Source organism: Ruditapes philippinarum, unplaced genomic scaffold, assembly GCF_026571515.1.
Source record: "Ruditapes philippinarum isolate M1 unplaced genomic scaffold, ASM2657151v2 ctg1634_1_1_1_1, whole genome shotgun sequence".
NCBI classification, from domain to species: Eukaryota; Metazoa; Mollusca; class Bivalvia; order Venerida; family Veneridae; genus Ruditapes; species Ruditapes philippinarum.
Window position 1 is genome coordinate 1 of NW_026866726.1, and position 144,179 is coordinate 144,179.

Here is a 144,179-nt window from a genome sequence, read left to right on the forward strand (position 1 = left end):
TTTTGGATTAAAATTGCACCAGTAGTTTATGAGGAGTAGTCCGGACAAGCTTTTGCGCATCTGGCAACACACAGAAAAAAACACCTTTTTATCAAAGGGCCATAACTCGGCCAAAAAATCATTCAACCGGAAAACCCGTGCAATATGCGCAAGGACTTGTGCTACAGATCAATCCTGTTAAGTTCATTGAAATTGCATTAGTGGTATTAAGAGAACTAGTCCGGACAAACTTTAAAAATAAAAATTATTAAAGGGCCATAACTCTAAACAAAAATCATTGAAACCGGAAAATGCTGACAATATGCACAACAAAGACTTGGTACTGAATATTCCTGTAAAGTTTGGATGAAATTGCACCAGTTGTTTATGGAGGAGTAGTCCGGACAAGCTTTTGTGTATCTGGCAACACACAGAAAAAAAACACCTTTTTATCAAAGGGCCATAACTCGGCCAAAAATCATTCACCGGGAAAAACCCGTGCAATATGCGCAAGAACTTGAGCTAAAGATCAATCCTGTAAAGTTTCATTGAAATTGCATTAGTGGTATAAGAGAACTAGTCCGGACAAATTTTAAAAATAAAAATTATTAAAGGGCCATAACTCTGACAAAAATCATTGAACCCGAAAATGCTGACAATATGCACAACTAGACTTGGTACTGAATATTCCTGTAAAGTTTGGATGAAATTGCACCAGTAGTTTATGAGGAGTAGTCCGGACAAGCTTTTGTGTATCTGGCAACACACAGAAAAAAAACACCTTTTTATCAAAGGGCCATAACTCGGCCAAAAATCATTCAACCGGAAAACCCGTGCAATATGCGCAAGGACTTGAGCTACAGATCAATCCTGTAAAGTTTCATTGAAATTGCATTAGTGGTATAAGAGAACTAGTCCGGACAAACTTTAAAATTAAAAATTATTAAAGGGCAATAACTCTGACAAAAATCATTGAACCGGAAAATGCTGACAATATGCACAACTAGACTTGGTACTGATCATTCCTGTAAAGTTTGGATGAAATTGCACCAGTAGTTTATGAGGAGTAGTCCGGACAAGTTTTGTGACGGACGGACAGACAGACAGACGGACAGACAGACGACGGAGAAGTGATCCCTATATGTCGCCACTACTCCGTAGAGGCGACACAAAAAGGGCTGTTAGATGTGAAGCATGTCAAAAATACCATGAAAATCTGCCCCAGCGCCATCTAGTGGCTTAAATAGTCAAGTTGCAGGTTTAAGGCTTCACACAAGGAACATCCCTGTGAAGTTTCATTATGATCTGCCTTATGGTTTCAGAGGAGATGTCGTTTTAAAAGTGTGAACGGACAACGGACGACGTACGACAGACGAAGAGTGATCCTAATAGCTCACCCTGAACATATGCTCAGGTGAGCTAAAAACATAGCGGTGAGCAATACATATAATCAATGTGTCTTTCAAGCCTTCATTTCGTAGCGATTACATACATGTACTTCACGTTTGATTGTAAGTAAATGTTCCACATTTTTGGAATTGGCAGACATATTTCAGTTTTACATTTAACTGAACAATTACAAAAAAGACACGTGAAAAGCGTGTGGCCAGTATATGCATAAATCAATGAAAGATCTTCAGCTCGGGTACAGACGCCACACTAGTGTGTAGTAACATGGCTGACAAAACGTGCGTGAACACAGAGATGTCTGTTTGGTTTGTCCACGTATGAATGAAATGCGTACATAAATAACAAAATTATGACAAATTTACCAAAATTCAATACTTTGACATTGACGGTCAATGTCATTTAAAGCTTAATGTAAAGGTCAGGTCAATCTTTTAGAAGGTATTGTCCAAAAGATCGATTTGTCCCTGTATGAAAATAATCAATTGATTAATTAACCAAGTTATAGCCATTTATATCAATTATCAGTAAAAATTAAATCATTTGATCTTCAAGGTCAATGTCATACATGACTCAAGGTCAATTTGAGTTTGATATACATAAAGGTTATCTTAAAGATGCTGTGTCTAAATATGAAGTTAATCCTTGTGTATCTATATAACAAAGTTATTTAAGGTCAATGTCACATCTACGTAAATCATTCAATGTGTTTGTTTAGTAGCAAGTTTTGTTTTGTCCAAGTATAATTCAAATCCGTACATAAATAACAAAAATTATTTATTTATCAGTCAATGTCTTTTAAAGGTCAAGGTCAGTTCAACCTGTTTTGTCAAAGTCTGAGAAAATCCACTAATTAACAAGATATGTTTGTAAAACATGTATGCCTTCTATCAGCAGCCAATTAGTCATGTGATAAGGTTATTATGCATGACTTCTGACCCAGTGATCAAACAATTAATAAGGGTTATAAAGTATCTACTGGTCATGACCTTGACCTTTGACCCCTTGACCCAAAACTCAATAGGGGTCATCTGCTGGTCACGACCAATCATCATACAAAGTTTGAAGTTCCTAGGCCTAGGCGTTTTTAGTAAATTGATCAGAAACCGTTTTTACCTACAAGGTCAATGTGACCTTGACCTTTGACCCCTTGACCCCAAAATCAATAGGGGTCATCTGCTGGTCATGACCAATCACCATGCCAAGTTTGAAGTTCCTAGGCCTAAGGGTTCTCTTATTATTGATCGGAAACCGTTTTAACATACAAGGTCAATGTGACCTTGACCTTTGACCCCAAAATCAATAGGGGTCATCTGCTGGTCATGACCAATCACCATGCCAAGTTTGAAGTTCCTAGGCCGAAGCGTTCTTTAGTTATTGATCAGAAACTGTTTTTACTTACAAGGTCATTGTGACCTTGACCTTTGACCCCTTGATCCCAAAATCAATAGGAGTAATCTGCTGGTCATGACAAATCACCATACCAAGTTTGAAGTTCCTAGGCCTAAGCGTTCTTGAGTTATTGATCAGAAACCGTTTTTACTTACAAGGTCAATGTGACCTTGACCTTTGACCCCTTCACCTAAAACTCAATAGGGGTCATCTGCTGGTCATGACCAATCACCATACCAAGTTTGAAGTTCCTAGGCCTAAGGGTTCTTTAGTTATTGATCGGAAACCGTTTTTACCTAAGAGGTCAATGTGACCTTGACCTTTGACCCCTTGACCCCAAAATCAATAGAGGTCATCTACTGATCATGACCAATCACCATCTGAAGTTTGAAGTCCCTAGGCCTAAGGGTTCTTTCATTATTGATCGTAAACCGTTTTTACCTACAAGGTATATGTGACCTTGACCTTTGACCCCTTAACGCCAAAATCAATAGGGGTCATCTGATTGGGCATAACCAATCACCATACCAAGTTTGAAGTTCCTAGGCCTAAGGGTTCTTTTGTTATTGATCAGAAACCCTTTTTACTTACAAGGTCAATGTGACCTTGACCTTTGACCCCTTGACCCCAAAATCAATAGGGGTCATCTACTGATCATGACCAATCACCATACCAAGTTTGAAGTTCCTAGGCCTAAGGGTTCTTTTGTTATTGATCAGAAACCGTTTTTACCTACAAGGTCAATGTGACCTTGACCTTTGACCCCTTGACCCCAAAATCAATAGGTGTCATTAACTGATTATGACTAATCACCATACCAAGTTTGAAGTTCCTAGGCCTTAACGTTCTTTAGTTATTGATCAGAAACCGTTTTTACCTACAAGGTCAATGTGACCTTGACCTTTGACCCCTTGACCCCAAAATCAATAGGGGTCATCTACTGATCATGACCAATCACCATACCAAGTTTGAAGTTCCTAGGCCTTAAGGTTCTTTAGTTATTGATCAGAAACCGTTTTTACCTACAAGGTCAATGTGACCTTGACCTTTGACCCCTTGACCCCAAAATCAATAGGGGTCATCTACTGGTCATGACCAATCACCATACCAAGTTTGAAGTTCCTAGGCCTTAAGGTTCTTTAGTTATTGATCGGAAACCGTTTTTGCTTTCAAGGTCAATGTGACCTTGACCTTTGACCCCTTGACACCAAAATCAATAGGGGTCATCTATTGGTCATGACCAATTACCATACCAAGTTTGAAGTTCCTAGGCCTAAGGGTTCTTTAGTTATCACTTGGAAACCATTTGGTCTACGGACCGACGGACCAACAAGTGCAAAACAATATACCCCCTTTTCTTCGAAATGGGGGCATAATTACTAAGTTACAGTCAATTATGAGTGAAAATTCAATAATTTAACCTTCATAGTCATGGTCTTAAAAGAGCTAACATTAATTTGAGTTTGATTTACATGAAGATCTTATCCTAAAGAATGTTATGTTATAATATATGAAGTCAATCCATTCATTAATAACAAAGGTATAGCAAGATCGCAATTTGTCTGGCATCCATCCGTGAACTTATATGCTTCATGCCAAATATCTAAGCTCTAGCTTTTTGCAATTGGCATTCTTAGAATAATTTTGTTTGTCCTACACACATATAAGGAACATCAATGACCCCCTGGGTGGGACCAAATTTGACCTCTGGGCTTTTATTTGATAGACACTCACTAGAAGATGTTTCTTGATAAATATCTAAGCTCTAGCTCTTCGGGGTTCTTTAAAAGTTATTTCTTTCGGTTGCCTTGGCAACTAGAGTTCTACATGGAATTCAATTCATCGGTGACCTCCGAAGGAACAATTCTGTGAAGTTTGGATGAAATTTGCTCAGCGGTTTATGACATTTAAATAAAAGGTAATGGACGGATGCCAGGCAAATTGCGATCACGAAAACCATAGACTATTCTTAAACATACACCATATTCTTCAAGACTTGGCACCCTGCCACTTTTTCTTCTTTCCTGGACTGAAAAAAACGCTACAAATTGCTACAAGAGAAGATATGGACTTGGGTCGGACATTTTTCACTTATTGTAAAGTATAATTATCTAAGGAGAACTATGTTGAAGCATTTAAAAATTGGATTAAACGTCTGAAACTTTGTACTTCTGAAGGAGTTTATTCTGAACGGCTGAAAGAACAAGAGCTGTCAGAAGGACAGCGCGCTCGACTTTTTTAGTGCTTGCCTATAAAACAAAACTTTGACAGTTAAGGGCACACAAGACTTTAACTAGGAATTTCTAAGTACAAATCAAGAAACATTTTCACAGAGTTATCTTCTCTTGCTTACAAATAGGTCTCATGATGGCACATAAGAACTCCAACTTCCAAAGTAATATCTCAAATGGTTAAGTCAACAAGTGGACAAGAATGAAAATTTTAAACTGAGTTTCTAAGTCAAAAAGGGCCATAATTCAAATAAAATCCTTGACAGAATTACCTTCTCCTGGACATGTTTGGGAATCATGATTGTAAACAAGTATTCCAACTTTCAAATTAATATCTCAAACAGTTCAGTCAAAAAGTGGACTGGTACTAAAAACTTAACCAAGATTCTAAGTCGATAAAAGGCCTTAATTTTTAAAACAAATCCTTGACAGAGTTACCTTCTCTTGCGTACAGATGGGGGTAATGATGTGAAATAGCATTAAAAGTTTCAAAGCAATATCTCAAAGGGTTAAGGCAATAAGTGGATTTTACCCATATTCAATGTATTTTTCTAAGTCAAAAAGGGGCATAATTCTGTCAAAAACCTTGACAGAGTTATGTCCTCTTGTCTGTTGATGAAGGTCGTGATGGTAAACAAGTATGGTCAGTTTCAAAGCAATACCTCCAATGGTTTTGAAATAAAGTGAGGTGGTACAAAAAACTTAACCAAGCTCAATACACTTTCTAAGTCAAAAAAGGGCCATAATTCTGTCAAAAACATTGACAGAGTTATGTACTCTTGTCTGTTGATGGAGGTTATGATGGTGAACAAGTATGGTAAGTTTCAAAGCCATACTTGTAATACTTCTGAAATAAAGTGGGGTGGTACGAAAAACTTAACCAAGGTGTGACGCCAACGCCGACGCCGGGGCGAGTAGGATAGCTCCCCTTTTCATAGAAAAGTCGAGCTAAAAACTGCTCTTTTATTAAATCTATTGACCATATTGCATTACAAATTGACCCACCCTCGTTGATGTTAGTAATTTTCTGTAAAAACCAGTGTAAATATGGTATCATACATAAACTTCACTAAATTCATTAACATAATAACATCAATATGTGTTAAATAAAAAAGACACTGTTAAAACTTTGAAGAAACAATACTTTGGGTTTAAAACCAACATGATAGTACAGTTTTTGAAATTTATATAGTAAAGATTCACATATACAGCTTTACATCCTTCGTAAGAAGAATATACATTTTCTTTAAATACCTAAATTTCCAACATGAGATGTTATTGTACACTTAATATACATTCCTCTATATAAGTATACAAAATTGTTTGTAAAAGTTCTTTTAACAATTCATTTCTATACAATTTTAACATAACTGTTATATAATTATCATCTGCCTTTCATTTCTATGAGATATTTTTTAGCTTGATCATTTGACCATCCACCAAGTTCTGGCATTTGTTCGGTCGCTTGTATATATGTCTCTAACACTTCCATTCCAAGGTTACATGTGACACGTTCAGCATCTGTTGATTCATTCGAGGATGTAAGGAACCAGTAACACATCTCTCCAGTATACATCAAGGCTAGAAGATGAGTACTACTGTAAATACCTGCAAATTTTAAACATTAAAGCTTAGAAATTATGGCTCAAAATTATTCATAAGGATAAAGGCATCAAAATACTTTCTAATATTTTTTCTATCGCAAAAAATATTTTTCAGTTAAAGTGTATAAAGCTTTAAATCTGCTATCTGTTGTTTACATAATTTTGTTTAATTTTGAAAAAGAATAATTCCAAAATACCTTATGAAAAAAATATGTTTACATGAACTTTATTAAGAACGAATAGCTCAAGCATGACATCATTGCTAAACAGTTAAAACCCTATTAAAAATAGCAGATCAGTACATTTTATTCTGTTATACAGTTTACATATTTATATTCATGTGTTTTAAAACTCTTAACATTGTGGAACCAATATAATTTATCTGTGTAGTAATTTTATAAATATATTTGTTAGATTTATACCCTTTTCAATCATAACATAGTGATAAGAAGAACAGAAGCTTTGACTGGTGGATGTATACACCTAAGATTCCCCCCCCCCCCCATGCAGTATACCTCAGTTAAAGCATCAACATTTATCATGTTAGATGAATAGTATCTCAATAACAAAGAATTCAAACCTACAGCTGTGATGGGCAAAGGATTCAAAGTTAAGAACCTTATCCAGTCAGCTTCTAACACATTTAAACAATTATACTAGTAGTCTGTTACTGTTAACAAGAATGTTACAGTTAGAATATTTTCTAACAAACAAAATATCCTTGCTTTCCTCAATAGAAAAAATATTTTTTGTTAGTGAAGAAACTGGAAATAAATTCTTATTATACGAGTCAGGTGAGTCTGTAGCTTTTATGGTAACAATTTTTTGGCTGGGTTTTATGCTGTATCAATACAGTATAGGTCATATCAACTTTCCATCTTTACTGGTGGAGGAAGACCTCGGATGCCCTTCTTTGAATTACTTAGGCATGAACGGCACCTGAGTAGAACCACTAACGTTCTGTAAGCTAGCTGGATAGCTTCTTCACATGAAAGAATCTAAGTCACTGTCAGGATATGAGCTCATAGCACTGAAGTGCAAGTGGTTTGAAGTCAATGACCTGAACCACTGACCACTTGGCCATGGTTACCCTGTGGTAAAGATTGACCCTTTTCACACCTACTTTTTTAAATAAGTTTCATTTGTTCTTTGTACTACTTGTGACACTTTATCATCAAAATAATAAAGCTAACAAGACAACAGTATAGATTTTGGCTCTAAATCAGTAGCATAAATGTGTAATAGACCAGTCTGTGTTACTTGTAATACTGAATGTGATTATAATTACCCATTTTGAGTAGTTCAAGTGTGTCATTTTCTCCAGGAATATGAGCTGTGTCTAGTACAGCATCTCTTATCTTAAATAAACTCTGTAGATAGTGGATACCTTTCTGTAAATTCTGAAACCATATTTGATTATATATAGAGGATATTGAATGAGTGTGGGTTCAATACTGAATTTATTGAACAAGTTGAATAAAATTATATTATGCGAGCCTCTGGCGAGACAAAATATTATTCTTATGTGACAAGTTCAGTAATGAACCTACACGAATATAATACTTTATTACCATATAATAAAATAAAGATTGTTTAACGTGCACAATAATCTTTTTTATTGATGGGCTTATAGATCTTTGTATTTTGTCCACAAATGTGTTATTCATGAATGGATTTTGAAATTATTATATAAATATGCAGCTTTTTAAGATGACAAGTAGTGAACAAGATCCAGTTCAGCAGCCCAAATTATCCGCAAGACATGACCATGTATGCACTCTTATGAAAAACTAATATCATGATTTTGAACTTACAAGTGTGACCTTGACCTTTGAGCTAGAGACATTGTCACAATGTCTAACATATTAATGCTAAGTTAAAAATCCATTCATGGATGCTGAAAAACTATAAGCCTCCTCATTTTTGGATATCTTACATATACCTTCATGTTTTCTAATGAAAATATGTTCAAGTCTGAAAAAAAATTTGTACACTAAAAGAATGGCTATTCCAATTATCACACTATGTTTTGCTTGTGTTGTTACATGAAGGGTGCGTATCTACATGATGTTCATTAACTTTTATATACCTTGAGTACTGTATGGACTATACATAAGAAAAATAATTCATTTGTTTCTTTTTTCTAGATTTCTGTTATACATGTAACAAAAAGTATATACCACAAGAGGAAAATTATGCAAGTAAGTTAACAGGGTGTCCTTTTGACCCTTGAAATGACACTTTGACCCTTCAAAATTCCAAAAGGCCTGATTTGACCCCCAGAATTTTTACTGGAGGGTCGAATTTTGTTAAAATCATGGGGATTTGACCTTGTAGTCGGTAAAAACTTAGTCAAAATGACCATCAGGATTTCATGGTTAGTAATCACCCTTAGTAAGTAGTTAGATACAAATTTTATAGTTAGGTTTCTTCACGGGACAAACATGTATAATGTAGTACATGTATATCACTCGTCACTTGTGTAAAGTATTATACCCACTAGCCTGCCAGCTTGTGTGAAGATGTAACTTCATACAAACAAATGGAGTAACATAACATATCAAAATAATATACTCATGTAATATTCCCTATATATATCACCTGTCTATATTCTATCATTCCTCTCTGTAATCTTTCCTCGTCTTTACGTACAGTTTCACAATACCCATACAGCAGAGCCCCTTTCCGCCATAAAATACACTCGGCTATCTCATTACCCAGCAATTCCTCCAGTCTACTTCCTGGTGAAATCTTTCCACACATGCTCTTTATCTTGTCCAGATAAACTGTTAAAATAAATATGTTAATGTATATCTTATGTAACAAAGCATAATCAAGGAACAATATCAACTAACTTCATCTAATCAACTAACTAATATCAACATAATTTACCTGTAGATTTATTTTCAGAAAAATTTGTTTTTACAAACTGAAACCTAAGTAAGTATTAAACAAAAGGTTTGAATTGTTTTAGGCATCAATAAAACAAGAAATCATAAAGTTATGTAGTTTACATGAAATTACGTAATTTCATGAACGATTTATTCCACTACACTAATGGGTTCTGTGTCCCTTTTTTCATTTGCACAATCTATTATTGATGAGGAACAACTGGATTTGACATTTGAAATTGATGAAAAGTGAAATATCAATTTTCAAGCTTAAAATCAATACATGTATTGCATTGTGAAATGATAAATATCTGATTAACAGTAGATAACCTCTCTCAATACAATGATTATAAAATTACTTAATTAGAGTTTTTGAATGTCTTCATATTTATATGATATCAAATCCATAAATTCACTAATCAACTTTTGTATACAAATTGATTACCAATGTGACAGTGGTTATTGTGAATCTAAAAAGCAGTGGACTGGTAATTTTAAGTCATCCCGGTATTAAAGATATTCATTCTGTCAACATTTTTATTTCCAGGACAACTTCCCTGAATTAGATATTCACTTATTTAATATATACTTACCAAAAATTACAGCTATTCTTTCCTTTGAATTTTGTTCAGGAAATTCATCAATATTTGTGAGTATTTGTTCATCATGGTATGTAAAGTCTAAAACAGCCTGTAAAAGGTAAAAAAAATAATTGCTGTCTATTCATACAAATTAAGATTTTAAAATGATAAATATGATTTTTAGGATGACATGTACTTGTCAATTATCAAAAAAATCATATACATGTTTATCAAAAATATATTAATGGTACAAAATCTACTGGTTTGTTATTGCAGTGGTATGTAACCTCCAAATACTGTATCGTTATGTTTATCACAACAAGAGTTGTCCGAAAGTCTGGCACGCTAGCTTATTCTCAGTGCTTCATAAAGGTAATTTTATTGTTTGTTTGTTTTGGGTTTTACGTCACAACGACACAGTATAGATCATATCGCGACATTCCAGCTTTACTGGTGGAGGAAGACCGCAGGTGCCCTTCCACGCATTATTTCAGGCACGAACGGATACCTGAGTAGAACACCGACGTTCCGTAAGCTAGCTGGATAGCTTCTTCACTTGAAAGAATCCAAAGTCCCTGTTGGGATTCGAACCCACAGTAGTGAGGGGCAAGTGATTTGAAGTCAACGACCTTAACCACTCGGCCACGTACGCATTGTCAGGGTATCAGGAATGTCCTTCAAAATCTTTCTGAGATGGTTTGTTTTAAATCTAATTAAGGCAGTCATTTTTCTGTTAATCTCATAAACCAAGGAGATTTTCCTAAGTTTTAAGGCAGCCCAAAATGCATTTCAAAACCAACTCCTAATGACAATCTCTGGATTATTTTGGTAATTTCTTTTGATATAATTACCTTATCTTGAGACATTATATAGTCCTTAAATCATTCAATAAATAATATACCGGGTATGTGGTTATAAATAGTGAGTTTACTTCATTGACATGATTAAATAACTCAAGTGACCTAGCTTCTTCAACTCAGAAACAAACAGACCTCTGCAAATTGTTGTAGATAGTAACTGACTTGTCCACCAGATATTGTTGCTGGAAAATTGCTTGTTACCCCTTGGCACTTCATCATACATTTTTGTAAACATGCTGAATCCTCTTAAATGGAAACAATTATGAACAGTAAAAAAATACTATATCAAAGATGTAATATTTAATTTTACTAAAAACGATGTTTTATATAATAGCAATAAAGCCCGATTAAAAAAAAATCCATACCTATCATATACATTTTATATAGGTATGGATTTCTTTAATTGGTCTTTACTGTTATTATAGCTTAGATGTCTTCTTCTTCTACTGTACATAACCCGCTCTGGGGCATTAACGCACAGGGTGTATATACAAAGCTCAGTGATCAACCCATACGCCAGGCTCCCTAAAGAATGTTTTTGAATATGAACTGTACTGTATAATGATATAAGATTCTGATTTCCTTAATTTAAGATGGCTTCACTTACTGCAGTATAATTTTCATTATAATTTCTAGTATAATTTGTTAGACAGGTCTGCGGTGTGTCTTTAAATTATCTTTAAAAGAATCTAGCAACACTTAATGTATTTTAATTTAATTTTATCAATAATTTTATTTTACATTTTGAAAGAAAAATGTTTATTAAAAACCCACTGTACACAATAGGCATATACAGCTAGAGTCTTTCAAAATATATTTTGAAAAGCCCTATAGTTTGGGCAAAAAAAAAACAACTAAAGACTTAATCAAGATTGCAGGAGTCAAGTCATAATAAAAAAAATCTTTAAAAATTTGAAGTATAATCTAAGTAGAATGAGACAAAGCATTTTATTATTTATTGTATGCAATCCTTGAAAGATATATTGTCTATTGTCTCTCCAAACTGATATTACACAAAGATAATCTCTAGGTAAACAAAATGGGTAAATCAAAGTCCAGTCTTATCAGTGAATGGTACCAATATGGTTATTTTGAATACAGTAAATACACTCACCAGCGCAAGACTTCAGTGAATCATGACAACTATGCTGAAGTTCCATAAATTCAGACAAAATCAGCTCTTTTATCATGTCAGATGCCATCCTGTCAAAATGAAAGTAGGGTGTGTGGTAATGTCCGAAGCAGCACAAATGATGTTTTCATAGGTGGCGCTGTATTCCATGCTTAGCTGAGTCACATTTACGAGTATTTTATGCGAGTATTACTTAAATAAGAAAGGACACAGGTTTGATTCCTTCACAAAATATTTTAAATTGTGTAATAAATGGGATACAAACGTATTTTACTTTTCAAAATATTGATAAATATATGAAGATATGATTTGTCTTCAGTTTTCGCGATACAATTCCTAATTCACAAATTACTCAGTAGATCTATATAAATCAGTATTTAAAATTATATGAACAGTGATGAAGTTTTTTACAATGTTTATAAATAATGAATCAATATCAATATCTTAGTCTGACATCACAATAAAACCACAGGCACGAGTATCGGACCTGGGAAGAAAAAATATGACCAGATTGATAAAAAAAACCTGTGTTCATCTTAAAAGTGTCCAAAAAAAAAAATGTAAATAATGTCCCCCTTTAAAAATATACTATAAGTTAGGAAATGCATCCCTTGCTCGTAGGCTCGAATCTGGAGTTTCCGGCCTTCTCTTAACTTAAAGTATATTTTTAAAGGGGTCATTATTTACATTTTGTTTTTGTTTTATTGACACTTTTAAGATGAACACAGGTTTTTTTTATCAATCTGGTCATATTTTTTCTTCCCAGGTCCGATACTCGTGCCTGTGAATAAAACATTAAATCTTTTTTTTCTAGGATGGGTGTTCATCCATACAAATATTGAACCAATGTGAAACGGAGACTGATGCAGATATAAAATACTCTGATTACAAAAACACTTATAAGCAGATTGATTTTACTTGTCAAAAACAGCATAACTTTTCTTTATTATTTTCTGATATGTTTTATATGTTTTGAGGGGAATTTTTACCTCGGTTAGAGAAAAAACTGTACTTTGATGGAGGACTGGTAGACCATGAAACAGAATTACCCTTAGTATAATGACAGTATATTAATCAGTCTACTTCCTGTTCTTGCAAAAAAGATACAAGTTAAAATATAAAGGCTACCAAGTTAAAATATAAAGGCTACCAAGAAGAGTACAGTGATCAGAAGTAACATGTGTGTGTACTCGCAAGACAGGTTAGACCTACATATTGAATTGTATAGGCTCGCAAGACAGGGTAGAATGGTTTATATACTTTGATAACATTCAGCGATTTTTTTTCATTAAAATCACAAACAGTCAATCACAGTTTTCAGAAAAGGTTTGAATGGAGAGGAAACGTTTATGTAATATTATAAAACAGGCTGTCCAGCGTCCCTAAAATTCCTAAAAAATCCTAATTTTTTTCAGTTTGGCTAAAATTCCTAAAAAAATGAAAAATTCAAAGGGAATTCCTAAAAATGCCCTATTTTTTCACTGAAATTCCTATTTTTTTATCTTTTGTTATAACATATCCCGAAACAACCATTTTTCAAATACAATCTAAATTTGAAGACAGTCAGTGGTGCTGATTTCATGTCTCACTCTGTAATATAGGCCCACATTTGCCAGAAATTCCCTAGTAGAAGGTAACTGTTTATCTAAATTACTGCTCTGCAGGATATCTTATTATAACCCTGGCGTGAACTATAAACTGTCCATGGTGCATTATCGATACAACTCTTATCAGAAACAATATGGCCATTTACCAGTGGTCAGTGTGGATTGATTTCACCTCAACATTAGATAAGGTCTAAGGAATGAAAATAATGTTGATTCTGTGAAATATGTTTTATATAGATTTAACAACTGATTACAAATATAATAACAAAGCCATTAATTGTCATAGTGTTACATTAAGTTTTACAGTTTTAAAATACATGCATGATTTAATACAGAAAGTTGTAGGTATTTTACAGTTTAGAATAAGTAAACAAAGATGCAGTTAAGGAAACTGATATAACAAACTGTTAATTGCATTAAGTGACATGTTGTATTAACTTCAACTGCCATACTTGATTAATTGCCAGATGTTATCAGAAAAACAATTAGAAACTGTTAGTTTTAAATGGAACAATGAAAATTATCCAACTTTGACTGTATCAAAATAGTCACTTGTTTAAAACAGAGATAAAACAATTTCAAGCAAGTTAAATTTTTCATTGGCTACAGAGTTTTACCATTTACCTCAGTCTTAGGTGTATTTAAAGCAACTATTTAAATGATGCACCACTAAATTTCATTAAACTTTATGTAAGGGTCCTTTTTAATAAAATCTTAACTTGTAATAAAGTTATTTTCAAGTGATGACTGTAGAACAGATCTTTTGTAAGTGATACCAGCTGGCAGATCTAGACAAGTTTTCATATTTGGAAATATTATAAAGTGGGTAAGGTAAGCTGGCTGTAATGATTGGATGCTTTTACCATTTTGTACCCCAATGAGCATACTATGAAAGCCATCAGCTGGCCTTTTTGTACACATTAACATTAATTAGTCATACCAATGCAATGTACTACTGTACAATTATGTGTAAATTTGTTAAAATCTGGAAAATTTTTGTTTAAAAAATCGTTAAATAGACTGACACTGTTGTGAAATTTTCTACAATTTAAGGAGCCCGGATTTATCTTGAACAAATTCTTAAGTGGTGAATACCCTGCTGTTTGAATTTAGGTTTTAATTTATTCCTGGGAATGACCTGAGAAGGTCATACCATTTTAATTGTTTTTTAAGAAAGATCAAGACTTGTTGAAAATGTACCAACCTTAAAATGAATAAATGTTGATAAATGCATTTATAGCTAAAATAAATTTAAAGCATAATTTCCCCTTCCATTTACAATTGGCTAATAACAGCTTAACTTATTGAATATTGGTTGTTCCAGGATACTTGTAACTTTGAAAATGTTTTCATTCTACTTATGTTTTAATGTAGTTTTTCAACTCGTATTCAGAGAAGGCAGTAAAATGCAGTTGACCAGTGAATCCATTTATTCACGGGTGACTATAAAACACTGGTACACACCTTTGCTATAACTGAACTAAAGCATTATTTGTGAGTTACCTTTGTGTCAAAAATGCAAAGTTGAGCCCATATCATGGTCTTTTAGGGCCATAATTTAGTTATAAAATTCCAAATTTTAGCCCTAAAATTTCTTTAACTTCCCCTAAAATTCCTTATTTTAGCCCTAAAATTTCTGAAAAATTGCCCTAAAATTTGCCCTAATTTTTTGTCAGAAGGTGCTGGACAGCCTGAATATACAGTAAAATTCCTATTAAACACCCCCGGGGGCAAAAATTTTCCAAAAGGGGAGCTATTATCACAACACAGTTTTTCCTAAATCCAAAAATTACTGTAAATACATTTAGTGTTAGCAAGTGTTGGTAATAACATTAAAAAGGATTTTAAAGTTCATATTATACATATTTGTGTTTATATAAAATACTATGGATTCTGAATGATTTGAATAAAATTACGGCTTTAATTATGAGTTCAGCATTGATGAGTAGATTGTTTTCCTTATCAAAAGACCTGGGGGCCTTTATTAGGGGAGGGGCATTTATTAGGAATTTTATGGTACTTCAAATCTCTATTGGGGTTTTATTATCACACAAATTTACATCTTTGCAAGATTTCCCAAGACGATGTTTGATATGAGAAAATTTACCAATATGAACATTGTACACGGCCATGTTATCTAAAATGTGGTGCGGTAATCAAAAGAAGTAACAAAAAATGTAAAAAGCAATAAAGATTAAGAATATGTAAATTATTCTCAGTTTGTAAATTATTCTCATTAGGTTTCGTAAAACAAGATTGCTGAAATTGATCAACATCATGTGCCAATGAATCTCATGCAATGGATTGTGGGTCAGGATTGGAAAATTTTCTATTTTTAGAGCTTCTTATCCCTGTGTAATACAAGTCTCATGTTTTTATGCTAGTAAATGTTGAAATTGCAAAAAATGTATGCTAACCCAGGGCCTTTCAATTTTATAGAACCCATCTAAATGATGATTATATACTTTTTTGGACTGAACATATTAAAATGTATCTTTGAGTCGTATGGTAACCAAATAATGATTCTTTAATGAAATACATTTGTCATCAAACTAGTCAAATTTTTAGAACCTATTCTGATCAAGTTGTACATTGCAAACAACTTGATATAAATACAAGGTATACATCAGGTAATATTGTAACAGACGAAAAATGCCCTTGAAGAATGGTAAATTGTTTGTGAAATATCTGAATGATAGATAAAGGGTGATTTGGGTAATCCAAAATAGTATTTTTATGTTACATAGATAATGAACAGAAAAGGTAATAACCAGTCTGAGTTAAGTTCAATTAAAGTAGATCTGTGTATATAAATTTTCATTTTTAAGAAAAAATTCACAATTTGGTGATTTTTTTCACAATTGCCATTGTACCGGAACCATTCACAATTTAAAGAAACATAAATGTTGACATTGCATTTTGAATCCGCTGAAAAAATACTGTATTGAAATAGAGGGGTTTACATTTGTTCATGTAATCTTTTTGAAAAAATTGTTCATCATTTCTTAGTATGAATTAAGTTTTTAGTTAGTAACCTGGGTTACTTATGATTTCAGAATGATGTCAGATAGTTCTGGCGGTGCCGGCCTAACAGATGATGGGCTAGATAGCCTTATTGATGCCATGTCAAAAATGAAGAAACCAGAAGAACTAGAAGGAAAATCATTCGAACAGCAACTAGAGGTCTGGTGAAATTTAAACATTAACCAGCTGACTTTGTGTTGAGGATTTGCTATGCTTTGGATTTGAAACTGTTCATTTAAATTTTAACAAAGTACAATTATTTAGCTACCAACATCATATTTTGACATGACAGTACTAGAAATATTTTCCTGAGATTTCCTGAAGATTGATGAAGATTAAACAAATAACTTGTGTGCAACTTTTTAAGGCATTCTCTCACCCCATTTTTCCAGAATAATCATTTTTATTGTGCAAAACTATCCCAAATGATGTTAGTTGCACACTCATATGAGGGTGAGAATTGCACCAAAACTGTTTTTAGATTATATATTCCGAGTATATTTCATTGTTAAAGGAACTTCACTGAGGTCTGAAAGCCAAAAATATAGAATTCAAATTTCTTACATAGATGAGCCTAGATACAGAAAGATATGTAACAGATGATTAAGAATATACTCAGAAACCATGGCAACAAATTGAATATCAAATTTGTGTGCTATTCTTAACCTGATGTGAGAGAAAAGCATTGCAAAACTTTCAATTTGGGGTCATTTTTTCACAATGACAATAATTGTTCTGGGGAAAAAAAAGTGAGTGAATGATTGGAAAGTTTCCACACAAGTTACAAATTTTAACCAATATCAAATGGAAACTTAATCTCAAAAAAAAAAATATTTTCAGTTCCATTATGTCAAAAAAATGCAGTGGAGTTCTAATCTTTGCAGTGTTTTTCCATTTAAAGTGCATCACTTGATATTTGTTAGATTTTCATACTTTATGTTTTTAGTAGTGTTCCCTTAATGGTCAGGATCATACTAAAATGTCAAAGCCAAGCTTTCAAGTTGTCATTTTTGATAGATTTTAATTTTGTTAACACACATTTTCACCAGAATGGTGTTTGACCCATAGCACAAAGGTAACAACATATAGGTCAAAGGTCAAGAATTTTTCATGTCATGTCTATATCTATTACACTGTCATTCTTTTATAGATTTTGAAATACATTTTAACTAACAAATGTGCACCATTTGGAATCTAAACATATACTTTATGGACATATGTCACATTAATTGACATATCTGATTTTTACTTCATGATAGGAGTTAGAAAATCACCCTGCTTTTATGAAGGAATGGGACCCTAGTAAACCTATGACTGAGGACATGGAGGGTCTGATGAGGCTTAAATATGAATGTGATGATCCTACAGGTATACAAGATATATTTTTAACCGCTGTTACATTTGTTATATAAGGTTAGTGTTCGTCTGCTGTTTATCATGCTTATATAGTATATGGTGCTTAAATCGATCCACTTCGATAAGTGACTCAGGCTGACACAGTTACAATGTTTATGTTTACTGTTGACAAAACAAATACAGTACTTTTTCTGAGATGGCTTCAGTTAGCTTGGAAGATGATAAATAATGATCTAATTTTAATATTCTCCTTGACTTTGCTCTTTTTAGCTATGTCACCTTAAAGGGACATGCCTGTAGATGAGTAAACAATTTAAAGACAAAATATAATTAAGAAAATATACAAAGAGTTAAAAAAGTATTCACTATGTATTGATGCTTTACTAGTTAAATAAATTCATAATATGAAAGAATTTACCATTTTTAACCCCATAATTTCTGCCTTATTGCCTTATTGCTATGTTCTATTTTTCCATATTTTTAGCTCGACTATTCGATAAGAATAAGTAGAGCTATTGCAGTCACCCGAGCGTCGGCGTCAGTGTCGGCGTCTGCGTCGGCGTAACCACTTATGTTAAAGTTTTTGTAATAGTTCAAATATTTTCAAAGTCCATTGACATATGGCTTTGAAACGTTGCACACTTGTTCACCATCATGTCCCCAACCTGTAGACAGGAGGAGGTAACTCTATCAAGCATTTTGACAGAATTATGCCCCTTTTTCGACTTAGAATTTATGTTAAAGTTTTTGTAATAGTTCAAATATTTTCAAAGTCCATTGACATATGGCTTTGAAACTTTGCACACTTGTTCACCATCATGTCCCCAACCTGTAGACAGGAGGAGGTAACTCTATCAAGCATTTTGACAGAATTATGCCCCTTTTTCGACTTAGAATTTATGTTAAAGTTTTTGTAATAGTTCAAATATTTTCAAAGTCCATTGACATATGGATTTGAAACTTTGCACACTTGTTCACCATCATGACCCCAACTTGTAGACAGGAGGAGGTAACTCTATCAAGCATTTTGACAGAATTATGCCCCTTTTTCGACTTAGAATTTATGTTAAAGTTTTTGTAATAGTTCAAATATTTTCAAAGTCCATTGACATATGGCTTTGAAACTTTGCACACTTGTTCACCATCATGACCCCAACTTGTAAACAGGAGGAGGTAACTGTATCAAGCATTTTTTTTTACTATCAAGCACTAAGAATAGTCGAGCGTTGCTGTCCTACCGACAGCTCTTGTTACATGTTATAGATATTGTATTTTCTGTTAAAATTTATAATATTTATACTAGGTAGAATAGACTTGATATAATTGTACACTTGACAACATTATTTAAAAAATGTTCATGAATGTTAACATCATTCTGGAGGCATACTCCTTAAACGAAAGCAACCAATGATATCAAACTTAAAGTGGAAATATTTTTTTGTTTTTTAATTAGGAAGAGCAGAAGCATATAAAGATGATGGTAACCATGAGTTTCAGAAGAAGAAATATCATATTGCTGTAGATAATTACACAGAGGGCATCAAGTGCAAATGTCCAGATAAGAAACTTAATGCTGTGTTATACACAAACAGGGCAGCGGCTAACTATCATCTAGGTAATTATTGTAATTGATGACGTAAAACTTGAATCACTTTAAAATTAACATGAAATTCTGTTAAAACTGCATTTTGTAATATTTCGTATGTATTAAAAATCTGTTTTTTTTTATACTGCCCTCTCTCTGTGGGGTATATAATATAATTGCACTTTTCTAATGACTTACTGCCACGCTGTCTGTAACATACAAAACAATGTAATATGTGAGCATGCATATCCTATGGATACATCTCTAGTTTATATTTCAATATTTTATTCAATTAAAAACACAATTTACTAAACAGGAAATGAAGTTGATAGTTGAAATACAAAAAAAACTCACACAACCCCACTTCAGTCTGAAGTGTTTGGCTCATATTAAACATTGTTTGTTTTTTCCAAAATGATGGATCATTTTAATATTTTTCTTGTGAAGAGATCATCAGATTACTGAAAATGCATTATTGACATTTATAGATGGCAATTCAAGTATTTGATATATCTAAAAACAACAACAGCAGAAAACAACAAAATCTATTTTGAAATTACAAGACAAATTTTCCTAGACGAATGTCATTAAGAAATACAAGTTTTTAAAACTTTTATATTTAACATTCTCCAGACATGCAGTCATATCCTCTCTTGATATAATAATTTCAATACCATGTATCTATTATTGGTACCATTTAATCACATTGTACACTTATATCATGTACGTATTGCCGTTTTTACAAATGTTAATTGTTTATATACCTTATGTTTGTATCATGTATGATGCACTGAGAGAAATAAAGAATTTGAATTTGAATATTAATAGTGAATTTCTGTCTAAAACTAAAGATATAATAATGTTTAATAATAAAATAATGTTTTAAACTATTGTTTAGTAATACAACTTGAGATTATATAAATTTCAGATGAAATAATGTTGGAAATACTATAACAGTTGTCTATAACTCAAACAGAGATATAGATAACACATAAATGATAAAACAATATTTTAACATGCAGCAATAGATAAAAGATTTAACTTTCAAATGGTATATAATATAAAAGGATAAAATCTACATCCATTAAGTTTAACTTGCTACAAAATTCCTAATTTTTCACTTTTTGATAGGCATGTCAGAGTGATATTTCAATGGTGTATATAGGAGCTGCTTACATCTCTGAACACAAGATTATTATGTTTTATCTAGTGTTTATATCATGATAGACAAATCACAGTGATGTGTGCATGTAACACTATGTACTGTATGTAAATAATTTGTTGATGTTTCTTTTTCCTCCAGAAAATTACAGAACAGCATTAAATGACTGTATTTTTGCTCGAAAATTTAAACCAGATCACTACAAGGCAATTCACAGAGGTGAGGCTCAATTTACAGTTAGAATGTTCATGTGTTCCTCTCCAGTAAACTGAAAAATTGTTTCATAAATTCAAGGTTCACCATTAAATCAATAGCTTTGAAAGGGCATAACTTATCTTTGAACTTCAAGCCAAAATATTTACCTTTTGTCACTGAAATTATTGCCATTACAGATGCTAGTTGCCTTCTTTAAAGTTAAAATAAACATGTACCAATTGTATTTAAAGTATGATGAATCCATGTCTTCAGTCTATGGATACTTAATGATTAGAGTAATAAAAAAATATACATTTTTGTACTTGATATATGTGCTTGATTTACTTGTTTTTCAATAAAAACTATTTCAAAGCTTTTTGGTTTTATTGTTACACCTACAGGTGCTATGTGCAATTTACAGATGAAGAAATATGAGGACTGTTTCAAATGGTGTGATGAGGCTCTTGCTGTATCCTTGAACTACATGTTAACATTATTTTTATGCAAGGCAAAATCTTGTTTTACCATTTATTCTAGGTATCATCAAGTTCTTCTTCAATGCTAAATGGCATAGGTTGCAGATTTGAAATTATTAAGTCATTCAGCCCTTGGTTAATGGATAACTAGAGGTAAAAATAGAAATATTTTAAAGCCATTTCTGATACAGTCAACTATCGTTATCTCGACATCGCTTTTCTCGATAATTCGTTATCTCGATGAAATTTTGAAAGTCCCGATTTTCTTCCTTCTTTATCTATTTTGGATATATTTGTTTATCTCGATATTTTTATTTCGATAATTTCAGTATCTCGATGTAAAATTCAGTCTAAACAGTTATTTTCGCACTATTATCCTTTGTTTATCTCAACTAATAGTTTTCTTTCGTCTGTTCCCTTCAGACTGTGAAAAACACAAATCGGACGATAATTGCTCAATAGCCCGTATCATAATGATAATTATGTTTCTAACAAGTTGGGCTGTTATTATTATAGAAATGAATCTTATTAGCGTGTTGATTGACTTAAGTCTAAAATGAGTGAATCTTACGTTCTTTATAAATATTCAAACACTGTATCAATTCATAATCACTTTAAATGTAAATGAAATAGTGAAAGTATAGAAACGTTATCGTTGAAATATTGTTTCTCAACATCAACAAACCAAAAAGCGGTCCAACAATTTTGTGAAAGATCCAATAACTAACCTGGGAGGATATCCGGATCAACCACCCTGAAAACAATGTTTTCACTATATTGGTGTATTACTGAGTAAACCTCACTATGTGTTTTTATCACAGACACCCGTATTTCCGCTGGTAAACATCGGCTAATGTTTCTTTGTTAAATTTTGACTAGGCTTATGAAAACAAGACATGGGCATATCATACCGGGTAGTTTATTTGACGTTAGGTATGCACATGTCTTTTGTAAAAATCAGTTTCTGCCTTGTAAAAACCTTAATATGTTTATCTCGACATTTCGTTATCTTGATATTTTTGGACGGTCCCGATGACTTCGAGATAAAGAGAGTCGACTGTAATTTATTGATGGATCATTAGAACTGTATTCTGCTTAGTTTTCTGAATTTAAACATAGAAATACTTCATACAAAAGTGACTTGAAAATAGGAAAGAAAGTTTTAGGAACCAAAGGTGAGCATAATTTGTTGGGCAGTTCTGAGTTAATTGTTACTTTGAATTGTTTGGAAAAACATAGCTATTTGCAAGAAGCAAATATTTTCTTTAACATCAGCAAAGTTTGACCCAAAGGATGCAAAAATACTAGAAATCAGACAAAAAGCAGCTAAGCTCCAGGTATAGATATTACTAAAACATTTATCTTTCTTTGATATAGATCTATGTTGATTTTGTATTTTATTGTCAAAGGAAAAAAATTAATTGTTTTGTATAATTTTATTTGAGTTATTCCATGTGTACATAGATGTATGTATTTGTCAATTATTTTAGATTACGTGGTCACAAAACAATCTGGCAACTTTAAGTAAGTGGGTGGTTCTGCTATAGTGCTGTCTCAATTTAAAAAATAACTGCATGCATTGTTGTCCTCAAGGAGTAACAGCTGGAATGATACCATATACATGCTATCTTGTAAACAGCTAAAAAAAACTGCAATATTCTTTCACTGTACATAAGATTTATCTCTTTCATTAAATGTATGATTACCAAGTTATAGAATCTGATTTAAATTTATTGTAAAAATATTAAAATTATGGTCAAATTTGATATTTTAAAATTCTGATAATTTGTACACACTCTCTTAATAATTTTAAGCATGTTTTAAGTACGTAGAGTGGATAAGTCACATTTGAAATATTACACACTATAGGTAACCACAGTTTTAATATATAGTGTCCTCTAGAAAAATTGGCAGTATTATTTTGTAAGCAAGGACCACATTAGCTTGATTTGTAATAAGGATTTTTATGCAGCTTCTTATGTATAGTTAGTGCAATCTCTTTTCTCTTTTTCAAATTAGACCTGCATTAACAATTTCTTAGACTTCAATAAATTTCTATAATAAAAATACTTTTTTTCAAAGATGAGTATTATTGAATATATCTTCAAAGTTTATAAAAGCATGCAGAATATTTGAAGTTTTTGGTGATAGATTTATGATTATATTTTGTAAGAGTGTAACAATTGTGTTCTATTTTTGTCAGAAAATTATTGAAAGAGATAAGAGAAAAGAAAAAGCAGTGGAGAAGAAAGAGTTATCTAAAGATTTGCAACTGATTCAAGCAATACAGGTACAAAAGTTATCAATTAGACACTGAATTATATGCTCAAATAAATCAAATAAAATGCATGTCAGCATTCAGCCCGGGAACCCTTTCTAAATCCTCTCATTCTTGTTACAATTTACTGAAATATATTTACATAGTCATTATTTTACATCATCTAGATTTCTAGTTTGCCCTGTGGTTATCTGCTTGAGGAATGATATTTATACATGTATAAAGTTTTATAAGTAAATCTTTTACCTTAGCATCTAAGAAAAGATGAGACCTGAAGACTGAACCTTTCAAATCAAGTACCAGTCGGCATGCACAGTTACAGTATTTCATGAAAGTGGAAAATTAAATATTGAAACAAATCTCAAAACAAAATGTAGGAATCTTTGAGAACATTTTAAAATCAGAAATCCTTTATATTAGTATATCATAATAGTGTCAAATGTGCAATATGTACATGTACTTGATATATATCTTTAACAGAAACGTGGCATCACATTGAATAAAATCACCAAGACAATTACTAATGAAGAAGATTTGAGCCCAGCATTGTTAGATAGTATAGAAACTCACAACCCTCATGGAGCCAAGGTTAACCTTGATGCTAAAGGTATCCTGTACTGGCCAGTAATGTTTTTATATCCAGAATACACAGAGACGGACTATATACAAATGTTCTTTGAAAATCAAAGGTAACATCTTTTATATTTTTGTTAGTTGATTTTTTTTCATTTTTTTCCCCGAAAACTTCCATTACTGTTAAATACATTGGGTGATACTAAAGTCAAAACCAGAATAATTGTTTCAAGGGAGTGAAAACTCATCCTAGTTCCTACAAACTTTAAATGAATCATTTAGTTAGTTTTACCTTCAGCAAACATTTCTCCCCCTCCCCCCCACAAAAGCCTTAACTAATTTAAATGTAACTTATATTTATCTCCTTCATTACATCAAGGTATTGATCAGTACTTGTATCAAACTCATCCTTATGAATTTCAATATTAACAAATGAAAGGGTTTCTTTAAAACTTGATTTTTTGTTTGTTTTATAGAATCATAGACCATCTTAGTCATATATTTGGTGCAGAAGCTGAGCCCGCCCCTTGGGACACAGAGAGACGCTACAAACCTCATACCATCAATGTAAGTTTAGAATAACAGATCGAATAGTGACTTCTTGTAATTTGTCAAATATAAAGGAGACTGAAACAAAATTATTTATTCATTCGTATTTTGTATAAACAAGATTTTACAGATTTATCATGCTTGTAAAGAAACACTAGTTGATTTAAAATTTGCATTATAAAAGTAATTTACCTAAACAGTATGTAGTCCAGAATAACCAGAATATATAAAAGATCAATTTTTCTCTTGTTGTTCCACCTAGGTATATTTTGAAGACCGGGAGAAGGAAAAATTACATAAAGTCAACAAGGAATCTAGTTTATTAAAGGTGCTTCAGCATAAAAGGTATTAGTGTATATATTGACTGTATTTCAACATAAACCTCAAAATAACCATAACTAATTATTTTCCAGAAAGGTTTTTTTCCTTTTCATATTCTTTTCCCTTGTAAGAGGGAAATATTTATATTATAATACCTCATATAATTACAGCCTTATACGATGTCAGAGGATAACAATTTGAAATGTCACATGGCAACTTTATGGAACGGCCCTCAGGGGAATAGTCTGTGCCCAGCATTAGATATTATATTTAATATATCTCTTTTTAAATTAATTTCTTAGGGGTATAATGAAATAAATATAACATTCCACTTAGGGTGATGGAGCAAAATGTTCACCCAAGACAAGTAATGTCAACCGAGTTGTTTGGTGAATGTTTAAAACCATTACCTACAGTCAGATGTAATATGTTTATACTTTCAATTTATGCACTTGCCAGGCTATTGAATGTTTCAGTTTGGTAGAAAAACTGAAGAGATTTGCCAAATAGATGGCTCGACTCAGATACTTGCTTGTGGTTTAATTGATGTGTTTGTTGTCTGTTTTAGAACTTATGCATGAAAACTTCAAGTTACTTAATTATATTAATTATATATTGTTTAATTTAAATTAAAAAAAAGATACTCGGATGTACAATGACTGAGTATAGTGTAGACTCTTTTATGACATGCTATGTTTAAGTAAAAAAAAAAAAATAGAATTATCATTCTATTCTGTTTTGATAAATATCTGTAATATGTTGGAGTTTTGATTGGAATATCTGTGGCGACGGTACCTGCCCATTAGGCGCTAACAAGGCTTGTCAACAGCTATTGTTGAAAGTTTAATAATAGAAAGTGTAGAAATATATTGACATTTACTGTTCTTGATGAATTTTCAACTTTTATGTTTTCTTTTCAGATATGTTGTGTATGGGGGAACTCCATCTTTCATATTAACTGTGGCAGGTTCTGATTTTGAAAAAGATTTTTTGGAAAAATACAAAGATTGAAACTGTATAGATTATTTGACAATAAAATGTATTGTAAATATTTGTTATATTGGGTTTGTTTTCCAGTCTAAGCCAAGAAACAGTTGACGTTTCATTTTATAATGCCCTCTTTCAAAAAAGTCCCATGTTTTGCTAATTTTGGTTGGTTAGTCTGTCCGTCTGTATACCACATGGTTTCCTCTGATAATGTTGAAAGCTATTTATCACAAAGTCTTTATATTTCACATAGTGATTGATCATAATTAGTAGATGACCCCTGTTGATTTTTAGGTTACTAGGTCAAAGGTCAAGGTCACATTGGCCTTAAATGTCCGAATGTATTCCACTGATTATTTTGAGAACTATTCATCACAAAGTCTTCATATTTCACATACTTATTTGAAATAACTAGTAATTGAGCCCTGACGATTTTGGGGTCACTAGGACCAATCTTGAGATTTGGATCACTGTCACTGTCTTATTTATCACAAAGTCTTAATATTTCACACATTGAATAGCCATATGTAGTAGATGACCCCAATTGATTTGGGGTCACTAGGTCAAGGTCACAGAAGCCTTATTAGTAAATATGGTTTCCTTGAAAACTTTTTATCACAATGTCATATTTCACATATTTATTAGTCATAATGGGGTCACTTGTTCAAAGGTCTTTGTATTTCACATATTGATTGGTTATAACTAGTAGGTCATTTTTTTCTTTTTTCTCTAACTGAACACTTCCATGTACCCATTTATGGCAAGTTTCAATAACAAAATTACCAATAATGTAAGACAAGGGCTAGAAAGGGGGCATATGTGTCGTTCGACATTTCTTGTTGTTGATTAATTGATTATTTTTTTGTTGAAACAGTTCCAAAGGTAGATAAGTTTTACTATTGATTTAATACAGTTTTACTTCTGTGAGGGTAACCATCTTTTGGAATGTTGATGGCTCTACAACAGAAATCAAAGGGCTGCAAGCTCTGTGGTATTTTCTGATCTTTGCAATCTACATCGTACTGTTTATCTGTATGTATTTTCCTGTATAAGTTTATTTTTATGTACTATAATTCATCTTGCAAGGCATCAGAGTTTGATACATACGGATTTTTGCATAACTAGAGTTGCATCAAAAAATCATTTTATGCTACTTCCTTAAAGATATACTATGCTCATCTTTGAGTAAAATATTTTAATCGGAGAAATTTATTAATACCTATAAAATTCTTACTGAATATTTATAATTTAACTAAAAAATGAATAATAAACTATATTGGAAGCCACGTTCTCTAATACACGATAAGTAAAATTGGTCTTTTCTTAAAAAAAAAACTGACAGTTTTTTTACGACACAATATATTCATATTGTGACGACCTATGTGAGTAGTATAGGGGCCGGTTTAACGTCACGATTGCGCATGCCCGGCGCCATATTGGATTCTTTTTTTAGAATGACATCATCGTTCTATATTTAGAAATTCATTTTTAATCTCCCGGAAGTATACGGAGCTGACTCGTATACACGATTTAGGGCTTGAATCGCGGACATTGAAGGTCAGGTCCTCGGCCCTAGACGGGGAGATAACATTTCAAATGAAAATTATACACATGTATCCATAAAAAATATGAATAAAATGACTTACCTTTTAATTAGGACATTTTGTATTTAAATAATAGTCTGTATTATTTATATAACATTATTAATAAAAATAGTATTAAAAACTTAATTCAATATTAATATATTATTTCAAATGTGTTTTTCTATAAACATTCCAAATAAAAGAAAATGCGTTAGTAATAAGATATAATTGAAAACTGACTGACTAATTGACTCTTTATAATACAATGAATAAGACAATTAATTAATTTAAATGTGTTTCTTCATAAACTTTTTTAACATATAACAAAATATATGAAATTAATTTTCAATTTAATTCGATATTATGAGTCAGTCAAATAATGTTTCTATATAAGATAATAATAAGGACTTTTACTGTAAAATAATTTAATAAATATTTGCGTAAAATACATACATACGATGTTGACTTTTCGGCGTTCCGCAACGAAATGACTCTTTCAAGTTTTTTGCATTCCTTAATATGCATGACCGGTTTTAGTGACCTCATTAGCTAATTTAAAAACGGACAAAAGGCTATTCAGGTGTCAAAATTAATCCATTCAGAATGTCAACAATGTCTGGCGTATGTTGATTTAAGAGCAGATGTGCGGACAATGGTCCATTCAACTGTTAAAATTAATCCCTTTAAAGTTGCCACGCTGTTTGGCTTGTGTTTATTTAGGGACGAATATTTTAACAATGGTCTATTCAAGTGCCAAGCCTAACTTGTTTACATTATTTGGCTTGTGTTTGTTTAAGGACGGAAACTTTAACAAAGGTTCATTTAACTGTCAAAATTAACCCCTTTAAAGTCGCCGCGATGTTTGGCGTCTTGTTTATTTAGGGACGAATACTTTAACAATGGTCTATTCATATGTCAAAATTAATCCCTTTACAGTCATCGCGCTGTTTTGGCGTTTGTTTATATAAACCCGAATGCGGTATAATGGACATTGATTTTATCAATAGTGTACTTTTTAAGGGTCCCGGTCAGCGAAATGTTTACTTAATGCAAACAGACTGCTGAAATAAGGATTAAAATTTGTAGAAAATGTTGCAACTTATAGAATTATGACTTATACCTAATACTGTTTTGTTTTTTAGTCTACAAAATGCTGTTTTTTACAATTAGAATGAAATTTCATTCCCTTGCGTACATTTTTGAGAAATTTCATTCAAAGAAATTAAGCTACAAACCGGTTTTTTCCTCTTTAGGGCAACCGTTTACGATATGATTTTTTAATTTTTCACTACCAATTGAAAGAACATTTTAATACCTTTCATTTACACCCTCCATTTTCGATTCGATTTTTAGCCGTTTTCGAGTTATGACCAATTAGCGATTTTTAAACCAATTTTTAAAAGTCCATAAAACCGTAAGATTTATATGCCGTTTGAAAGATCTCTGCGAGTAGATACAGAAAATGTATTATTATATGGATTTATCTCTTACCGTTTTTGAGATAGGAGAGTTTGAATATGGCAAACAAAATCACTCATGCGGAAAAACACGCATAACTTTTTCGTTTATGAACGAAACATAGTCGTGTTTGGTATCAAATTGAAGGTCTTGACGAGTACATTTTAGTCACGCGATCAAACCGAATGTCAAGTCACTCGTGCGTGAAATTCATTTTTTCTCCCCAAGCAACGGACCGATCTTATTAATACCTGTATCGAACGAAAGGTATTACTCACTAGATTCAGAAAATGTATAATTTTGTATCGCTGACTTGGATAGGACCCGATAAATGAAGTAAAATCACTCAAGCGTAAAATGTGGATTTACGCCTTTATTAGTCAATATAACCCGGTCATGTTTGGTATCGTACGAAATGTTTTAAGGCGCTCTTTATAAATATGGACTAAAATCGAAATAAAAATCACTATTAAATCTTTTAATCATTCTTCATTGAAAATACTGTACTCGAAATATAACCTCAACTTACTGCGTTAATGATGTTTACTCTATGACGTCCAATCACCAAATGACCGAAGTCACCAGTGCGATACATTATACGCATGCGCTGATCTAAATTTAGAAATGACATTGTCCAATTTAACAGCAGTTTCTCTTTTCTTACGGACTAAATGTAACCAATCAGATAGAAGGATTACTTGACCAATGATTTTGATCACGTGACTATAAATAACATAAATAGATGAATAACGTCATGCCAAAAATAGCAGCCAATCAGATTTTAATACGTGTGTATATAAATGAATACTTATTAGCGTATTGGCATAAGCAAGATGAACGCCACTAACTGTACATCCTTCAACCAAAACATGGAATATTACGAAAGTAGACTTAAGACGTTCGATACGTATCCAAAATAATTACTCCCGAATAAGTACGAACTGGCAAGCGCGGGATTATACTACAGTGGGAAATCAGACTTGTGCGAGTGTTTCAGATGTCACATAAAATTAAGCGCCTGGGATAGATCGGACATTGCATTGAGAGAACATCACAAGTGGTCACCCAATTGCGAATATATTAAAATAGTAGGCGCTCCTCAACAAAAACCGCCCCCAATAGGCGGATTTGGTGCGTTTGTATCAACAACTAGGTCAACACCTTGCGGTTTTGGAGGATTTGGTGGTTTAAGTTCAACGGTATCTACTGCATCAAATTAGACGAAAAAAAAAAATGTTGACATTCATTTGTATAACCATAACATTGATAGTGTACTACTGTATTGTAACATATCTTTTGTGTTTGTTTTGTAAGAATATGTTTATCTGCGTATATTTTATCAATAAACATGTATGACTAGAAACAGGATTTGTCATCTATTAATCTCCTGCTCCTTCACCACCACCATTAATCTCCTGCTCCTTCACCACCACCACCAACCACCACCGCCGCCGCCGCCGCCACCGCCGCCACCGCCGCCACCACCACCGCCACCACCACCACCACTAACAAACAACAACACTTCACTCCAACGTAAGAAGGGTGACTAACCAGTATAAGAACGAATACTTCAGTGTACTTTTGTGTCTTTTTTTTTTATAATGAATCAATGTCCAATTTGTCAACAACTTTTCTCAAGACGCGACGTCATGTTGAGACATCATCGTAACCTGCACGAGACTGACGAAATTGTAAGAGATAAGCATTCATCACCACAAATAACCCCTGGGTCAGAAAAGATGACGTTTCAGCATCCGTTTTCGATGGTCGTCTCCGGGCCAAGCGGTAGCGGGAAAACCGAATGGACAAAAACATTGCTTTTATCCGATATAGTTAGTCCACCACCAGAGCGTATCATTTGGTGTTACGGTCAATGGCAGATTCTATACGACGAACTTCAGCGTAGAATACCCGGGATAGAATTTGTACATGGCATTCCCGACTACTTGAATAGTCCAAAGTATATTGACGGGCGTAAAAGGAACTTGATCGTTTTTGACGATTTGATGACAGAGGCCAAATGTGACCAGAGAATCGCCGATCTTTTTACCAAAGGCAGTCACCACAGGAACATATCTATCGTGTATCTAACTCAAAATTTATTTCCTCAAGGAAAAGCCTGCAGAGATATATCGCGTTGAATACGCAGTACCTAGTATTGTTTAATAACCCCATTGACAGACAACAGGTGGCTACGTTAGCGAGAAGAATATATCCTTCCTCCTATAACATCTTTATGAAACGCTTCGAACGAGCAACATCAAGACCTCACGGTTATCTAGTGGTAGACTTGAAATCCTCTACTCAAGAACATGACCGTTTACGCGAAAACATTTTTGAAAGTCAAGTTAGGAAAAGACAGCATGCGTATGATTCCGAAAATGAGTTTAGTGGAGAATCAAACATGTCTGACAATACTTTAAATGATGATGTTGATAATGATTATGAGGAAGAAGAGGAGGAAAATGAGTCAGAAAACGAAAAATATTGGAATGAAAAGAAAGTCTTTCATTACGGGACCTCCTGGTAAGCGCATAAAAGAGGAAATAGAAGAAGAACTTGCACGTCATGACATATGGGATCGAAGATTTCAAAAGCCCCTCAGACAGGCTCATTCAGAACAATTTAAGGAACGACTAAACAGTTACATAGATCAAGAGTACTCTTTCGATGATGCTCTTTCTCGAGCTGCAAATGATGTGTTGCCGCATTTAAGGAAAATGTTGAGACAAATTATGCACAATTTCTTATTGACTTTTATGTATTGCAAAAGGACCCTACTCAACAGCAAATTTTCCAGTCCGCGAGGAAACTTAGACATCAACACGGCATGAATTTTAAGGAATCTATTCGACAAGCCATTAAACTAAGAAAAGATCTGTTTGAGGTGATATGGCCCAGTCACGACATTAACATTCTAATCATGAGAACGATAAAAACGATGAGGTTGAAAATGCGTAAGAAGGATCGTCAGTCTTAAGTTTTACAACGTTACAATGGGTTCCATAGAAGTATACGATTATGAACAAATGAAATGGGTCCCTTATAAAGATGATCCAGATAAATGGTATCAACATTTCAAGACTTGGGGGATGGGTACGTTAAAGCCGATCATAAAGGCCGTTTACATTGTAGATAGCGGCCATTTGGCGTAAAAGAGTCGAAACACTAGAAGCGAAACTCAAAGCCACCGAGGAAAAGCTAAAATTAGCGGAAGAGGAGCTGAAAATACACAGCGTCCCTCAGTTAATTTGGTTAGCCCAGTGGCCCAAGCGATTGAAATTGCAAAATCGGAAGTTAAATGGAACAGAGATTCTAGTATACCGGAACGTAAGAAGCGCCGAACGGACAATGACTGGAGTCACTTGACTTACTAAAATGAACAATTATCAGTTAGAAAATATATTGCGAGGATATCCAGTGACAGTGTGTGCGGCTGATAAAATTCGCAAACAAAAGGAAGATTCGTAATTTCCAATACGGATACGAGCAATGGCCCTGGAAAACATTGGGTGGCTTTTTATTTTCCCACGAAAGGCCCTTACGAATTTTTCGACTCGATGGGAAATTGCCCGCAAGGCTATCAGGTTGGATTTGAGAAGATACTAAACAAGAAATACCTTATGTATAATGGGCAGCTACAACAGTCTTCGTCTAACGTGTGTGGACTTTATTGCGCGTACTACGTCATCAAACGATATAGAGGAAAATCAATGAGAAAAATTGCCAAAAAATTTAATCCACAACGAAAAAAGCTCAATGATTACCTTATAGTGTCTAAAATGATGAAACTGGAAGAAATCCAATAACTAAAGCTACTAGACAAAATGTATCATTACTCTTAACACCATAATTATTGTTTCAGAATGTTGTATGTTAATAAAATAAAAATTGACATGTTTTGTTTTTTATTTTTCGCATGAGAAAACATGTATATCAAAATAAAAGATATGAATACATATATTGCCTTGTTATTTATGATGTATTGTCAGTGTAATTGACCACCTTCAATGCCTATCTTTGTGGTGTCCATGTTCATATCCCGTTCTGATAAGTACTTCCAATCTTTATCTATAGAGTGTGTTGGTTCATTGAGAAAAGCCCAGTTTCTGTTCCATTGAAAGGTTTACATACATCGACGTATTATTTTATATATTCTCCTGAGTGAGGATTGTTCTCCATTTAGATAGGTTGAACTGCTTGATACCCATAGGTCACTTACTCATAATATACACTTTCTCATTGGTCAAATAATCCTTCTATCTGATTGGTTACATTTAGTCCGTAAGAAAAGAGAAACTGCTGTTAAATTGGACAATGTCATTTCTAAATTTAGATCAGCGCATGCGTATGATGTATCGCACTGGTGACTTCGGTCATTTGGTGATTGGACGTCATAGAGTAAACATCATTAACGCAGTAAGTTGAGTTTATATTTCGAGTACAGTATTTTCAATGAAGAATGATTAAAAGATTTAATAGTGATTTTTATTTCGATTTTAGTCCGTATTTATAAAGAGCGCCTTAAAACATTTCGTACGATACCAAACATGACCGGGTTATATTGACTAATAAAGGCGTAAATCCACATTTTACGCTTGAGTGATTTTACTTCATTTATCGGGCCCTATCCGAGTCAGCGATACAAAATTATACATTTTCTGAATCTAGTGAGTAATACCTTTCGTTCGATACAGGTATTGATAAGATCGGTCCGTTGCTTGGGGGAGAAAAAATGAATTTCACGCACGAGTGACTTGACATTCGGTTTGATCGCGTGACTAAAATGTACTCGTCAAAACCTTCAATTTGATACCATACACGGCTATGTTTCGTTCATAAACGAAAAAGTAATGCGTGTTTTTCCGCATGAGTGATTTTGTTTGCCATATTCAAACTCTCCTATCTCAAAAACGGTAAGAGATAGATCCATATAATAATACATTTTTCTGTATCTACTCGCAGAGATCTTTCAAACGGCATATAAATCTTACGGTTTTATGGACTTTTAAAAAATTGGTTTAAAAATCGCTAATTGGTCATAACTCGAAAACGGCTAAAAATCGAATCGAAAATGGAGGGTGTAAATGAAAGGTATTAAAATGTTCTTTCAATTGGTAGTGAAAAATTAAAAAATCATATCGTAAACGGTTGCCCTAAAGAGGAAAAAACCGGTTTGTAGCTTAATTTCTTTGAATGAAATTTCTCAAAAAATATACGCAAGGGAATGAAATTTCATTCTAATTGTAAAAAACAGCATTTTGTAGACTAAAAAACAAAACAGTATTAGGTATAAGTCATAATTCTATAAGTTGCAACATTTTCTACAAATTTTAATCCTTATTTCAGCAGTCTGTTTTGCATTAAGTAAACATTTCGCTGACCGGGGACCCTTAGAAAGTACACTATTGATAAAATCAATGTCCATTATACCGCATTTCGGGTTTATATAAACAAACGCCAAACAGCGCGATGACTGTAAAGGGATTAATTTTGACATATGAATAGACCATTGTTAAAGTATTCGTCCCTAAATAAACAAGACGCCAAACATCGCGGCGACTTTAAAGGGATTAATTTTGACAGTTAAATGAACCTTTGTTAAAGTTTCCGTCCTTAAACAAACACAAGCCAAATAATGTAAACAAGTTAGGCTTGGCACTTGAATAGACCATTGTTAAAATATTCGTCCCTAAATAAACACAAGCCAAACAGCGTGGCAACTTTAAAGGGATTAATTTTAACAGTTTGAATGGACCATTGTCCGCACATCTGCTCTTAAATCAACATACGCCAGACATTGTTGACATTCTGAATGGATTAATTTTGACACCTGAATAGCCTTTTGTCCGTTTTTAAATTAGCTAATGAGGTCACTAAAACCGGTCATGCATATTAAGGAATGCAAAAAACTTGAAAGAGTCATTTCGTTGCGGAACGCCGAAAAGTCAACATCGTATGTATGTATTTTACGCAAATATTTATTAAATTATTTTACAGTAAAAGTCCTTATTATTATCTTATATAGAAACATTATTTGACTGACTCATAATATCGAATTAAATTGAAAATTAATTTCATATATTTTGTTATATGTTAAAAAAAGTTTTTATGAAGAAACACATTTAAATTAATTAATTGTCTTATTCATTGTATTATAAAGAGTCAATTAGTCAGTCAGTTTTCAATTATATCTTATTACTAACGCATTTTCTTTTATTTGGAATGTTTATAGAAAACACATTTGAAATAATATATTAATATTGAATTAAGTTTTTAATACTATTTTTATTAATAATGTTATATAAATAATACAGACTATTATTTAAATACAAAATGTCCTAATTAAAAGGTAAGTCATTTTTATTCATATTTTTTATGGATACATGTGTATAATTTTCATTTGAAATGTTATCTCCCCGTCTAGGGCCGAGGACCTGACCTTCAATGTCCGCGATTCAAGCCCAAAATTTTGTATACGAGTCAGCTCCGTATACTTCCGGGAGATTACAAATGAATTTCTAAATATAGAACGATGATGTCATTCTAAAAAAAGAATCCAATATGGCGCCGCGCATGCGCAATCGTGACGTTAAACCGGCCCCTATACTACTTATGTGTGTAGAGTTTTAAACATGACATTAACTTTGTGTGAAGTCAAAACATGTTTATTTCATATTTACAAAGAGACTGTGTAGCAATTATCAATATTTTCTGATATCAAATTTGAGCATAGTATATCTTTAACAAAGACTATAAAAAAGAATTTAACAAAAAGTTGCCTCGACTGGGATTTGAACTCCAAACCTCAAACACACTAAACGAGCGCGTAACCATAAGTTATACAATCAATGTCTGAATAAAATCAAGTCATTCTAAATTCCATTGCATTTCGGGTTTGTAATCCTTATTAATTTCGAGGTATTTTGTTCAGGATAAACCTGTTGTTTAAAATTGAAGTAAATAATTTAGTGAAAATCTTCTCGCCCAAACAGTCTGACATGTAGAATCTATATATTCCACTACTCGGTTTGTGTAGTATTCGGTAATCGACATCGCTAAAAATAGCATTTTCATTGATTAAATTGTTCATTTATTGACAATTCTATAAGCCAACCCTGCTTTTAAACTTTGAATGCGTTGTAATTTGTTGGATACTTCTAACAAAATAAATGAGTAAGATACAATCTGGGACGCACCTAATGTAGATCTTCAGTAGATCTCCTGTCTGTGGTGCTTCTAGATTGCTGATCGACCTCCATCATCAGCATGGTGCTCGCCGTCATTGATATTTCGGCCCTTATCCATGTATATCTGCTGGCGAGTGGGCCCACCGTCTTACGGTGTGGAGGTCGATTGCTTCCAGCTCTTCTCCTTTCGTCTCAGCCACAGCCAGCTAGACGCACGCTCGGGAGCTTGGCTCAGTCTCTGGATTGTCCTACGTCTATCCCTTCCAGTAGTTCCTATCGCTGTCATCAGTCGGCACACAGATTTCGAACAGACCCCTTGCACATCTACTTCAATAGGAAACAGCCATGTTTGCCAGCCTCTCTGTCTACATTGGTTGAGTAGCTCTGTATACTTTGCTTTCTTCCTCTCGTAGGCCTCTTCACATCTTGTCTCCCAAGGTACTGTTACTATCGATCATGATGAGTTTCTTTCCTTTTTCTCTTTTTTAAATCGCTAGTTTTAAGCTGTTTTGAGAACTACTTGTTGTTAGGTGAAACTTCTGTGTAAGAGATTGAATGTCAGCTTTGTATTTGCCTATCTTCGATCAGAAAATACAAAAAACTGTTCCAACATAAGAGTTTTGTGACCTTGAACTTTGATCTATTTGCCTCAAAAACAAAAGGTTTTTTTACCGAATGAAGGCAATTCTATGAAGTTTAAAAACTGTGTTTATAAGTACTTGTATGACCTACCACAGATTCGAATGAAAGGTACAACAATTTCTGAAGGAAAAGAATTATGAAATATGTTTTAGAAAAATGCGTTTCGTGTATTTGCCTGAAAATATATGGCTTGGATATTATGTAGAAAGTATTGCTGTTGCTCTACAAATGTTTGTGATTTTTTATAAATAATTCTTCTATGATAGAATAAAATGGTATTGACATCGAGGTCACTAAATTTACATAGTGATATATGGAAAACAACATTTAAATCTTGTAAAAATTACTTGGCTAGGAACCTAGCTATTTTCTACTGGACCTCTGCATAGGCTGTACAAATCCTGCCCATATGGACAATTGTAGCCCCTCCTGGGGTTCACTTCAGATACACGCAGTGATGATTAAAGGACCAAAGTATTTTAACTGAGTCTTCAGATTTTAAGAACCTGTTCACTTACATGTATGAAATCAAAATTTGATCATGATCGTGACCTACTCAGGCTACCAGATTGAAGAAATGGTGACCTTTGCAATGCCTGTTTGGCGAGCACTCTCAATCCATCACATCCATCTTGTTTTGATTATTTTTCTTTGTATGCTTGTAATTTCCAATGAAATAAGTAAACATGTATCTTCTATGCCATCAACATTTAAATCAGTGGATTGGATTCTGGCTACCTAAGAGACAGTGTGACTGCAATGTTACCCAAATGCCCTTGAACAATTATATTTTTATAGTATTTGATAAGCAATATTTCCTTATTAATAATATTATACACGTACAGTGATACCGAATTATATTTCAAAGTCACAAGAGGCACATAAAACATTTATTTAAACAGTTTTCAATCAGTTTTAAAATGTTGGTCATGATGAAAAATAATGTTTTCTTTGGATATGCCTTAAAGGAACTCTACTGACGTCTAAAAGCCTAGAAACTCTATAATTTGAAAATCTTTCATAACGTTAAATCAACTGGGGGCAATTAAGGCAGAATAAAAGGATAATAATAAAGAAATTTATCAAAAATTAATCAGAAAAATCGATATCTAGTTGGAAGCTTAGCCAATTTTTGTTAAGTGTTTAAACACTTCGATTTAGGTCTTTTTGCATAACAAAAAATCATTATTCTAAATCATTGATAATCAGTATGGATTCCAAAAGGGAAAATAACAATCGACTGTCATTTCCTTTTTCATGCTATAATAAATAAAGCAATGTATTCCCGAAATAAATAATACATGTACTGAGCATTCATAGATTTTGAAAAAAGGTTTTGACGGATTAGAAAGGTCATTAATATTTTCAAAATCTTGTGAAAAGGGATCGGTTTTTAGCTCGACTATTCGAAGAATATGAGAGCTATTGTAGTCGCCCCGGCGTCGGCGTCAGCGTCCGCGTCGGCGTCTGCGTTGGTTAAAGTTTTTTGTAAAGTCAAATATCTCAATCATTACTTGAGATATTCAATTGAAACTTACAATACTTATTTATAGTAACAAGGTACATCAGATTGACAAGTTAGATAACTCTGCCAACAATATTGACAGAATTATGCCCCTTTTTAACTTAGAAATTTTGGTTAAAGTTTTTTGTAAAGTCAAATATCTCAATTATTGCTTGAGATATTCAATTGAAACTTACAATACTTATTTATAGTAACAAGGTACATCAGATTGACAAGTTGGATAACTCTGCCTACAATATTGACAGAATTATGCCCCTTTGGAACTTAGAAATTTTGGTTAAAGTTTTTTTGTAAAGTCAAATATCTCAATTATTGCTTGAGATATTCAAATGAAATTTAAAATACTTTTTTATAGTAACAATGTACATCAGTTTGCAAAATTGCATAACTCTGCCTGCAAAATTTGAAGAATTATTTGCCCCTTTGAAACTTAGAAATTTTGGTTAAAGGTTAAAGGTCTTCAAAGATATTTACTTGAAACTCTACACATGCACTTAGGGTCATAATTGGAGGGTCATAATTGTATGTCACTGACCAACTTCCATAACTCTATCTTGCATTAAGGCTGATTCATATCCCCTTTTCTACTTATAGTCTCTTGGTTAATGTTTACATGCAAGTTTTACATATCTCAATAACTATTAAAGATATTTATTTAAAACTTCACATATGCATTTAGGGTCATAATTGTAGGTCACTGACAAAGATCCATAATTCTATCTTGCATTTAGGCTGATTTTTCCCCTTTTTTCAACTTAGAAATTCATGGTAAAATTTTGCTTGTAAGCTGTTATCTCAATTACTACTGAAGGGTTTGTGCCCTTATTTGGGACAATTTTATGCATTCATAATAATAAAGCAGTGATTTACTTGATAAAACATCTTAGTTAGAAGCCTATGTACCTTTTCTGTTAAATTTATGTATTCATAGGTAATTAGTATTATTATACTCAATAAAACAACCTTGTGACATTACCTTCCGAATAGTCAAGCCAATACTGTATAATTAGACTCTCTCTAAGGCCTATAACATGAATTTATTTTATTAAAAAAAAATTAGACCTTTTGTGATCTTAAAAAATTTAACATTATCAAGGCTCTTTTACTATCAATCACATAGAATAGTCGAGCGTGCTGTCCTACCGACAGCTCTTGTTATACTTCTTAAAGCTATCCAGTACATAATTATGTAGCGGTAACATAGAATGCAAAACTGAAATATCCCTATTCCATATCAGGCTTAAAGTTTTTGTTCTTTTGTGAACGATATGTTAACCAGTTTTTCACGATAATATTGAGGACATCTTTATTTTTAATGAAATTAAGTTATCCATACGTCTTTTTGTCGATGGTGCTGTACTTACGGCATAGCGGAAGCGCTACAGACATTACTTAATGATGTTTAAATATGTTTTAATTAAATGTAAACGCTGATTAATCAAATACAAGTACATTGATTGTTTAGCAAGGGCGTCATACGACACACAATTTTCTTTTCAATGGTATTATAACTCTTTGTATTAGTAAAATCGTTCGTATATCTACGAAATACCTTATTTAAAAACGGCCTCAAAAGAAACATTCACAACATTCTTTATTTGCTTTACATAATTTATTTATTGTTTTTTTTTAAAATCAAATATACCTATCTAATCTATTCCGACAAGAAGAAGGTAAAATATTAGACATGGCGCCAAAATTGGCAATCACGACGGTAAAGATGTTGAGTGTATGCATATATATATGAGCCGTGGCACGACAAAACCAACATAGTGCTTTTGCGACCAGCATGGATCCAGACCAGCCTGCGCATCCGCGCAGTCTGATCAGGATCCATGCTGTTCGCTTACCAACTCTATTACAAGTGGAGAAACTGACAGCGAACAGCATGGACCCTGATCAGACTGCGCGGATGCGCAGCCTGGTCTGGATCCATGCTGATCGCAAACCCACTATGTTGGTTTTGTCGTGACGCGGCTCATATATTGTACATTCTTGAGAAAGACGATTATTACTAAAATCGGCATTAAAATCAACTAATCTAGGTGTCCTTACGGTATCCTATGAGAGCACAATGTAACATCCCAGTTACACAGAGCCATCTGTGATTGATTGGTAGTTTTTTTTAGCCTGAGCATATGCTCAGGGTGAGCTATTAGGATCACTCTTCGTCCGTCGTCTGTCGTCCGTTCTCCGTTGTCCGTTCACACTTTTCAAACGGCATCTTCCATGAAACCATAAGGCAGATCATAATGAAACTTCACAGGGATGTTCCTTGTGTGAAGCCTTAACAAAGTTGTTCAAAGAATTCCATTCCATGCAGAACTCTGGTTGCCATGGCAACCAAAAGAAAAAACTTTAAACATCTTCTTCTAAAAAACCCAAAGAGCTAGAGCTTAGATATTTGGCATGAAACATCTTCTAGTGAGTGTCTACCAAGATTGTTCAAATAAAATCCCTGGGTCAAAATTGGCCCCGCCCCAGGGGGTCATTGATTTTCCCTATGTGCATATAGTAAAAACTTTAAAAAATCTTCTTTTAAAGAACCCAAAGAGCTAGAGCTAAGATATTAAGCATGAAACATCTTCTAATGAGTGTCTACCAAGATTGTTCAAATAAAAGCCCTGGGTCAAAATTGGCCCCGCCCCAGAGGGTCATTGATTTTCCCTATATGCATATAGTAAAAACTTAAAAAAAATTCTTGTAAAAAACCCAAGGAGCTAGAGCTTAGATATTTGGCCTGAAACATTTTCTAATAGATGTCTACCAAGTTTGTTCAAATAAAAGCCCTGGGGTCAAAATTGGCCCCGCCCCAGGGGGTCATTGATTTTCCCTATATGCATATAGTAAAAACTTAAAAAATCTTCTTCTAAAAAACCCAAAGAGCTAGAGCTTAGATATTTGGCATGAAACATGTTCTAATGGATGTCTACCAAGTTTGTTCAAATAAAAGCCCTGGGGTCAAAATTGGCCCCGCCCGGGCTGAATATGTGTATAGCAAAAACTTAAAAGTCTTCTTTGAAAAAACCCGAATAGCTTGAGTTTAGATATTAAGCATGAAACATTTTTTTTAGTAAGTGTCTACAAAGATTGTTCAAATAAAAGCCCTTGGGTCAAAACTGGCCCTGCCCCAGGTGTGTCATTGTTTTTAACTATATGTGTAAAGAAAAAAACTTGACCAGCTAGACCTTAGATGTTAAGCATGAAATATCTTCTAATGGGTGTCTACCAAGTTTGTTCAAATAAAAGCCCTGGGGTTTAAACTGGCCCCGCTCCGGGGGCCTTTATACAGGTGAGCGACTTCAGGGCCATCATGGCCCTCTTGTTTTAGTGAACCGATGACAACGTATTTAACACCTATATCACCACCTATTGGTCACCTGTTTTCCACCTATCGATTGCTATTTGGGAAAGATAAGTTTTATCGGTGAAAAATTACTGATTGGGATTTTTAAACATGTTTAAAATTCTCGATCGGTGAAAATATTTTACAAATAACCGACAGCAACCTATATCACGGGATATGCAAGCTCTTAATCACTGATATCGACGATAGGACAAAGATAACCAAATATGAATCACCGGCCATATCTGACAGAAAGTGTTTAACTACTGATGACTAGCTATCTATTTCAGCATTTTTATCACCGATCCAGCCCCGTATGAGTTTGGTTTCCGTCACCGATGGCCGTTTACACAGAAAACCAGAAATAAAATCACGCATGACAACCGAGTAAATTTAAAATTAAATGACCGATTGGGGACCGACCGTCTGTGTAACTGGCCCTTTAAATGATTATGATTGAATACTAGTAAAAGATTTTGAGCTCAGAAAATGACTCTATTTTTAATGTACTGAAAGTTGATATCAATGTCTCAAATAATGGAACTAATTAGGCATACTAATTAATTCAATGAATTACATTGACGAGATAGGGTTTTCTTTTTATGGTAACAGCATAACGAAATTAATATATAAAAATTACAAATTTAGAAAAAATGATAGAATATATCATATACATAAACAAACTTGGAAATCATAATTAAATATGTCAAGAAGACAGTTAAAGTATGTATACATTTATGTAAATTCTCACTCGCCTTTACAACATTATTACATTTAAAGCAAATTATTATAAGAAAAAAAGAACTAAATAATAAATAAGAAAGTCTGATTAACATGTATATTATTACAAAGACTTATTTTTATTTACATGACTGTATTATAAACATTTTGATTTGTTTGTTTGTAAAAATGGCTTACGCTTTACCAATATTATACCTGTGTTTTTTTTATATATAGGTACGGATTTTTTTTTTAAATCGGACTTTTGAGCGATTATTGATAAAATTTCAAGCTGATGGGCGATATCATAAACTTTTGTATTTAGTGGTGTTCAACCTTTAGGTCTTGCGTAACAAGAGGGAAATATCGGTATTAAAATCATTCGATTTATCGCGTGTAAAGGATGGAAAAAGTGAGTAATTGTCTTGTAAGAAATTTAATACATTCTGTTTATTATATTATTCCATTGTTACGGAATGTCAAGGGATAAGAAGTAACTTGTATACAATTTTAGTCAAATGTGTTGCAATATAGGTTAAGCACAGGTAAATAGTTGAAAACCACTAAATATTTTTTTCTTTCTTTTTCTGTAGTAAAATTTATATTTTAAAGTGCACATATTAAAAAGTTAATATAATTAATAAAGACAATCGGAATCTTTTCTGCTCTTTATTGATAGTATTGTTTGATAAAAAATCTTACAACAAGTGAATTAATCTCTCCAACCACGTAAGGCTCTGAATGCAGCAGAATTGATAATGAATTATCATATGTATGCAGAATGACAAGTCTTTTGATATTTTCGATAATATATATCCTTAAGCATCAATTTACCATAAATTAGCAACAATATGTTTAACAGAACTGACCTATAATAGACTTGGTGATACCAAGTTTTCAGTTCTCATTCCTATACTGTAAGGTTACCTCCCCTTTTCAGAATTGTTTAATTCAATTTTATATTAAATTATTATTTGTGTCTTTTATTTTAGATTGATGAACTGAACCGAAGCAATGTCCACATGCGAGACAAGGAATATGTGATGAAAGTTATCATGAAAATGGTGAATGATGGACCTGACAAGTTACAAGCAAGTATTTTGACGACAGTTTATATTACCAAGTTTATATTACCATTGCAATTTGCAACGGAAGTAAAACTTCCAACATCTCTGTGTCAAAAATTGACATTCGATTCGAATTCCATACATAAATCATTTTTTGTTGTTACTTAATTTTATCATGTGAGCTTACATTTTTACTTTAGTACTACATCAAGTGGAGTATTAATAATCACAAACAATTATTTCCAGTCCCATCACGTCAAAAAATCTCAGTGGAGTCCCTTTAACCCTTAACCTTACTTTACGCTGAAAGTTGTATCAGTTGAGCAATTCAGGTTTCCTATTCGAATTAGACATATAAATATAGTTAGTTTGCACTAATAACTGGCGTTGCTTATTGAATCCATGTTTCCTATCGCCATTCCTATCTTTTAATTTATATTCATAGGTCTAAAGTACATGTTTATATAAAGATGGTCTTTTTAATGAATATTGTGTTTAATCTTCTTAAAGATATTATTAATTCCCAGATTGAATTTAAAAGAAATTAATTGTTAGTCTGTATGTTATTTGTATTAATGCCAAATGATTGTGTTTTGTTAGCTTGATTATTTCCTTTTTACTGTACCCTGCAGGTATGTTCAGACTTTGATGAAACTATTACAAACTATAAAGGACCTGGCACCTTTAGTAAGTATGCAGTTCCTGAAATGAGCTTCATCTTCAACACTGGCAGCACAAGACTGACAGAAATATAATTCTTTTTAATTTTTGATTAACTGTATGATTATAGTAATAATGATTTGGCATTAACGTTTCAGAACTCAAACAATTATGTATCATTATTTATATGTAGCTCATTTCTGGATTTTCAGTTTAATTTTTAATGAATGTTTGTTTTGTTTTGTTTGATTGGGTTTTACGTCATGTGCACCGACACAGTATAGGTCATATGGCGACGTTCCAGCTTAAAACTGGTGGAAGAAGACCTCAGGTGCCCTTGTGTGCATTATTTCAGGCACCAACGGGCACCTGAGTAGAACCACCGACGTTCCGTAAGCTAGCTGGATAGTATTATGAATGTAAAAGTGCAATATTACTTTGAAATCTCCTTATCAACTCGCGCTTCAAGAAAGGTTTTCTTGTATTTGTAAACTAAAATAATTATTAAAATAAAATAATTTTTATCTTATGTCTTGCATAAAATTTACTATATTATATATTCTGCTTCTTTTACTTGCCTTAAAATTTGTGCAATTTCTGTTTAGACAATGGAATCAAAAAGGTTTAAGAGAATTTTTGTTTCACTTTATAGAGTGAGTTACAATTTGTTTGTGAACACAGGCGTATTGGTTTGGTTGTCATTCACATTTTGAATATTTTCAGATGTCTTAGAGGAAGGTGGCTTACCAGAGGATTACAAGGAAAAAGTATATATGTACAGAAACTGTCAATAGTTATATAGAAATGGCTGATAGTGGACTATCTACCTCATTGTTTTTTTAAATAATATAAATAATAATAGATTGAGTGTAAAATATATTGTTTGAAAAGTATGCGATTCCTATTTTTAAGATGTGATATTTTGATAATGATGTTGAAATGGATAGATACTGCTAGACAGAGTGTTGAACATGCGATTGAATAGCATGTTTTGGAAATGTCATTTTGCACAAAAAGCCACCTTTTAAGAAAAGAGGGCCTCCTAGTAGTATAGTGAACGATCAGTCAGGCTACACATAGTTAAGGTTCATTCAAAGTTTTGGCACTGTAATGCTATGAGGTGCGATTTCTTAAATTATGCCGCACTTTTCTAGAACATAACGTTAAAAGTTCAACGATGAAGAAAATCAAATCATATTGTTTAAATTGTTACAACATTTCTATTAATTTAACCTCGGCAGTCATTATACATTTTTTGCCGGACTAGTGTACGAATATTTTAGTTTTCAAAAGTTCGCTAACAACTTATATAGATAAAGAAGGAATACATTTATGTTAGATATATTTTCATTTGGAGAATACTCGTTTGATCTTTTTATGTGAAAAACTATGATAAATCATAAAGTATAAGAAATCAAAAAAGCAATTTTGTATTTGCAGGCAACAAAGATAAAAGACAAATACTTGCCAATTGAGATGGATCCGAATTTGTCAATTGAAGAAAAAATACCTCATATGATAGAATGGTTTGTACTATTATGAAGTTTATTTGTTGTGTTTTTCACACTTCCCCTGCTGATCAGCCTTTTCCATCAATATAGAGCCAAACGCGGTATGACCAGGTTAATGGTATCTCAATATTTGTATCACTGAAGCTTTAAAATGGATTGTTCCAAATTGGAAAAAATGTGCTTGTTCAAACTGTTTTAACAATATGTGTGTTTTCATTCGTTTATACTTCTTGTTTCAATGAATCCGTTATTAGGTCAAACTGAGTTAACTTAATTTGATTATAGGTTTGTCACAAGTGGGTCAACCAAATATGTTCTTATCTTATTTAACTTTGTTGTTTGCTGGCTGATGATGAATATAGCAAACATTTAGTTAAGGACAAATTTGTAATTAAATGTGATTTTAGAAACATTTTTCTAAACTTAACCCTTAAGCAGATGTTAGGTTATTTTATTTTTAGTCATCAGTGACTGATTAACGTTATACCAAAAAAACTCAACCCTCAAAAAAAATTTGTAGGATAATTATATGAAATTTTCTGGTATTTTGTTTTCATTTACAGGTGGACCCAGGGACATGACCTTCTTGTAAAATATGCATTATCTAAAGAAATGCTACACAACATGGTTGCCAACTCTACAGCAAGATTAAGGTTAATATAATAAGTTTGTTTTCCAAAATGCAATGTTGACATTATATCAATTGTCAAGGTCACAGTAGTAGATTGGTCACAATAGTAGATTGGACTTTGTATACAAATGTAATTTTTGGAAACGTACCAATAATAGATATTTTCAATTAAACCTCTGTTGCTTCTTATTGAGGTTTTAACTTGACTATTCAAAGTATAGTGTACAATGTAGCTATCTATTTAACCCTTATGTCAGCATTGGCTTAATCAACAACATTTCTTATTAAATTTTGAAACATAATACATCCCTGGCAGGCCTCGACACTAACTTTTTTATCAGGTGGTAAGCCGGGCCACTAGATTTGAAATTAAGGTGGTCCTTTCAGAAGTCAAGTGGTCAACTGTTATTATTATATCATTTTACTGCAAGTTTAGAAAAAAAAGTATGCTTAAAATTGATGACAAAGATGTATTATTAACCTTTAAAGAAAACAGACATTTTAGATATATATTTTTTTATCTTATCATAAATAAATTAAGGAGAGCGAGTTCTAAGTAGGTATTCTGTGGTGAAGTTATTTGGGTTTTTTTCTGGCTCATTCAAAAATACACATCAGGGCTAACTTATATATTGAAGTGATTTCTCCCTCAACTCAAGTTAGGGAATAGTGAAACCATTTGTGTCTGGGTTTGTTTCTTACTGTTATTCAAATATTCATTGCTGGTACGTGGTACGTCTTATAATCATGATAATCACATGTATCTTTTATAGATTAACATTTTAAATAAAAACTAATAAATTATCTTAAAACAAGGAAATATCTAAAGGATAAAAAATAAAAACAACTTTATATATAACTGTAGTTTAGCTTATTTTTCTCGCAGATTATAACTGTAGTTTAGCTTATTTTTCTCGCAGATTTATTATGAATATAGAATTTTTACCGCCCTGTTGCTTGTTGGTTGATAATTATTGTTTACATTGAGTATTTTTAACCTTTTATTTAAAAAAAAGTAATTTTAACTCTGGAAGAAATGGATCTCTTATCGTTAAACAGTAAAAATAAAGATAACTAGCAAAGAATTACTAGATGTATTTTTTCCAGTTCCTTTAGTTTGCAATTATTCATGTATATGAAATTAAAAGTTCATACAGTATCCCATACAATATCATAATTACCATTGTCGGATACCCACGTGTGATTAACATGTAACATAACATAAATGTTAAAGGTTCCGCCGTGGTAATCCGACGATGCATCATTACTAGCATCATTTGAATGCAATTTGTACCTAGCTTAATATCACAAATTCTTAACTCAACTTATATAATATACAAAATTTTAGCGACTTAAAATGAAAGTTATTGATGATTTAAGACCTTCTTTAACTAATCAGATTAATCTATTAATGAACCATATACATGTTCATAGAACAAATGGTTTTTAACAAAATGTATATAACATGTTTTTAACCAAATCACCAATCTCCCAAATGAGCCTTGCACAAACCAGAAAATTCAAGTGGTCCGACGGACCAGTGAATTTTAAAATTAGGTGGTCCTTGCCAAAATTAGGTGGTCTCGGACCAACGGACCACCGCTAATGTCGAGGCCTGGCCTGGGATCATAATATATGCCGCTTACTAAGTCCCATAACACTAGCATGGATTTTGACTGGGGTTTTATACCCCTTTGAAAATTTACAAGACTACTGTGGATACGTTTTTCAAACCAATGAAGGTATTCATTTATAATCTTCACACATGTCACCAGTGTCATAATGTAGGTGACTGTTCAAGACCAAAAGTTTAGCATGAACTCTCACTGACTTACTCCTATTTAGATATGACATTTGTTGTTTTTTATCAAGCACTGATAAATAGTCAAAATGGTATGGAGCATTAATCTTTTCTGTACTGAATATTGTGTCAAGGACATGGCCACATGTATTAGCAGTTAAATGCCAATTTTGTTTATTCCACCAGACACTTGTACAGTATGCAAAAAAATTGTATGTAGTAGATTTGGTAGACTAGTTATGAATATTTTCTCATGATTTACAATGTAAGTGCACTATTATCCAAAGAATTAATTACATTTTGTTCTTGTAAAGTTAAATGATAACTTTGTTTTGTATTTCCTTGCTTGTGTTTCAGAGATGGATGTGGAGAGTTTTTTGAGAAGCTGCACAAATTTCATATTCCACTACTAATTTTCTCGGCAGGAGTTGGTGACATCATACGTGAAATTATCTCCCAACATTCAACTTTCTATGACAACATGCATTTGGTATCCAATGAGCTGGACTTTGATGAAAACGTAAGCACACGTTTGTAATAGAAGAAATAAGATGAAAGTTGTAAGCTTGAAATACATGTTAATCTTTTTTTCCAAATAATTTAGATGTCCTCAACCCTTGATGCAAAGCAGTTGTCTACAAGGGTTGAGGCGTAAGAATTTGCATCCATCGTTCATCTCTGCGTGATCGTATCAGGCGACTAAATGGGATCTATTTACTGAAGTCACTGCATCTCTTAGCCCCAGCAGGTGGTTGTAAGTGTGTAACACCGCCTCCGTGGTCGAGGGGTTAGAGTCGATGACTTCTAATCCAGTTACCTCTTTGGCGTGGGTTCGATCCCCGGGAGATGCTTTGGTAGTTTAGCACGGAGGAAGGTAGTCTAGTACTGATGTAACTCTCCAGGAACGATGGTTAGGAAACTACCCGCCTACATGACTGAAATACTGTTGGAAAAGGCGTAAAATGAAATTGTAACACACGAGGTTATCCAAACTTTATTTTCCTGTTTTGGGGCCATATGATTGTGTTGGTGCGCCGCAAAACCAAATAAAAAAAACAAAGAACGCTACTATAAATTTTCACAAAGCAAAATTTTCATGAAGATTAATATCTCCATGTGACCTGTGAAAAGTAATAATTATGTACTTACTGCACCCTCTTTTAGTATATGTATTCTGTTTTTCAAATTATTCAGCTTCCACTATTAATTTTATTATTTTATTCAATACAGGGTAGAATGATCGGCTTCAAAGGCGAGATGATCCATGTTTTCAATAAAAATGAAAACGCTGTACATGAATCTGATTACTTCTCCAATCTAAGTCACTGTACCAATATCATACTAATGGGAGATTCTATTGGAGATCTGCAAATGGCAAATGGTGCTGAAAATGTAGAAGCTAAACTGACTGTAGGATTTCTAAATACAAGGGTAAGACTACTAAAGTTAAAAAGTTGTCATTAATAGTTTTAATATACATGTAACATACAGTAAGGATGACTGTTTATAATACTTCTATTCACAACTGCTGGTGATTAATGTTATATGTATCGACTGAAAAAAGATGCACTATACTTCATCATGGCGTTACTATTTTATGCCCCGGGTGTATAGTAATTTAACCGTCCGTCTTTCCATCTGTCCTTACAAGGTTAATTATAGCCGGAATTATCTTAAGTTCTACCTGTAGCAATGGCTTTATAACCTACACTCTTAATTGTCAGTACAAAGTACATGATCTTGGCAAGTTTCAAAATTATGCCTTTCATTTTTTTCCAAGTTACTGCCCTTTTCAGCACTTTGAAAATGGTTATAACATAAACCGTCATGTTGGATATATCTTAAGTTTTTAGTTTTCAGCATAATTTGGTTTTCCATTTTGTTCTTTTCCATTATTTATCTGCAATGTGGTATTTTTATTTTCTTGTTGAAGGTTGCCGACAGTTTGGAGTTGTTCAAAAGCAAGTATGACGTTGTGATATGTGAGGATGAATCGTTAGATATACCTAATGCAATTGTTAATAAAATTATAGGAACTCTCTGAATGAAACTGTTAGGTACTGTTTTAAATCCCCAAGGGTTAAATTAGGTCGTATTATAGGATGCTTGTTCGTCCGTCTGTTATCATGTTGTACGTGTAAACCTCCAGTAGTTAATGAGCTTTATTCAGTCCATAATCTTTATTGTAAAAAGAAAGAAACTTCATAAACAGTCAGTTTCAGTGGTAATTTCAACTGTTTTAAGTGGAAAAATGCTACAAAAAAATCTAAGATTTTGGCCCTTAAGTTCAAAATATTCGTGAAATCGTTAGTCCTTCCGTAAGTTAGCCGCACCGATGTCCGCTCAATAACTAAGACTGGCGTTTTGTGTTTATGCAAGGTAAGGACATGGCCAGCAGATAACCCCTATAGATTTTTGAGTCCAAGGTCACACTTGGTGTAAAATCTATCAATAATTTTAGAAGAAATAACCGTTGCTTTGCGACACTTACTCGGCGACATTTATTATACTAACACATAATGGTATATTGCTTTATTGCATTTGAGATAACTTTGCCAAAACTATTAGTGTCATATAATACTGAAATTAGTTAATAAAGGTGTTTTATTGAGTCACTTTGTAATGATGCACGGAGGCAAAGCTGGTAAACTTAAAGAAAATATCTGAACCACAATTTATCTTAATCCTTTCAGTGTCATATGATACCTGTATTTCGGCAATTGATTCGGGTCTACCGAAAATCATAAACAAGAAAATTTATATGCGTTATTTTAAGGAAACACAAAGGTCGCCAGGTCGTCATATTGAAAAGTAAACATTTTCTTAGAAATATTTGTAAGTATAGTGTTGGAATATAATGTATTTATAGCCGTATGCGGTTATCCGTTTTATTTAATTAAACTTCCATTATGTACACATAACTTCCAGTACAACGCTACCATTGGCGTCTGTTTTGTTGTTGTTGTTTCAAACATTTGACGGACATGAGCTTGATTTAATTTGATTAAAACCAGATAATAAATATCGCTTCGCTTAAAGAACCTGGCTTTCATTAAAAGGTCATACTCAACAAAATTATACTTAAATCGAGGTAATTTTCATGTACTTGGCATCAAAATACTAGTAGATAATATTTAATATCAAAGTTAATATGAAAAGTCTTCTTTTTATTAAGTTTTATTTAATCGAGATTGGCCTCCGTTGCTTGTGTGTACGGAAATCGTATCAGCACTTATAACTATACAAGTATAACTTTGTAACACGAAATCAGGCAACAATCTTGAATGAGATAATAATCTTTCAATGCGATAACATTTTAATTGAAAAAGTGTACACATTGACTAATGTATTTTGCTGGCAGCTATATTGACTTGATTATTTACAATTCTATCTGTTTTCTGGTTGCAATATTTTAACGTCTGTATGCAATGATTAGCACCAGACGGTATCTAATTTATCTCTGCTTAATGATCATCATTATGGTTATGTTATATGATGGCTTTAATGAAGAAATGGATGCTTTAAATGAACTTACAAATAGGCAAAACTCTATACTAAAAATGAAAACAATAAACCAGAAAGAGCGTTCAGCGTGGGACAATAAAAAGACAATTCAGTGGTTTGACATATATCATAACAATAGTGGACTTAGAAATCGGGCTTTGAACGTCGATTTTAATAAATGTAGTAATAAGAACTGCGAGTTACTAAAATATTTCGAATTTAAGTCACATGACGATGTGCTGCAGCACGGACCATTGGATGCAGATGCCGTTATTTTTCAAGGAAGCCATCTTGGTGAGATGTCACCACCACGCCGACGTGACAACGACCAGGTACTTCCATCATAAAAGTATATTTTATTAATAATCTTTACAAAAACAAGATATATATTATTGATACATTGTAGAATTAAAACGGGTTACTTTAATTGAAACATCTAGAATGTTCTACAAGAACATGTATGTGGCTTCATGTAAGTGCGGCTAAAACTATTTTGTATGTATTTTGGTTAAGTCGTATATTCTCTTGATTTTGTCGAATAGATAACTTTATTTAATCCAGAAAAAAGAATATCACACTATACAGTTTCGAAAAGAAAATTCAATTCTAGCATATCCAAATTAGGGGAGCGGCCAACCCTTTTGTTTATTGTGTAAAATTTTGCGTTGATGTAGAATTGATGTAAACATGTATTTATATATGTAGTAAATATTATTATACTAAACCAAATTGAAAGATTTAGGCCAATGTTTAATGTCAAGGTGAAACGTGTACTTTCACTGAATATTACAATTACTCGTATTATCAAATACACTTAACAAAGGCAAGTCTGCAGCTTATTGTATTGGTTTCGTTCAAGAACACTTCATTGAGTTTTGAGATTATGACCGTGAATACTTTTGTTACGTGTATAGTAAAGTAACTCCATAAAAAAGAACGACTTGACAAAGCTTTGTCTATAAATATTATGAATATTATCTTTTAATTTTTCTCTCTCTTTTCAATTCTTATACCTTTTCAATATATAATTTTGTAAGATTTTCTTCTTTCTTTTTTTAGGTATTTGTTTTCGCTGAAAGAGAGCCATGGTGGAATCTTGGTATTTACAACAGCATGGTGTCTCCAGCAAAACCTTATAAAACAGTAAAAGATGATCAGCTAGACTGGTTTTCTAAAAACATACCGAACGCCATTATAAATCCACATCATTACATTAATACAATAAAATTTCGAGACATGTTTAATTGGACAATGACGTACAGACGAGATTCTGATATTTCAATGCCTTATGGGAACATTCTTCATAAGAAAGAAGCTACCGACAACGATAAATTCATGTTGGAACAGAACAATAAAGAAAAAAATTATGATGACATTTTTGATAAAAAGGTTTACGATGCAGTTTGGCTGGTGAGTCACTGCACAACGAAATCAAAACGGGAAAGATATATAGCGAGTTTGAGGAAACACATAAACGTTGATGTTATAGGAAAATGTGGTGAGGACATGTGCCCTAAACAGAGAAAAAGGTCAGGTTGTTTGAAAGATATTGAACAAAAATATAAATTTGTTCTTTCTTTTGAGAATACTTTTCATAAAGACTATGTAACAGAGAAGTTATTTGACTGGTACTCTAAGGACATCATACCTGTTGTTTACGGTATGGCAGACTATAAGAAAATAGCACCAGCAGGGACAATTATTATTGCCGAAGACTATAGTTCACCCAAACTTTTAGCCCAATACTTGAAATACGTCGGTTCGAATCGTGACACGTATGTGAATTTTCTAAGACGAAAAAGACGATATGTAACAGTATCACATGACGTCATGCAGCAGACGTCGTATTGTAAGCTTTGTGATTGGCTACATCATCTGGACGACAACAGAAAGTCGTATCCTAAAATAGACCAATGGTGGCAACTGAACGATACATCTGGATTCAATAAACTGTATTCCCAAGCAATGCCCACGGATGGCATTAACAAAATAAGTTTGGGTTTTCTGTTTCTAGTTTTCGTTGCTTTAATAGTGATCGTCTGCACACTTGTACACAAAAGAATAGTGATACTACAGAAAGAGAAATTTGTTCTATAAATAATTTCAAAATGTCTAGAGAAAACAGCAAGAGATTTTCAAATGTTTTACGTCACGTGTAGAACAATTTTGGTTTTGCATAAAACATTTACACACAAGTCAACACTGTTTGTTCTCATACAATTATTTAGATTTCTTTATTCAACAAGAATATAAAATTGGTATAAAACATTGGGATATAAAACAAACAAAAACCACCCTGAAGTAGAATACAATTATCTATTTCTAATCTAAGGCAATATTATCTTAAACCATAATGCAGTATCACTAGCAGTTAAGCTCGCACTCATTAAAAAGTAGAATTTGGTACGCAATTCTAAGACTTTACTTGAAAATTTTAAAATTTGAATTTGAAAGACTTGAAATAAAAATATCCATATCTAAATCAATAATAAATTTGACAAGATGTGACATACCTGCTTATAGATTACTAAAACATATTAAAATTCAATTTTGTAAAACCATTATGAACAATTATTATGAATTGCACTAGCAGAGCTATCAGAAAGTTACATTTAAAATAGCATATTCACCTTTCAGATATTTAAAAGGACGAAACAAGCCTCCGACAGCTATAGATCCGTGTTTGGCCGGTCATAGTATAAATTAAAACGACACTACGTATTAACATTGATTTGAACGGTTCTATAAAAAGGTATACCGTTAAAACTAAAGGAAAAAAGATAGTACAATTATGGAACAGCCCCTGAATTAATGGAGCATCCTATAAATGTCCAATTACATCTTCTAATGTATTGAATCCGTACGCCTGTGGTGCTCTAGTACTTGAAACATCTTTCCCGGTCAGACTTGACCCGATTATATATTCTTTTCCAAGCTTTTTTTGTCCCCATGCAATTACTGTATCCATTGTAGGTGTCTTCACTCCAACGCATTCCGCAATTCCTTTGATAACAACTAACCCAAAAGGAATATCTTCCGATAAATATCTGTAGTTAAAATCAGGCACGAGACCCCCTTCTACCCTTTTCATTGGATGGATAAGGCCGTCATAGGCACTATTTGTTTTCATGCATGCTTGGAGAGAACTGTTATCCGAAATCTGATCCTTATAATAAACTTTGTACCAGTCGTAGATATGAATAACTTTTGTCATGTCTAGGTCTTTTCTCTGTCTATTGATTTCTGCTGCAGTTTCAAGGACTTCATCACTAACTTTGGTTAGTAAGGACTCCTGAATGTCATCTATACCTTGGTAGAAGAGAGGAGCTTCTTCAAGTGGTTTACCATCCCAATCCTTCCATTTTCCATATAAAATAGGAGGGTGCACAATCGACTTAGCCATGAGGTTAACTGCGAGGTAGTTCTGAATTAATTCTAAGTGCGGTTTAGGGCCTAAAATTGCTTGAGCATATTCTAGAGGTGGCATCTTGTAGTTGCCTTTTCCTGCGGATACTACAGACACCCCAAGAACATCTTTGTAACCTAAGAGTTGAACTCTTTTGCCGAATTCTACTACTCTACATGCCCATGGTAACGACTCCATACTTATAATTGCATAAGTTGAAACAGATTTAAGGCTTTTAAAAGCTTGAAATTCAAATCCTGCTTGGCTTGGCATCCCCACTATGATAGTGTTTGGTTTGATATATTTCAAAATGGCATCAAAATACTGCTGATGAGCAAACGCAGGAACAACAAAGAAAACTGCATCAACTCCTTCCATAGCCGCTTCCGGATTATTAGTTATCAATCGTGGTTTCCCAGTGACTTCTGATTTCTTTCCATCACTTGTGGTCACCTCAGCGGATATCCCACCATCTCCAACTATATCGGACCATCGTTTTGCTTCGTCTTTAAACAACGTCATTATATGTACTTCTACATTTTTGAGAGCTGCAGCAGTGACTGCAAGACAGTGAGCGCCATTACCACCGCCGCAGACGAGAATTCTTGTTTGTTTTTCCATTGATCTGAAAAGAGAAAATTATTACAGCTCAAAATTAATCTGTTTTAAGTCACACAGGTAAAACGTTTCTGCATCGAAAGTTTCACGAGTGGTGTACATTCACATTTTAGCGATCGACTAAAATATTGATAATGGTGCAGTTGATGAAGTATAAAGTATATTACAACTCTCTAGGTGCGCTGCCATAATGCTAGGTAATGTTAACAAAATAAAGTTAAATCATAAGTTGTTTATATTTCATTTCCTGAAAAATTACCATCTTAAAATGAAAAATGGATTTTCACTGTTTATACCGAGGACTCCTGTTCAGTTCTTAACATAGCTACTCTTTAAAACACGCCATAATGGTAAAATTGTATAAGATTTTTTTTTGTTAAATATGACTAATTATTTTGCTATGATTGTACAAAGATAAAATATATTAAATAGAGCGGCACTACATATGTAATGTAAAGTAGACTGGGAATGGAATTAGAGCGACAATAAGAATGTTCAATGCTAATTTTAAACTGTCAAAATTTTACATTATTTTAATAAGAAACATTTGATGACATATAACTGATTACATTATATTATTGATTACATATATATAACTGATTGCATATAACTGATGACATATATATTACTGATTACATATAAGCAGACTGTTCATATCGATATGCAAAGTACATTAAACAACCACCTTTAATATTTTTAATAAAAAATATCGGGTAAACGTTTTAACCACCATTATAAATAGGCTTATGCATGCACAACAACGTTAAACTTTTTAAAATCTAGTGTGTGTTATAGTGTGTATCTTAGTGATAAATTGGATTATTTATTTCATGAAGGAGGATATAACATTATGCTATTTTAACGTGTTTAAATAAATCCGGGTTTAATGTCCGCGTTTAGTCACTCTACATGTGAACGAAGGGTGAAATAACAATGTTATCATGAAAAATACATAGCAGGGCTATCGATTTAATACTAAGGTCAAGGTCGTTAGCGAGCAGATACAGAAAGTTCAATTAAGGTTATTCATATTACAAAATTCTAAATTGTATTATATTTGTGGTCAGATAGAAAATATTAGCGTTTTTAATACGACTTGTTTTACATTTATATAACATTAAACAATATAATATAATACAACGACCACTTTAATCATTCTTATAGCGTGTAAAATTACAAAGATAATGGTTCAATTGGTATGTAAAACATTACTACATCAGAAATAACATGATTGGCAAGGAGTAAAAGCAAACATAGTGAGAGTTATCACTTCATTAATCAACATTATAAAAATGAGATAAAATAGTAATTACATACCACGTGTTCACATTAAAGTAAAATATATTTCCGTATTCACATGTATCATAAATTATATGATACGACTTTATCACAACCCTGAGCTAACATAAATATCGATTGATAATATTAAAGTCTTTATACGAAAAGAATAAATCACATACAACCCCTGATATGTCAATGTCATATTGTTTAACAAGTGTTTTCAAAGTACATTAATTTTGCACATTTTGTTAAAAGAACAAAAAAAAAAGTTTAAGATGATAAATATAATATACGTATACAAAGTACCTCTTTAATATAACATCCGATACTTTAACTGGTCGATAAGGATAAACGTAGGCTATTAACTTAATTGTCCATTAAGCTTGTCAAGCTTTCATGTAACAATGTGTGAAATGTTTAATTTAAAAAATACCACAAGTCTTAAGCATCACAAGCTCCCCGGAAACCTTGAAAGGTGAAGGTTGTTGAAAATATTATTTTGCCGACCATACAACAGTTGTAAAATAATTGGGCCAAAAAATGAATACGAATTACTTAAACACGATAGACAAAGTAAAAACATCTTGAATGGTTAAACGTATTTTTATTCTTTCTCCTTAATTTAGCAACTTTATTTACGCTAAGGTTATAGCCGAAGACATTGTTAAAGCAGCACGCCTCCAGATTCATGCTCATTTTCATGAAAATTTTTAAAATGTATTTGAATGTGTAATATTGTGAAGTAACCAAAAGGAAGCAATTTACACATTATCAATAGCACTTACAAACCACGTTAAGTTACCAAAAGTGGTCAAATAAAGCATAAATAGCCTGTTACTGCGTTAGAAACGCAAAAATTAAGTTGTAAAACGAAAAATCATAATTTATGGCAACATACAATATGTAAAAAATTCCTTGACCTTGAACTTTATTTTTTCCTACATCTTTAGTAACATTTTCTTCCCAATTTGAATTTTATTAAATATTCCGACTTATCTGTAGGCATTAGCAATTTAAATGTTTAACAATTAAATTGTGTGTTAGATGCCCAAAAATAAAGCGTTTCATTTAAAGGTTATTCACTGGCATTGGAGATGGGAGCACCGACCCAACTGGCTCAAAAGTGTGGCATGCTTTTAAAAATTCTAGCTAAAATTCATGCATTTAAGTAACAAAATACTTGAATGCACGTTAACTAAAAAATTTACAGGTAGTTCCAAGCAAAGACACCAATATTAATGAAATCCAGAATTTTAATCTCAGATAAAAGGTGTAGGAATATTAAAAGCCTGGCAACAGCAAAGTTTTTCATATTAACAGCCACTGTTTTATTATACATCCAGGCACTTCACTGAAATATTGCATGCAGAAAATCAACCAGTGCTATAATAGAGCGAAGCTTCGATGGCGTTATGACTCATCATGTGGTTAGAATGCTGTGAAAGATCTTATTGTAAAATCATAACTGTTCTTCATACTCATTAGTTCTAAAATACGTCAAAATGTTTTGTTTACATTACTTAAGAAAATGAAATATATGCTATGTTCACACGAGAACTCATTTCAATTTTCTGCAATAACATCTTGTTATTAAAATTCAAGATCCTCGTGCAGAAATTGTTTAAAATACATGTCTTATAAATATATAAGTCTTAGACGCAACTACTTTTACACATTGAACATACATAAAACACGGACATTATTTTTTTCAAATCTTAAAAATGCAATGTCTGAATGACTCATATATTGAATAAGACCGGATCAACATTTAAATACGCCTAATTTTATCGTTTGGCGTGTATTTAGAATATTGCATTATTGATGCCATATAACACAAACGTTTCAGATCGACACATAACTTTATTCACTCAAGCACGTGTACAATATGAGGATGTTTCTAATACAATGAATGAATATAGAACTAGTTTTCCGGACAGTAAACATACACAATTTAACGCTTTTTTATGTAACATAAAACAATGACTATTAAATGTTGTTTTCTGGTGAATATAGACTGTACGTCATGAAGTAAACAGTGTCATAGCCATAGCTCTAAAAAACTGAAAATTATTTTACGACACCAAAAGAAATTGAAATCATGATAGCTCCACTGCAGAGCAGAATTAAATGATGCCATATTCTCACCTATATTGTATAAATTCCTGATTCAACACTTACAGCCAGTCTTATAAATACATACGTTACTTTGTGTTCATCCTATGAGTAAAACACCACAAATATATCCGTAATATTAACAGTGCTACCAGAATCAATTGATGATGAACCAGGAAATTTCTTTACCTCTTAAAACAAGTATGTTACAATCGATTGTCGGCAACAGCCTAAAGCTATATAACATACAATCAGCTTGCGCGTGCTGCACTCTCATACATTCATTTACAACGTGTTGAAATTCAGCATTATAAAAAAAACCCCAACAAATATGTGAATCAATAATACGTATTTTTAATTTAGTCACACCATATATTGATCTATTCTTGTCAATAGAAGTTAATCAATAGCCAGTTGGTAATAATTGATTAACCATACATTGTGGATGCTATTTAACGGTGATGTAGCACGAAATTTTGAATCACTATATATACAGTAAATTCCAATAATGTACTTATTTTGATATAAACAATGTAATATGCATTATGGTCGTGTGAAGTATATGAGATTGGGTTAATAAACTCTTGTTCTTCAAATGAAAACAAACCAGACTGTAGATTGTTGACTGTAGCTATTTATTAAAACCAGTGAAATTCAATTAAATTAGCATACAAGTGTAGACAAACTTTTTGCATAATTTCGCGTAAATAAATATTTGATAAAACTTTGATCGGCAATTAACTGGGTTTTACCTAATAGCTTTAAATATTGATTCGTTGAACTGCATTATTATTGGCTACAGACATTTATCATTTACCTCTGTCTTATAGGTGTATTTGAAATAACTATTTATTAAAAAATACACCCATAAGATGTACCACTAAATATTCACCAGACTTTACATACAGTAGAGGTAGTTACCTTAGTCCATTTAAGTGGCACGTCCGTCCGTACGTCCCGAATTCGTGTCGGGTCCATAACTTTGTTATTTGAAGTCGAATGTTACAACTATTTCACAGAAATGATTAGCATATTGAGACGACGTGTCGCGCGGAAAATTTGGGTCGCTACCGGTTTTGCTGTCGCTTTGGGCGCAAAATGTTATATAATGGGATAATTTTCCTATATAAAATATAAAATTTTAATTCTCTTTCCCAACTTTTATTCAATTCTTATAAGATTTATTTCTTCATAGGCAAAAGGGTCTTAAACGTAAAAATTAAAAACATTTAGATTAATTTTGTATCTTAAAAAACAACAACATTTAACCAATAAGCATTAAATGATAATAAATTTCTAACCCAAGAGGCGTACGTGGTATTGTCACATTTTGGTTCGTTTTTCTTTTCTGTATGTTATGATTAAAAAAAACACCTCCATTTTCTGTAACCAACCGTTAAAACACCATTAATTTTGTGTAAATCCCTAACTGATTAGCCCTTACAAAAGTTGGAAGTTCTTGTTTACAATAATATGTGGCACCAAGCTATAATACATGGGAAATGGCATAGAAACGGCTGCATGGCATGGTCTTTTTATTTATTTATTTATTTATTTGATCGGCGATTTGTTCTTTCTGTGTAAAAAGTGTATGCAATTTCGTAAAAAAAACATGATATTTTGGAGCCAGCCATTAAAACATCATTTGTACTCTTTTCCGTTGCCGATTGGCCATTGCATTAGTGTTACAGCAATATAAGGCACAAAACCAATAAGCAAAGCAAAAAGGCCGCGAGAGGCCTGCATGACATGATTGTATGATTTTTATTAAAACACATTTTTCTAGAGCCAAACGTTATAACACAATATGTTTGATTCCGTTTGCATTGGCAATCGCATTTTGTAGTTTGAAGGTTATTCTTTACGGCAATATTTCTTTTAAAAATACCACCATTTTCTAGAACCAACCGTTAAAACACCATTTGTCTCATTTCGTTGCTGTTGTTGATTTGCCATTGCTCAAGTATGGACGTTTTTCTATACAGTAGTATATATGGCACAAATCTCTAGCCCAAACAAAATGTCAGTGAGAGGTCCGCTCGGCACGATTTTTTTTATTTGACCGGCGATGTGTTCTTTTTGTATATGAAGTTTATGAATTTTCGTACCCCACCCCCTTTCTGGAGCTTACCGTCTACACCATTTGAAAGAGGATCAATGCGATTTGATCTTTTTGTATATTCTTATATCGACTGAAATTTTTACAAACATAAATAGACCCAACCCTTCTGATACTTTTGTCTTTATTATTTTGTATGGATACAAAACAGCGTCATACATCTTAATGAAAACGTGATTTAGTGATGACATTTAAACGCGTTATTACAGTTATTTACATAGTGAGTCATTGTTAAATGAACGACATGTACTTTAAAAAATATAAAGTAGTAATCCAGCAGATTGTATAAGTTCGGAGGTTCTTCTTTTAAGCAATACAAGGCTGAAAGCTCTAATGCAAGGAAAACGACTGAAAGAGACCCGCGTGGTACGGTCGCTTTTTGGACCGGCGATCCATTCTTCAAGTCCAAGAATTTTCGTATAACCACCATTTTTTGGAGCCAACCGTTTAAACACCATGTGCATGGTATTGTATAGGGATATCAATAGTGATGTCACTTGGCTGAAATGTAACGTTCACTTAGTCTAGGGACGATTTAAGAATGTGTGAGAAAATAATTTAAATTCAATTGCATAAAAAAAAGAAAAAACTTCTTTTCCCAAAATGTATAAACATCTTTTAATACATCAATAATATATATGTGCATGTAAATGGTAGGTATGGCGAATCTCACAATACACGAAAATGTTAAAATTTATGGAGAAAGTAGCAACCTTCAACTTAAAATTATATTAATAAAGTCAGAAAGTTAAAGCTTTAGAATACGTAGATCTAGTATTAGATATATGCTTTTGAATGATATCATGTAACACACTAGATATCAATTTTTTTTTACTTGATTAATGAAATCGTCCTTTCGTAACAAGTTAGTATCAAACTTTACATCTCTGAACTATTCAAGGACATGAGCAGTGGTCTGAAAATTTCGCTTTAAGGAAAATAGGTCTACTATACTCAGTATTGTCAAGAAATATCTCACATTTTTAAATCTCGGAGTGCAGAATGTTCCATATCATTGGCAGATAGTGAGCTTTGAAATACACACATACTGCAGTAGATCTATATGCATTGCTTTTAAATATCCTCATCATTGGTGACAAATTCCAATAATACATGCATTTTGTTTTCCAAATAGATCTATACTTTCATAAACAAACTTGAGATCTAGATCTACTTTAGTAGCTACTGGTCGGAGACCATCAACCGGACACTTTGGAACATTTTTCCATACAGATTTCATAATTTTTAACCTAGAGACCAAAACATTTGACACAGTTCAGCTAGGTTCTTCTCCAACTAACCAACTAGTTTGTTTATTTCTGATTGTATATCTATATCTGAGGCTCAACAATAGACATTAAAATATTACCATTTACGAAGGTTGAAATAAATTTATTTACTTAATTTTAAAAGAAATATGCACTTTTTGACTAACAACCACTGAACAGAGAAACTACTAAAGTAAGCATTTTCGGGCCGTCCGGGTTTGGTGGTTGTCCGTTTTTGGTGGTCCCCAACCAGTACTGGCATGCGAGCAGTTCCCGTACAGAAGCAGTACCCGTATTTTTCATTTAAACGCTTGATTTTTACCTGCATTCTTCAGAAACATAAACGAGACAAAATCTAAGTGTCAGTTTGGCAATACGTATAAAAAGTTTCATTTGAAATCACTTTCACCTGTGCGTCGTCAAAACGTGACCTTGTTTTCTCTGGGGGATTCCGTCATTGCGCGCATGCGCAAAAATACTTACACGTGAGGCTTGTAAAATGGTTTTCCACTAATACCACCTGTTTACAAATAAGTAGGCAATGTGATGAAAACTTGTTTAATTATCAGAATTTTGACCAATATTACTATATAAAATAGTTTAATGACTTTGATGCGTAAAATATCATGCAGTAGTCCAGTGGTAGGACGCGCGCTTAGGGATCGAGAGGTCCCGGGTTCGAATCCCACTAGGGGCACTGCTAATTTCCTTGAGCAAGAAATTTACCTGCGATTGCTTCACTTCACCCAGGTGTAAATGGGTACCTGCGAGGGTGGTATAAATCCGTTGCGCCAAAGTGTCGGCTGCACTAAGCGGAGTTAAAAGACTCCCCAGGGAGATTGATAGATAGATACCAGTAGCCCGATGACCAGGGGTAATAGCTGTAAAGTCGGTGAACGTGCGTAAGCATGAAACTTAGACTATAAAATGCAATTACTTTACTTTACATACAGGCATGCTATTGCATGTGAATGCGTTGGGGTAACGGTACCGGGTAATAGATACCCGCGTTTAGTCTACGCTCTATTTCCTGAATAGCATCTATTTATCTCTTAGATAATGGTCTGTTCAACAATTGTAAATTAAAAATAGGTCCGATATAATAAAATTGTAAAATTATAATGGGTTAGATTTTATGTACGGGAACTACTTCTCTTCATACAAAATAATGGATAATTTCGGTACCCCATATGAGGCCTCATAAGTAAGGGTTATTCTATGTTTAGAACATGATGGAATTTCCATGATTTGTGTGACGAGCCGAATATTGATGTGTAAAATTAAAACTTTGGTGAGTGAGCGTAATAAAAAATAATGTTTAAGTAACTATGATTTTTGTACGGGAACTGCTCGCGCGTTGGGGGTAACGAGTACCGGTTATAGTATTAGCGTTTAGTCTACGCTCTATTTCTGCATAGCATCTATTTATTCTCTTAGATAATGGTCTGTTCAACAATTGTAAATTAAAAATAGGTCCGATATAATAAAATTGTAAAATTATAAATGGGTTAGATTTTATGTACGGGAACTACTTCTCTTCATACAAAATAATGGATAATTTCGGTACCCCATATGAGGCCTCATAAGTAAGGGTTATTCTATGTTTAGAACATGATGGAATTTCCATGATTTGTGTGACGAGCCGAATATTGATGTGTAAAATTAAAACTTTGGTGAGTGAGCGTAAATGTTTAAGTAACTATGATTTTTGTACGGGAACTGCTCGCATGCCAGTAGTCTATTCTATGCCAATACAATTATAATTTTAAACGAAACTAAAAATATATTACAATGAATGCCATCTACTTATTAAATCATGTTTATAGTTACAGTCCGGTTGATGGTCCCCGACCAGTATAGATCTATCAGTATAATTCACTTTCACAGAAAATATATAATGTAAAACTTACTGCAAATTAGCATTTCTTGTAGATCATCTGGCATTGGGACGCCAAATGAGTCGCGTGATACGCATTGACGTCATTTTATGAATGACTTGCGTTGAAATGACGTCATTTTGGTGCATTTAATCTAGTATAGCGTCAGTTCACCGTTATGGAGTACCAGCCTTATGGCCGGATATTTTTTCGGGACGCATATTCCAATCAGAACCGCAACATAATATTCCAATCAGAACCGCAACATATGGCAGATATTATTAATCCTTCCTGGCGGCTTCGACGATTTCTCGAACGCCGGGCGATTTTAAATCTGATACCTTGCGTGGTCATGAATAAGGGTTTTTTTTTGCCGAATTGATGATACATAAAACATTCAACGACCGACGATGTCCGTACGGGTACCTTTAAAATCGGACGTTGCTTTTGTATTAAAAACAAACGTCCGATCTAAAAAAAAAAAACTTTACCCGGGCGCTGCGCGGCGACCAGGCGATCCCCACTAGATGACTTTTTCAACTCACTGACCACAAAAATTATCGTCCGGACGCCGTTAGTTTTAAAGAAGTACTTAAAACTCGACGAGCAAATTGTTCAGCTGCTGCCGTCCGATTGTCACGGTGGCCGGATGGACACCGACCGATATTACGATTTTTTTGGAGAAAAAGACGCCAACCGACGTCCGTTAATCATTTGTGACTGAGGCATAACTAAACAATACCATTTCCGTATTATAATGATGACAAATAGATTATTTAAGAAAATATTCTCACATCATAATTCAATCCATACATATTTCTTTTACATTCAGCATAACAATTTGTAGAAACATTAAGTAAATGGATACGAAGTGTTCAATATAAGTTGCTGGCTTTGCCGTACAGTATCCGTCATCTGAAATAAATATATTTATACAGTTTATGAATGGTTAAATTATCTTTGGTTTAAATATTTTAATTTTTTCTTTAACATAAATTTTAGTATATGTTTTCCACCTTCAATTCCACATCTTCTACTAACCAGTCATGGTGTATAAAAATGATGCAGTGACTTGAGTGGCCAAAGATAGACTGAACACAGAAATATTTGGTTTGAGAAACAAATAAGTTTTGCACTAAACCATAAATCTTTTTTCACCAAACCTCCATAATTACAGGAAAAACTGACTAAAAGAAATTCCATATATTAATCCAATAAACTATGATAAACAAGATCAACAAAGAAAGGCGGCGTTCAATGAACGCAACCCCCACATTGAAAATGCGCGAAAATGATAACGTTCATACATAATTTTAAATGATATTTTCTCCTATTTAATAAGTTATACATGATGATTTTCTGAATAATCCTTATGCAAGACTGGACAGAAGGGAAATGGGGAAGGGTTTTAATACAAACAAGTGCAATCATCGTAAATTGCCGTGATTCTTTTGAACTGAACTTGGCTTTGCCGGGGCTCTACCGGAATCAATCGTAGCTTAATTGTCATCCTCCGGGGTTCTGCCGGCATTCACGGGGGCACTGCCGGCATTTACCGGGGCTCTGCCGGCATTCACCTGTGCTCTACCGGCTATATCATACCCAGGATCATCCCCAGTTTGTGCCGGCAGAGCTACGGTGCTTCTCCGGTGTACCCCGGTCGTTCCCGGCAGAGCTAAGGATGAAGCCGGCAAGCTATACCTTCCCGGGTCACCAAGGACGACCCTGGTGATATTAAATATTTTATTCCATCCGGGGTCGAATGCCGGATGTTTCCGGATCATCCCGGACGTCGCCGGCAGAGTTATGGATGTACCCCCGGGTGTTCCCTGTCGTTCCTGGATCACCCCAGTCGTCTGGGGCTCTGCCGGGATGTAGGTGAGACCGAGGGATGATCCGGGACGATCCGGGATGAAATTATTGTTGCAGTCACACTTACTCAGGCAGCACTACGGTAATTTCCAACTAACCACCAAGGATTATTGTTATTTATATCTATTGTTCCAGAACAGTGATTCATGATGATTTTCTGAAAATCCTTATGCAATACTGGATAAAAGGGATATGGAAAGGGTTTTAATACAAACAAGTGAAATCATCGCAAATTGTCGTGATTCTTTTGAAATGAACCAGGCTTTGCCGGGGCTCTACCGGGATCAACCGTAGCTCCATCGTCATCTTCCGAGGCTCTGCATGCATCCTCCGGGGCACTGCCGGCATTCACCAGGGCTCTGCCGGCCTTCACCGGTGCTCTGCCGGCCTTCACTGGAGCTCTGCCAGCATTCACCGGGACTCTACCGTAGCTCTTCAAGCTATATCATGCCCCGAAACATCCCCGGTTTGTGCCGGCAGAGCACAGGCGTTCCAGGCAGAGCTAAGGATGAAGCCGGCAAAGCTATACTTCCCGGATCATCCCGGACCACCCCGGTGATATTAAATATTTTATTCCATGCCGAATGTTCCCGGATCATCCCGGACGTTGCACGCAGAGTTACGGATGTACTCCGGTTGTTCCCGGTCGTACCCCGGTCGTTCCCGGATCACCCCGGACGTCTACCGGGGCTCTACCGGGATGTTAGTGAGACTGTAGCTTTAGATGTGTAAGAAAATTCAACGACTTCACGCGGGACAGGAGAAGGGAAAAACTGGAGTCACTTCCTTCAACTTCAACACACACTCCCATAGTGTTTGGTGTAAATGACTAATGAAAAAGTCCAGAACAAGTTGTTTTTATTTGCTACATTTGAATTTATAGCTTTAAAGCTTATGATATTTTATTAATTTAGAATTTAAGACAATTTCAAAGGATATTTTCAATTCTATACTTCTCTACTTGTTCGTGTCGCTTTACTGCTACCATACTTTTTCACACAACTCAAGCATGAACATACTCTTGTACATATATTTAAAGTGAATTAGCTATGGGTGTGTAGAAAATAACTTTAAAGACATAAACGATGAAATCAATTAAAGTGATCAGAAAAATACTTATACTAATTGTAAAAATGATGTTTTCCTTTCTAATATAACATATAAACTGTTATTGAATATTTCTTGTACTTTTCTTTGGCAGCTCATTCATTACCCGGAAACAGTCACACTAACAAACTTACGCTGGCAATTGTTTATAATCTTCTTTTTTTTCATTTTAACAATACATATCACATGCAAACCATAATTACATATATAATATTCATTGGTAACTGTAACTGCATAAAAATCTTTTCATAATTTATTTCAAAACAGGACGTCATTCAAAGGATACGTGTTGTAAGTCTATCAAAATTCGCGAAATTAGGCATCATTTACAATATATAAAGTGAGTTTTATTCCATAATGTATCACAGATGGTATACTTTTATATTTTCAATGTCTCGCTTCCGTATTTTACACCTTTTTACTTTCGTTTTCGATGTTTTGAGGGGCTATTTCCGGTGAACGCTGTACAACTGTGATTTCTTAAAAAGTGTATGAAATATTTTACTTAGACTTGAATTTGGTGTATATCATCACATTTATGTTAACAAAGATATTCACCTATATATGATATTGTGCACAGGCTGCTTACCGCCACTTTCTCTCGATGATCATTATTCTCACTATATCTGTATCAACTATATGGGAATGATCCCTTTGTGTTCTAAAATACATTACAAATCCCGTCATACGTTTAAACGTTTCTACTTTACATTACCTTTGACTTTCTTTGGAAAGAAAATAAACGTTAATTGTGTAATTGTGAATAATTACTATTCATTTGAATATTTCTAAGGAAACTTGATTCAAAAATGTTACTGGAACCAATTTTGAGTTATTAATCGATCGCAAAAAGGCATCGTTAAAAGACTCTACAGTACTCTGTATCGATTCCTGGATGGCGTTGAGATTGCGAGAGAAGGCGTACAGAAACTGTTGAAATCATTTTTGCTTTGGATTGAGTGCTTGGTTATTTCTTTTTTTTCGGTAAGAATATGTTCTACATTTTTAACAGGTTGCTATAATTATTATGTAATGTTCATCTTCTAAAAACATTTTGTTTTGTTTGTTAAATTGACTTAAGCATTTTTGATAAAGCATATAAATGACATATAAATTTTAATAATGGAAATACATTTTTCATAATAATTTTCCCTTACATTTTTCATGATTATTTTTCCCTATTTAAAGATTTTCGTAATAAACAAGGAGAACTTTTTTATAAAGGAAATGATTACCATACTTCCTTTCACCATTGTAACATTTTCTTAATTTATAAGGAGAACTATTTTATTAAGACAACTTTTACCTATGAATATTTCAGGTGAAGATGAACAAAAAGGATAAGAAGGAAAGTGTGAATATAGAAATGTTTCCAGCAATTTTATCTCTCCCTGTATCACATAAAGAACCGAAAGAGAAACATACTGGACTAATACAAGAAAGTGGAAATCATCGCCTTATTTCCGGTAGTCCTCTAATTAAAAGAAAATTTGTGGGTAACTCTATGACATCTTTTGGAAAGAAAAACTCTTCGAAACTGTCCGCAGCTGACTTGTTATATGTGAAAACATTTCGTAGATTACCACGCTTGTGGCCGTCTCATTCAAATAAACAAACAGTTAAAACTACACGGCAATATAAATCCAGTAAAGATACAGAATATTATAATAAATCAACGGAAGTATGTAGAGTAAGTTATCCCTGCTATAATGGCTGTTCAACGTGTGCTTTTACATCTTGTTTCGGACCAGTAAAAGTGTTTTATTCGCAATTTAAGGAGCCAAAGGAATGTTTTGTACGAGAAATTCGTGACGGACAAGGAAGGAACGTTATTCCAAAATCTCGGCGGAAGGAATTTCGCGGACTAGTATATGATAAACAAACACATTCCTTATATCCGCCTCTTCCTAGAGGTCATAACAGCTCACACTTGCAAACTAATAGCTATAGAAAAATATTTTACTGAAGTTAGTATACTAATTTCTAAATATTTTTCTTGTTTTCGCAATCTACGCTTAGCTAACAGAATGACAAAGAACATTAAAAATTTATATGATTACAATTCTATTTCGTTTCTTAGAGGGGATCGGAAAAGTTAAACATAGAAAGATAGTTCAGTTTTTTGAGATTCTTCTGACTGATTTCTTAAAAATGAAGAACTTGAATTTATGGCACTTTTAGCTTTTCGCCACATAAGGATATAAGTTGTTATAGAAAATGGTGCCATCAAATTTGTGTTATTTTATGATAATATGTTTACATTTACTCCCAGTAAGTCAAGCAGATTCTCCAATGGATATTTATTACAACGAATGTATGTATTATATAAAATAGATAATTTACCTTTCATTAACAATGACTTACTTAAAAGAAAACGCATTTTTACAATGATACAAATTTGATTCGTATCTAGAAAATTGAAATAATAATTATCATAGGTTTTATTAGTAATAAGATTAACGAATCATATTAACTTATGTAGTAAAAGTAATCTAAGATATTTTAGTATGTTTTATAAAAAGGAAAGATTATGTATAATTCAGATACGGGTAATTGGAAAAATAAAATAAATTGCTGCGAAGATAGTCGGGTTTATTGTTTGTCTACGACAAAATTGCCTTTTCATTTCTAGCATACGTATTGTGATGTGCTCAAGATTAGTCTATGACCATTGACCGTTGTCTTTGACGTTAAATCTCCTTCTAAACCACAACCTGTTGTGTTTATATGCTACCAAAATGGTCCTTAATTCAATATTTTTTATCCGATCTGCGATCTGATCCGCCGAGTTAGACGGTTGTCAGAACTAAACATAGCAATAAGGTTTAAATGGCATCATTCCACAAACCGCTGTGCAGATTTTGATGACTCTATGATTGGCCGATGTGTGGCAATGTTTATTATATCTTAATAAGTTAAAGATGTAAACTAATCAGATTTTAATGAAAATCTTCAACAAGGGTGTTCCTTCATTATAGGTATTGCGCAACATTAAAATCTAAAATCGTCAAGGTCCGCGATCAGTGCTAAAATCAAAAATCAACATTTTCTTCTTTACATCTGCACAATGTCTTCAATGCACCTATATAGAGTTGATCATTTGGTTCTTATAATATAAAGACCTATGTGACTCTCTTGGTTTCTTTTTCTTTTTATTACTGTAGATCTATGAGCATCTTTATTGTGAACCTGATACTTTGATCTTGTTTATTTTTAAAATATTAGTCATTCTTGGACTTATGATACAAACCTATTTTTGTATGGTTAAGATGGTAAAGATGCGATTCTATTAACAAGCACAAAAATGAATATAGGCAAATCACGTTTGTATCGACGCTTTTCATTGGATAACTGTGACGTTTACATAAACTATACTGTATACGGAGCTGCTGTGAAATTATTTTCTATTTAAAAAAAAAAGAAAAATAGGAAGTTTGCTGTATTATAAATTCGTTATAAACATTCTTGACAGGTTATATAGCCGTATATGAATGGTTGTTTGTATATATAACCCTCGCCTAACGGCTAGGATTATATATACAAACAACCGTACATATAGGGTCATATTTCACCTGTCAAAAATCTTAATATGTTGGATCTAGCATGACATTGATTTTTACATTATCTTCGTTAAACAAGTTCAATAAAACCGTACATGGACCATTTAATTTTTTACTGCATGCTGTTCAATGTGTTATCAGAAATGTCTTCTAATTTGCTCGAATATGAGCGACGTCTAGCGAGTTGTTAAATTAAACGTGACGCATGTGAAATGACGTCATATAACGGCGACATAATAAGAGTACTTCACCGTAAACTTTGTCTCTTCAAATGACTATTGTTCTAAACTTGAATAGCTTTTTTAATGATAGTACTCACTACTTATATGATTAAAAATAATCAGAAAAAATAAAATGATAAATTATGAAAATAAATAAAATGTAAAATAGCTCTAAGGCCGAGTTACTGGGAACGAAGTCCTGCATTATAATATGTTTCTCTCACCGAATGCATTCAGCCTTAAATGAATATAAACAAACCTTTTAAAATTGATATGTTTTCTTAATCTTGAATGTAATCATGTGTATGTATGTTTATTCAATTGGATTAGCGAACTAATTTTATATTCTACCTTTATTGATTAACTAGAGCTATACAGTAACATGAATAAAAATAACCAGTTGATACTTTTGATGCTGATGAAACAAGTTATAATCCTTTTATTTCTGTTTCAATGAATTAGAGAGTCCGAAAAAAGATAGAGTCTACATATGGTTATTAAAAAAGATCTTATTTAAAGTAATTTGTAAAAGAACGCTGTGAATTATTCAATAGGACATGAATGCTAATGCAGACGACACGGTGGTATCAAACGCCGTAATCATAATATGAAATGGAAAAGATGATTAGATTACAAAACGGAAATTTGAAGCATGTCAGTCTGCTAGATGAAAAGATAGAATGTAAAATTGTAATCATACCGTTTCCTGTAGTCTGTAAAATGTAATGAGTATTTTCGGTACGAAAACTGTTTTAGTTAGGCAATCAATGGCTTGAAAGTCATCCCAGCCTCGGTCATTTGATTATTTTTATAAGGGAACGGCAGCGGTTGGTCGTTTTAATGAAAACATTTCTCATTTGCAATTAAAATAACGAATTCATCTCCATAGATGATGCTGGCACAAAGTGAAGTTATGTACATAATAAATCCACGAGCATTTGATATATTTGTCTTGATATACGAGCGTATATACATGTATATTTAATACATGTATATGCACATGCAATACATTTCAAAAGTATTGTACTAAATGTATAATATAAACACGTATAAACATTACAAAACTAATAACTTTCAGAAAAGTTTTTGCTTTTAAAGTTACGTTTGAAATAAATGTATTATGTTACGTTAAATTTATATATTGACCAGGCAGCCGAGAGCACTACATGCTGCGACATGTCCCCTCTAATAAACATGTTTTTTGTACACGTGCTCTGAGAAAACAACGGACAATTCACCATAAAGGTAGGAATGTCCAAGCATGTTCTGAAGTGGTATTTACTCATTGTAGACAACTTCACTTGAACGATCAATTTCTAGTTTAAGAATGTTACCCATTCATGTAGCGATTATTTCCTGACAAATAAGTCATAATTGCTAAGGTCGACATATAACAGGAAACATAATTTGGATAATAGAATGCTGTGTTTAGATTTCAATTATCAACGCATGGATTTTTCAATTTTCTAGACTTTATTTAGAAATTGACGTATGAATGAATCGGCTATACTGCTTTCAATTACCAATATTTTGTACAAAATAGTAAAATTTGATATTTGAGCCGTGTCACGACAAAACCAACATAATGTGTTTGCGACCAGCATGGATCCAGACCAGCCTGCGCATCCTCGCAGTCTGATCAGGATCCATGCTGTTCGCTATCAGTTTCTCTACTTGTTATAGGGTTTGTAAGCGAACAGCATGGATCCTGATCAGACTGCGCGGATGCGCAGGCTGGTCTGGATCCATGCTGGTCGAAAACCCATTATGTTGGTTTTGTCATGACACAGCTCATTTTTTTCATTTCCGAAATCGAATCTTTCTACATGTTTTTAAATATTTTCTGAATACTAAAAATCACTTGCGTAGAAAAAAGTATATAGAAACCAAAAAATAAACACATTTTCGTAAACATTTATTTACACTTACTATTAAATACATATTCATTTTCAACAATACTTACATATGTATATAAAAATAAAAACATAAATTCTGGAGAACAACAACAGCATCATTATTACGTCATATAAATACATTTCCTGAAGAAAGTTTTCAAAAAAAGCTTTTCAAGCTTTCTACTCAATACGTAAATTTTATTTAATGTACTTTATTATGTAAATGTAGATTAAAATTACATATTGTTTAAACTAAATACAATTCTGGTTTTGCAATGAAAATAGTTTGTTTTTAAACGTTGGTAAGTCTACCTTTTGATAATGACTGGTGCCTTATAAATAGACTTTACACGATGAAATTAACAGTCGACAAACCCATATTTGAAAACAGATAACCATAGTTGTACAAACTAATCGCCGTTTAAAGTACATCACTCTCATAAAAGAGCACCGATGCATTACGTCATACTGTTCGTTTCGTCCTGTATTAAAGGGACTCCACTGAGGTTTTAAGACATTGCGGGACTGGAAATATATTTTCGAGATTAATGTTCCATTCTATGAAGGTCTTTTCCCTAACTCCGTTATTAGAAAGAATCACAATTGAAAATCCCTTTACCAACGCTTTTCATTAAAATCATTATTGAAATAGCATAAAATACAATTTTCAATTCATTTTTGAGTGTATTTCTTAATTATCTGAAATTATATATCATTCTGTTTTAAGTTGATATATGTACGGAATTTAAATTGTAAGTTTAAAGCTTTTTGACCCCAGTGGAGTTCCTGTAAGATCTGACAGTTACAGTGGCAGTTACAGCTACATAATATTCATAGACTTAGAAATAACAATAATAAAACAGGTAATGTTACGAGCGTTATTTCCAGTGTCTTGCCATCATCTGTAAATGCATTGGATATGAACTGGAAACAAAATGACATTAAATCACTGACAGGACTGTATTTCTACGAGAATGTTCTCAAATGGAGTGGTAATAATAGTTTACACATATTAAAAAATCATAAAAGTAAGTCTTAAGGTAGAACATTGCTAAATTGTTTCTATAGATAGGTTCACTATCAAAATAAGTAAAAATAAACTGAAAACTTTAAATATTGCAGTAATTAAATGAGGATGTCTTTTTTAAATATAAGCAGTAAACTGAAATATACTTGACTGACACAATATTGATTCATATTTGTTTTTATATGCAAAATATCTTTATCATTGACAACACATTGTTAATAAGTCCCTTAATGTAAACTCTAGTTGCCTCCCCTTATTCTATCTCACATTTCATTTGGCCGAAACTAGCAAAGAGTTTGTACTAAAATATTTTTCCTCCAAAATGTTATACGTGAACGTACATCGAATAAACAAATCTTTTTAACTAACCACAAATCACATTTAAATATCACACAATGGTATTCTTTAGTCGCTATTGTATTTACAAATGTAAACAAAGTAAAGAAAATGTATTGCAAACGTGCGATATTTAACAAACAAGGATGTAAAAGTTATTTATTTGTAATGATATCTTGGCTATTCTAGGGACATTATTTGAGCCGCGTCAAGACAAAACCAACATAGTGCGTTTGCGACCAGCATGGATCCAGACCAGCCTGCGCATCCGCGCAGTCTAATCAGGATCCATGCTGTTCGCTATCAGTTTCTCTTCTTGTTATAGGGGTTTGTAAGCGAACAGCATGGATCTTGATCAGACTGCGCGGATGCGCATGCTGGTCTGGATCCGTGCTGGTCGTTGGTTTTGTCATGACACGGCTCATTTGTATGTTATTTTTAATAACTAAATAGAGGCCATGCATGCTTTTTTCCTATATATACAGTATTTATTTTCATCGAGAGGTATGAAAATAAATATTGTAACCATTTCCAAAACTTTCAGCTGAATAAGGATGCCTTCCATTGCATAATGGAATACAAAGACATGCTTTGTAATTTTTAAAGTAATGATTCTTTAAAACTTTCGATTTTTTTTAATGTAAAGAAACAGCTTAGACGGTAGACAATTTGAAAATAACATTCTTCATGTCACAATTTTGAGAACGGAAGTTTAAAATAGGTATATTTCTAAGTACGAGGTAAAAATAACAATGAATGCTCCTCAACAAACAGCAAATATGTACAGTCACACTCGGTGAACTATAAAAAAACTATAGTCGATGCTAAAAGCATATTTTGCAAAGCAAAGGGAAAGATATTATTTGATTTCGTTGAAATGGATAGAAAAATATTCTAATCAAGTAAATATTACATTGCAGACTGTATAACAAGATAATATGAATTGTAACGCTTGTATAGTTAAAAACATAGAATTGTATCTGTTTTTTTTTCAGAAACCATTTCATTTTGTAACCCAATTTTCATCTCTCATTTTTAAAAACTTGGCGAGCTTCAGTCCTTGTAACCCAAACGCGTCTTTCAACGATTCAGGAGTTTCATCTGTAAAAAAAGATCCATCAAGCTTTTCTTCCTTACAAATCGCAGCAGTGTCGTGTAAGTTGCATAAAATAAGCCTTTCTACAAGTTCTTCGCTTGACAAATCTTGAAACAGTTTGTGGTTTGTATTTTTAGCTTTATTATTTCTTTCCTTTGAAACATTTGCATTACTTTCTAAATTTTCTGGTGTACTTGCATCAGAATGTGAGGTTGATGTTCCATGTACATCGGTGGCTTCATCTGAGTCTTTTGTTAATGATGTTCCTCTCACGAATAATGGTTTTGTGTCACCCCGCGCCTGTTTATGAAGTGCTTCAACCTCTTCTATTTCATCATAGCCGCTTAGAGTTTTATCACCGGAGCTATTGTTTCTAGGTACCTCAGTTCTACTTGGATCACGTGTCAACCCCTCGATTTCTTCGTATTCTCCCAAGTCTGCTGATGAAGATACTGGAAGAGATGGTGGTGGTCTTTTGTCTATGTCTGGAGGAATTGGACCTCTGGCCGTTTTCTGAATTTCCTCATAGCCATCAAGACCGTCATCTTCTATTGAATACTGAGAAGGAGGATCGGGCATCGCGGGTTTTAGCTTTTTTTCCGCAACTTTAGGTTTTTCTTGACCATGATATTTGACAGATTTCTGCCAGAAATGTTTTCTTTCCTTTTTTCCCTACAACAAGGAAATAATCATTTTCATATTTACAATGTTTTAATAATTAGTAATGCCATACATTAACCTCTGCATTTGACTTTATCCGCATGATGTATATAACCTAGACTTAATATAATATGCATGATTGTTCGACAAAAGGTTTATGTTGTAATTATGATACTAGAATACAAGCAGACCTGGAATCTGAATGAGGGAACATAAAGGAAACCAATCAGACGCATGCATGCATGGACAGACAAACAAGCTTAATGGTGACTAGATTTAGCCTGCTTTATAAATAACTGCATATAAAAATTGTTTCAAAATCTGGAAAAGAAACGGGTTGTTTTATTAGAGAGAATTATCTTCAAATAATTTTCGGTAGATCATAGGGGTGAACGAATGAAACGAAACATTCTTATTTTCAAAAATTCCAACTCTGATGTAAAAAAAATTGGATCTATATTGAACTGACATAATGCATTAAGACAGTAGGCTTCTTTATTTTGATATGATATTTATATACTCTTCCATTGATTTAGAAACTAAAACCACTCAAGCTAACGGTTGGATTTTGCCCCTAATATAGGACAAAAAGGTACGTACCAATTGGTAAAACGGTACATAGTCCAAATAAAGTAAAAAACCTTAAAATGACTATGTTTTACTCATTGGAACATGTTAGTAAAGCCACTTAAAGGCAGAAAACAAATACTCTTATATATCTAAATAAAGAAATTTAAAGAAATAAAATTTAGATTCAAATGTAATGAAAACATGTAAAATGTTCAAAATATTGACTTCTTGAATCGAAATAGTCCAGGAATTGGCATTGCCTTGTGTCATTATGTTCGTTGGTCACGTGACTTATTAAGTACTTTTGCGAAGCTGAATCGAAATACAATTTAAATCAATTATGTCAAAATTTAAAGTTATTTTGACGTTTGCATTTACTCACACCATTAACACTTAAATGGGCATAATTTCAGTTTTATTTTGACAAAGATATTATAAGAAATATATAGGATCATTATAAAGATCATAAGTAATACAGTAACATACAGCTGTTAATGCATCATATTGACCTATAAATATACACTAGACGAAAACAAATATGACAAATTACCGAGGGCAATCACAGATACAAATTCAATTCGAAATAAATCTAAAGTGGTCCAAAAGAAAATTATAGATCTTGGACAATGCAATATCCTATAATGATATTTATTGAGTTTTAAGTTAAAAATCAGTAATGCTCCGCTTCAAAATTGTAAAACTACAAAGGGTAAAAGCTAAAATATTGATTAAACAGAGGTATGGTTCTTAAGCATTGTATTTTGTCTGAATAAGATCTATTTTCTATGGTGTTTCAGGATGTGTCTCTGGTAGCTTTTAGCTTTGCAAGGACAATAGAAAAAGTTGTGAATCATTTAAGGCCCATAACTATAAAATTATGCATAAGAGACTTATGGCCATTTTGCTGTTAATGCTTTTGACTATTAAAAGTATTGACTTAAAATGCAATACCTCTGGAAGTATGCAAAAGACAGTTTAGGGTTCAAGAGGTATGGTCATTCAAATCGCCACTTTAAAGAACTGAAGAATTGGCAACGAATTTAAGTTGAGTTGTATGCCCTTATTAAAGAACACATAAATGTAAAATATAGTCAAGATTTACCTTGTGGTTTTGGACTAAGACGCGTATTTCTTAACTATCAAAAATACCTTAGAATGGCCTTTTCTGGAAATACGACAACTTTAAATAGTCTGTAATATCAACGTAGCAAAATGTTTTACAATAGACTTTTGTTAGGAAACGTATAATATCAATCAGCTAAGAAACAATATATGCTTATGTATATATTGGCTTAAAGTGACATTACCCCCCCCCCCACCTCCCAAATATATATAAATGGCTGGTATACAGGTCAAAGTCAAATTAACTCTCGATTTTCCCATAACTGTTTTCAATCCTGCAGTCTTGGTCATCTGTATAAACAATAAAGCCTCATGATTCATAAATATTTTTCGAAACGTATCGTTAACGTCCAATTGATAAAAAGTGTGAGACAGTCTTTTAATTTTTTCGGCAGTTACTAAGCATTTTTCATTATCAATCATTGGTCAATCACTATTATATCAGTCAATCTTTTTTAAATAGCTCAAGTCAACAACCACAAAATATCATAAATACTGATTTGAAAATTTTCTGGTAAAGGGTGTCTTATCTAAAATATCACTAAATGTATTTTAGAGAGACTAATTATGTCAATTATCAAATATTTCTGCCGTTTAGTTCTGATTTATAGATATGTCAGGTATCATATTTGTAATTAAATTTTGTATTTTAGTCCTCAAATATAGATATCTATACAAACAATATGACGGATGCTCTCCTAAGATAAATTTCAGTTGACCTAATGAAATAACTTTACAAGCGGGAATATGAGCATTGCAGTTTGCTGATGACAACTAGACGAACGCTGTTGGTCAAATGTCAAGATAAACCCTTGACTCAGGTTAATAATTAAAGAATACGTTGTAATTCGGTATGGAGTATTGGCATGGTTTGTAGATTACGTTTTTATTACTTTTGTGATCCTTTGATCAAAGGTGAAGGGCACTGTGACACTGACCACTAAATGTTTGCCAAACTCATGACCATATAACACTTTCGCCAGTAATGAAACGTACTGTGGATGTCATTCTTGAGGTCAATCTGTCAAAGGTCATCATGGCTTTGATCATCAAACCCTTGTCCGAGCAATATTTAATTAGGTCTATTGTTTTAAGATCTGAAGTGGTTGTTGGCCATGACTCTCCTCTATATTACCCATTTTTGTTTTGGATTTCAATGCAGTCTTCAGTTCCACCCCCATGCAAACTAGCATTGGATTGTGTTCTAATGGTTTGTGCAAATCTTACTAAATAATGCAAAAATATGACTTTATTCAGATCGATATGCTATAAACAAAAAATGGGAGTGTCTTATGGAAGCTTAGGCAAATTACATCATTTTAGATTTCTATAATGAATGAAGCTTAAGATTAACTTACCTTGTCTTTCTTGTCTGTATCTACAACAAAAAGTATTATTTCAAAATTGGGTATTCAAAGCTATAACATTTAAAAGAATGCCTAGAGAAAGTCGAAATTGTGTGTATCAATTTAAATAAACGCTATTTGTGATAAATATTCCTTTAAAAGCAGCACTACCAGCAACATCATCATCAATACAGCACTCTCATTGTAAGTAAAATGGAAATAAATTTTATTTAGATATTTACTTAACAGAAAATGATGAAAATACTTGAAATTACCCTAAATCGCGTTTTTTCATGTTTAAACATGGCCTGTCATATAAATTTGAAGAAAAATTGTTGTTTTGTAGATTTTTTTATTTTTTTCATTAACCCATTGCTTCATGAGCATTTTGTGAAAAATGGCTGTTTTCATTGAAAAGTCTCCCGTTACAAGTTCAAATTGCTATAATACTATTAAAACTGCTTCAACACTAATCAAACTTGGCACAAATGTTGACTGGACCATTGCCCTTGCAACAACATGCTCAGGCTTAAATTTTCTGTTACCATGGCAACGAGGGGACATCTCAAAATTGCCAAAAATCACTATTTTGCGTTGATTTTTTCCATCAAAATTGATTTCAAAGTGCTGCAATTTCTCAATGGATTGAGATAGAGTCAAATGCTTTTCAGCGTTGGTTACACGTTACCTTATGATCAATCTGGGGTCATTTACAGCCTCTCACAAGTCCAAAATTTTCTTGGCGATGAGGGCGACTTCGCCCCCCTTCAAACCCCCCAAACAGAAGGGGGCACATCCCCCTTCTGGCAACCCCCTGATGTATCTTTTGGTTGGGGTGCCGCGCCGAAAAAGAGGTCACTGTTTTTAACAACATTTCTCAAACAAAAACAAGTGTTTGGGGCCTAAATAAGGCATTTTTTCATCATTTGAGACAACAAAAAGGGGGGGGGGTGAAAAAGGGTTAAAAGGCGTGTATATGAAGTAATGGGTTAACAGAAAATGATGAAAATACTTGAAATTACCCTAAATCGCGTTTTTTCATGTTTAAACATGGCCTGTCATATAAATTTGAAGAAAAATTGTTGTTTTGTAGATTTTTTTATTTTTTTCATTAACCCATTGCTTCATGAGCATTTTGTGAAAAATGGCTGTTTTCATTGAAAAGTCTCCCGTTACAAGTTCAAATTGCTATAATACTATTAAAACTGCTTCAACACTAATCAAACTTGGCACAAATGTTGACTGGACCATTGCCCTTGCAACAACATGCTCAGGCTTAAATTTTCTGTTACCATGGCAACGAGGGGACATCTCAAAATTGCCAAAAATCACTATTTTGCGTTGATTTTTTCCATCAAAATTGATTTCAAAGTGCTGCAATTTCTCAATGGATTGAGATAGAGTCAAATGCTTTTCAGCGTTGGTTACACGTTACCTTATGATCAATCTGGGGTCATTTACAGCCTCTCACAAGTCCAAAATTTTCTTGGCGATGAGGGGGACTCCGCCCCCCTTCAAACCCCCCAAACAGAAGGGGGCATATCCCCCTTCTGGCAACCCCCTGATGTATCTTTTGGTTGGGGGGCCGCGCCGAAAAAGAGGTCACTGTTTTTAACAACATTTCTCAAACAAAAACAAGTGTTTGGGGCCTAAATAAGGCATTTTTTCATCATTTGAGACAACAAAAAGGGGGGGGGGTGAAAAAGGCGTTAAAAGGCGTGTATATGAAGTAATGGGTTAAGTTAAATACAAAATATACTGAAGAAAAAATTGTCCGAAAGTCAGTAAAAAGGGATACTGAATGGGTATAGGTTCAGAACGAGTTGAACAAAAATATATTATGCAAAATTTTGGTGAGCATTAAAAACTATATTATTCAACGAGTTAAAACAATTTATTAATGAAGCTAAACGAATATAATATTCTATTTATCACATAAGTTATCACAAAATAAGAACTTCTAACAATTAAAAAAAAAATATTTTAAAAAAAAAACGAATCATTTTTTCATTGACGAGCTTAAATAGTTTTATGCCAACACTGAGTGCGTCTTTACGTTATGTTTGCATAACGTAAAACTTAATCTAGCTTTTACAGAGTCATGAAAGCAACAACCACAGGTATGGTATAAAATGATTTACCTACCGGCTCTTTTGTTAAAAGCGGTCTAGTAAACTATTTAATTACTATTTTTGAAAGAACAACTGAAATTGAAAATTTACCATGTTTTTTCGTTGGTAATTGTATAGGTGTAGGTTTACGGGGAGGTAATGCTGGGTTCTCTGTATAGACCTTGTTTCCAAGCGGCCCTTTCATATCAACATAACCATCAAGATCTTTAAAAAATAATAAATATTTACAAGAAATGTGGTTGTCCGAATTGTACAACTGTAGTTGTGTTGTAAAAGATTGTCGTATTTATGCTTCAAATTACTCTCAATATAAATTTAGCATAAATGTGTGTACGAGGGATGATCCAGAAATACCCGGAATTAGGCGTTTCCATGGTTATTTAAGGCAACCTGAGACGTACTGGATGCCATTAAATAGATAATATTTTGCAATCAAATAGATGAAACATCAAACTTTCTACAGGTATAAATTTAAGGAAGAAATCATGAAATTTGTCAGAATTATAAACAAAGTCCGAGTAATTCAAGAGTATCCCTCGTTTAAATAGTTATATCATTAGAATATCTATATTAAGTGACATTATTGAGGAAAGGAAATATCTTGTATCGAGAACATCAAAACATTAGTAATATGCATTTGAGCCGTGTCACGACAAAACCAACATAGTGGGTTTGCGACCAGCATGGATCCAGACCAGCCTGCGCATCCGCGCAGTCTGATCAGGATCCATGCTGTTCGCTTACAAACTCTATTACAAGTAGAGAAACTGATAGCGAACAGCATGGATCCTGATCAGACTGCGCGGATGCGCAGGCTGGTCTGGATCCATGCTGGTCGCAAACGCACTATGTTGGTTTTGTCGTGACGCGGCTCATTTATATAATTTACATCCAGGAAGCTTCAGATGCAGTAAGCAGGACGGAAATTGCATACTCAAAAGAATATAATTACGTTAAGATTAATCATGATAAATTGAGATAATAATTAAAGGTCCATTATGCGAGAGAAAAACATTTTTAGTTCTCAAAACTTTTTTATTTTGGTGTTCAATTTAAAGTTCCCAAAACAAAAAAGTTACCGTACATATTGGCCATTTTCGCTTCTGATTTCATTATTTAAAAAGATTCATTATTTTGAATGGAAGTCAAAATATTACTTCGTATTGCTACTTTTATAACAAAGAATTTCCCAATCAGCGCTACTTTCTTCAGGTAAAATGCATTTTTTATGCTCTAAAATCATTTGTACATGTTATAAAAACTCATATTTTTATTTGTGTCTAAGACATAATGTGCTTTTAATAATAAAAATAAAAGAAAAAATCAATTCTGACTATTACAATATGATGATTGAAAGTTCTCATTATTTTTAAATGAAGATAAATGATGTGAAAATATAAATGTGAATGAGTAATAAATACAAACCATTGTTCTCCTCTAACCGAATACATTTCTTATAAGACAGGTCTGAAGTGGTACAAGAACAGACAGTTTTTACATTATATTCATCTATTAGATTTAATATTTAAAAAAAAAACTGGTTGTTCCCTCACCTTTTTCAAGTCTCTCTGTTATTGGCATTAAGTAATCATCAGGATCTTCAGTGGGGATAGGTGACTGTTTGTGGGGATGATCTGCTGCATCCGCTCCCTCGAATGCTTCAAATAGCATGGTTATATATTGCATTACAAATAAAAGAGCAGCAGAAGTAGGTAAAAGTAGTAGTAGTAGCTAGGCAGTGGAAGCAGCAGCAGCAGGAATAGTAGCAGTAGAGCACTATAGAAGTAGTAGCAGTAGCAGTAGCAGCAGCAATAATAATAATAATAATAATAATAATAATAATGAAACATATTCAAAAGTATATAGAGAATAACATGCTACTGTCTTTTGATATCAATTTTATCAGCCGAGCCTGATAAAATTGATATCAAAAGACAGTAGCATGTTTTTCTATTTATCATGTAACACATAAAAACTGTCAAAATAACAAAATAATCTACTTTTAAATAGCGAATTTCGTAAAAAAGGGGATTTTTGTTCAAAGAAATAATTCTTGAAAACAAATTCCTCCGCCCCTGAAACTTAGAATTTGTAAATAAAATGGCGGCCATTTTTTCTTTCGACTCTGATAAATAGAGAATAACATGCTACTGTCTTTTGATATCAATTTTATCAGGCGAGGTTGATATGGGCTAGAAAGGGCGAGGCTTGCCGAGCCCTTTCTGCCCATATCAGCCGAGCCTGATAAAATTGATATCAAAAGACAGTAGCATGTTTTTCTATTTATCATGTAACACATAATAACTGTCAAAATAACAAAATAATCTACTTTTAAATAGCGAATTTCGTTAAAAAGGGGGATTTTTGTTCAAAGAAATAATTCTTGAAAACAAATTCCTCCGCCCCTGAAACTTAGAATTTGTAATTGGAGGCCATTTTTTCTTTCGACTCGGATAAAAGATACAACAGAATGTAGGCCTAATACGATAACATTCTTACCTTTAATTTAAACATCGATCCAAAAATCCGCTTAGAATCACATAAACTAAACTTTACTGCAATTTTTGTCTTGAATTGTCAAATTCAAAAGTTCTCGATTATTTCAATCAAAGAAAAGTCAAATCGGCAATCAAACAAAAGCTACACAAACATGCGTCATATTTTTCAAACGAAACAATTTGTTCACTTATTAAATAATAATCCGGCGAAATAAAGTAAACATTTACAAGTTCTCAAAGAAAATTGTCTAGCCTGTTTGTTATGATTACATGTATAGTATGACGTGAACATCGATGATGTCATTTGCAATATAAATTATGACGTCACTTCAAACTATTCGCTATCTAATTTATTCGTAATTGAAATCGAAATAATAAATAAATAAATATCGCACCTTGATTCAAGACTTGTAAGGGAATGAGATTACATTGTAGAATTCACATGCTGATGAAAATGAGAATATAAGCAATTGAAAAAAGTCCGTTAACATGGGCGGGGCTTATTTTTGATATCAGGTTACTGACCTGATATCAAAAATAATTATCAGGCAAGTGTTATCGGGCAGTTACCATAGCAGTTGCATGATAAAAGATAAAACAGAATGTAGGTCTAACATGATAAAATTCTTACCTTTAATTAAAACAGTGATCCAAAAAATCCCTTAGAATCACATAAACTTTACTCAAATTACTGCACTGTTTGTCTTAAATTGTAAAATTCAAAAGTTCACGATAATTTCAATCAAACAAAAGTCCAATTTGCAATCAAACACAAGCTTCACAAAGATGCGTCTTGTTTTTTTAAACGAAACAATTTGTTCACTTATTTAATAATCCGGCAAAATAAAGTAAACAATCACAAGTTCTCAAAGAAAATCGTGAAGCCTGTTTGTTATGTTTACATGTATAGTATGACGTGAACATTGATGATGTCATTTGCAATATAAATTATGACGTCACTTCATTTAGTTGGTGTTAAACCTATTCGTTATCTAATTTATTCGTAATTGAAATCGAAATAATAAATAAATAAATATCGCATCTTGATTTAAGACTTGTAAGGGTATGCAATGACATTGTAGATTCACATGCTGATGAAAATGAGAATATAAGCAATTGAAAAAAGTCCGTTAGAAATGGGCGGGGCTTATTTTTGATATCAGGTTACTGACCTGATATCAAAAATAATTATCAGGCAAGTGTTATCGGGCAGTTACCATAGCAGTTGCATGATAAATAGAGAATAACATGCTACTGTCTTTTGATATCAATTTTATCAGGCGAGGTTGATATGGGCTAGAAAGGGGCCAGGCTGGCCAAGTCCTTTCTGCCCATATCAGTCGAGCCTGATAAAATTGATATCAAAAGACAGTAGCATGTTTTTCTATTTATCATGTAACACACAAAAACTGTCCAAATTACAAAATAATCTACCTTTTATCAGCAAATTTTGTAGAAAGAGGCATTTTTTATTCTTGAAAACAAATTCCTCTGCCCCTGAAACTTAGAATTTGTAATTGGAGGCCATTTTTTCTTTCGACTCGGATAAAAGATACAACAGAATGTAGGCCTAATACGATAACATTCTTACCTTTAATTTAAACATCGATCCAAAAATCCGCTTAGAATCACATAAACTAAACTTTACTGCAATTTTTGTCTTGAATTGTCAAATTCAAAAGTTCTCGATTATTTCAATCAAAGAAAAGTCAAACCGGCGATCAAACAAAAGCTACACAAACATGTGTCTTTTTTTCTGAATGAAACGATTTGCTCACTCATTTAATAGCAATCTCGCGAAACAAAGTAAACATTTACAAGTTCTCCAAGAAAATCGTATAGCCCGTTTGTTATGTTTATAATATAACGTGAACACCGATGATGTCATTTCCGATATAAATAATGACATCACTTCAAAGTGCTTAACTGTTCGCTATCTTATTTGTTCGTAATTGAAATCGAAATAATAAATAAATAAATATCGCACCTTGATTCAAGACTTGTAAGGGAATGAGATTACATTGTAGAATTCACATGCTGATGAAAATGAGAATATAAGCAATTGAAAAAAGTCCGTTAACATGGGCGGGGCTTATTTTTGATATCAGGTTACTGACCTGATATCAAAAATAATTATCAGGCAAGTGTTATCGGGCAGTTACCATAGCAGTTGCATGATAAAAAACATAAACAAGGCTTAAACTATATATAACAGTGTTATTGGGTAAATTTGGAAAAGAAAAAGTGATAAGAAATCAAAAGAAACATCTTTATGGATATGTACAGAAGTGATTAATGGTAGTACATATTATTAAGTATTTGTTTTTTAAAATTCAATATATTCCTGGATCATAAATAACAAGGTTTAACCTGCTAAATAGACTAACATAAATAGCCGGTGCTAGGGAGGGGGCAAGAGAGATGTTGCATATTTACAATATCTCTCATGAACAGACTAAATCAAACCGAGTTTGCAATTTTTATATTATATGGTTGTTTTCATTGCTTCGCGGGATCACCTTTTTCCAGATTTTTATTGTCTTAAGACTTCCGCACGGATTTTAAAGAATAACTTTATATGAGCCGCGACACGACAAAACCAACATAATGGGTTTGCGACCAGCATGGATCCAGACCAGCCTGCGCATCCGCGCAGTCTGATCAGGATCCATGCTGTTCGCTTACCAACTCTTTTACAAGTAGAGAAACTGATAGCGAACAAAATGGATCCTGATCAGACTGCGCTGATCAGGATGGTCTGGATCCATGCTGGTCGCAAGCGCATTACGTTGGTTTTGTCGTGACGCGGCTCGTATATCTATTTACATGTATTGTTATCTTACAAAATGCAAAATCAGTATTATAAATGTATATTTATGTTTGAAAGCAACATAAGTTTATTGTTTTAGAAATCAAATCAGTTACAATATCCTTTAACTGTGAAATCGACAAGGAGACTGGCCAAGTAAGTAATTACCATTCGTGTAAAATAATCATAAGATAACGGCCCTATGATTATAATATGATTGCAATTAGCATGTAAAAAGTAACAACAAATATCAACAAGGCAATGCGACGTTCACAGAACGTAGACCTGACACAACCCATCCACATTGGCGAGATACATAGAAAGCACCAAACCGAAAAAAAAAGGTTCAGGAAGGAAGTAATGGACATGACAATGACTGTTATTATTAACAATTTTATAACAGAAATGATTAAAATCCAAAAGGGCTGTCCGTCAAATTTTAAGGTAAAGTTAGATAGAGAAATACTTTTATCTCCTCCGGAATTAAAGAGCATGAACATATATACAAATTATATAACAAAACATAATATTATATGGAAGATCAGAAAAAAGTAGATACATTATATATAACATTAAACATTGGTAAAAAATTTTTTATGCAATATTCAATGCATTTAAACATATCACTTGTGTACGGATACCTTCATTCGAAGAAAATGAAATATCAAGATTCCTACAAGTTAACAAAGACATGCATAGGTACTTGTATGACGGAATTATAATATTTCTATATCGATTGTGATGATATATGTAGAACTAAACTTTATTAACACCAAAAAGGCTGTTCAGCAACTTTCAAGGTAAAGTTTAAAGTAAGCTAAGTATCTAAGTTTCAAATAAAAGATAATTATTAAGTCTGGTAATTATGGGACGTACCCGTTGCTATTGGTAACTGACGTGGGGGTCTTGCAGGTAAAGGTGGGGGTCCATGTTTTACATTTTCATACTTCTTCGAGTCTTCTGCAAAGAAAATAAGCCATTTTTCAGTCTTTAAAAACGATTTTGCATGTTTCTAAAATCAAATTTGGAATATATAACGTAACATTTATTAGTTAAATACGGTGGCATAAAGGGGAAATCAGAAATATATTATCTATCACGTGCGCACGCGATGGGGGACGTCAAAAATATTTTATCAATCACGTGCGCACGAGATGGGGACATCAGAAATATTTTATCTATCACGTGCGCACGCGATAGCTACTACGTGCGCACGCGATAGCTACTACGTGCGCACGCTACTAGTAATACGTGCGCACGTAGTAGCTATCGGGTGCGCACGTAGTAGTCATAGCGTGCGCACGTGGTAGCTATCGCGCGCGCACGTTGTATTTTAATATTTTCCGATGTCCCCCATCGCGTGCGCACATGACAGATAAAATATTTCTGTTGTCCTCCATCGCATGCGCATGTGATAGATAAAATATTTCTGATGTTCCCTATCACGTGCGCACGTGATAGATAAAATATATCGCGTGCGCACGAAATAGATAAAATATTTCTGGTGTCCCCTATATGCCACCGTAGTTAAAAGTGCACTAGTTAAAAATAATTTTGATACCTAAAATATGCTTCAGAGACACTCCATATATGGCATGTTAAACGATTGCGAAATTCAATCAATCAACTTTTTGGTCTATATCCAATATTTATATTGTATAACTCTAATTATATATTCTAGGCCTATACCATAATATTTATTCAATCCTACTGAATATTTGTTCATCATAAAAAATATTTCTGTGCGATAATAAGAGGATATTTTTTCGTTTGAGTGAATTATGGAATATATTTTCACGAAACATGATAAAATGCCACATATTTTCACGAGCCGGGACGGCGAGTGAAAATATGTGGCATTTTATCATGTTGAGTGAAAATATATACCATATTTCACGAAAAACGAAAAAATAACCTTTTTATTTAATTTCATTATCAAAGGGGTCATCTAGATGTAAATATATTCTATTTATATTGGAACATGCATGAAGGCATCATGGAAGATGACCAGGGGATCATCTAGATCTACATGCTCAATTCATTCGAGGGGTTCATGGAAGTCTCCAATGTTGTTCATATACTTAAGTTCACATTGAACTTATTTAGGGGCTCACGTAAGATGATCAGAGGATCATGATCTTTTTTATTCTAGAATATGTATGGATGGTTCATGCAAGATGATATAGCTGTTCATGACTTTAATTCTTAAGTAACATAATTATTGTAGGAGAATATGTTTTCAGAGTGATCATCCAAAACCCACTACCTTATCCCCTCATCTTACCTAATCATATATTCATATATGTTTTATAAGAACTAGAGTGTTTATACATCTGATCATCTAAGTTGACCCCTCATATATGTTCCATAACAACTTATGTATAATTATGTACATCTAGAATGATCCCCCGCTAATCTTACATTTAATTCCCTCATACATCTTCAATATAAACTAGAGTGTATGTTCATGAAGATGGTCTCTCCTCATATGTCATTCCACATATATCTTTCATATGAACAAGAGTATATGAACATTTAAATGCATGTTTCTAAAATCAAATTTGGAATATATAACGTAACATTTATTAGTTAAATACGGTGGCATAAAGGGGAAATCAGAAATATTTTATCTATCACGTGCGCACGCGATGGGGGACGTCAAAAATATTTTATCAATCACGTGCGCACGAGATGGGGACATCAGAAATATACGTGCGCACGTAGTAGCTATCGGGTGCGCACGTAGTAGTCATAGCGTGCGCACGTGGTAGCTATCGCGCGCACGTTGTATTTTAATATTTTCCGATGTCCCCCATCGCGTGCGCACGTGACAGATAAAATATTTCTGATGTCCTCCATCGCATGCGCATGTGATAGATAAAATATTTCTGATGTCCCCTATCACGTGCGCACGTGATAGATAAAATATATCGCGTGCGCACGAAATAGATAAAATATTTCTGATGTCCCCTGTATGCCACCGTAGTTAAAAGTGCACTAGTTAAAAATAATTTTGATACCTAAAATATGTTTCAGAGACACTCCATATATGGCATGTTAAACGATTGCGAAATTCAATCAATCAACTTTTTGGTCTATATCCAATATTTATATTGTATAACTCTAATTATATATTCTAGGCCTATACCATAATATTTATTCAATCCTACTGAATATTTGTTCATCATAAAAAATATTTCTGTGCGATAATAAGAGGATATTTTTTCGTTTGAGTGAATTATGGAATATATTTTCACGAAACATGATAAAATGCCACATATTTTCACGAGCCGGGACGGCGAGTGAAAATATGTGGCATTTTATCATGTTGAGTGAAAATATATACCATATTTCACGAAAAACGAAAAAATAACCTTTTTATTTAATTTCATTATCAAAGAAAAATGGTTACGAACCCCCTTGCTTGCTACGCAACTGCAATTGTACAGCGCGTAGTAATATAATTATTGTCTTGTTTTGCACGCTACATTGTGACGTCACGTCAACAACTCTTTAAACGTGGCTGTGACTAAAAAAAGGATTGGAGCACCACACTAAATACCGTATTCCGGTATATACCGGACAAGGCGCTTGAATGATAAAATGCTAAAATCTTGTCTTTTTACCCAACGGAATGAACTTTAACAGGTCTAATTCATCTTTTCACTCCGAATCAAGTACGATAGTCAAGGAAAAATGTAAAATTCGGCGAAAAAAACGATATTTGTCTATTTTGTGATCATGATTTCTGCAAGCGTCTAGAGGTACTGCTCCAATCCTGTATTGAGCTAAATCCTTTAAACGTCTGTACAGCGTTAATGACTAAATTAAAGATATTGGTGTTCGGATTTATTTTCTTAGTTAGACCATTTTCTATCATTCTAGATAGTTTTCAAATCAAAATTCAACAAAAAGTTGTTATTTATTTATCAGATTTTATAATCAAAATGGCGAAAGAAGTCCCCTAAAATAAATATGAGTTTTGACTCCGCCCATTTTTTTTGATGTACACATACTATATTTATTTGTAAAATATATAAGAGGATCACGTAAGATGACCAGGGGTCTTTGATACATGTATACTTTAGTTATCTGAAACACAGATGATGGGTTCACGTAATGCCCAGAGATTTTCTGGTTCTCTAAAGAAAATGTTTGAAAAGATCACTTAAAATGACCAAAAGATCATAAAAACCTTTTTTGTTCTTATTCTTGTTCTGATAGAATATATAGGAGGGGATTATGTTAGCTGATAATCGGATCATCTACATTATCTAAATGTACATGTACTGTTGTTCTAATAGAACTTAATGTGAGATCCTTAATAATTACCAAGGTTTATTTAAATGTACATGCTCTAGTTCTTATGGAACATACATGAGAGTATCACACATATATGTACATATACTCAATACATTATGGAGCATGTATGAGGGTATCATGTGAGATAACCGAATATTATCTAGATGCACATATGCTCGTAAAGCGACCAGAGGGTCATGAACAAATACTATATTTGTAATGGAACATTTATATGAGGGGATCACGTTAGGCGACCAAGGGATCATCTCACTGTACATCTATCTACGAAAACCACGGAAATGTGTGCCCCACGAATAATTATGATTTTAGGGTACCTTGAAAATTGACCTTTTGATAAACTTTATGTACATTTTCTCTCGTTCTTCTAGAACATATATCAAGGGATTATAAATGATGTCCAAGGATTCATCTTTATAAACATATTATAGTTCTTTTCATTATGGTACATGTATAAGGGGGTTATAAGACCGCCAGGTGATCCAGTAGATATACTCTATTTATTTTTGAACTTGTATAAGGGAATCACGTACGAGGACTAGGGGTCATCTAGATGTAAATATATTCTATTTATATTGGAACATGCATGAAGGCATCATGGAAGATGACCAGGGGATCATCTAGATCTACATGCTCAATTCATTTGAGGGGTTCATGGAAGTCTCCAATGTTGTTCATATACTTAAGTTCACATTGAACTTATTTAGGGGCTCACGTAAGATGATCAGAGGATCATGATCTTTTTTATTCTAGAATATGTATGAATGGTTCATGCAAGATGATATAGCTGTTCATGACTTTAATTCTTAAGTAACATAATTTTTCTAGGAGAATATGTTTTCAGAGTGATCATCCAAAACCCACTACAATGTACCTTATCCCCTCATCTTACCTAATCATATATTCATATATGTTTTATAAGAACTAGAGTGTTTATACATCTGATCATCTAAGTTGACCCCTCATATATGTTCCATAACAACTTATGTATAATTATGTACATCTAGAATGATCCCCCGCTAATCTTACATTTAATCCCCTCATACATCTTCAATATAAACTAGAGTGTATGTTCATGAAGATGGTCTCTCCTCATATGTCATTCCACATATATCTTTCATATGAACAAGAGTATATGAACATTTAAATGATCATTTAGTCATCTTACAGGATATCCTCACATAGGTTCATATGGTGGTTAAATAATAAGGGATATGAAGAAAAAAAAACATTATTATACGATTGTATGTCCTGAAGACTTTAAAATCTATTTCCATTTTTTAGACATACATATATATTTATAAGGAGGATTAAGCATATGCACTATTTACAAGTGACTTTGATAGGGACATAGTCTAGCTAAATATGCTTAGTGTTAGGAAATTTTGATTCTATCCCATGATTCAAATTTTCGAATAAACATTTTTCAGTATACAATAAATGTTTTTAATTATACAGTATATATTTTCAAATATAGAACATACATATAGAAAATTATCGCACACAAATATTTTTCATGATGAACAAATATTCAGTAGGTTAGAATAAATATTATCGTATAGAATATAAAGTTAAAGTTATACAATATAAATATTGGATATAGACCAAAAAATAAATTTATTGAATTTTGCAACGTTTAACATGCCATATCCATATTACAAAACATGTTTTTGTGAGAGAAAAAAACATTTCACTTATCAAAAGTAATCCAACTTTATATAAAAACATAATCATGCACAAAGTCACTGGTTCTGAAACATAGATAATCTACATACCTTCGTTAGCGGTGATAAGTTTCATTCCTGGTTTTACTTCAAAATCGAGACACAGTGTTTGTGCCACCATATCACGCGCTTCTGTAACACTCTTTATATTGACAAGAGACTCATATATGGTCAAAACATCTCCCTCGCAGACATTCACAGGTATCTCCCCAATCTCTGGATCGTCTACTGGTATCACAACAACGGTTCTCTTACGTACATCTTTATTTCCAGCTTCACTGCCTTCAGTATTTTCAGTGCCAGTATTTTCACTGTCAGCATTTTCGTTTTTCTCTGCCCCAATGTCGCCAGCTTCTTCAGTTTTTTCTAAGTCAGTGATAGGTTTGTAATGTCCTACTATGACACGTTGTTTTACTATTCGATTAAGTCTTAATGTTGCTGCAATAAAATAAAACATGTGCCAATTCATTTCCTTTAATACATAAAAAGCTAATGTTTATTACAATAAAAGTTGTTTTGTTTTTTAAATTACATCGCTTTTATTTATCTTAGTGTATGGACTGGTCAGATTAAATGATAATGGCCACTTCTAGAGTTTTTCTTCATCTTATGTTCGATGATAGTAAATTTTCTGTAGAATTGTCTACTATTTCACAATGTGCAAGTCATGAAACTTTACAAAATAAAATTGGTCAGCATAAGTATGTTGTTGTTCACCTGGGGTTTGCTTTTATATTCATTCAGATTTGTAGAGTAATTGGCTTAGTAAAAAACATTTCAAAATGTTGTGCCGCATGTACTTTTCAAAGTGCTCGAGTTGCAATAAACAAACTTTACAGGAATGTTGATCAGCATGTATAAGGCCGTGCATCTTTTTTTTCGAGATTTTGCGTGTGGATTATTTCACTTTTCTTAGAGTTATTGCGCTTATTGGCTAAGAATAAATTTGCAATTTTCATCGTGTGTCGTGCGTAACTCAAAAAGTTTTTGACTTGAAACTATGAAACGTTACAGGAATGTTGATCAGCATGTGCAGTTATTAATTATGGGGTTTGCTTGTGGATTTATTCAGTATTATTAGAGTTATTGCCCTAGACCAAGTAAAAGATTTACAATTGTGTATTGCATAACTCAAAAAGTATTTGACCTAGAGTCATATCTCTTTACAGGACTGCTGGTCAGCGTTTGTTGTTGTGCATCTGGGGTTTTGCTTGTTGTTTTTTTCTTTAAAGCATACTTCAGAATTTAGAATTGAGATCTAAACTTCTTAGGTAGGGGAAGTCATGTAAAATTTCCTTTGTTCCTCTGTTGCACTGTCCTGCTGTACGCCAGTAGACAGACAGTGGATGGGGGGGGGGAGGCATCCGTGTCCTATGTACATAATTCTAGTTTTTATTAATCACTCTGCACAATACAGTTAAAACAGTGCAAGTGTTTGATATATTTGAAAAAAATGTATTTGAAATATCTGACCGTCTTAAAGATAAGTAAAGTTAGGGAAATGAAACTGTTTTATAAATATTATCTTTATGAAACATAATTATTATCTTATTTAATTGCCCAAACAGTAAGAACTTAGTTCCAGAAGACTGAAGCATGCGATAAATGTGTATAAATTATGCTTATCATTCGTGAAAAATACCAGGGTTTGAATTGAAACAAAGCATAAGTTGATAAAATATCCGCATATCTGATTTGTGTAAAAGCTGTTAATTAAACATTCGCAGTTGTTTAGCTTATGCGTTTTTCTCATATATTATAAAGGCTTTTGACTTCAAATTTTTTATATATGATTATTGTCTTAAAAGGACCCTATTTCACTGGAACAGATATTTCTTAAATTATGTAAAGCTAAGTTATGCCCCTTTTGACTTAGATTTTTAGTTGGTGTGTATTTGTGATATTTAATGTGAGTTTCAGATATTGCCCAACTTGAGTAGTTAACAAGACCTGTTCACGAAAAGCAGCATTGAAAATTGAGGAATAATTCGGAAAACATGCCTAGCAGATTAACTTGATCTTGATAGTCAACAAATATTTCAAATTTGAAATGAATTCCTTTGGCGGTTTCTAAGTAAAAGGCAAATATTCAGTAAAAACGGAAACAATTAAGCAAAGATGACTTCCAGGATTATCTGCCCATAGAAATGCATTTCAAATATTCAAAATTGAAACTAAATGTCTTTGATACACTATAAGAAATGTACCAAGAAATTCAAAGTCAAAAAGGTGGCATAACTGAAAAAAGCTACCTACTCTTTAGAAATGCATTTCAAATAAAAAAATGAAAAAGTATTCCAATTTGAAGTGATTTACTTTGACAGTTTTTAAGAAATTGTCATAAGAAGAAAATAATTAGTTAAAAAGGATATATTTTTGTGTAAATAAATTTAAGGACTACTCTTCTGAAGTGGTACTAGTAGCATATTTCGATAGTGAACGTGTATATCAAGTTTGTGGTGAATTACTTTTCTTAACAAAAAGGGTTTACCTAAGTCAAAAAGGGGGCATAACTTAGCATTACATAATTTTAGAAATATCTGCTCTAGTGAAATGGGATCCTTTTATGACAATAAACATATATACATATATACAAAATTTGATGTCAATAGCCTTTCTAGTTTCTGAGAAAAAAAAATAATGAAAAGGTTAACCGACACCGACGAAGGGGCCATAACAATAGCTCAAATTTGTTTCTTAAAAAAAGTGGAGCTAAAACTGAGTTTTACCACAGGAGATTGACATTCTATCAATAATTGAAAAAATATGAGAAAATAATTAAAATATAACGGCAAATGTACCACTCTATACTATAAATAAATGTTTATTTATTTTATTATATCGCAGTTTTTCCATATTTATTGTGGTTCAACTTATTTAATCAACAAATTATGTTTACAAAATTTTGCGTATTGCCAATTGCTAAAACCTAGAACTACATACTTGATTTGTTAACGCATTGAATATATATGTCTTTAAAGTGAGAGAATTTAACTTATCAAAACAAAACGAAAGACAAGCATTGACCCATAACATGCATAATTTCTTAAACCTTCCATTTTTGGAGTTGACCTTTTGACTAATTTTGAGGACATCAAGACGGAAATTTGAAGTTGATCAGCCAACAGTATAGAGTCTGGTCTGACAGCTCGAATATGTAGTCTGACCTGACCCATTATTGGTGGCAAAGGCTAATCACTTCCGGTTCCCGCAGGTTAAGTGTTAAAACACATTTAATATAAAATAAGTCTAAATCATTAAAAATGCTGGTGTGAACCTTTCCTTATTTACGAGTCACATTATAAGTGAGGCAAAAAAGTTTTCTTAAAAGAAATTAAACTATTTAAACTAGGAAGTTGTTTAAACTAGACAGACAAAAATTCTGTAAATTCAAAGTTAAGAAAAGAGAATGTTATTTTAAACTGCTAGCTCTTTAAGTACTTTTTTTTGCTTTTTCACAAAAGGAACTATTATATCTTTACTTTTTGTTTTCTTCATTGTATTCCTTGCAAATTAAAGAAAATAAGTGATCTTAGAGAGAACTTAACATTATCTAAGGCTAAAGCTTAATATTGCTATCCATGTATATTAATGTCCAAGCAATTTTGAATAGATAAGTACAAGACAAAACAGAACATGATCAGCAAGATTTACATTTAACATTTTATGAGCAGTTTTCTTAGAAATGGTTGATGACAAAAGATAAGATATTCTAGGAAATATACCAGTGACAGATGCGAGCTTACGACGTCCCGCTAAAACTTCTTGGTAAAACTTCTGCCTAATTTCATCGGTGATGAACTTCACTTCTAGTGGTAGTCCATATCTAACATAGACAAAAAAAACATTGATAGTTAAAAATATAGAAAGTCAAAATTGATAAAAGTGAACAAACGTCCTATTGAACATAAATGTTTCATTGTCTCTTATCATTTAGTTTTGTTTCGACTTATCTAAATGGGTTATAGACAGGACTGAGTTTGAAAATTTGGCCCTTTTCAGATGCTAGAGACATTTTGTAGCGCAGGTAGAATTTTGGTGTATTTTACGTATTGGAGGTATGCTAAATTCGATATAGGTGGATACCAATTCCAAATCAAAGACCCTATCCAGATTCCAATTCAGACTTACTAATTTTATTCAGTACGGTGGTACAGAGATGGCATATGTGTGTTTTAATTTAACTCGTGCGCTCGAGATACTATGTCGTGCGCACGAGTTTCCTAATTAAGTGGTGCGTACGAGATACAATGGCGTGCGCACATGTAAAGTTAAATAAACACACACACACATGTCACCTCTATGCCACCGTAATTCGGTGCCATAATCAATCATCTAAAATTAAATCCTAAATCTCCAAAAGTAAGCCTTGCTTATGAAAAAGATTCCATATTTCCGAAAGCAACAGTTATATCCCTGAGACTTTGTCCTCAAATCGATTTTCAACATGGTAAAAGACTTAGCATCAGTTTTACCATAATTACAATTAAAACATAGCGCAGCATTTTCTGCAACTACCCTTACTACAAACATTACTAACTAATCTCAAGTCATCGATATTATCTGCTCTAAAGGCAACATGATATAATTTTGAGCTACCGCTACTTAATCAACTGTGAAAGCGTATCTTCAAATCACTCTTAGCCTCAGCCACACATTCATTGGTCAAAGCTGTAGACTGTAGAGTAAACTTTGGAATATTGGTACAATTGCTCATCAGTTCTTACCACCACTACTCTCTCATCTCCATGCCATTTTCCTTACTGCTTCTTGCGGACCGTTGATTTAGATTATTGGTCTCATTGTTATCACCAAGTATAATGCAGGGCTTGAAAGTCAAATTAACTACTATAATAACAAAACCTGACTTGTTAAAACCGTTGCACACTTGTCAATGCTAAAGAATCCCCAGGTTAAAAAAGTCCTGCTTTCTAAGAATAAATTAAAAACATCAAATGAAAGCATCCCAGTTTATCCTGTCATCAAATGTAAGTTCCAAGGAAAGTACCTAGTGTTAACTTGGCATAATATCAAACGGTTCTCACTCCACATTAGATCACGTCATAAAATATTCATAGCCTTATTATTCCGCATTGGAATCCTAAGGTCTCTCAGTACGACAAAAATCTAAAAAAAATAGGATGATCGCCTGAGGAATCCTGGACATTGAAAATCCAAGCCAGTAATACCTAATTCATCCATCTGCCCATTTATGATTTTTACCCTTAACTGCCATAGCTTTTGCTACTTCCTTTAGAAGTGTATAATCAAAAAAACATACATGTATCAAAGGACTTAAATGACTTATCCAAGGAAATTGGCAAATACAGGTGTTCATGGACACTGAATGCATATATATGATGTATAAACCTGTGAGAGCTTAATGTCATACCAATATAACGTTCTTTCAAACTTTCAGTATGAAACTCACACAGAAGTCTATTGTTGACACTGTCATTAAATATCAGTTAAACAACTAGATTCATGTATAATTTTGGCACGTATGCGAAAATAAAAATTTGTATACTACCTATCTCATCATTTTTTTAACATTTTGACATTGTGTAACTTGAAAATTGTTAAATGATAATTTGAAATTTACTTCCTGGTTATCCGCCATTATTGTCTACAGTGTACCAGTATTATGTTAAACCATTCAAAATACCACTTGTACTATAAAGTCCCCCTTACATTCACAATTTCTCAATATAGGTTATGTCTACTAAGTTAAATAATGGCAGTATATTTTGAATGTTTGAGATCTATTGGAATGTTAGGTAAACACTAAATTTCAACAAAAAAGAATCAGATTCCTCCTCTACTTCTTAAGAATGAGAAGTCATATCCCATGCTAATAACATATCAACAAAATTGAAATAAATATATTAATGTATCAAAATAGAGAAATACAGAATCCCTAAAGAAAGCCCAACACTACAAAATTGAAAATGTTGCAGGCTCGGTTTGATTGAGCCTGTTCATGGACGGTACTGGAAAGTGCAAGTTACCGTCCACGCCCCCTAACACCAGCTTAAGCAGAATTCAACATTAACACGAAAATGTTGAAATTGTCAAGCCTTTAAAGTTTTATGTGGCAGCTGAAAAAGTTGCTACATACTTTTATTTGTTGTTTTTTTTTACATTCATTGTTAAAGATTAACTGGTAGAGGTGATTGGGGGATTAAATCAGACCTGTTATTTTCACCAAATGGTATGTACTCTTGCTGGGGACCTCTATTTACATAAATTCTAAAATTACCGATGGATTTAACACACCAAAAAAATGCATGGTATTATCATCGACTTTAGTTATTAGTTTTCATTTTTCTTTCCATTGCAAGCCATTTTCAGTTTCATATTATGATGAAAGTTTCCAATTTTCCTTCGAAAGTTACATCATAGATGATACAACATTTCGACGACATTTTACACGTAATAGTAGGAAATAAACTTGCACACATGAAACCTATATAAGTAAAATATGTAGAAACACGATCATATTAATTTCCTTGTTTGTATGGTAAAAATTACAATGCTAGACATGTATTTTCGTACTATATTTATTTCATTGGCTGATTGGAAGCCTAGGCAGTATTCGTACCTTTAATTCACATAAAAAACAACTACACCCTCCCCCCCGCCCCCCCCAAAAAAAAAAAAATAAAAAAAATAAAATAAAAAAAAAAAAAAAAAAATAAAATAAAAAAAATAAAAAAAATCAAAAAAAAAATCATATAATTGTTTAGAATGATATGGTGTCAAACATGCACATTTATCTAACATTGATAATAGATAACATAAAATTATTAATCTTTTGCTGTTATAAATATTACATGTCAATAGATTATATCGTGGACTCAATTCTCCCTCGTTTGTTTGTGATTTATAATATGAATCAAAATCGATAATAGTATAGATTGTAAATATAACCTAAAATAGAAACAGTTCATATTTAACTTCCTTACGAACCATGGACTTCATTTTTACACATCTGGCCGGCAAGTACAAATGTTGTTGAAATAAATAAAAGTATATTGAATGACTGACTTCAACGCTTTTAAGTGTCCATCATTCCCTAGAAATGAATGGTTTTATTTTTCAAAAGATTTTTTTTTGATGTTCTGATACAATTTCGAAAACGTTACTCCCTAGCCAATGACCTGAACTATATTTTGCTTCTGTTGCTCTTTGGCAATAAGTACTCTTATAGTAATATAGTATTATTTTGTATGGAAGTCAAAATACTATTTTGTTTACATTTTGCTACTTTTATGACCACTGATTTCAGATTTAGGATTTATAATTTAGATGATAAGCCTCTAACATGCTCTAAAACAATTATCTTAACATTGTAAGACTTATTTTTGCCCTTTCTAAGGAAGAAAACTATACATTTCTGAGGCATAATGTGCCTTTAAATTTTTTTCCTCATTTACAAAGAACAAAGAACGACTTCATTATAGTCGTTGATATTAGCATATAAGCATAGACTTAGTTAAGCATTTGCCCGAGGCTTTAAATAAATAGTATATGATTAAAACTCAACATGAGATTGCGTACAGTTGTTCACTGTCTCACTGAATAATTAAGTTTTATTAACGTTCCGAAACAATTTGACTTCAAAAATGCATTATCCAAATTGATCATATTCCTACAATAAGCATACAATTTAAAGTATATAGTTAAATATTCCTGTCTAGCATGATTGGCAGAGCCACTTCTAGGTCATGTATGCAATGAAACAGAAATTTGTAGAATTACTAGAATATTGGGTATCTAATTATTTATTATTTTATACTGATCATGAACTTTCAGCTTCAAAACGCCATTCGTAGGTTATAATACAAACCTTTCGATTGCTTCTTTAATGGTATACTTTTTTAAATCTGCTTTTGTGTGAAATTTTCCTTTCATAGTGTAAGGTACTGCAGCAACTTTTTCTTGCTTAGAATGTTCAAATTTGATAACAAGCGTATCTGGTGCTGAATTCGAGCCGGGAATTGTTCGGTCCAGTTCAATAGTGGTCCCTTTTGTTAGTGTAATTGATTCACCTTTATTAGTTTTAATTGATAGTTTCCCTTCAAGCTCAGCATAACCTGGGAAGATTTCTGCGAGTTCTTTTACATTTTGTACTTTCACAATCTTTTTCAACACTCTTAATTTACCATCATAACTATACGGCAAAAAGACTTCCTGGCTATCTGATGTAAGAACTCCATAATCTGGTGTTTTAGGTGTCTTTTTGACGTTTTCTTTATCTTTATCATCAGATTGAATAAAGTATGCTCCAACTTTGTCAGAGGGAATTTCTGTATCAAGCGTAATGATATCTCCTTGAGCAAACTCTTCAGCTTCGTCAGGAGGTAGGTAACCCTCTTCAAGTCTTACAACACACGGCATGCCAAATATATCAGTCACTTTATCTAGTCGGTAACAATCCTCAGACCACTGCATTTTCTTTTTGTTTCGCTTTAACACATTTAATCCACAATCACTTATTTACCGATATTTACTAACCCTTTCTAACTCAAAATCATTTTACTGAATCTTGGTAGTTTTTTTTAACTTTTAAATCGTGTTTATTCATGGCTGTTGTGTATAACAATAAAAGGACAAGTTTCAACCGTTTTGAAAAGAAGATAAATCTTCCTGGATTGCAATTCAACCTTCAACTTTTACGTGCACATACGTCTATTGATTACACAATAAAACACGTGATAACCCACCTAATATTTGAGCGTTTTGAATTACAGCTTTAACCAATATTAAATATATGTAAAATACATTGTTTAAAATCGATAGAAATTCATATAATTGTGTTTAAAGCTGCACGCCTCCAGACGAGCAAAATTATTTCAAGAAAATCAATAATAGGACAATGTACTAATAATTTAAGAAAGGTAAAAACATTCAAGATCCAAGTTATATTGTTCATGTTATGTAAGATTAAAGCCTGATTTTGCAGTATTTTTTTACCATATTCTACTGCGTTACAAACGCAGTAAGGGCTATTATTGCATATGTTGACGACTTTTTTTTCTTGGATTGTAAGTGCCGATTGCAATATGTTTGTTCACCTCACAATAGTTTACTTTTAAATACATTTCCAAATTTTTCATGAAAATTAACACGAATCTGGAGGCCTGCTGCTTTAAGTAAATGTAAAAACCTAATTATTTATTGGAAATAATTTTATTTATGTAAACTTACATCTTATATGTTGATACGGAAGGAATATTTTTAGTACATGGGCATGCAAACGATTTTGACTAAATATCTTCTTCAGGTTCAAGATGACTCACATAGATTAAATCACAGTATTAAAGTACAAATAGGCTCGTTATATGTCACTTCCACATGACATAACTTTATTATGCTGGCGTTAAAAACAATGTTATCAGTCGTCCTAAATAGATAATACAGCCTGAATTCCCTAATGAAAATTAACGGGGAAATATTTTGAGGTAGGCATGGGTATGCCGTTTAAATTTGAAAATCACTGTTTCTAAAAATATACACATTTTTATATAAAAAAACTCATATTAACCAATAATTGAATTGAAGTTTCAGGGAAAACCGTGAGAAATAAATGTGCACACTTTTTTAGATTATGTAGTAACCTGCATGACATTATTCAGAATTTGATCTTAATTTCAATAGAATATTCAAGTAAGCAACATCTTCTTATTCTGAAATTTTATAAGTGAACAGTGAAGAGGAAACTTTTCATCCACTATGTTTTGAATATTAGTTTGATATTTAGTTAATGGTCCTTTAACATATATGTTCAGTGTACTTATTGCTATGTACGATATAATCAAATGTTTGTTTAGTCTGTAACTGAAATAATTCTTATACCTAAGTGTTCATCTTAAACGTTACCAATACAGCGATGAGTACAAAGTTCTCTCTTCTACTGTCCCTTCCTCTCTCCCTCTTCATCTCGGTAAGTTACGTCGTTGAGAGTGAAAGGTCGGCAGAATAATTTGAAGAACTTAGGACGGTGAAATATCATTATTAGTAAGACCTTATTTTAGCTCTTGTGGACCAACAGCCGATGTCTTGACCGAAGTCGAGGGAGCGGCCCTACAGATTAGGCAAGAACAACGTGGAAGGGTACAAGGATGCAAGAGCCTCTGGTACTGAATGACGCTTAATGGGTAGACTCTTTACTTGGAACCAACAGCTTCTATCACGCCCACCTCACCTTATCATGGTGTGTCGGCTAATTGTATAGCTGAGGTGCTCAAAAAGCGCTGTACTGTCACCTACTTTCGGCTCAAATTTCATATATATGTATTTGGTTTATACTCTATGAACATTAAGCAGAGTAAACTATGACCACTTTGTGCTTCAGAATAATCCTTGAAGGACATGACTAGTGACATGTTCGGGGCAAATACTTGTGTCTGTGCCTAACAGGCGGATGGTCCATCATTGAAGATATTTAAGATCTCTTTTTATCTAGAGATTTGTCAATGTCAAATCATCCTTAGTACCAGGGTTGATATGTTTACCTGTTGCGACTTACTTGGGAGAGTGCAGTCCTGTAAAGGGTCGTTTACAAAGGAATCCACTGTTTGAAATAGATATCGCCCTGACGATTATGACCCAAATCAAAATAAAAAATAAATGACATTTTTAACTAACAAATAGACCTCTATGAGCATGTAATATTATATTGAAAAACACATTTTCAACTGGATACTTACTTACTGCCCGATAGAATAAGACAGCTGTATATAATTTAAATGCTACTCTGTTGAGATATAATGCATAAATTGTGCTTTTAAAATCTACTTACATAGGGGATCTACTCACCAAAGACGACTCGGCAGGTAACTGGCTGGGAGTATATTGCACGTATGGTCTTAAGGTGCCCTTAAGGATAGTGTTACGGTAGGTTCAGCGTTGGAATGTGAACTAGGCGACCCGTGTTCCATTCTCGGACGGTGAAGTTCACTTTAGATGTACAGAAGTTATCAATTCCTTGCTAAAGTTTAGGGGATTATTAATGTATACCTGCTTAACAGACTGTCAAGGAACGATGCTAAGGCTAAACTGCGCTCTGACAAGCTGAATTACTGCCGTGATCCGGAGGAAAAATCACAAACACCATCACTTAATACCATTCTCTCGTTAACCAGTCTGCAGAGTTCAATCGGTTTAATCGCTAGACTTGTAGTAGTTAGGCTGAACAGGCTCAATCAAACCGAGCCTGCAACATTTTCAATTTTGCCGTGTTGGGCTTTCTTTAGGGATTCTGTTTTTACCTTTTTAATGATCACATCCGTGTTATTTGTGCCGTGTGGCGGCTGTAAAAAGTCTCCCCGTACATTCAGTCAGAGATGTAATATTTCCGATCCTTAAAGATCGTTCAGCACGACATTATTGTTGTGCTTATGGTATTTTTAGTTTAACTTTTCGGCATTTTCTAGTTGGGTGATTCCAATATTTCTTCTTGAATAATGTTGAATCACCATTAGGACATGTTGCCTGCTTTTTAATTTTGTCTTTTGACGTCTTATCTGTGATATGCAGGCTTCATAACCTTTGATCCCCTTACAGAATTCCATTTTATTTAGTTCCGCCCACTGTTTTCTCGTTTAGGGCACACGCTTTCTATTACTTGGGGAGCATCCGCCGCATTTCATGGAATGGCACGAAAGTGTCACATTGAAGGTTCAATGGTAACCGCCGTATGAACACATCTGCGGATGTTTCTAAATTCAAAATTTTCCTATTTCATGTTAAAATGTTGAATTCTGCTTTAGCCGGTGCTAGGGGGCGTGGGCGGTAGTTTGCACTTTACAGTACCGTCCATGAACAGGCTCAATCAAACCGAGCCTGCAACATTTTCAACTTTGTTGTTTTGGGCTTTCTTTAGGGATTCTTATTTTCTCTATTTTGTAATCTCGACATTGTGGGTTCGATTCCCGGGCTGGCCAACTGAAATTTCTGTGAGCTTTTTTGGTCCAGACTTACAATTGAGGTCCCGTGTAAAAGTGCTTAAAGGCTTTGCCTTGTGCACTCTCCTGGTTTGTTGGTGTCCTGCTAGGCTTCTTGTTGGCGGTCCTGTGTTGTTGTATTGTGTCGGGTTTCTTTCATTGAATCAGCCCTTCCTTGTTAATCTTGTGTTCTATATTTTTCTGAAATTGGGGCTTCTTGTTGTATCTTATCTTCTGGGGGACTCGCCTGTACGGGGCAACCGATGGCAAGAATTAAGAAACTTAATAATTTCACACATATACAAATGTACTTTCATTGACAGTTCTTACGTGTTCACACACGTCATATGTTAGTTCCATTTACAATCTTTTTATCGAAAACTTTGATTTCAATGTGTAATAAGCCTTCCAAAACAGCCAGTAAAGAAAGGTGAGAAAAAAGTCAAGAGGGGAAGAGGGCAAGTTAACCCAGAAAACAAGGGAAAGGACCAGCATAAGAGGGGGCACGAAGAACGGCAGGAAAAATGGAGAGCATGCCATACGAATACCGTCCGACAGCTGGTCGGATATCGCACGTCTTTTGTCCGTATACTTTACAGTCACTGTACGATAACTGCAAACCGGCTGAATAAAGGAGGGCAATAGGACATTTACCCTACGATACTCTGCCGATTTACTTAAGAATATCGATCGGTGTCCAGAAAGAAGATGCCAAGTGTGTTTTCACCGGGTGACCGGATGAATACCCTTCGGAGTCCGTCCGAATAACTACAGGACCACAGAGGGTGAATGACCACCCACTTCTTTCCGGACATGATTGAAATGTTTCTCTTCGATCTCAAATTATCAACGGTGTCCCATCGATCCCTCTACATCGGCCGGTCCCCGCTTGTAATGTTACGTAGGCATAATAACCAAGCTAGAAGCTATATGGTCTTGAATGTGCAAAAAGGAAGTCAAGCGTTTCATTTCTAGTTAGGATAACAAGTAATTATTGGACACATTTATTAACCTACAAAAAAGTTTGTAACATTCCAGTTGTACGTGGGTAAACAAGTTGAGATAAAAATATGTACGTACAACTTTATCTGTACTTCCTTGTGACAATCTTAACTTTAGATAACTTCACACGGGCTACATTTGTAAAATCTGTAATAGTCGTTTCATATAGCAAACACGGTATTGTGTATTACGACATAAATGTTGGGTTGGACTGCTATTTGTGTAAAGAATCTCTTAACAATGTTCGTAGGTGCGAATTAACGTTGGTAAATTATCGGTTATCAACACAAAATCGTGCAACTAAATACGTTGTGAATAAAGATGTAGAAAATCTATATTTTCCCGGAGAATTTCCAGAAATGCAACATTAAAAGTTTTTTAAAGACAAGATCTTATAAAAGTGTTTTTGAAGAATTTTCGTTATTTCATTATAAAAAAAATATAAATAACATGCGTTTGCTTCTTACCGACATATCTTTACTTAATTTATTTTCATGCTAGAGTTTCTGAATATACATGTATATTCAGTTATATTCAGTTCTATATCAAGTTCTTTTTTGTCATTTTACCATAAATTATTTATTCACAGTCTTATAGACTCTAATAGTGATTGAATATTTTTTAAAATATCGTAGTTATGTACCGATAAATAAGACTTTTGGTGAGTCAGGTGGAAGAAAGTAACAAAACACAATATTTACAAATGTTGTCAATAGCATTTACTCTAAAATGACAAATACTATTGTGGTAGAAAAATATACATGTATTACATACAAAATAATACTGTTTACAATGGTAACAAGAAATGAATGAAATGTTAGTTATCCTTATATAGTTCAGTTATGCAAATAAAAAGTGATAAGCCACATCCAAAGCCTCACAAATATTGGCAATGACATCTTTCAAACAAAACATACAGCCAAAGCTTTATTTATTTGTTGGTTTATTCCATGCAGGCACGGTTTAGAAACACAGGTCTAATGATATTTTAGATTTATTCTGATATGATGAGCGATGAAAACATAAACAAATACATTCAAACTACGTTCTCTTGAACTCGAAGGCCCTGTGCAAATTCGTTCGAGATATCGGTAGTTCGAGCCAATCGAGATTGAACTTTTATCATGTATTAAACGCCTGATCATGAATATTTCACGTCGGACATAGCCATGCATTGGTCGGATGATAAATACATCTATTTAATTGATTGTTAGTACATCAGTTCGTCGAATACGTCATTTCTTCTAAATATTAGGAATTATTGTCGAAAAATACATACCTTTATTTTCAAATGAGTATTAACAGTACACTGTGTTAATCTAAACTCATGCATATTGTTATTGATTGTGTTCGATTGGGCAATCATTTTCAAAACTTGTTGAGCAATGTTCAAAATATATTTTATGTTTATTATTGGATAAATATTATTTTAAACAATGCATTCATAAAAACTTAACAAATCATTTTACAGCATCAGTAGAAAACCACAGACTATGTTCTATTAAGTCTGTTCATGAGAGAAAATGGAAAATGCTACATATCTCACGACCCTTGCACAAGTTTGAGCAATATTCAATTGCAAACACTTACAGTATTTGAACCAATTATCCAGAAGGAAAAGAAAAGTATTACAACACTACGATGAAGAATCACAGTACAAATTTTACAGTTGCTACACCTGCTGTTGTTAGTTTATATATAAATTCTGGAAAGAAGAGATACAAGAAGTTACGAGCCTATAGCCGGCTTGTGTTTTAAAATAATCGAGTTAACGAAGAAAACATATATATAGATAAGTAATTTATACAAAATTGATATGTTAAAGTTTAATACATTACTTTAATTCAACTCAATAATATGCATTCAACTCAATTATATGCAAAGTAATAGTTGTAATTTTCATGTTATTTTACCGTAATTAATGCTTCCGAGAGCTCACACTCTATCTAGCAACATAAATCACATATATCTAGAATTTCTTGCCACAAAATCAAAATCTTCAAGGATTACCATTTAGCTCTTGAATTTTGATCCTTTAAACCATATATATATATATATAGAAAGGTAGTCTTTAATCGTGTAATCAACATAAATTAGATTGAAAATGTAAGGAAAATGAAATGCTCTCAGATTTGGTTTGATTTCTATTGGGCGGGGTTCACAGCTGTCTAATATATATTAGGAGATGTTTTATAAACATTAACAATATGATATAAATGGCATCGTTTTTTGTATAGTTTGATTTCAGAATAATCTATTTTATCTGGGAACCCAGTTTGCATCCCTCATCTGTACAAATTTTGTCAACTGGATCCCCTTTAACTTCAGATCTTTCTGCAATGTTTCTGTAGATATATCATTAAAAAACGAACCGTTAAGCATCTCTCTATGACAAAAATCTGACATTTCTTTAAGTCCACACTGACGAAGTCTGTCCACCAATTCTGTGTTGTTTAAGTCTTTAAAAGCTTTAACCTTTCCTTTATGGTGTGATCTAACAGGTTGCACAAGGGCCATTGGTTTATCGGACTCCTCTTTATATTTGATCGCTCCAAGATAAGTATCATCATATTTTCCACCGTCCAATGTTTTTGATACTGGAGATTGTTGACTGCAAGCTTCCAACATTGTATCTTCATTAATGTCTGAATACAAATTGTCTGATTCCTGACCAGCATTAGAGTCCTCAGGAATAAACTGTGCACTACTCTCAAGTTTTGTTTTACAGTCAATTGATTCTCGTTTGTCCCTCGAAGTAGTTAAATTTTTGAATGAACTTTTTAAATTTGATATATTTGTGGCAACCTTTTTGTAGATTTTCTTTCTCTATATAAGAAAAAAAGATATGTATTGCAAAAAGATGTCTAAATTTACAAATGGAGATTGCTCGTTTTTCTACATTGATGAAGTCTGGTAATTTCAAATGAATGAATCGTTATACCGCAATAAAAGCTCAAAGATATAAGGCATCAGAACAAATAATTAATAAATTCTCATGAAGCTCTAATACGAAAACAACATAAATTTTTTATGTAAAAATTGTGACGATCTTTTTGATCATACAAATCATAAATTGATTTTTTTCATAGATTTTTTTTTGTAATTGTTTACTTACCAAAGTCGAGGAGTTAGTCGCAGTTTCTGAAATTAAGTTTAAAATCTTCTCTATAAAAAAACTAAACTGGATATTTAATCTCATATTGTAACAGATATTTTGAAAATCAATTTTACCCTTTGACCTTTGTTGTATTGAGAATAGAAAATACTGGATAGTCCAATTCAATGGTCAATGAATATCAAAATGTTGGTGTAAATTAAATGGTACAGTGTATTTCTAATCTTACGCTTTGAATATTAATTGCAACGTGTTTTACAAACTGGAACTATACATGTATACTTACCACTACCCTTGAAGTCCAAATCAGCCAAATTGAACCCGGAGATATTATCACTCTCTGAAACTTTTTGAAAAGAATTCTTGTAAATATTAATTTGACTATTTCATTCTAATTGCAGAAAACAACAACAACAAAACAAAACTAAAAGTGTAATTTGTAAACAGTCACAAAACTTAAACTGTAAAGCAATTGAATTAATAAAAAGATAAGATTGTCTCTTAAAAATCAAATCGCACATACAAGAAGAGAAATGTCAATAGTCTGTCCCAATCAAAATGGACATGAACTTTGCCTGGTATGAATTTACAAACCGAAATTGTCGAAGTACTGTTAATTTGAAGATAAACAGGAAGAAGCACGTGTCATGTTTCTTAAATGTATACATGAGATTTTCGTGGTCGTTTCATGATTATTTGTAAATATAGTACGAATTTATGTACACAAAAAAATGTTGTATTATTTGCAGGAAAAAGTGACAAATCAATATTAAACAGGTACAATATTTCAAATAGTTCTTTGATTGTACCTGACCAAACTATAAGATAACAATTTCATCATGAAGTGTTATTACGTCGTTGAAAATGAATGTTAAATCATGAAAACCGCCGCTCTAAAAGAAGATTAAGGAAAAAGAACAAACATTTATTTCACCATAAAACTGACAAGGTTAGCTTAATACTAATGGTCTCCCTTTGTCCATTTTGTTTAGTTTGTTTTAAATTGCCACAAAGCCGTTATTAAATATAATGTTTTACAATTCTTTCCAAGGGTTTTAAGGAAATGATGGGGGAAATATTTTTTCCCCAACAGTTGGCCTTTATAATTATCGCTTTTCCCTATTAAACTTCCCTAATTTTGGGTTTTTCTTTTAAAACGAAAAATTAACAGATTTTTTATTAGACTAACAAAGATTTTTTTTTCCCCTTTTAGATAGAAACATGAAATCTTACTTCAAAAAAACACAAAAAAAGTGCTAAAAACGGGGCAAACCCAGAAAGATCCCAACCATAAAATTTATTTAAATAAAATTTAAAAACCCGGGTTTTCTTTAAAAATTAAAAAACGAAATCCAGTTCTTTTAAATCATTAAATTTTTCCCAAAAACTTTAAAATGTTAAAGGGTTTCGCTGTTAAACCATGTACGAGTGTAATAAAAGTTACGATATATCATCACTATGCATAGCTATTATGTAAATAACGTGACCCTCTTACAATCAGCGATTTATTTTCACAGAAAAGAGCTTTACCCGTATGTCATATCTAAGAAATCTGTTTAAAGCTTCAAGTATTGCAGTTATTTGCCGTAAATGAGAAGAAATTATTAAGTGAAAAACATTTTTATGTAAAAATTAATGTACATACCTGCTCTAGCCTTAGGGAATATATAATCTCCTTCACTATCTTCATCATCATCATCATCTTTAATGTCCTTCTTAACAACCATGTTACTTGAATCCAGAGACAGTGCTTTCTTTTTCTGTTTCACTCTCGAAACTGGCTTTGGTCCTGAAATGATAGGGAATGCATTGCTATGGACAATAAAATTTGATACTGACAAGCGGAAAAGCTAATTGGCTTATCAAGATGTGTACTTATTTAAATGTATACACATTTAATGCACGTAGCAGAATTATATAACACAATGATATATGTACTTTAATTTGATACATACTCATTTATAACAAATAGTAAAATTCAAATATTTGGCTTACTGGTTATCAGGCAATGGTGTAATGTTTATGCATCTGTACATTTCGAAACCATTAAAGCGCAAAAACAACCTAAGGTGAAAATTTTTAATTATATAGAAACATTCCTTAACTGACCTAATTTTTATTACTTTTCGGTGTATTTTTATCTTCTTTTTTTAAAGATAAACAGAACATTTGTGAATGGATATTGTAAAGAGATAAGCTCACCAATTTCCGGTGCTATATTTGATGGTTTAGGAGGCCGAGGTGGAGGTGTGTCGTCATAATTTACATCTTCTGAAAATTGAGATTTAGAACGTTGAGTATATTTGAAATGAAATATTTGTTTTCGAAAGAAAAACGCAATTTGAATTAAGTGGTTTATCTTGTTAAAAATAATGCTAATAATAAACTATGCTTTGCAATATTTCTTTTACAAAATGCATATTGAAATAAGAGTGATTTCGGATACTAGTGTAAGAGATATGCATCGAAATGGAAACATTTTTTTTAAAACTTCTGTAAAATCACGACACGATATCATAAAGGAACAAAGAAAACTGTACAACATAATTTATTAAAACTATGATTGATTTTAGAATATAATAACAGAAATGTTTCAAACGAAAACAAAATAGGGCCAGCCATCTCGTTTTCATGAAGTAAACCTATTTTAAAAGAACTCTGACAAATTCGAAAAATAAAATTTAAATTGAACAATTTAAAATATATTAAATTTTTCATATTAACTTCCCATTATTTGCTTGTTGTTAAAGAAAAAGCAAAATATTTTTGATAATTACGGGTTTTTTTTAAAAAACCTCAAAGATTTTTTTAAATTTTTTAAACAATTTACATTTTTAAAAATTTTAAACTACAGTTTAAATCGCTTTCGCAAAGAAAATCATTTTAGTAGGGGTTTTTTATTTAAAAAGAAAAGAATTATCAAAACATAAAAACTGTCTCAACCCTAGTAATCTAGCTTTTGGGCCCGATTTTAGAATATTTTCCCCCGTTTTTGAACTGATTTTGATTTATGGCACCGAATTTAGATAAAATGGATTTCGAGCTTGACGGGGTAAAAACACAAAAACACAAAAAAAAATTGCATCTGTTAGTCTTCGAATGTTTTACTTGCACGAATCATTGTAATGTTTAAGGAATTCATATACAACTTGATAGGGTTTGTTAACGGTCTTTTATCGAATCGAAAAACAAATTTCACATGTCAGTGAAGAAGTAGTAAACACTAGCATAAAATTGCCAAAAAAAAAATCATTGTCATCTTTGTTTTTTTCCAGGTAATTCGTGATAAATTATAATAAGAAGAAAATATCATTCCGCGGTAATTTAGTGGTTTTAGTAAAATGTTTTGTCCAGTAATGAATAAGAAGTAATAATTTTTATGATAACCGTGTACCTTTTTAGGGTACCGGATTGATTCATATTAAGGGAAAACAAGGCAACGGGCTGATTGTTGGGCAACTATTAATCAATCACCGAATTCTTATGTTGAACGAAGCCACTTCACTAAAATCTATCAATTTGTACATACATATTAAAAGATATAAACTGTCAAAAAATTTTTTTTAAAAATACGTAAATCAAGCAACCCTACGTTTAATAAAAATGGGAAAAATTTTCCAGAATTTTATAAGGTTGGGGCCCAAAATACGTTGCTGCAGTTTGGGCCTCAATGAAACCCATACAAAAATTTGAAATTCATCTTCAAAAATCAACACTTTACTAAATTGGCTAATTCCAAACAAATTTTTATCGATATTTTTTAAAGTCTCCAGTTTTTAGTCAAAAATTGATGAGAGGAAAAACGTAAAATTTGGGCCCTTTGTATTTTTTTGAATTAGGTCAATTTTTGTTTTTGGGTTTAAAATAAAAGTTGGTTTTGTTCTTTTAATAAAAAAAAGAATGAAACTTGACTGGGTTTAATTTTTTTATAAAAACTAAATTTTAAAAAATTTTTTAATTTTACCCATGAATAGGTGCTAATTCAGTCAAATATATTTCATATTTTTTTAAAAATAAATATGAAATATAAATATGAAAGCGGGCGGAGTCAAAACTCATATTTATTTTAAGGGACTTCTTTCGCCATTTTGTTTGAAAAATCTTATAAATACAAACAACTTTTTGTTGAATTTTTGTTTTGAAAACTATCTAGAATGATAGAAAATGGTCTAACTAAGAAAATAAATCCGAACACCAATATCTTTCATTCAGTCATTAACGCTGTACAGACGTTTAAAAAGTTTTTTACGTGACGTCACAATCTAGCGCTAAATATCGCGTGCAAAACAAGACGATACTTATTTTGCTCCGCGCTGTATAATTGCAGTTGCGTAGCAGGCAAGGAGGTTCATAACCATTACTCTTTGATAATGAAATTAAATAAAAAGGTTATTTTTTCGTTTTTCGTGAAATATGGTATATATTTTCACTCAACATGATAAAATGCTTCATATTTTGCTTTAAAATATGTGGCATTTTATCATGTTTCGTGAAAATATATTCCATATTTCACTCAATTCACTCAAACGAAAAAATATCCTCTTAATATAAGTTCGAACTATTAATGAACTCTAAGTCAAAAAAGTCAATTTTCCAACTTGTGAAATTTATTTTCTTTGCAAATAAAATCCGCGATTCGTAATAACCTGAAGGAAAAATATTTTGTTTACTTCTTGCTCTTTTTGTATATTTTTTTCGTTTGCCAATGTTTATATTTGTATGTGTCATAAGCATTGTAAAATGTTTAATGCAATAACATTAATGAATTGATTTGAATAATTTAACAATGATATATTCTCGGCTTTTATTCTTCGCAATAGACCTCTTACACAACAAAGCGATATATTGGAACTACAGTCCGCTATTTTGTTTGTTTATGTTATGTTGTCAGTTATAAGATTTTAAGATTTGGTCATTATTCATTGTCTTCCATAAATGTAATAGCAGGAGGTTTCACAAAGAGAAGTGCCGAATGATATGTGATTAGTTACTTTCTCACTAACAAACTTTGCCCTATAACCGGGGCGTATTGCATTTGTGGGTATTTCTTATCCAAAGTTGATAAAATGAAAATGAGCAAGCGAGGGCGCAGATAACAGATAATAAAATACGCTGTAATTCATTGTTCCCCAAACCGGTTTGAAATCCGATCTGTTGACGCCCGCGGTATAAATAATTTGGTTTTAAATGTGTATCCTTGAAAACATATACACATATCCTTTATTTTGATAAAAATGTACACCAGTCTCTATTTTTAGAAGTGCATCACATTCATATTTAGAATGAACAGGGGAATTTTCTGGGACAATGTTTAAATAATTAAACAAAATTAGAGATGAAGTTAGCGGTAAAAAGTATTAAAACATGTTAAATCGAAAATCTTTTACAAAAACGAAATAAAATAAAATAAATAATAAATAAAATAAGATATGGAAAACATAAGGGTCATTGTTTGGATTGATCAAGGCCTACATGAAGATTGAAATCATTGAGATAATCCTTGCCCCCAATAATTCCTGCGTTTTTTTTTAAATGAAAATAAGAGATTATAAAAGCCAAAAGAAACGGAATGTTTACGAAATTATAAAAAGGAAGTTCACATGTACTTGACTTATTGCAACGAAGTTAAATGGGCTATCACTCTGAAAAGAAAGTATTCTTTGTAAAAATAAACTATGATATGGGAAATATGCAAAACTCCACTTCAGGTCTAGCGATGGGAAACTTCTATTAACGATGTGCTAGGTATGGTTTGATATTAGTAGGGACGTTTTCAAGACCCTTCTCCTCCGAAACAATTTAAATATTTATCCGTCTTTTCTTTTCATCCTCAAAGAACAACAAATTATCAGACATGCTCTTACCTTTTTATGACTGCAATGTCTACTTTCTCTACTTCATCTCTTTTTCAGTTTATTATCATTTTTTTTTTATTTTTGAAAGCTTTGTTTCCAAATATTGCTTTGTTTTCAACAGGTATTGTCATACTATCAACATGTTTCAATATCCGCGATCTTTGATTCAATCCCTTTCTCGGTCTAGACGGGTCATAAGTGTGCTAAACATCTTATTGTTAAACCTTTGATTCTATCCGATCAAACAGTTGTACAAAGGTGCAAAAATAATCGCTGTTGAAGTTTGTTGGCGCTGTAATTCATTCCCATTGTATATAGAAGATATACCCTTGACAAATAAGAAAGAAAACGCAGGTCCCGACACAATCCACTTTGATTGCTCTGATCTGTGCATTTTTTTTTCAATCATTATTTGCATTTTTATTTCGACATGTCTTCCTGTTTTGAACCCGTCATTTTTCTAGCCATGATATTTTCTAAAGATAAAGCTCAACCATTCAGAGTTTCAAAGTTGCTTAAAAAATTACAAAGAAAGGATAATAATTTCAAAATAAATTAAAGGGTTTTTAAGGGCTAAACAATTTAGACCTTGATAAGTCCATATTGCACAGTGCATAACTGCATATTAGTGCTTGATTTATCAATAGAAATGAATACTATATTGATATGATTATAAATATAAAATGAAAATTATGAAATCAAATTAAAACGATTTAAATGAATTTTATAATACTGCACGTTTGAAACGTCACTTTTCATTGGATAATCGTGACGTTTATATAGTTTTTTGAGTGAGACTAAAAAAAGGATTGGAGCACCACACTAAATACCGTATTCCGGTATATACCGGACAAGGCGCTTGAATGATAAAATGCTAAAATCTTGTCTTTTTACCCAACGGAATGAACTTTAACAGGTCTAATTCATCTTTTCACACCGAGTTAAGTAAGATAATGAAGGAAAAATGTAAAAATCGGCGAAAAAAACGATATCTGTCTATTTTGTGATCATGATTTCTGCAAGCGTCTAGAGGTAGTCTGAGGTACTGCTCCAATCCTGTATTGAGTTAAATCCTAGTTTTTTATAATACTGCACGTTTGTAACGTCATTTTTATTGGATAATCTTGACGTTTATATAATTTTATTACATGCTTTTCGGTGGTTTATAGAAATATATCAGTGATATAAAACTGGTAATTTCACTGTTTGAAACAGTGAAATTACCACTTTGGTAATTTCACTGCTTTGAATTTAAGCCCCTTACGTTGTTTCAGTGAAATACTAGCGTGCACAGTACTGTGTACCAACTTAATGACGTCACGTTGTATTATTATTTGGCGCGCTTTTCATTCAGTATTTGGTTTACTGTTTTTTTAAAACGTTTCTTTGTATGTAATAAAAAGAAAATTTGATTAGTTTAGTGTAAGATTGAAATATATTTCACCTTGTGAACACCACAAGTTCATATTTCACTCGTGGCTGCGCCACTCGTGAAATATACCTTTTGGTGCTCACTCGGTGAAATATATTCCGATCTTACACTGAACTAAACAAATATCCTCTATTTATATACACGGCGCAGAAATCTTACTTTTTTTCTATAAAAATGGTGCTTGCTGTATTATAAATTCGTTATAAATATTGTTGACAGGTTATATGGCCGTATACAAACGGCTGTTTGCAATATAAACCTCGCCTTACGGCTCGGGTTATATTTACAAATAGTCGTTTATATAGGGCCATATAACCTGTCAACGATCTTTAATATACACGGCTGCTGTCAATTTTCTAATAAATCTCACTTTTTTCTCAAGTAAGGATGTTTGCTGTATTAAAAATTCGTTATAAATATTCCTGATAGGTTATGTAACCGTATATAAACGGTCTTATATGACCGTATAAAACGGATGTTGGCAATATAACCCTCGCCTGGTGGCTCGGGTTACACTTCCAAGATGGCCGTTTATATAGGGTCATATTTCCTGTCAAAAAATCTTTAAAACTAATAAAATGCTATCAGTTCATAAAGAAATCTGACTTTTGTCTTAAAAAAAGAAATTTGCAGAACATTGTATTATATCATTCGTTATAGAAATGACAGGAAATATGGCCGTATATAAACGGCTATTTGCGATATATCACTCGCCTATCGGCTCGGGTTATATTTACAAACAACCTGTCAAAAGTCTTTATTACTAATAAAATATCCATTGTTTTGATATCATATCTCTTTTTCACAGGTTTTTTTCTTTATTGTACATGAATACCAACTATCGCAGAACTAACCTTATTCAATTTGATGTATACAATAAAAATCTCTGTAACTTTCTATGCTGAAATCTTTGATCTGATGCGAGAATTAAATATGAAAAAGATATACCTTCTTGGGAAATCAGTTTAATTCCTGGTGTCATTGCAAAATCTACATACAGTGATCCATCTACTATTTCCTCAGTGTTAGAATGAGAAACGTTTCTGACGAGGAAGACTTGTTCGTAAATATCATCGGTTACACACTTCGAAACATTCACCTCTATTTCGCAAATCTCAGGCTTGTTCATAGGTAATACTGCCAGAGTTCTCTGCCGGAATCTCTCAGTATCATTCGATACATTGCCATCTAATGGCTTATAATGTCCAACCAGAACTGTCTGTGTGACAAGGCGATTCAATCGTAATGTTTCTGAAAAATATTTGAAAATGTCAAAGATATTATAACTGAAGCTAAAATCATAGCTAATATAGAAGAAGAACTTGTTGAACATGGTAAGATTTGTTTTATATCAACTTAAACAATTACTTAATTGTTTTGAATTGTTCGGAATATGAATTGTTGTAATGATACTTTATTTTGTGTTCTATGCATAAATCATGGCAATATTTTATACGATTTTATGTTCGACCCTGACATTCAAATTGTTTCCTTTACACCAACTTAACAAAAGACTAAAAATATAACTTGACATATTTATATGGAAATAGGCTCTGAATCGAGATTAATATAGTTTCATATATAGACTGATATCGGTAAATTTGTCAGGGTATAAAGTCTGAAAATGTTCGTGTACTAAATAAATAAAAATGTAAACTTATGTGACATTGGTGTAAGCAGACTGGAGATAATGACCACTGCCACTACCGCTGGATGGACGGGATGAAGTCACTAAGACAGACGTTTGGAGATATATATGCTCATAAGTTGGGTTAATAATTGAAATGTTTTTTGTTTTTTTTTTGTTTTTTTCAGGCCTCGAAGGTGACCCCATTTATTGCCTCCGTCGCATGACTATTTAAGGGTCAGAGGTCCATCCCTTAACAGTCTTACAATAATGTGTTAATACATGAAATATACTTTATAGCACCAGCAAAAGATAGCATTGTTTTATTAGTTTTACATTTAGAAATATACATTTTGACATATAAAAGAACTAAATTGTTTACAATATTTATTTATTGTTTCCTTTAGTGTAACCAAAAAGCATAGTTTTTTTATTCAAGTTTGGCATGTTTAGTTTATCTATTCAAATTTCGTGCATTAGTTTATTGCTGTGAACGCATTCCCAAAAGATATGTATTATAGTTTCATCATGAAGATTACAAAGGCTACATAAGGGACTGTTAATATATTTCATTTTGAACAAAAGATTATTTGTACCCAAAATCCTATGGATAAGTCTTACTTGGAACCATTGTATATAAGTATCTTTTGTCAATTTGAATGGTAAATTATATTATATTCTTCCAGTATTCATCATCATTTGAGAGGCATAGTTTTTGTGACCATTTGACCTGACAAACGGGCTTGCTGAAATTGACATTAAGCGAATCATACATATATTTTGAGCCTTTTTGGTCTTTAACTATCCCTTTAATGTGTATTGGAATTGTTGGGAATTTTTCTCTCTTAAAAGTTAAAGCGTTGAAGCAGAAATTTTGAAAAAAGGTTGTAACTGCTTTTTTTAATTCCTAAATATAAAAGATGATTGATATTTATATTGTAGATCTTGCCTAATTTTTCTGGTGTATAAAACTGGCCATTGTCTTGTAAGATATCGTAAAAACAACGAATTCCCTTATCATACCAAGATTTCCAAAAAATACTTTTATTGCCAATAGTAATGTTGTGATTGTAAAATAAAGGTAAGTTACAAATGTCTTCTTTATCAAATTTCTGATGCTCAATAAATGAAAACGCATTTAAAGTGTGTTTCCAGAATTCATTTTTAATAGATTTTTACATTTTCTCGACATAATGCTTTCCATACGTGACTAATTTTTGTACATCAATACCCTGTGTTAAAATACTTATCCAACAACCATCACTTGAAATAATTCTTATCCATGTAAGTTTTAACGCATTCATAAAAACATTTATATTTACCATTCTTAAACCTCCTTCCATGTAATCTTTAACTAACACATTTTTATTAATTTTTGAAGTTCCATTCCAAATAAAAGCATATAATGTATCATTAATTTGTTGTATATATTTATTCGAAGGATTCGGCAACATTGGAATGGAGCAATGAAGTGGAACCATTAAAATATGATATAAGTAGATAGAAAAAGAAAGCCAAGCCAGATGGTTTAGAACAATTTCTTAGTTTGACTGGTGTTAAAGTAGAGACACTAAAGGGTGTGATACATTGTACAAGAGACTGAACTACTACCCAAGTGATTGAAGTAAAATGTTGTTAACTGTGTTAGTGCTTTATAGAAATCCACATAAAAACTTTCCTGAGACTTTTATTAAGTCTATATTAAGTTTAGATATATTTATGGTAAGGCTATCAAAATGCTCACATATAAGAACTGTGATAAGTCATGAACTGATATATGCCAACATTGACGTATGTTATTTATAAAACGATTGTATACATTACCATGTCATCCATGGGCTTGTAATATTTTGTAAATAAAATTATTATTTGTTTATATACTAGTAAATATACATAATATTTTCGGGCTTGCAATTTATCATTTTATGATGAACAAAATTCCAAATAGTTGTTCTTATATATATGTATAAACATGTACTATATTATTCCATGAAATGTGAGTGGTGAGTACATTTTAATAATTTATTTTATTTTTGAACATGGTGGTATATATCTTTGACTTTAAAAGGTTTATCACATTTGTTGTTAATTTGCTTCATTATGTATTTACTTTAAATTTTTCATGGCAGTAAAGAAATTATAATTCATTACCGGTATAGTATAGGTAGAACATATGTAAAATAGATTATTCCAAGTGTTTTGTAAATCAAGCTTTATAACATATATTAATACATGACTTAATAATTAATTGATAATTAATACAATATTTGAATGTATAAGCTTTAAGTCTGTGATCATTATAAATTGATAAGATGAAATTAATTTTGATGTCATTATCTTAATTAAATATTCACAAAAGGCCGATTGTCGTATTCAATCTCAGAACAGACAGACAGGTAAGTAATGTGTGTGGTAATAATCTCTTTAACTAGTGATAAACCTTGTAGGTTCTTCTATCTTGATATATCACAATATTCATCCAGTGTGAAAGGTTGTCCAAGTATAAATATGTAAGACCATATATTGTTTATATCTTTGTTTTAAATTAGGCTCCCTTATTTCATGCGAAATGTGTAGAAAATACAAATACTGCCTCAACCAAATGCTCTAGACAGATAAGTGTACGTTATCTGTCCCAGCGTAGATAGGATCGTAATGTAGGGCTAACTTGACCTCTTGTTACAGGAGATAAAAACAATTCAGCTTATAACTTGATCAGGAGAACCCTTGGACCTTGGGCTTTATACAAAAAACACGTGATTCAAGAAACCTGTATAAACTTTGTTTGCAAAGCATTCATGAAACACGATAATCTACCGTAAAACACTAAACTATCGAGTGTTCTTCACCATGCTCCTAAACTTTGGTTTGCTCATTTCTAATTTCTTATATAAAACATTGTACGATAGTCAGGAGGTCATTTTTGTGATACTGTATATAAAGGCTGAACAAAAAATCGACGGTTGTTATGCTTCTAAGATTCTTAGAGACATGCGTTTTATAAGGTCAATGTTGTATCAACAATAGTGACTTGATCATATTGCAAGCTGTTTGAATGTGTGTCCATGGATACAAAAATCGAAAGGCTTTGAAAATATCATAACAAAAATGTCCCCAGGACTTCCATAGTTTATTCTTATAACACAAGTTGTTTTTCTTTACTTTCAATATCATTTTCAAACTCCGAACGAAAAGTGAAAAGGTCACCTGTAATAATGTTCATATTTTCGATTCCCTCAAGCAGATCCTGCGTATAAACACGTTTGAGTTTATCATCCACAAAACGTACATGCTGCGGCAGACTATACCTAGTAACAGAAATGGAAAACGGGTTAGCAACTAACACACATCATGTCCACCAACATTGTTCAATCTTTTGGAGGGGGTAATAAATGAAATAGGTATACATACAACTAGCATACAGAATCCTTTTATTTTAACTAATTGAAATTTTTTTTAAAAGTCCATTTACTTTTGAGTTCTACAGATGTATTGATGACATTCCTGATTCAAGGAAGACGTGATGATTTAGCATTTTAATTCGTCTCTTTAAAATTCATTCGTTATTTACTGATAATATTTTCTGTCGTTGAAGGTATATCGATGGCTTCGTGCAATTCATATTTTCAAATAATTTTATTTTACCCAATGTATATTCAAAACAGTTATTTATACTTTGTAAAAGTGTCATATTCAAATCCTTAAATCAATGTATACACAATATGTGAACTGAAGTTCCTGGAAATATATTTGTCAAAAGACTGCAGCTCAGGTTTGGGTATCAATAATATTCAAAATATATGAGCCGTGTCACGACAAAACCAACATAGTGGGTTTGCGACCAGCATGGATCCAGACCAGCCTGCGCAGTCTGATCAGGATCCATGCTGTTCGCTTACCAACCCTATTACAAGTAGAGAAACTGATAACGAACAGCATGGATCCTGATCAGACTGCGCGGATGCGCAGGCTGGTCTGGATCTATGCTGGTCGCAAACCCACTATGTTGGTTTTGTCGTGACACGGCTCATATGATATATACGAGTACAATGTAATATAATAGATAACTTTGTTTGGTTTAAATAAAAAAAATGATTTTAATGGTCAATTGCACTTGAAACTATGTTGCCTTTATTCAGATATAATATAAGAATAACTAGACACAATTAATTTTATATAATTTTGATAAAAAGTATACATAAAGATGACGAATACTTTTTCCCGGTAGTCAAATTACAAAAAGTGCGCGCCATGTCTCTATTATATAAAACGAAATTTGAGAAAGGAAGTTTTGAATGAATGAATGGACGACCATACGACCGACATAATGTAAATTTAAAATACATGATGAGCGAAAATATTGTGGTAGTTTGACTGATGAATCTTTCAAATAAACCAGATAGTTTTCGTGTACATATAACATGTAAAATGTATTAACCTTCGTATATGCAGTATGTATATGTTATCTTATCACGGTCTGAAAAGCTTAAAAAGGATTGTTTGAAGATCAGTAGATTTCCTTCATTTTTTTGAAGGGCTGATATTTATGTATTGTTATTACCAAGTTTAAATAATGATAAATTTTGTTTTGGAAAAAAATATCTGTCATCTATAAAAAACTCATATAAATCATGATTAATTTCCATAACAGATACATCTTAATAGGTAAGAGATTACTAAAGTTTGAATTCATTTAATTGTCAAACAGCATGATTTACCTGTCCAAAGCTTCTTTTATTGTATATTCATTATTATCTGGCTCTGTTATGAATTTTCCATTTGCATGCATTGACAATGCCACATTCAAAGGTCCACTGGAATGTTGAAACCGAACCACCAATTTACCTGGTTGTCTTTTTGAACCAACAATTGGTCCTGGAATAATTCTATCCAGTTCTATGGTGGTTCCTGATTTAATTGTAATTATTTTATCTTCCTCAGTCGTTACATCCAATTGTTTTCTTACCGTTGCATATCTTGGAAAGTCTGCAGTTAAATCTTTTACATTGTCATAGTACTTAGCGGTCCTTATAACTTTCAGTTTACCCTTGTAATTCAACGGCACAAGAATTTCATTTTTAAGCTCAATATAGTCCTCATCTAAACTGCCTTTGGTATTCAAATCAGCACAGTCTGTAAAATTTGCTGCAACTTTATGCAACACCATTTTGGAATCAATAGATAAAATATCACCTTGAGAGAATCCCTCAGCATCTGTAGCTGAATAGAATCCTTCATTCACACGTATAACACATGGAAAGTCAAATTTTCCTTCAACTTCGTCTAGTCGGTAGGTTTCTGTAGTCCAATCCATCTCGGAAGTCATTTTCAAATATTTTGTAATATAGTTTGAACCTTGCTTAATTTTATTTAAAAGTTTCTAGTTCAGTTATTCGCCCTTAACCTTTTACCTCTCGCGTGAATTGAGCGTATCATATTAACATTCTTCTACTGTACTACTAGTTAACGTCTCGCATTTATTTTGTCTTCCTTGTCAGCTTTATAAAAATATACAAACGTGATAGTTTATTGAAAAATAATCATTAATACGAAATATAGACAAAACATGTTTTTCATATTATATTCTTCTCCATCTTAAATTTCACTCACAGCTTAACAAAAGTTTTTTCGCCGATGAATTGTTGTTTTCGTGTGTTGCTAAAACAATATCAGTAAAGTTGCTAGAAGTATTAATCTACGCTTAACATACGTATTTATCGCAGCTGTAAAGACGAAAACATTTATAATTCTTATATCTTTGTTAGGATTAATGCTTATTTAAATATTTGAGTTTATATATCTTTATATTCCAAAGTGATCATGTGATATGAACACTGTATTTTTAAACAAATTTACGTGATAAAGCTAACCCCGCATATCAAAGATATGCACACAAGTTTTTTTTTCACTTAAGATATACACCAATGCACCCATTTACATGCCGAGTACATGTATTTAGAATTTAATCTTACAAGAACATTTAAAAAGGTCAAGATTTTCTCTAAAGCAGTGATATGGGGAAATGTCCAATGTTTTATTTTAGCAATATTTCTAATAGGGTACAGTAAATTCAATTTAACCCATAAAAATACTACGATAGTTCAGCATAAAACCTCAGTTGTAGGGAATAGTATCCTTTAAACATTGTTGATTCAATGAGACCAGACTAGGGTTGGACACCGGTTCCCGGTATCGGTCCTATACCAAATAGTAACTTCGTAAATTACCGGTATATACCGTTTCGTAAAATACCGGTACTGGATTTGATACTTTTGTAATTTTGTAAAAAAAATAATTTAATAGTCAATATGTCAAAAAAATTAGAAGATTTTTAAATAAAAACAGCCTACAAAGACGTAAAACAAACTATGAATTACATGTACTATTATCATGCGGCGAGTACGGCTTTCGCGGCAAAGTTGACGTTTGTGACGCGGCGATATTTTTGTAAAAGTATTGTGCCGCTTATGTTCAAGATAATAATTTTTTTGTACTCGGCAGAAAAATATAATTATTTGAACTGATTTTTCTAAAAGTTTGTAAGTTTAAGAAGTCAAAGAAACAACGAGAAAACAAATCAAATACTTGAGTAATCATCGGCACATCGCACACAGTCCTTCCAAACACATCGCACACAGCTTTTGACGTGTAAATCCAACATATGACAATTGTTTATTTAAACAATGCTTTTAAAAAAATGATTAAATCCTTTTTTTAGTTTAAGTCTCTAAACACTCATAATGAATACATATTTAATGTTTCCAGGTTCTTTTCATCCATTACCACATGTACAAATCCACACGTGAATTACGATTTGAACATAAATGAGGCCGAAATATTCCAACAAAATATGCCTCCTTTTGTTTTTGGTGTAACACTGAACTATTATTAAACATGTATACATTTTCTTAACAAAAGAATGCTGACAGAACTTCAATCAAAAAGTGTGAATGTCGGCGGCTCTTTGATGGTGATAGAGTAACAACATCAAAGGGAGGCATATTCTTTTGAATAGCCTATTATGCACCTGTCAAAGGTCAACTTGTGTGTATCTGTGATACTTTAAACAACTGAAACATATTTCATATAGTGTTTTGTAGGATTTTTTTGCAAATGTTGGCTAGTATTTTTGCGTATTTGAGCAGTATGGAATTATGCAATTTGGTAAGGACAATACCCTTTCTTTCTGTAGCAAGATGTTCACGGCTATTGAAAAATAAAAGATGTATAAAATTGAAAGGTAAATTCAATATTAATAAATACCAAATCCTTATTATTTGTAAAGCATAGGTATTTGCTTTATGACTTCTACAAGGACTAAATTAGGTTAACATGAAAATGTAAACAAGTCATTTTGGAAACAGTCTGTGCTGACTGTGCATATACATGTATTTCAAAATTTCTAAGTTAATTACTGGTGGAAAAATATGTTTTGTGCTGTTGTAGTAGAACAGACTGGAAACATAAGTGACTTTGAAAAAACATCTAATGAAATTTCTTACATGTAATTCCAAATTGCAAAGTAAGCCAACCAATCCAGTGATTTCATTTATTACAGTAAACAATAATGTGATTTAAAAAAGAATATCAGCATCAGAATAAAATTTCTACACAGTAATAATAATAGCTGTAAGAATATAATAGATAACCAACTGTCCTAAATTCTTTCAGATGTAGAGATATCAAGATTAAAACAATAATTTGTAGACTTCTCAACTGCAGACTGCTGTCCTGCTGCTGCATAAGATATTTTGCTGTGTTTAAATTATGTCATGTTCTTTTGATGAAAAAGTAAAAGTATTTTACAATTAACATGTGTTAATGTTGTAAGAAAGAGTAAACACAAAACAACAAAAGAAAAGTATACTTTACAGCATGAAATTTCAGAAAGACCAGTAATGTAACATATTTATTTTCTATTACTACATGTTATATCACTTCAGTTCTTATACTTGCAGCAAAGGGTTTGGTATTGTAAAAGTATCAGTATCAGTATCGATAAAATACCCGTATCGTTTCGTCAGTACCGGTATCGGTATCGGACCGTTTCGTGAAGAACGATATCCAACCCTAGACCAGACTGTTTATAATTGACAACCTTGAAATAGATAATCTTATAAAAAGATGAAATGAAAAAAAAGTTAAAATTTGAGGTCATATCGTTTACATCAGTCATGTTACGTAAACTGAAACATGTGTGTAATGTCCTGTTTTGTTAAAATTCTTTCAAACGGGTGAATATTTTTTGTCGGATGCTAGGTAGCTTGTTAACAGGGTTACCAAACCTAGGTAAACATTGTTTCTGTGTGCTACCTACTATTGGCTTAAATTAAATATGTTACTTGAATACACATATAACATTAGCATTGCGGTCGAACAGTGCGAGTCACATCAATTTTGCTGTTGAAATTTATAAAGCATATTATTCTTATTAAGGTGTCACGTAAGGTAATATGTTGTGTCAGGGTTATCAGTAATAGCTAGAAAAGAGTAATATTAGAGTAATATTAGAATAAGGTTGTCGAAAGTTTTAGTTATTCCTACTACTTGTGAAACAATATCAGGACCCCCGCCCTCCAAATGCAAATGAAACCAAATGTAATAAAATACAAATTTCGAGGAAAAGTTATGTGTAATCACTCTGTCCAATAAATTAGAAAATAAAACAATATAAATTTGTTATAGTTCAGTGTAAGATCGGAATATATTTCACCGACTGAGCACCAAAAGGTATATTTCACGTGTGGCGCAGCCACAAGTGAAATATGAACTTTTGGTTTTCACGAGGTGAAATATATTTCGATTTTACAATAAACTACACAAATTTTCTTTTTATTATATGCAAAGAAACGTTTAAAAAGACTAAATGAAAAGCGCGCCAAATAATAATACAATGTGACGTCATTTATGACGTCACGTAATTAAGTTGGTTTCCAGTACCGTGCGCGCTGGTATTTCACTGAAACAACGTAGGCCTAAGGGGCTTAAACTGTATAATTATCAAATGGATAATTTCACTGTTTTAAACAGTGAAATTATCAGTTTTATATTTCACTGATAAATATCCATAAACGACTGAAAAGCATGTAATAAAGATCTTTATCACAGCGGCTTCAATAATTTGTATGTTACTAAACGATGTTAGAGAACTCGGGCGACAGAATTCGTTTATCTAATGTAGTCAAAATCTATCAAATAATTCCATGCAAGAGTGTAAAAATAATTCCATGCAAGAGTGTAAAAACGCTTCTAAAAAGAAGAGAAAGTATGTTTATGTTAGCTCTTACTTTGTAAGACTTAACGAAAAAAGGAGATGTATTGTCTATTTTAGCAAACAAAAACAAGCCTTGTGATTTCCAATTGCAATATCAAACTTTTATTTATTATTAAACTTTCAATTCAATATAAAACACAAGTAATTTATAAAAATCTTCTTTATTTTTCATTTAAACATTTTGTACAATAAATAATTTTCTTTTGCAAATGTAGGCATATACACTCCTGCAATCTTGTCTACAGGCTGTAATTTTACTTGATATATTCGGAATACTAGAAATGATAAACTGAAAACATAAAAAAGGTTAAAATGTACTGCAATCTCTTGACAATAATACCACACCATCGCTTACATTTAACTGTATTGTCATCACCTTACTCTGATTTTTTGCAGTTTGTACCAGAAATATTTATCCGGACACTTCTGCAAATTGGATTGTACTTGATACCTCAACAATACTTTGAAAAAAATACTTTAAACCTAATACAGAAAATGTAAATGATCATATTAAATAAACAATTTTTTTAAAGGCATGCGCTTCGAAAACGTATCACAGTCTCGCTTACAATCAATTTTCCTCGTCTTCATCTAAAGCACTTAATTAAAAACTATGAACAGATGTTGTTAGAGTCATAAGTCCAGCTGAATCACAACATTGTTTTATAACAAAGCGAAGATGAAGTGAAATAGGACATTTTTACCTCTTACCAAATATCTACTCAAACATGTTTAAAAATCTCATGAAAATATGTTTATTTTTGTAGAAAATAAATACAAATAAAGGAAACTTTTGTGAAGCATTATTATTTACAAACAGTATTCTGCACAGACTTTTTTTATTTCATATTAATTACTCGCTAATAATATCCGCGTAATATTATATTATTTTTGTACCCTTATGACTGACATAAATGATAGTTTGTATTAAAATCAAATTAATAACATGCCTCTGTGCAAGCATTTTGGCGAAATTTGATCTCATCAGTGCGAAAAATGTTTACTTCCTGATCGATAACGTTATCTTGGTAATATGGAGACCGTTGACATGCTATCTGCTTTGAGTAAATATTAATCTATCTAAACAAAAACTGATAACAATACTGATTTAAAACATACAGCTACCATTCATACAATTGGCCAATATCATAATCAATTTCAAAGTAAGATGTATTATTATGCAATCATCTGAATGGAAAGGCCCTTTATTTGTGAAGCTTTTGGTTTGTAACAGTTTCAATATTGTCATTTTTATCTCCAAAAGCAACAGCATTTACGAGTATATTCAGCTTGAAAAGTCAGTAAGCAATATTTAAAAGTTAATAATGACAAACTTAAAGTCACGTCGAAAAATGTCGTAACATTGATTAAATTCTTCAAGTTGGTACCCAGTTATGATCTCTCATCTGAATAAATTTGTGTAAAGGTATGCCTTTCAAATTCATATCGTTAGAGAGGGTTTCTGTCGAAACATTTGTAAAAAATGCACCATTTAGTTTCTCTTTTTTACAAAATTTTGCAAAGTCATGCAAGCTACAGACATTTAAGCGGTCCACTAGTTCATCACTATTTAAATCCTTAAACTCTTTTTTGAAATCCCCTGACAGATTGCTTGATGGTATAACACGGGCTGTTGGCTTTTCTCTCTGAACAGTTGTTGGAGAGAGTGGTGAACATGGTTCATTTCCCCCTACTGTACACATAGCAGGTTTCCGCTTTGGAAGTGGCTTGTACGGACAGGAGTTCATTTTCCATTCATCAACTTCATCATACACGGGAAGAATGTCTTCATCATCATCGGAAGATGTCTTTGGATCTGAAGGTCTTGGCTTTACTGATGCTGTCACCGTTTTCTTGATTTGTTCCTGTAATGCTTCAATGTTTGGTGTCACTTTATCCTTAGATATGAACTTGTGTTTAAAATTTGATAATAACTCTTTGCCTTTTGATGTTTTCTGTTTAAGAAAATGACAATAGTTTAACTTGAAGTAATGTAAGCTTTACAAAAATGTTTCATCATATATGTTTTTATAGGTTCAAGATAATGCATATAAGACATTTTATAAATGACAATTTTATAATGGAAATGAAAACAGTTTCCCAAGAAAATTTGTGAAAACGTAATTGTTATTGTTTATCTTGTATGTTTACACTTGCATACTTTGTATAGTATGCTAAAATTAAAGTGAGACTATTATCTATATATTATTTTTGTTTTGTTATTATTAGCCTTATCAAAATATGTTTTACAGTATATTGTAAAATAAAAAAAGCGAGATATATTTTACAACAACTAGCACTCACCAATGGGTTTTTCTCACCTGAAATATTTCAATTTTTTTTTAATATGTATGACATGCAAAAATTTCGTATAATTTATAACAAATGATTTGTTAGATAACCGGATAAAATAAGGCAAATATATTTTATTTTGTGGTGATATTTTAGAAATCAAAAGTTGAAAAAAATGTTACACAAGACAAGCTTCTTATCAACTTTTCAAATTTGGTCATCTATAAATTATTAGATATATGGTCAGAATATTTGTTGGAAGTTGAAGTGTTATATAAACATAAAGAAAGATGGAATTTAATGATAATAAAGTTACTCTTACTTGTACTGAAATTCACATCAGCCAGACTAAAATCCAAATGATCTGCAGGTGCTGTAAATAATATGATTTAATTATAACATTTCTCGAATATGCTTTTATCATAAATCAAGATAACTTCATAATACTGTTTACTATTATTAAAATAATGTATTTCCTTTCTTCAATTTAGTGTTTCACTCATATTTTGCAATTCATCTACATGAATTTCTAAATCCACGTTAGCTTTTAAAAAAAAATTAATCACAATATTTGTAACAGTCTTGGGCGTTGCATTCCTTCCATACAGAATAGTTCATTGTCTTTAAATCTAAGCATTCATTCCATATAAAATATGTGATTGTCTTTAAGTCTAACAGTTATATTCTAAAAGGCTTTCGGTAACAGCACTTGGCAAGACTTACATGTTTCTGGGTAAATATATTCTCCTAATTCTGAATCGTTTGGGTCCTGGTCTGCTTTTATTGGTGGAGGCTTTCTCCTACGTCCTATCGGAGACATGTTTTTCTTATCTGTTGGAAACAATCATATCATTACTTATGATACATCACAAGTCCTAAAATGTCTATTATTGTGTCGTATTATTCTTGAAACATCAACTTTCATACTTTCATTTATTGCAGAAATATACATTTGTACATGACTAGTATAAAAATAATTTTGAAAAATATGTTGCCAGCTTTATAATTTAATACAAACATGCCAATGGAAAACATACATTATTCATATTTAGTCATCAACTCTTGGTAGGTTTTCAAAGAAATTATTTATTTGTCCCTATACCTTTTGCGGGTTTGTATTCAACATATCCAACGCTGTCCATTTTCTTTGCTTGTGACTGATGAGCCCCTGTTACAGAAGATAGAAAAATAAATATATAAGCAATAATGGATATAAGTGAACTTTTACTTTACAGGGACTCCACTGAGGTATTTTAACATGACGTAGCAAGGCATAATTTCTCGAGATTAATATTTCATTTGATGTAGGTCTGTACCAAATGTGTGCAAAGTTTCAGATCATTCGCTCACTCCTTTTCAAGAATAATTTTTTTATTGTGAAAAAATGGGCCATAAATGAAAAGCGACGCAACGTTGTTCATTCAAAAAGGTTAGGAATAGCACAATAATACGATTTTCAATGTATTTCCGAGTATATTTCTTAGTAACCATTTGCATATAGTTCTGTTTTAAACGCCCATGCATTATCTATGTAAAAAATCAAAATTGTTTGCAGTTCCTTTAAAGTAACATTGTGCTTATTTTTGCTATGATATTAAGTTTAATTAGATATATATTCATAAGTTTGGCTATTAAAAAGTTACTGACCAATGATTGAAAAAACTACCTCAACTATAAAATATTACTGACCAATGATTGAAAAAACTACCTCAACTATAAAATGACTGACTTATTCATTTTAAAATATGGCGTTACCGATTCATTCTGAGTGATATAGAAATTTCCATTCGTCACGTGGATTATTGATTTTTATTTGTTCATATTAAAATATAAATTGAACACAATTATGGCAAAATGTAAAGTAATTTTTATTTTTACCTGTTCACTGACCATTTACTCTAGAATGGACGTAATGTCACTTTAAGTAAGAGACAGTTTTGCAACTGAAATTAAATGAAATTGCACCCGGAAAAACTATGCAAATTTTGCCACCATGTATATCCAGAAAAAGTTTAAAACTTCAATTAAAAACTACTCAGAATATTTAGTGATAAATACCTGAAGTCTGCGATTTGAGATGTTTCGGTTTTGGAGGTCGTGGTGGAGGCCCTTCACTTGGTACAGCATTTCCTAACGTTTCCTCTGAATTATATAAGAACAGCTTTGTTAGGTGAACGTTAAAACATATGCCAATTGTTCTCTTAAGTTATAGTTTGGTTTGGATATTCGCTATCAATTCTTATTGCAGGATAAAGATTATGTTTCATCATTTATTTATAAATATTATGAAAATTACAAAAAACATATTTACCTGTTCTTGAAATTATTCTTATTCCAGGCGTTGCCATAGCAAAGTCTACATACAAGGAACCGTCGACTATTTCACCAGCGTCGGAGTTTGAAACATTGCGCACAAGAAACACCTGTTCGTATATTTCATCAGTTATCCCCTTCAGTACATTCACTTCTATATCACGAATGTCAGGATTATCAATTGGCAGCACGACAAGAGTCCTCTGGCGAAATCGTTCAGTATCATTCGTCTCCATTTCGTCTACTGGTTTGTAATGGCCTACTAGAACATTCTGTTGAATAAGACGATTAAGACGAAGTGTCTTAGCTGAAAAAATTAGTGATAGTATATAAAGTAGGAAATATTTTGTTTTACCCATTTTCACAATTTTTCACCCGTACAGTCTTACAATTTATGTTACACTTTTAAACATATGTCTTTGTAGATGCTCATAGTTTTTTTTAGAAAAGATAGAAAAAATCTGAAACACGGTTCCCTACATATTATGATGATGTTTACATTCCTTAAGATTGATTACAAAAAAAAATACTTTGATTTGACCATTTAAAATTAAAAATAAAATATTTACAAAGGCATCTTTTTTCAAAAAAGGTAATTTCTATCAAGATCAAAGATATTTAATGTATAAAATAACAATTAACACTAAAAAATGTTGGTTCAAGTGACATTTTTGGTAGGAACTAGGAAAGTGTCTGTTGTCGCCTTATACTAAGATTTGTTTTAGTATTAATGTTTGTCTAAATTCATCACCTAATAATGCAAGTTATACTCAGTTAGATCAAAACTTTATTTTTCGTTAGTCATATCAAAAGACATACTAATATATTTCTCGGTTTTGAGATGTACCTATTAGTATGTAAATAATATGTTCGGTTGTTTTCTTATTTCAAATACGGCTTTCGTGTTGCATTTTGTTACTGACGTTCATTTCCTGGTAACGATAAACACGTTGTTGTTGGGTTTAAGTGCATTTCAGGATGCACTATTATTATCATTGATATCATAGAACACTAATTATAGTGAAACAGGCTTTATTTTAAATCAAATAATTTTTTGAGTAAATTAAAATTCAATTTTTCAACATTTAAAGAAGAAAGAAGTGTAAGGTTATACACGCATGCCATACCGGAGCATATAAATATCATTGCACTTGTCGATCCTTTTCTTTTTTTAAAAAAGTGTTGTGAAAAGATTCAAGCGTGGTAATTTCAACCACAAGAACATGATATTATGTCTATAAATGAGAAATATAATCAATGAAATTAAGATTTTAATCTAATATATAAATAAACACATTTGGGGGGGGGGGGATGACGTAAATTCTACTTTGACTGCATATAGTTCAAACTTATTGACAGAATATTAAGCTCTCGTGATTTAACGAAATGGAGAATGTTACCTGTAATTGTTCGCATGTTTTCTATTCCTTCAAGAAGATCTTGTGTATACACTCGCTTAATTTCATCGTCAACAAACCTCACAATTTGGGGAAGACTATATCTAAAATATAAATAATCAAAGGGCTGCAAGCTCAGTGGTATTTTCTGATCCGTACTGTATATCTGTATGTGTTTTCCTGTATAAGTTTATTTTTATGTACTATAAGTCATCTTGCAGGGCACCAGAGTTTGATACATACGGAATTTTGCATAACTAGAGTTGCATCAAAAAAAAAATTATGTTAATTTTTTATGATAGCCACACTTTATCCTTGCATATCGTGGCTATATCCTTAACAAAGACACTAAAAAAAAGAATTAAAAAAACGTTGACTCGACTGGGATTTGAACTCCGGACCTCTCACACACCAAACGAGCGCGTTACCCCTGCACCACGGAGAAGTTTTAAAATCAAAAGCTGAATAAAATCAAGTAATGCTAAATTTAGAATTTCCATTGCATTTCGGGTAAGGGTAATTTCGAGGTATTTTGTTCAGGGTAAACCTGTTGTTTAAAATTGAAGTAAATAATTTAGCAAAAATCTTCTCGCCCAAACAGTCCAACATGTAGAAACTATATATTCAACTACTCGGCAGTCAGATTTATTTGTGTAGTATTCGGTAATCGACATCGCTAAAAATAGCATTTTCATTGATTAAAAGCATATTCATCCGCGTAATTTGTGAGTGTGCGTTTATTGACAACTCTATAAGCCAACGCTACTTTAAAAGTTTGAATGTGTCGTAATTTGTTGGACACTTGTAACAAAAAATTGTTCTTTCTTTTAAATTGCTGGTTTTTAAGCAGTTTTGAGTGAGAACTAATTTGCGTTGTTAGGACTGTTAGGAAATTTTGTGTTAGACCGTGGATGTAAGCTATGTATTATCTGATCGGCGATCAGAAAATACAAAAATAAAGTTATAAGTGCATTTACTTATTTTTCTTTACTCACGCGTTGTGTTCTTTTTTTCAATTTAGAGTAATAATATATTATACACGTAATTTGTCCTGTCACAATGTGCACATGCACGGTTTTTTCGTAGTTCGTTATATAAACAGTGACCAATTTCACATTAAGTAACAGAAGTAAGATTGGTTACTTTTTCTGTATTTTAAATAGTTTTTTATTAACGTTGTTGTCCTAATAATGCGTATATTATCATGGCGAATATAAAAAATGTTAATTTTGAATAGCATCACCTCTTACAAACGGGCATATACATATCATTTTATGTATTATCATAATTTATAAATGTCGAACGAACATTTGCCAGTAAATTCCATGAACCCGGAGATTAAACATTGGTAACGTGAGGGTCTTTTCTCACTCTTTTGAATTCTCTTTTGGCGGATCTTTAATTATAAAGGTCCATTAAGTTCCAAAAATTATATAATTTATATTTCTTTAAATCTTTTTAGTTTTGATGTCCTGTTATAGTTCCAAAACAATTGCTCATTGGCCATATAACTGAGCCATAGTTTGCTTCTTGTGCATTTTAGCAACTACAGCATTAATGATAAAGTATGGAAGTACCAGATCTTGAAAAATTATGAAAATGCAGCAACACCGGACTACTGGTATGACGTCCCGCAGGGCATCGAACGGCAGTCAAACCTCCTCACAGATCTTCTTATGCTTTAACTTTTTTTGACAATATAAAGTAATGTATTTTCCGTAATTTATGAAAAATAAGATCCACTGTGAAAATTATTTGACATTAAGAGAGAAGGGGAATTATGACTAGATATTAAGATAAAATTTAACAGCATGGAAGAATTATAGAGTAGACTATAGTGTCTGAATTGTTAACGGAAAAAATCATGATTAGAGATAACAGGTAGAAATAGTCTGTTACAAAAAACTTAGTTAAAACGGTTCGGTATAAAGTCTAATTTTCTCCCTGCTTGAAGATTTTTTTTTCACTTAGTTTTTGATGAATACCCTCTTCTTTAACTGAACTGTATTAAAACCGTTCCATCTTCCTCGCATCGTGATAACAACAAGTGGTTGTAACTTGAGTCAGTTTATTGATATAATTAAATTTGTCAACGAAACACTGAGAAATATTCAGAACACAATGTTATTTCTGAAACGTGTTATATCATATCATTTACCAGCGGGGTGATGAACTTAGATGAATATCATATTGGAAAACAACCAGTATACGTTGAAATGGTCTTTCAAATAGTTTTCTAACATATTTCATGTTTTAGAATATTATATTATATTGAATGAATATTTAAACGGAGAAAGCCCTTAGTATAGAACAAAGCAAAACTTTTTCAGACCTAAATATTTGTACATCGTCTTGCAAATATGCAACGAATAAATATAACATATTTTGTTAAAGATATGTATGACGAGCGTTTTTAATAAAAATAAAGATATATTATGTTTAAATTTGATATTTGAAAATACTGATTATTGCTATACTGTCTCTTTTTAATTGTAAAATAAATGTCTTTTATGTACACACAGAAGACACAAAACCATTAAAAAAACTGTCCATTTTTAAGAAAGGCCCAAATACTTGACCGGTTATAGGAAATGCAGATTCCAAAACATTATTTGTGCATTCTCTTATTCAAATGTGACATATTTAGTATAGGAAATTCCTGAGATGAGCATAGTTTATCAGCTAACTATATATTAAAAGGCACTAACTTTCTAAGAGGATAAACTTCAAAATTCAATTTCTTAATTTTTTAATGCCAAAGCGTTTTTGTTATGTATGTACTTGCATACATTTATCAAAATATTTCTATATGGTCTATTATTTATAAAAAAAATAACGTTTCAGATATTATCTTCTATGAAAATCAACAACTCGTGGACATACACATACAAAATGACTCTTATCTTAAAAATCTGAAATATATCGGCCTTGGCAGTTTGTATATTGACCTATTCACGCCCGGCAAACTGTCGCTCCACTTCAAAATTGTGGTGTACGGTAAGACGAGCGAACGGCATTTCCGAGATAGAGCGGAAGGCCGATTTAAACGGCTAATTGTAAGTATTGTTTATGTTTTTGTCTTGTTATTCATTCATATTGTATTGTTTTGAAAAACGGAAAATGTAGTTCCGTGAAGGATTGATTTAGGCTTCCAATTATCCAATCTGTTACAAAAAGAAAATTATATTAAGCCCGGGGGAACTTTTCTCCCTGACAAAGCGAACGACGATTTGTAGAGTATTACACTTCCCAACCATAAAAATGCCATACCCTTCAGATTTCTTGAAAAAGTGTATTAATAAAATATCAACCCGTAATAAGAACTTGTCCTTCGTGCAAAATAAATTACTACCGAAGGATTTCTTAAATTTGTAAATCGATATTATACGAAAGTAGTGGAGCCAAAGGGCAAGAGATGGAGCAAAAGGTTCGATGTTGAGCGCAAGGCGATATTAATTTGACGTATTAGGAGGAGAGTATTCTTTGATTTTTATATATAAAAGCTATAGAAGTTAAAAGAGACATGATCAAGTGTTGAGTTACCTTTTAAAAACAACTAATAAAGTGCGATATCCTTTCAACAACTATGGCGTAATAAATGTAATCGCGAAGGTGTCACCTTTGGCTGCCGTATAGATTCCATTATTTATGTTCCAAATTTGGATGAGGCCAGACCATTGAATCATACACATGTATGCATGGCGTAATACAGGATGCCACTTATTCGAGGTCAGTCATGATTTTTAGCACGGTTATGTACATTTAAAAACGTGTGTCCGTGCAAATTCGACAAAATAGAATATTTTCAGTACTACAGCGAACAAATGTTTACGAGCAGGTACGTGTAACGCGATTGTTCACGCCAAAATTACACTATGAGTGGAAAATAATAAACTAAACAACAATGCTAAATAATGGAGGATGTATCTTGAAACATAACTGAAAAACGTGTTATATCCTTATAACGATTGACACTTTGTCAAGAATTTTCATAACGATTCCCCACCTTACAAATTCATGAAAACGTGGCTTATTTGTGTTTGCTCTGAACATGTACGTTAGACTTAGAAATAATGACAGAAAGTCATTGTGAACTGAACTCGGTAGTAGTGATCCATTTAATTTAATGTGGCACGTGCATTGCATAATTTTGTTTCTGTTCTGCACCTTGAATATCTAACTTTTCGAAAAACATAACATTTTGGCGTGAACAATCGCGTTACACGTAAACATTCGCGGTAGAACTGAAAATATTCGATTTTGTCGAATTTTCACGGACACACGTTTTTAAATGCGCATTACCATGTCAAAAGTCATGATTGACCTCGAATAAGTGGCATCCTGTTTTATGCCATGCATACATGTGTATGATTCAATAGTTGGGCCTCATCCAAATTTGGAACATAAATAATGGAATCTACATAGCGCAGCTATGGGTGACACCTTCTCGATTATATTTATTACGCTATACATGTTGAAAGGATATCACACTTTGTTAGTTGTCTTTAAAAGGTAAATATATATCTTGGTCTCAACACTTGATCATGTTTATTTTAACTTCTAAAGCTTTTATATAAAAATCATAGACTACTCTCCTCCTAATACGTCAAATTAATATGATTATTTTTCGGCGCCGCAACATAAAATAAACGTTAACAGAAATACTTTTTCATGATCCATAAAATCTTTATTCTGCGGAATTGTGGAAGAACTGGAAGAAACTTTTTGATTTAAAAAACAATGATAAAACAGTAATGCCGATAAAGTTTTCGTGCAGAATAAATGAAAGTTGAAACTAGGTGTTATGGTTTGACAGTAGGAAAAAAGTCTGCAAAGTGAACCAAAACGTTCATTTCGAATTTTTGTTTGTTTGTTTTGATTTTACGTCACATTGACACAGTATAGGTCATATCGCGACGTTCCAGCAACATTTGTAAGGCCTAACACAGCTTTACTGGTGGAGGAAGACCTCAGGTGCCCTTCCGTGCATTATTTCAGGCACGAACGGGCACCTGAGTAGAACCACCGACGTTCCGTAAGCTAGCTGGATAGCTTCCTCACATGAAAGAATCCAAAGTCCCTGTCGGGATTCGAACCCACAGCGGTGAGGGGCAAGTGATTCGAAGTCAACGACCTTAACCACTCGGCCACGGACGCCCCTCATTTCGAATTAATAAGGCTCATGTTCCATGACCTGTAAATAATAAAAGATATAAACAGCTGCTTTTATGTGTTTTTGTCATGAAGCTATTTTAAACTGCTACAGAAGCTACTTTTATACATGTAATGTTAAGAAAGAAACAACCTTTGTATAATAAGTGCAGAGGCTTTCATTATATTTTATTTAGCTTAGATATATACGCAGAAGATTTCAAGTTCATATAATCAAATAGCTTTTTTTTCATATTATTAAGAATGAGTACGTGACTTCCTTGTTATATAACAGTCTGTAAACAAGGCATTTACATTTGACCATGCGTGATAGAAAATAATTTATACATTTAAACACCCTTATACTGCAGTTTTTACATTGAAAATTACGTTAAGTGACTAATGTGGTTAGTTTTGTAAAAATGACAGATATAGTTAAATAAGCGTTATTAAGAAAATGTCTTTATTTAGCGCCAAAAAGGAGGCTAATACTAGATAATGAAAAATAAACGTGCAACATGTTTTGACCCTAATCTTTTATAAAATAGAGAAAGTTAATAATCCCCAATCAACGTCTAAAACGACGGAATGGGAAATGTTGCAGGCTCGGTTTGATCCATCTTCATGTTTTCATCGGTATAAGCAGAACTTAACATGAAATAGTAATAAACTTAGTTTATGCGAATTAATTTTAGTTTGATTACGTTGGAAGCTATAAGCTAATTGAAACACTCTCTAATCCGTTCCTGGAACAAACCAATACTAATTAAACAATGAGTGTAAAGTTTCTTGCTTACGGAATGAGTAATTTGTCATGGTATGTTTGACCTCACGTGTCAGACAATTTATTCAACGGTGTTCATATTGCACATGTTTTGTAATTCATGTTAAGTAAACTCTGCGAAATTTCCAGTCCCTTCAAAATCTATGAATGGACTATCATTATGAAAAAGCCACTTATGTTTTCATATGATTGCAGAAGGGTTAGAGTCAAACCCTAATTTAGGATATGAGCAGGAACCTGGGACCGTTCTTGGGTGTACACGCCCATAATAATACAACGATGGTTGTGATGATGAAGATAAACACCACGACTTCGAGAAGGGGTTAGGAGGAGAACTAGCGACTTATTTAATAGAAATTAGCAATGAAAGTCTACACAGTTTAAATTCATATTTATGTCTTATTTACCGCACATATTGCGGTACATTTAATGTGTTTTTTCTCATAGACGAAAGATTATTTTCTTATCAGAAATTTCGACCATATATGACATGTATGTTAACTTTAGGTCGTTCAGCATGGCAATCTTGTAGTGTTTTAGATATTTTAGTTCTGATAATTCAATATTTGTCTCACCGTGAAGTCAACTTATTTGCTTGCTCTTTATTTATTTATTTATTTATTATTTTTGCAGTTGAATGCCTGAGATATACAGGTTAAATGACCTCAAACCCCTTGATATAGTTAACACAGTTAGTCTCATGAAAGTGTTACATTGAAGGTTCTATGATTCTATGGCTCTATGGCTCTATGATTCTCGACCAATACGAAACAATAATTTTCAAGCACGTGCAAACAAGCCAATGCTGCTCAATGTACATGTACATCACAAAAACACCGAACTTGGTTTATTTCTAAAACCAAATCGTTCAACGAATTATCTATCAATTCTTACATATATATAATGCTAGATTTCCTGTGAAGTTAAGATGTATACGGTAATAATTATAAATTACAATTTCACCACAATGACCCATTAAGTTCACCGTATACTATTGAAAGTGTCAAGCTTCAAGTAGTAATAATAATATTAGTAATTGCTATTATTATCTTATGAAATGAGTCAAATAAGATGAAAGAAAAGTGACAAGCAATAAAATAAGTTTAAACGGAAATAATTTACATGATAAACCCTATTATAAAGTTTCATTTTCAATCTGTGATTAATCATTTTCGTGACTAAAACAAAGTTGAAGTTACCATCATTTACATATAATTTTTTTGTTGTACTAGGGATGGTCCAGAATTACCCGGAATTTCTTTATAATTCTGATGAAGTTCATATTGTTTTCATTAAATTTAAACGTGCGCAACGTTTAATGTTTCTTTTATTTAATTGCAAATACTATTGATATACTGTTATCCAGTATGTATGTAGTTAATGCTTAATAAGGGTCCATCCGCCCTTTCGAGCACAAAATGCAGCTTTAGCTGTCGAGTACGGACCCCGGAAATGTCACCAGTCATGCCATTGAAAAGTTAATTTTGAAGCACAAAGTGGTGATAACTTACCTCCATGCAATTTCCACGGAGTATTAGCCAAAGATATGAATTTTGAGCCAAAAGTAGGTCACTGTACGGCGGTCAATGAGAACCTAAATGTACAGTAACCTGTGACAATAGGAAAGGTTAGCCCTGAAAAGGGCTGTTGGTGCCAGCAAAAGGCCTGCCGTTCAAGCCGTCTAATCGTGCTAGGCGCTCTCGCACCCTAGCACACCGTCCTCGTCGACCCAAGCGCCTACTTTGTAGGGCCACTCCCCTCGGCATTAGTCAGGACATCGGCAGATGGTCCGCAGCACAAGTTCCGATCTTTTTTCGCCGTCCCCAGTCTTCAAATCTTCTGCCGCTGCCCTGTGCCTTCTCAGCGACGTGCACGCTCCGAGGGGAAGTGAGAAGCTGGTATCCAGTACCGTCTGAATTCGCCTTAAATAACCATGGAAACCCCACGACGGCGCAAGTCAAAGATAATACATGTCTTTGGCGGGAAAGAAGAATGCGCATGACTTTAACGTTATCCGTTACTGTGGCGCTTGGCAAAGACACATGTGCTCTGTGTGCGGCCTTTGAGTGGCCTTGCAGAAAATCTTTTGCATTTTTTTTTTACAAAAATTCTAATTTTATGATTTGCATATGTAAAAATTACATATATCTAAGGTCTGTTTTTTAATTATTTTCTTTATTTTTCCATATGTTACTCTTATATAATGATCCAAGTCCAGGATTCATTGGAATAATTAGCTTTGATAAACGGAAACTACATTTTATTTATTTTCGTACATTTCATTTCTTTGTTTATCATCAAATTTTATCATGCACATTTTTATTTAATTTGTTAAAAAAAAATAAACACAAATGCAACTTATTCATTACGGTGCCAGTATGGTGTTATTTTAAACTGACATGAATGGGGTTTGAAGAATGATTAATCGAGCACTGATGTAAACCCATTACAATCCAGTCTGAAATGTAAAAAAACTTGATAAAACACTTCTTTAATAATATGGTGAAACATTTATTCTTTTTAATTCTTTTTTTAATATGTTTATACCATAGCGACGGCAGCGCTTGAAAATTAGCGTTAGTGACCTCCCTTATTTTGCCTTGTTAAAAATCGAAACAATATCGGTATCGGCTATTTAACACCGATTTTGTCTTTTGATGCGAAAAATTAACGTCAATTAGTGCTTTGGACGCTTTGGTTTAAGAAATGACCCTTTAAGATTATGATCTATTAAACCAAGCCTATTTATTTCATCTACTTCATGAATGACTCATTTTATTTTCCTTATTTCAAGTTATGAAACGACCATCCTTTTAAGAGCAATCTTACCAATTAACACACATACATACATACATATATAATAGTTATGACAAAGTAAAACGCGAACAGATAATGATTTTAAATAATGTTGGTTTCATCTTCCTGATTAGATAAATAATGTTTCGTAGAAATACTTGACATGGTATAAGCTTGTCTGCTCTGCCCATAATACGATTTAAATTGTCTGATAAAATATATTTAAGGAAACGGCCAAAAACTATATGAGAAAATTACGGCAAATACTGAAAAAAACGGGATCGAAATAAAAACGAAACATTTCATTAGGGAAAACATTTCGATACGTTTTGTTTGAAGGATCGTATTTTAAAGTTACAGATTTAAAAGCATTTTTTTAAATATCTGAATATGATGTATATAATCATTATTATGTCTTAATGTAAAAAATATGGATCACTAAAGATGTGAAGAAATTTTATTTATGATTAGTACCGATATTGAGATTAGATGACATGTGTTATTACTGGGCAAATGCAGCCAGATTTTTTATTTAATATAATAAGTTCTTGTTATATCTTCTTGATAGTCTTATTAAACTGTTGAACAATCATATAAAAGAACACTTGTGGACTCTGGGATATGAATTTGAATTTTCAATTTAAAAAAAAATTGATTATCGAAATCCAGCTATCCACAATAATATTGTACAACTGTAATATAAAACACAAGGCTTTAGAAATAGAGAACCTTTATCTAGGAGCAGATAAACCAAGGTTGCCCGATATTACGAAAGCCTAATAGTGTCAAATGAAATAAAAAATAAAAATGCAAAGGCGTTATAACGCGAATAAAGACGTTATTACGCGAATCAAAAGGCGTAATAACGTGATTAAAGGCGTTATAACGCGAATCAAAAGGCGTAATTACGCAAATCAAAAGGCGTAATAACGCGAATAAAGGCGTAATAACGCGAATAAAGGCGCAATAACGCGAATCAAAAGGCGAAATAACGCGAATAAAGGCGTTCTAACGCGAAATAAAAGGCGTAATAACGCAAATCAAAAGGCGTAGTAACGCGAATAAAGGCGTAGTAACGCGAACCAAAAGGCGTACTAACGCAAATTAAAACGCATTATAATGCCAATTTAATACCATATTTGTACTAATCAAATGGCCTAGTAACGTGAGAAAGCAAGACCAATATTGATCTAACTTTATTGCTCAACATATAAACTCGTATAGAATAATATAATATACATTTACAGCAACTAACATTCCATTTGCGCAGTAATAATGCAAACTATTTGTCATAAACTAATAAAGACTCTTTAATATTTGCCAATTTAAGGTGACTTGGTGCCTTATAGGTTCATTGGACTGGACGTAAATACAGTTACTCTGAATTCACATGTATCACATCATTGATTTTACACATGTCACTAAATGAATTTCTTTTCTTTTCTTATCTTATTTTATATCTTATCTTATCTTATATGTGCGTCATATGCTCAATAATCTTCGGATATATCCTATTTGATTACCTTATAACATCTAGTATCTTCTTATTACTAGTATGTGAGTGCCATTCCTAATTAAGCTATAGGTAATAGGCTATAGGTAACAAGATTTGGGAAAACGTAAGGTATAAGTTAGTCACATTAGGGTGATTATTGATAAGTATGTTTAAATGGGTGATAGTGTTTCAGTTAAGTCACAATTATAGGAGACATTGCCTTCTTTGTCTATGTAGAAAAGTATCTATAGTTGGGTGATAGTTAACCTCTAATCTGACTAAAGCATTTTCTAATAAAAGATTTAAAAAATCAGACTGTGACCTTAGGACGTATCGTACAGAATTCAAAATAAAACGTACGTCTTGATCGATTTATTTAGATCAAATTGTTCTTCCTATCTTACATAACTAGGCCACTGTTTGGAATTTATATGGTATTAAATTAGCGTTATAACGCCTTTTGTTTTGCGTTATTATGCCTTTTGATTCGCGTTATAACGCCTTTATTCACGTTATTACGCCTTTTGATTCGCGTTATAACGCCTTTATTCGCGTAATTACGCCTTTTGATTCGCGTATAAACGCGAATAAAGACGTTACTACGCCTTTTGTTTCGCGTTATTACGCGAATAAAGGCGTTACTACGCCTTTTGTTTCGCGTTATAACGCGAATAAAGGCGTTAATACGGCTTTTGATTCGCGTTATAACGCCTTAATTCGCGTTAGTACGCTTTTTGATTCGCGTTTTAACGCCTTTATTCGCGTTATTACGCCTTTTGATTCGCGTTATATAGCGAATAAAGGCGTTATTACGCCTTTTGATTCGCGTTATAACGCCTTTATTCGCGTTATTACGCCTTTTGATTCGCGTTATAACGCCTTTTGATTCGCGTT

At 32.7% G+C, this 144,179-nt stretch overlaps 7 protein-coding genes and 1 pseudogene across 12 annotated transcripts; 3 read left to right on the forward strand and 5 right to left on the reverse strand.

Moving 5' to 3' along the window:
• Positions 1 to 6,178: 6,178 nt before the first annotated feature.
• On the reverse strand, positions 6,179 to 12,214 carry LOC132733510 (RAB7A-interacting MON1-CCZ1 complex subunit 1-like). Its single transcript, XM_060720165.1, has 6 exons — positions 12,060 to 12,214; positions 11,078 to 11,190; positions 10,098 to 10,194; positions 9,215 to 9,399; positions 7,902 to 8,013; positions 6,179 to 6,617 (listed from the first exon to the last, which is right to left on the reverse strand). Exons 1-6 carry the CDS (start codon positions 12,145 to 12,147, stop codon positions 6,394 to 6,396), a joined length of 819 nt encoding a protein of 272 aa, XP_060576148.1. The 5' UTR covers positions 12,148 to 12,214; the 3' UTR covers positions 6,179 to 6,393.
• LOC132733509 (tetratricopeptide repeat protein 4-like) lies at positions 12,171 to 26,256 on the forward strand. 2 transcript variants are annotated; one of them, XM_060720163.1, is made up of 12 exons: positions 12,171 to 12,290; positions 16,741 to 16,867; positions 17,968 to 18,076; positions 19,518 to 19,679; positions 20,953 to 21,030; positions 21,408 to 21,475; positions 22,763 to 22,819; positions 23,686 to 23,772; positions 24,241 to 24,449; positions 24,810 to 24,900; positions 25,145 to 25,227; positions 26,124 to 26,256. In XM_060720163.1, exons 2-12 carry the CDS (start codon positions 16,742 to 16,744, stop codon positions 26,212 to 26,214), a joined length of 1,161 nt encoding a protein of 386 aa, XP_060576146.1. In that variant the 5' UTR covers positions 12,171 to 12,290; position 16,741; the 3' UTR covers positions 26,215 to 26,256. The 2 variants fall into 2 exon arrangements, with proteins under 2 accessions (XP_060576146.1, XP_060576145.1); XM_060720162.1 differs by lacking the exon at positions 12,171 to 12,290 and adding an exon at positions 13,241 to 13,278.
• Positions 26,257 to 42,954: 16,698 nt separating this feature from the next.
• LOC132733512 (cytosolic 5'-nucleotidase 3-like) lies at positions 42,955 to 50,374 on the forward strand. Of its 2 annotated transcripts, none has more exons than XM_060720168.1 (9): positions 42,955 to 43,066; positions 43,647 to 43,745; positions 44,354 to 44,408; positions 45,105 to 45,148; positions 45,822 to 45,907; positions 46,456 to 46,545; positions 48,682 to 48,844; positions 49,555 to 49,755; positions 50,258 to 50,374. In XM_060720168.1, the coding sequence occupies exons 1-9, from the start codon at positions 43,058 to 43,060 to the stop codon at positions 50,366 to 50,368; spliced, it is 858 nt and encodes a 285-aa protein (XP_060576151.1). In that variant the 5' UTR covers positions 42,955 to 43,057; the 3' UTR covers positions 50,369 to 50,374. The 2 variants fall into 2 exon arrangements, with proteins under 2 accessions (XP_060576151.1, XP_060576150.1); XM_060720167.1 differs by having other exon boundaries at positions 42,969 to 43,081.
• A 1,310-nt stretch (positions 50,375 to 51,684) lies between these two features.
• On the forward strand, positions 51,685 to 53,925 carry LOC132733513 (alpha-(1,3)-fucosyltransferase C-like). Its single transcript, XM_060720169.1, has 2 exons — positions 51,685 to 52,160; positions 52,888 to 53,925. Exons 1-2 carry the CDS (start codon positions 51,753 to 51,755, stop codon positions 53,923 to 53,925), a joined length of 1,446 nt encoding a protein of 481 aa, XP_060576152.1. The 5' UTR covers positions 51,685 to 51,752.
• Positions 53,926 to 54,033: 108 nt separating this feature from the next.
• On the reverse strand, positions 54,034 to 64,562 carry LOC132733507 (opine dehydrogenase-like). 3 transcript variants are annotated; one of them, XM_060720161.1, is made up of 2 exons: positions 64,543 to 64,562; positions 54,034 to 55,859 (listed from the first exon to the last, which is right to left on the reverse strand). In XM_060720161.1, exon 2 carries the CDS (start codon positions 55,853 to 55,855, stop codon positions 54,650 to 54,652), a length of 1,206 nt encoding a protein of 401 aa, XP_060576144.1. In that variant the 5' UTR covers positions 55,856 to 55,859; positions 64,543 to 64,562; the 3' UTR covers positions 54,034 to 54,649. The 3 variants fall into 3 exon arrangements, with proteins under 3 accessions (XP_060576144.1, XP_060576142.1, XP_060576143.1); XM_060720159.1 differs by lacking the exon at positions 64,543 to 64,562 and adding an exon at positions 57,440 to 57,544; XM_060720160.1 differs by lacking the exon at positions 64,543 to 64,562 and adding an exon at positions 57,170 to 57,356.
• An 8,605-nt stretch (positions 64,563 to 73,167) lies between these two features.
• Positions 73,168 to 101,485, reverse strand: LOC132733515 (uncharacterized). Of its 2 annotated transcripts, XM_060720170.1 has the most exons (8): positions 100,654 to 101,484; positions 96,530 to 96,630; positions 92,856 to 93,242; positions 87,637 to 87,720; positions 83,007 to 83,111; positions 81,544 to 81,657; positions 79,334 to 79,353; positions 73,168 to 76,295 (listed from the first exon to the last, which is right to left on the reverse strand). In XM_060720170.1, exons 1-8 carry the CDS (start codon positions 101,256 to 101,258, stop codon positions 75,531 to 75,533), a joined length of 2,181 nt encoding a protein of 726 aa, XP_060576153.1. In that variant the 5' UTR covers positions 101,259 to 101,484; the 3' UTR covers positions 73,168 to 75,530. The 2 variants fall into 2 exon arrangements, with proteins under 2 accessions (XP_060576153.1, XP_060576154.1); XM_060720171.1 differs by lacking the exon at positions 83,007 to 83,111 and having other exon boundaries at positions 100,654 to 101,485.
• Positions 101,486 to 107,880: 6,395 nt separating this feature from the next.
• Positions 107,881 to 123,345, reverse strand: LOC132733511 (uncharacterized). Its single transcript, XM_060720166.1, has 8 exons — positions 122,502 to 123,345; positions 120,991 to 121,091; positions 117,105 to 117,407; positions 111,072 to 111,140; positions 110,515 to 110,658; positions 109,156 to 109,215; positions 108,870 to 108,895; positions 107,881 to 108,580 (listed from the first exon to the last, which is right to left on the reverse strand). The coding sequence occupies exons 1-8, from the start codon at positions 123,107 to 123,109 to the stop codon at positions 108,014 to 108,016; spliced, it is 1,878 nt and encodes a 625-aa protein (XP_060576149.1). The 5' UTR covers positions 123,110 to 123,345; the 3' UTR covers positions 107,881 to 108,013.
• A 3,854-nt stretch (positions 123,346 to 127,199) lies between these two features.
• The window catches only part of LOC132733514 (uncharacterized), a 22,229-nt pseudogene continuing 5,249 nt past the window's right edge, over positions 127,200 to 144,179 (reverse strand).

Bases quoted from the DNA above. Each gene is read 5' to 3' on its own strand.
- LOC132733509 (XM_060720162.1), top strand. From the start codon at position 13,256: ATGTGTGTGTACTCGCAAGACAG. The intron at 19,680-20,952 runs GTAATTATTGTA...TTTTTCCTCCAG, and splicing joins AGCGGCTAACTATCATCTAG to AAAATTACAGAACAGCATTA. The intron at 21,476-22,762 runs GTATCCTTGAAC...ACATCAGCAAAG, and splicing joins GGTGTGATGAGGCTCTTGCT to TTTGACCCAAAGGATGCAAA.
- LOC132733510 (XM_060720165.1), bottom strand. From the start codon at position 12,147: ATGGCATCTGACATGATAAAAGAGCTGATTTTGTCTGAATTTATGGAA. The intron at 9,400-10,097 runs GTAAGTATATAT...TTATTTTAACAG, and splicing joins AAGAATAGCTGTAATTTTTG to TTTATCTGGACAAGATAAAG. The intron at 8,014-9,214 runs GTGATATATATA...ATATGGTTTCAG, and splicing joins GAATGATAGAATATAGACAG to AATTTACAGAAAGGTATCCA.
- LOC132733511 (XM_060720166.1), bottom strand. From the start codon at position 123,109: ATGACTTCCGAGATGGATTGGACTACAGAAACCTACCGACTAGACGAA. The intron at 121,092-122,501 runs GTAAATCATGCT...TTCTGTTACTAG, and splicing joins ATAAAAGAAGCTTTGGACAG to GTATAGTCTGCCGCAGCATG. The intron at 108,896-109,155 runs GTAAGTATACAT...ACTTAATTTCAG, and splicing joins TTTGGACTTCAAGGGTAGTG to AAACTGCGACTAACTCCTCG.
- LOC132733513 (XM_060720169.1), top strand. From the start codon at position 51,753: ATGATTAGCACCAGACGGTATCTAATTTATCTCTGCTTAATGATCATC. The intron at 52,161-52,887 runs GTACTTCCATCA...TTCTTTTTTTAG, and splicing joins GCCGACGTGACAACGACCAG to GTATTTGTTTTCGCTGAAAG.
- LOC132733507 (XM_060720161.1), bottom strand. From the start codon at position 55,855: ATGGAAAAACAAACAAGAATTCTCGTCTGCGGCGGTGGTAATGGCGCT.
- LOC132733515 (XM_060720170.1), bottom strand. From the start codon at position 101,258: ATGCAGTGGTCTGAGGATTGTTACCGACTAGATAAAGTGACTGATATA. The intron at 96,631-100,653 runs GTTTGTATTATA...TGTCTATGTTAG, and splicing joins ATTAAAGAAGCAATCGAAAG to ATATGGACTACCACTAGAAG. The intron at 79,354-81,543 runs GTAAATTTTCAA...TTTTTGTTGTAG, and splicing joins ATTACCAACGAAAAAACATG to ATACAGACAAGAAAGACAAG.
- LOC132733512 (XM_060720167.1), top strand. From the start codon at position 43,058: ATGGAAAAAGTGAGTAATTGTCTT. The intron at 43,746-44,353 runs GCAAGTATTTTG...TGTACCCTGCAG, and splicing joins ATGGACCTGACAAGTTACAA to GTATGTTCAGACTTTGATGA. The intron at 46,546-48,681 runs GTTAATATAATA...CTTGTGTTTCAG, and splicing joins AACTCTACAGCAAGATTAAG to AGATGGATGTGGAGAGTTTT.